The sequence below is a fragment of the Talpa europaea genome (assembly GCF_964194135.1).
Source record: "Talpa europaea genome assembly, chromosome: 5".
Lineage (NCBI taxonomy): Eukaryota > Metazoa > Chordata > Mammalia > Eulipotyphla > Talpidae > Talpa > Talpa europaea.
In genome coordinates, this window is record NC_140071.1 from 107,354,467 (window position 1) to 107,498,645 (window position 144,179).

General features: G+C 33.1%; 1 protein-coding gene across 1 annotated transcript; it reads left to right on the plus strand.

The window, feature by feature from the left end:
- Positions 1-28,977: 28,977 nt before the first annotated feature.
- Positions 28,978-106,594, plus strand: TECRL (trans-2,3-enoyl-CoA reductase like; the record flags this gene model as incomplete). Its single annotated transcript, XM_084233490.1, has 12 exons — positions 28,978-29,211; positions 52,744-52,795; positions 67,782-67,826; positions 72,336-72,439; positions 83,850-83,965; positions 88,214-88,319; positions 89,588-89,660; positions 93,446-93,489; positions 94,245-94,302; positions 103,011-103,096; positions 103,626-103,671; positions 106,467-106,594. The coding sequence occupies 12 exons, from the start codon at positions 28,978-28,980 to the stop codon at positions 106,592-106,594; spliced, it is 1,092 nt and encodes a 363-aa protein (XP_084089616.1).
- Between the last annotated feature and the right edge of the window lie 37,585 nt (positions 106,595-144,179).

A 144,179-nucleotide genomic window follows, 5' to 3' on the forward strand; every position in this document is an offset into this window, starting at 1 on the left:
TTACTCCAAATACCAAAAGTACATTGTTAAAAAATTGTTATATTTCAAGTATTTGTTAGATAGTTTACTTATATAATTTCATACATTATATGAAACACATACATTATATGAATCTTTGTTCATTATGGCTCTTTATTAACTGTCTACTTGGTTTCATAAAGATTAAGAGGCAGCACAATGAGCTTATTTCTCATTGAGTCTGTAAAGGACATTTTCACCTTGATGAAGTTAGAGATCAGAGCACTGAGTTGAGGGTCAGCATTGACAGAAAGCTTTAAGGTAGTAGAGGCGACAGAAATGGCAAACACAGAAACAATTGAGGCTAGAAATTAACCAGTCAGAAGTCAAGTTTGCTTTCTGAGATCACATTAGACTCTTTGGTTGTCTATGTATTGGTAGGAGAAAATTCTCGGCAAAGGTTTATATTGGAACTCAGACGCCATTTGATTTTCCTTATATCCACACACCAAAGATAACCTCAAATAATTTCAATGGTATTAGGTTTAAATATCATTCTTATCTGGTTGCCCAAATATCAGAATTACCATATAAATTTTGCTATAATTTTTGATAAATTCAAAGAGAATTTATGAACATTAGCCTTGATGGATTTTTTTAAAGTGGTCCAGAGACTCAAAAAATGAGTTCCTACTTTATTACTAAGTTTCTATGATATATATCAAATATTTTATATAGAGTAAGTACTTAGTTAATGATAGACATTTCCTTCATGAAATAAGTGAGTAACTTATGGTAACATTTCATACTCTACAATTTAAAATTACCACAAATATACAGTAAATGTTAATTTCTATTTTTTAAGAATGATAAGTGATTAACTATGGCATATATGATTCAGAGAGAATTATGAACTTAAGAAGTAGTACAGTTTTAGAATTTATTTTACAGATCATTTAAGATATTCATAATAAAGTTTCTGCTACATTATGCTTAACTTCTAAGATTCTTTTTTATTTAAATTTGTTCCTTGTACCAGAAAGGAGATATTTGTCTTTACCTCTCCCACGAATCATTGGAAACCATGATTACTTTTCATCTCATGCTTATCCAAACATTGTGTAAATCATCTTTACCTAATAAATATTAGTGACATTATATTCAATGATAATTTCACAGTCAAAACAATAACCATCTTTACACACGACATAAAATAACTAATAAAAATGTTAGTACATACTTTTTTTATCTGAAACAAAATAGATTATTTTACACAATAATAAAATAGATGACTTCAGAGTTAAAATTCAGGAACCAAGAAGTATAATGAGAAATTTAATTGGCTGTAGTATATCATGGGTTAATTTGGCTATGTTGATGTAGATTTTTCCAGATTTCTTTTCTCTGTATGTTTTAACTAAAGATGGACCACACAATAGGTACTTGTGCAAGAGAGAGCTGAAATTGTTAGGGGAGGTAATGTGTTTCTCACCACAACTTACATGCAAACCACCTTGTGCTACTGGCTCCCTTGTGCTGTGCTGGGAATAAAGGGTGAACTTGAGCAGCCATATAAAGCTACATAACATGGAAGACAGATGAGTTCAAAGGAAGGGCTTTCACTTCTCCTGATTTGACTTGAACCCAGGAACTTGGGAGGACTTGGAGGAGACATGAGAAGGACATATATGTACAGACCCTTGAAAGAGACACACAAATGAGAGACATGTGGAGAGGCCGAAAATGGCAGCAATTATCTTAATGTGGTATCTTCTCTTGTCCCTGCTTTCTGGGACCTTCTTCAGAACTCTTCCTCTGTATGAATCTCCATCAGAAGATATCTTAGACTTGTTGCAAGACTTTGGGACTCACTGCCCCACTTCAGGAAAATCCTATTTGGTTAGGAATTTGCTTGTGAAGGCATGAGTAATTCAAGGGGTATTGGGAAAATAATACATCCTTTCTTATCTTTCCTTATGCACAATAAAAAGACTTTTACACTACCAGTTTCTTTTGTCTTGATGTGATGAATGGCAGACTGTTCAAGTTTGGGGATCCCTGGGTATGCAATCCCTTTGATTGCATGCTAGCCAAGTAAAACAGCAGGTGTGTTATAGTTCACCTATGCTGTCATTTATCTGCTGGTTTGCCATTTTTGCATGAGGCTGCAGCCATGGCTACATTGTGTTATCAGCTCCTGGGTCCTTCAGATATTTCAACTTCCAGACCAGACATTTAACTCCATGTGGAAGGGTGCTACCTTCTCCTGAGGGACACCTTTACCATCAATACAAGAATTGATAAAAGTGAAATGGGTTTCATTCCACACTTACGGGGACCTGTTTACTTTTGTCCCTTCCCCCATTTTATATGCATCATTTCTTTCTCTTTGCTTGCCCTGCAGATTCCAACTTCCAGGCACTGGAAGATTCCAACTTCCAGGCACTCCAGCATCAGACATTAGTACAGCAACAAAGAAAGTCCAGGCAGCTTCCACAATTGTGTAAGCAGAAAGCTCTGTGACAAATTCTGTATTTTATTTATTAAAAGTCTTTCAGTGGTTCAACTCCTGGATTTCAACATGATACATGGATTCTTAATATAAACTTGCCAAATGTTTACATACTTTACAGATTCAGTGATATTTATTATCTGTGCACAATTTCAAAGTAAATGATTTGAAATGAGTTAATTTCAGTTAAAAAGATTGGAGCATATTTGATTGACAGTGTATTTGAATTGATAGAGGAAGGAATGATAAAATTCACTCTTAGTCAGATGTCATGTGTAAAACTCTTCAGGGTACCTTGCTTCCAGATCTATACACAATGATATTTTACCACGGAATTTAATTTTTGCATGAAATGTGTCATTTGCTTTTGCATTATGTGGAGACAAGGTCATAAGCTTTTTGTTGTTGTTTGGTTTAAACATACAGTTTATTCTCTGAGAGCTTCGAGTCCAAAATTACTGGACTGAGCAAAAGTGCACAATAACATAAATTTGTTTCAAAGGAATATTTATTCAATAAATTAACCCCCAAATTATCTCTCACAGTCATAACTTTAATAAAAGTTGTAGTTTGATTTCCTTCATATACTTCAAATCTATAGAAATCTTAAAGTGCTTTTCAATATACATGTCAGAGGCCTACAGAGAGCCAGCAATCTTTTTTCCTTTTTAAAAGAATGCAGTTTATCTACAATCAGTAGATGGAGCTACATGTGTGGATTTGAAAATTCATCAAGCTAACAGGGAAATTTTAGAGAACAAAAGAGTTATGGAAACAAGTTTCTGCACTGAAAAGAACCATCTTTTTTATTCCAGTTGATAACTTCAAGTTTTAAATAATAATTAGAAATTGTGGGAGGAAAGTGTTCTTGCTAAGTTTTAATAGTGGTGATTTCTGAGAGAAGCAAATATTTGCCATTATTCATAATTTCTGTTAGAGTCAAGGGGGAGCAATATAACTGCACTATAAAATCAAAAGAAGAGTTGCAAGTAAGTTTAAGAATATCAATATAAACACCTTATCTGTTCCTCAAATGTTTCTTTGTCTCTATGGGCAGATATAGCTTTGATTGTTATTCAGTTCAATTTCCAACTTTACCTACTTAATCTGGCCTTAGACAATGTGATTGATTGATTGATTGCATAGAAGAACTGGGGTGCTGGCCAGAGGTGTGGGGGTGGTGAGAGGATTCACTAGAGACAGAGTGGGGAGCAGAATTTACTAAGATATACTGCAAAGGGATGCAGCAGCCAAGAAGAAGTCTGCTGTGCCATATGTGGGTTAGCTCCTTGACTGGGGATCAAACTCAGGCCAAAGGGGTGATAGTGGAATGAGACTTAACACCTAGGCCACCAGGGATGCCCAGACAATGTGCTTTATCATCCATCTCTTATATGAAAATATAGAAAATATTCTATTAGTGACATTCATTTAGTTACTACTTCAACTCTCTTCATTCCCTTGCTATGCTTGACTATAAAGGTAAGGTTCTGTGATGAATTAAACAAGATCAAATGCCCCAAAAGACAAATTACTAATGATGTATTTGTTAACAAACTCTTGTCATAGATAAATGTCCGTAGTAAAAGATGCCCTCTTGTCAAAGTATTTTCAGACACTAAAGTTGTCTTATTTAGTTTCTGAATTCCTAACTCAGAGGAATGCTAAGCATAAAGACAGCACTATATACTAGAACTTTTAAAAAATAGATATAAAAGGAAAGTGTGGGTATTGTAAATAGAATATTTTGACACAAATATAAACTTAAATATATATTTTTTAATGAAATAAACAACAAGAAGAAGCCATTAAATGTTTCAGCATCATAGAGAAGCAATCTATTTTAAGTAACCATCTTTAAATTCGGGTAAATTTTATGTCTGAAACACTAAGAAGTCCTACCACAGTGCCAGTGCCCATCTCATATCAATTTTTCTCTTTTATATTATTTTTTATCATGAGATGACAACTTTGTCACAGTAAGGCAACTCAGAAATTTCTCTCCTGGAACTGGTAGCAAAGTGTACTCTTAGTGCTTAACCACTTTTATTATTTCTTCAACTTTGTTGTATTCAATCACAACACTATGATTTATTTCTGTCTCATTCAGGGTCCAGAGACGAATAAAATTGTTCCGAAACAATGTTTATAAACTACAAAATATTTAATCAAATATTATTGAATAAAAAGGCAAATGCTCATAGGATTTAATGTGACTGAAGATTTTTGGCAGATTTGTTTCAGATTAAATGAGTTACAGTTCTGTTGAGATGTAGATTTTCTCTGGTGAATCATAATCAACACATCTATTGTCTGTGTATGATGTTTAAGATTAATTTTAATAAATACTCACTACCTTGACAAAGATCTTATCCACAGATTCATCTGAAACCATGTCTACATTAAGCGCAGTGTTATTTATTTTTCTGTTTTTATGCATTTTCCTAAATAAAGTCTTCAGGAAGGCATATGAGACTGCAGGTGATCCCCATTCTGTCTTAAGAGATAGGATATAATTGCCTTTCATGTTTTCCTTCCATCACCTCTTATTTTAACATTTAATCCTTCACTCATTAAAATAACTGCTTGAAGATGGCATTTCTTGTTCGAAAGTTATAGATATGCTAAGTGGAGTGTGACAAATGAATTCTATAATTTGAATCCCAAACAGCTATCAGGTAGTAAGCAATGACTCTTGCCAGTTTTATTGACTATTAAAGGGACATTTTATTGCACATGCTGCTGCAGATACTGTTTCCAAGTTAACACTTGATGTGCTAAATTCCACATTGGACCCTTTGAATTTGTTAATCTAAAGCCAAGGTTTACATAGATTAATAAAATAAAAGTTTTTCTTTCTGGAAAGAACACATTTTATGTTTTTAAATATAAACATCAGTATCAAATATATGGGGACAAAAACATACCTGTGTTAAAATTCTTATTTACATCTGGTAAATTTATTTTTTTTTATTCTGTAAGCATTGATATACTCTCCCTCCAAGTTTATTGCTAATGATTTTAACTTTAAAGCAGTTCCAAATCGCAATACAGGTTTTTACATAAAGTTACGTAATAGTAAATCTCAATACATTTCATAATTTGATAATACATAGTATATTGTACAATTTTTTTTAAGGATTGATTTATTTATTATGCATACAAGAACTGGGGTGTAGGCCAGATGTGCAGGGTGTGGAGAGGATTCACCAGAGACAGAGTGGGGAGCAGAACAGGTGAAATGACTGAAGTACACTGTTGAGTGGAGCAGAGAGAGAGGAGAGGTCTGCTGCACCATGTAGGTCACCTCCCTGGCTGGCCGGTGGATTGAACTCATGCTGCAGTGTGGCAGATTGCTTCATAGTGCTGACGCTTGAACCCCTGCACCACCAGGGAGGTCCCCTGTACAAAGATCTTTGAGGTAGAATCTGAAAAATGTTTTTACTTAGTAAGTTTATAGTTATACATCTCAAAGACTCAGCTCTTACACGAGAAAATTGTATGGGTGTGGCAAAGGTTGTATAAGGTAAAATATAGCATATGTTTTGAATGGTGGCTGATATACAAAAGACCTATAATAAGTATAAATCACTCTCTGCAAGTACTTCTATATTCAGATAGCTCAGCTATGCTTTGCTTCACATTTATCCTTTTTAAAATTATTTTTATTGAAGTAACATGATATGTAATTTATGTTTCAGGTTTGCATCATTAAAAATCAGTATGTGGGCCTCCCCTGGTGGCGCAGAGGTTAAGCGCTGGGCTGCGAAGCTGCCCACAGCCTCTGCAGTGCCGGTTCGATCCCTGGCCACCACCACGTGAGGTCCCACGTGGCACGCAGACCTATCCTGCTGCGCCCGCTGCTCCCCTCAGCAGTGTACTTCCTCAGTCTGTCTGTTCTGTTCCCCACTCTGGCTCTGGTGAATTCTCTCACTCTCCCATGCTTCTGACTGTACCTGGTGCTTGTATGGATAAATAAATAAATCTTTAAAAAAAAATCAGTATGTATATATTGTACATTAAGTTCACCATTAAAAGTTCAATTCAGGGCCTCCCCTGGTGGCACAGCAGTTGAGCACTGGGCTGCGAAGCTGCCCGCAGCCTCTGCAGCACTGGTTCGATCCCTGGCCACCAGCGAGGGTCCCACATGGCACGCAGACCTCTCCTGCCACGCCCACTGCTCCCCTCAGCAGTGTGTTTCGTCAGTCTGCCTATTCTGTTCCCCGCTCTGGCTCTGGTGAATTCTCTCACCCTCCCACGCTTCTGATTATACCCAGTGCTTATATAAATAAAATAAAATAAATCTTTAAAAAAAAAGTTCAATTCACCATTAAAGTTCAGTAAACATGTATGCCCATGTTCACTGCAGCATTATTTACAACAGCCAAAAACTGGAAATAACCTAAGTGCTAGTTGCCAAATGAGTGGATAAAGAAAATGTGGGACATATACACAATGAAATACTGATCAACTATAAAAATATGAAATCCTGCCATTTCAAGAACATTTATAGATCTAGAAGTTATTATATTTAGTGAATGGTAACATGTTATGATTTGAATTGTGTTTTGAAATGGTCATCAAATCTTCGCTATTACAAAAAATAGGTACATATTTACCATTCAAATGCCTCTCTTTTATAATCTTTCTAAAAGATGTGCTTGCCTACATTCTTTTAGTTGTAAGATGACTACATGCAATGAGTTCTAAAATTATTTTAAAAAATTGTTAAATATTTGTTTCTATTATATAGCATGAAATAAGCATTAGTGCACACTTTAATTAGGTGTTCCCTCCTTTAAAATTACAAAGAGCAGGGGAGCAGTGGGAGAGGTCTGACGTGCCAGGTGGGTTGTACCCTGGCCGGGGGGGATTGAACTCGTGCTGCAGTGGCTGTAGATAGCTTCATAGATTGCATCTTAACTTTGAGCCACCAAGGAGGCCCTCTTTCTTGGTAATTCTTCATGAATTTGAAACATCTGCCTCCTTAGAAGTGTTTTCTCCTCTGAAATAACAAGTAAAACTGATTATTGTGGTGGTCATTCATTAATGACCACAATTTTAGAAGATTGTTTTATTTCACAATCAAATTTAGAAAGACTTTAAGATTTACCATTGACTTCTTTCAGGATGCACATCTCACTTTTTGAAATAAGCCCATCTGGTGGATTTCTCCATTAACTTTAAATATTTTACCAAATCCATAATCTCACTATTTGAGTGTGGCAGGAAGGTAAAGTGAAGTGTCAGTCATCAAAATGAAATGTATTAACTTGTTTATCACCTCAGCAGAGAGGAGATGTGTGTGTGTGTGTGTGTGTGTGTATGTTTGTATGTAATTGGTTTTGTTGAGTGTTATTTTTCCCTATTGCTTCCTAAAAAAAAGTATATCTTGCCATGTAGGCCAAGTTAATTGAATGAGGTTTTAATTCCTACTGGTTCCTTCTTGCTTCTGAATTATTTTTCTCTCTTACTAAATTGTGCTTGAAATGTGGAAAAATATACACATGATTTGGAAAGATTGATGGTTATAATTCAAAATTATATTGGTTAGAATATACATTCATCAGTATGCTAGCTAATAATATGTTCTCTTTCTCTTTGAGCAGCTTATAATAAGTGCAGTGAAAATGTTAGATATTATTAATGGTCTTAAAGTGGCATTGCTTTATTTACTTATATGTCCTACCAAATAAAAGTGAAATACTAGAGACAAAGTTGATCATTTGGGAACATTGAAATTATTTATATGTAAAAGGTAACTTAGATGGTTGTCTGAATATTTATTTTATTTTAGGGGAAATATGTATCTACATAATGAATATAAATATACAAGCATATGCTATATTTTAAGTATTTGTTTTTGCCTTGTCTGATGCAATGCTAATTATCTATAAAGTCCACACTGAGTGTAGTATTTAATAGTTGTAAATACATTAAATATCTAATTGTTTGGATAACATGATTTTATATATATTTAACAATTCCAAATTTCTTATATAAAAAAACAACATCTGAATTTTTACATCTTAGATCTTTTTCTAGATTTGACTAGAGAATAGAAAATTTCATAATACACATTACAATATTTTAGTAAGAGATAGATGTTTTCCAATGGATTAAATGATTAAACATTTTCCATTGACAAATAAACCAAAAGTAACATGAAAACCCACAAAAGAGGAAAATGATATCTGGTAGCATCCAATTGCTGGATGTTCTAAGATAAGTTGCTGAAGTGTAATTATTAGATAGGATCATATAGCTAAAGTTCTCAAGTCAGGAAGAGCCATAAATGGTTACCAATGTGAGTTTGAAAGTCACATATTGAAGATGGCATTTTTGAGAAAAGGAACGAAGACAGTTTCCCTGGCAATAGATATAAAAGTAAATATAGCACAAGACCAGAATATTGAGAAGATAAGGAGCAGATCATCTGGGCATTTTTAAGCCATTTAAGGATTTTTGTCACTAGTATCAGAAAAGGTTTTTAAACAAGAAAGTTATCTAATGTAAGATTACTGTATGATGAACACAGACAGGGTTTATTAGTTGTAACTTTAAATAGAGTATTTTTTCTGTATTATCAAATTTATTCATTAACAAGTTGCCTTTCCTGATTCTGTATGAAAATTTATGACTTAAGAAATTTCTAAGTGCTATTAGGTTAAGAAAAGAAGACAACTGCCAATTAATTTCTCCAAATATAGTTTAATTCAGACATTCTACTTTGTTCAATCTTAATACTTAAATCTTCATGAACAGATAATTTTCTCTACCTTTTTAAAGCAAGGGTATAAAATAGATACATGCAGAGCTTCTTTGATTATGGTAGATGCCTGGGCTGTCTGGAGTTCTGCTAAGATGACCCTGGTTTTATTTGCAGAGGTGACATAGAGACACCACAGAGAAAGTCATGTGAGAGAGGGTAGGAAAACAACTAATACAGAAGTTATGAGAAAGTATTAATATTAAGATAAGAGAATGCAGATTATCACCAGTGATCCAACCTTATGAATAATGAAATATTGAATAAAAAATGTTTGTTACTATAGATAACCTTGGAAAATAAACTGGAAAGGAATATTCAAAAAAGTAGACTTGACTCCAACATTCTGCACTGTACATTGAACCACTAAAATTCTAGATGAAATCCTCTTTCACAAATTTTTCAATTATTTCTTTTTCTAAATGATTTATCTTTTTTCTGATTGAAGGCTGAGGCTACATTTCTGTGTATCTATTTCTTATACCAATTATTTTTATTTCATGATCATTGAAATTGACCATATATTCTGTTTTAACTTGCATTGGTTATACTTATTTTTAATAACATCCTCTAATAATTGTGTCTTTTTAATACCTAATAGGATAAACTTGCTTTCATTGCTGTTCTGTATTAAGAAGTTGTTTTATTTTTATATTACATCCTTACCTAAGAATTTCTATAATTTCAAAAAATTTGGAGTTTTAATAGGGAATTCAAGTCAACAAATACAGTCATATATATACAAAAGTGAAAGCAGATGATCTAATTGCTATATCATTCTTTATAGAGAAGATGGTATGTTTTCTCATTTATCATATTAAACTGATTCTAAGACATTTTTGTAAATAACACTTTGATAGAGTGAAGCATTTAAAAGTGGTTATATCAGTTTCATTAGCTTTGGGTTTTATGATTTTGGTAGTACATAGAAAAATGGTGTTTTCTCACAAATGGTGCATCTTAGGAAAAATTAAATGTTATTAAATTTTTCTCTTAACTTCCAGAATGCTTTGCAACTTTGTTCCTATCTTCTATATATAGATTACATTTTCCCTCTATACATATGATATTATTGTTACTTTGAATAGGCTCTAGATATGTGTGTTTGTATGTGTGTACATGCACATGTATTTGTGTTAGTACTTTTTGCTTATATTTACTTTCAATTTTTCTAATAATATAAATTAGATATTTTAAAAAATTTATTTTTTCACTTTATTTCAAAAAGAGTTTTCTCAATTATTATATGACTCTGAATCGAAGTATATGAAAAATCTGCTGATTAATTTCTACACAGAAATTTTGACGGATAAAGCAGAAGATATGCATGTGTTCAAACTGTCATCTTGTCCAGGGGTTGGGCAAGGCAAAGAAAATAAGCACTGTCATTTTTTTTTGTTTTTGTTTTTCTTAACTTTCCTGTCCTGCTCAGATTTAGGGATTGCTGATGTCACTATACAACTGAATGAAATTGATCTAGTGTCTAATTAGAAGATGTCCTATTTCTACTCCTAGGAGAGGGTGCTGACTGACATGCTGTTATTCTCCCATGGCAAGTGTCAAGTGCTTCCTTTTGGCAGTGCTTGCTTATGTATTGGTTTTGTCCAGATCTTTTCAGAGCGTGCTATGGCAACTGTCTGTTACTACTTTGTCTCTCAATGTCAGCATTCTTCTCACATTGCTATCACACAGAAGTTATGCAAGAATGTAATCACTCTTCTCCATTATGCCAGAAGGCAATGAAAAAAAAAAATGGCATAGCCCCAGTGGAAACAAGTTTACATTTTCTTGTTGAATAAATTATAAAGAATAGGCCCTGGAAATATTTCTTGCTGTGTACCTATAAATTTGAAAATAGGTGTGATAAAATAGAACACAAAGAAAGTGCAATCATGTGGCAATTAAGAGCAATCATAATACTCTTTTCTTTAGATGGGAAGTTATTCATTCAGAATGGATGTTCACATGACTTGTGCTGTGCTATTTTTTGATGATGTTATTGCTGATGCTGATACTATTAGTCCATTCTTTTTAAATCATAAATTCAACACTTTATATAAAAATAATTTGAAAAAAATTCCTAAAAGTTTGAAGACTGAAAAAATATTTATGCTACTATTTAAGTATCATGCAATTACGAAAATATTAAAAATACAAATAGATCAAGTTATTTACAAGAACATCAACCACCAAAAGCTTTGGCTTTGTCTTTTAGGCATATTTAATCAAGAAAATATTGAGCATAAATACATTTTTACTCTTAGCAATTCAAAAAGATAATATTTCAAAGTTTGCATAAAGACTCAGATTCTGACAGGTGATTTTCAACTATGTTTAGCCAAGCAACCCTGTACTACTGACAATTATAGCATGGGATGTATGTATGTATGTATGTGTGTGTGTGTGTGTGTATTTGATTATTTATATACTTTATTTATATACTATATATGCATATTTAATATGAGAAACTGGCAAATGTGTTTATAAAACACACATACATTGTACAGACCAAAAATATATTTTAATAGGAAAGGATTAAATATTAGAAATGACTAGGTAGTACCTAATTAATTTTCTATGTAGCTTACGCCACAATTATTACAAAGTATCCCTTTAAATTAAATCAGCAAGCATTTATTATATTTTATAAAGCAATTTTCTAGCAAAACTTTATCAAAAAATTTTCAGGAAAATGTTTTACATTATCTGTATTAGCCAATTAAATGAGAGAAAATAGAAAATTTCCATATTATATCATTTCTAAATGAATCTGACACAAGCCAATTTTATTGATCTGCACTTTGGTCTTTGTATTAAATGGGGAATATATAATATAACCTTTATTTTGTCTAAGTTGCAAAAACTACAGTGTTTCTCATGCACACCAGAAATCTGTTAAACCCTTCTCTTCTGTATAAAATCTGTTGTAGAGCACTAGGGAGGTTACTTTCATTTACATGCTGATTGAAAAGAAAATAGTGGAAAAATATTAGCAATATGATAAAAAGAAACCTATTTATCCAACTTGGGAACTTAGGTGTCACTTTTTCCTTCTTGTTATATGAAAAAATAACAAGACTATCCAATTAATTACTCACATAGATTGCAATTTTATAGCTATCTCCTGGCAAAAATGAGAAATCTATTAATCAATGAAAATGAAATGAATCATAAACTCCCATTCTCCTTACACAACTTTAATTTTTGTCTAATATGGGCTGGGAGTTTTGTATGAATTTGAAGATGAAGAGGATGATTTAATTAGTCAGATTCCATTCATTAAACTGTCCCATATATCTATGTTATTGTGAAATCAAACAACTCTGGATAAAATCTTGTTTAGTTTTCAAGATGACAGGCTTTTTATCCCTAAAGAGTGGCTAGAATGTTGAAAAACAATATGTGATATGTTTATAACTCCCCTGGTTTCAGTATAATTGAGAAAATACAAATTATAAAGTAGAGGAAGCCATATTACTTCACGTATTTAATTATATTGAAAAATATCTGGTGAAAATTATAGCAAAGGCTATCACATAAACTTTGTATATATGGGTAAAATATTCTAGTTAACTGTTTTGTGAGATAAAACAACCTATCAATTTTCTTTTAGTGGGCAAATGCACTATTTATAATGTTACTCTCATTTCAGGCTTATTGCTCTCTAAACTGCTACATACTCCTTTCCAGTACAAAGAATTGCATTGCTGATATCTCAGTGTAATTCTGATCTATCTGTCCATTCATCCATTCATCCATCCATCCTTCTGTCCATCAATCCATTAGTCTACCTACCTATTATTTTAACAGAATTTATAAGGCATCAATGTAGTACTAGGTAATAATCCTTGTACATTGACTACAACATTATACAAAACATCATGTGTCTCAAGTTCACAAGGGATAAGAAATAAATCAATACATCAAGTGTGTTATACAGTTATGTAATGCCTGGCTAAAGGGGTGGGGCACTTTGGGTGGATCTGACTAATGCATACAGGGTAATCAATCAGTAAATGTCTTTATGAAAGATTAACAGAAAAATGGGGAAGTGAGCATCTGTGGTGGCTGAGGAGGGTGTCAGGGAGAAGAAAGAACAAATTCAGAGGGCTTGAAATGAGAAACTGCTTCATGTGTTCAACACCCAGAATAGAAACAAATATTACTAGGAGAGAATAAACAAGAAAAAGTTGAAAATGAAATCAGAACACCATAAATGCGGTGAAGAATATCACATACAATTTTCAACCATCATAAAGGCTTTGACTTACACTCTGAATAAGATGGGAAGCCATTGCAGTGGGATGTGAAGCCTGTTAAATATGACAGTATTTTGGCTCACTTATTTATTTTTATTGAGGTATTTTTATTGGTTTCCAACACTGTATATGATTTAGAAGTATAGGATCACTCCCTCCAGTTATTGTTATAACATCACACCCACCACCAGGACACTCATATTCTTCCACCGCAATCCACTGTGCTTCCTCCTCACTTCACTCTGGTGGCCTCCATTATAGAGTCAGATTTTAGGGTTTGCTATTGGTTTGGTTTTGTCTGACCACTTTTTTCTTTTCCTCCATATTCTACATATAAGTGACACATTTTCATATTTTCTCTCTTGTTTTGATTTACTTTGCATAACATTATCTCATACAGTTCAATGCAAGTAGTTACAAGTGGCAAAAGTTTATCTTTTTAAATAACTCAATAGTATTCCACTGTGTGTGCATTCATGTGGAATACATATAGGTGTATTCCATTACTTGGCAAAATCATAGGTGTGCACATATCCCTTCAAATTAGGGCCCTTGTATTCTTTAAGTGGAAACATAGATGTGTAATTGCTGGATATATAGCTCCACCTTCAATAGTTTTATTTTTCACAGTGGTTAGACCAATCTACATTCACACTAACAATGTATAAAGGTTCTTTTTTTCTCCACAGCTTTGCAAACAGTTGTTTCTGGTGTATTTAAAATGGACCATTCTCACTGGTGTGAAGTGGTATCCCATTTTAGTTCAGATTTACATTTCCTAGATGATTTACATACACATTGTGAAAACTAGATGAAATGAAACTAGACAACTTTGTCATACTGTGCACAAAAATTAACTCAAAATGAATATAAGACTTGGATACAAGACCTGAAACTATAAAATAAGTAGAAGAAAATAGGCGAAAACTTCAACATATTTGCTTCACAGATGACTTTGGGGAATAGCTTCAACAGTAAGGGAAACAAGCAAAAATAAACAAACATGACTACTTCAAACTAAAAAGTTTCTCATAGTGAAAGGTGCTGTCATTTTATTTTTTTAAGATTCATTTATTTATACAAGAACTGAGGTACAAGCCAGAGGCACGGAGGGTGAGAGAATTCACCAGAGACAGAACGGGGAGCAGAACAAGCAGATGGACAGAAAATACTGGTGAGGAGAGCAGCGGGAGAGACAGGAGAGGTCTACTGTGCCATGTGGGTATCTCCCCGGCCAGCCGGGATCTACCCACACCGTGGAGGCTAAAGACAGCTTCACAGCACTGCGCTCAATCTGCTGTGCCACCAGGGAGGCCCAAAAGGTGCTGTTTTTAAAAGAAAAAGATACGCTACCAAATAGGAGAAAATATTTGCACATCATTCATCTAACGGTGGACTGATTTTAATCAAATAATTCATACAATTCAACAAAAATGAAACAAACAACCAATAGAAAAAATGGGAACAAGAGCTAAACAGACCACATCCAAAGGAGATATGTGCATTAACCTAGGTTTAAAGGAAAAGACTCTAGATTGAAGCATAAATGTTTGAAATCCTCAGCATGTTAATAATACTTATAGTAATGAGTCACAAAATATTGACATTGTTGACTATAAATAAAATAAACGAGGGACCTGTTCCTTAGCCCTAGGCATCTGTAACATTTAGAGTCCTAGATTCTAGAAGTTAGATAGGGACTTACAGAAGAAATTGGGTAGAAGTGACCATGAGATTGGAAGGAAAACAAAAGAGGCAAATGTTACAGAAATTTCATGAATATAGAAGGAGAGGTTGTTCAGTTCTCTAACATGCTTCTGATTCAGTAAAATATGTGCTTAAGAATTTGGCAATAGAGAACACACTAGTGACCTCAATATGAAGTGTCTTTGAAATAGTGAACATGTGAAAGGTTTAGTGTAAAGTTTATGTAAGGTTTAGTGAATTCAGGAAATAATTGGAAGTGAAATAGTGAAGGCAGCTACTGTGACAATGTTTCCTTAGGAATTTTGGTTCAAGTGCAAGGGAAATAGGAGATAGTTGTTTGAGGAGAATGTGAGGTCAAGGAAAGTTGTTTTTTTCCCCTATACATTGAAGTTATACTATCTTTTATTATTATACCTAGCATTAATTTGTTCAAGCAAAATGATAAAGTAGGTAAACAAAACAGTAGATAACAGGGAAAATATATTTCCTGGAGCAATGTCTTTGTTATGCAAGAAGGGATGAGATCTAAATTACAAAAGAGGCTGGCCTCAGGAAGGGGTATAAAGAGTTTACCTATTAGGACTTAAAGCAATAAATAATCTAACTTTACACCTCAAGGAAGTGTAAATAGAAGAATGAAGTAAGTTCAGAGTTAGTAGTAGGAAAAAAAATAATAGAAAGCAATAAAATAGAAAAGTGAGATCAATGAAAGCAAGAGTTGTTCTTTATAAAGATAAACAAAATTGATAATTCTTTGGCTAGACTACTGGAAAAAAGAGAACATTCAAATACAAAAATTAGAATGGAAGTAGAGACCTAATAAATGATACAATAAAAGAAAGTATTTTGAATCCTTATACATCAACAAATTGGACAACCTAGAAGAAAGGGATAAATCTCTAGACACATACAACCTGCTAAGACTGAATTATGAGCAAAACAGAAAATCTCAACAAACCAATAAAAGAGTGAGGCAGTACTAAAAATACAAATCTCACAACAAAGAAAATTCCAGGAGCAGGGGACTCTACTGGTAAATTCTACCAAATTTTAAAAGAATTAATACCAATCTCTTCCAAAGAATTTACAGGAAGCAACATTTCCAAACCCATTTTATAAGGCCAGCATTACCCTGATACCAAAGTTAAATAAGGACACTTGTAGGGAAATCACAATCACTTCCAATGTTATTGTGCTGATGCAGGAGGCATTGGGGAGCATGGGGGTGGGCATGTGCTGATTGTGAACACCTGGAGTATGGTGTGGGCTGTGCAAATGTGCACACCAGTGCCTAGAGGCCAGGGATATAAGGGCAAAGTCACTCAGGGATGGAGGATAGCTCCAAGACCACAAGCTGCGTGGCTACAGAGAGGCCAGACCATGAGATAATGTTAGAGAGCCCAGAAATAAAGATTTATGTGGGTGCTGTGAGGCTCAGTTTCCTTCCTGTCTCCCATTCTCCCACTGCTCAGCCTGTGCTTGCCTCCCTGAATGCCAGCCTTCCTGCCTGGTGTGACTGTATACTTTGCTCCCTGAGAGAACATTAAAGTCTATGAAATCCACTGAGGGCCCCAGGTATCCTTTATCCTTCTGTCTGAATCCATAGTGAGCATGCCCTGTGCTTGCTGACACTACAACACTACAAGAAAATAAAATTACGGGTCAATATCCCTGATGAATACATATAGAAAAATTCTCATACTAGCCCGATTCTGGTGCTTCTGAAGTCTTTTTCCAAATCCGTTCCTTTGTTCTTAGTGACCTTCCAGGAGATTAGGGTATGCCATGCCCAAGATGTTGGGAGGATTTCCACCACACTAGACTCCCAGAGGAATACTAATTATCCTGTTAGCTCCCACTTATAGAAGCTAATTGGAAGTCTATCAGACAACAGCTGTAATAGTCAGGATGTCAGAAATGAAGTCTAACTCCATTGAGGGATAAGCTGGGAGCAGGGTTTTTGCTTACAAGCTCTGTGCTGAGCCTGGAGGAAATCCACTGTGAATGCTTGTGCATCCATATATGTCTGCCTCTTTTTTTCTCTGTGCCCCAGGAGACTAACAGGCACTGATTTTGTCAGTTCTCAGAGCTAGGTGATTTAGAAGTCAGCCCCATGGTTAGCAAACCTTAGAAATTGGGACTCTAGTTGTGTGAACATGCTCCTTCCAGGGAGAATCTGGAGACTTCATTTTTTTTTTTGTAGCAGTGAGCTCATGGGAGAAGGCAGGGGAAGTGTACATGGGCTCTTTCAGGTTTCCAGAGGGTTCCAGTTGACTGCCTGAGAATGACTGATCAGAAACTTGATCTTCAGGCAGCAGCTGGGAAAGGACACAGTCAAATCCCATTCAGGGATTAACTGGGATCCTTGCGTATTTGACTGTTCCTTCTGCACGCGTGGTGAGGAGTGAAGAAGGGTTGAGGAGGTAAATTGCCTCTTTATTTAATGAGGTGCCAGGGGTTTTGCAAATACTGAGTCTCTTCAGTTCTCAGAGCTAGGTGATTTGGGAGCACCTCCCTCCTGTAGCAGATGTAATAACATGTCTGCAGTCCAAAGCCTTTGCTCCTCAGGAAGAAGCTGTGAGTTGGGGGTTTCCTCCTATTGTAAAACTTCACTAGGGGTAGGGCTTATAGTACACTTGTGCATCTCAGTTTTTCTTAGGGCTTCAGTGTGGGCATTTTCTCTGTCACCCAATGTGCAGGAATCACTCAACTACTTCTGGATTTCTTTAGGAGGGAAATGATTTGAATTTAGTTGTTTATTTGTAATGTCCTTGAGAAGAGAGTCAGGGGTCCCTTATTCCACCTTCTTGATGATGTCTTTCTATTTAAAATTGAGCTACAAATCCTAACCAGCAAGATCAGAAAAAATCTTGTAAGAAACTTTAAATGTCATTATTTTGCAGACAAATTAGAGGAAAAATAATTCATAGGAAAATTATTAAATTCATACACTAATCACAATCAAAACCTATAGCTTTTCAAGGAATGTGATAACATAATTCATAAATTAATATAAATGAGAAAGGAGACAAACATATAAAACATACACATTACAGAACAACCGAATGGGATGATATGTGTTTATATAATGGCTACTTACAAGGCTATACCAGTAATGGTATACTGCAGTAATGGTAATGAGCAATTCATCAATTTATAGAATCAGATCACCCCTATTTATATACAAACTTCATATATACTGAATTGGTATTTCAGATTAGTAGGGCAATAGTGAACTATTATATAAATGATGCTGTGTCCATTTGTTATCCACATGGGAAAACATAGGAAGCCTTCATTAAAACATAGAAATACAAATTCCTAGTGAATTAGGAGATATATTACAAAGGCCCACTTTGAAAACCTTTAGAAGAAAATATAGAGAAAGCATCTTCAGTTCAGCTAATGGACTTTTTTTTTTAAGTTAAAAGCAGTTAGAGAAAGAAAATTAAAACTTGTAAACCAGACTAACTTGAAATTAATCATTTGTATTTACTAAACACATTCATTATAAAAACAAGATAGGACAAGTCAAAAGTTTGGTGAACATACTAACAATATATGTGATTAATAAAAGTTTTAAATATGGAAAATGTAAAGAGTCTACAAATAATTTGAAAGAAACAAATGGTTTAATAGGAAAATGTGAATAAGCAGTCTTGAGCTGATTTTAAAAGAAGAAAAGTATTTTAAAAAATCTATGAAAGTAGCCCAAGATCAAGAATAATATCTGAAATGAAATATCGGATCACAGTGAATAACAATTTTACACACTCTGTGTTAAAAAAAAAAGCAATAAGTATATGGCAATATCTGCCTCTTCATTTATTTAAAAAACTTATTTTTTAGGTTTACAAGCTAAATCAATCCACTCATCCATAATAGTAATAATTATACATTTCCTAACTTCATTCTTTTACTTAACTAAGATAAAATCATTTAATTTAGCACAATAAGTATTTATACGGTAATATTATTTAGTGTACAGTTCATTGTTTCTCTCAATTAGCTCAGATTCATCCTTCACAGCATTACAGAAACCTCTACTTGATCCTGGATCCAATTAAAAATTAAACATTATTTGTAATTCATATTTCCTTACTCTCTATCTGAAAGAGTGATTGTTCTTTAATATTGTGACTTTTGAAGAATCTAGTCCAAACATCTGTTGTTACTTCTTTTTTTAAAATTGAAGTAACATTGGTTTATAACATTAAAAAGGTTTCAGTATATAGCTTAATAAATCAAGATCTGATATATTTCATTTTTTAATTGAAATAACATTGGTTTACAACACTGCATATGATTCAAAGGTATAAGATCATACCACTTCAAATATGTTTTACTAGATCTTACCACCACAACACACCCATAGTTCTCCATCAAATTCCTTTTAGTCCATCCATACTCTGCTCTCCACTACCTACTTCACCTTTGGTAGCCTCAATTTTACAGTTAGACTTCTAGGGTTTGTTATTTCCTTAGTTCTGTCTGACCTTTTTATTTTATTTCTCTGTCTTCCACATAAAAGTGAAACAATTCAGTGTTTATCTTTTTCCATCTGACATATTTCATTTAGCATTATCCCCTCTAACTAAATTCATATTGTCACAATGGCAAGAGTTCATCTTGTTTTATAGCTAAGTACTATACATGCGTGTGTGTGTCTTATATCTTCCTAATCTGCTCATCTGTTCTTGGGTACTAGGTTGTTTCTATGACTTGGCTATTATAAATAGTGCTACAAGGAGCACATGAGTTGCACGTATCCCACAAATTTTAGTTTTTGCGTCCTTCAAGTATAGGTGCCTAGAAATGGAAATGCTGAATACATGGTAGATTTACTTTTAATAATTTGAGGACAACTCCATATTGTGTTGCCTGGCTTGGTGGCTGGCCCAGGGCATCCCGTCCTTCAAATAGATGTTATCTGCTGTGGTACCACCTCAGCAGCACTGCCTGTGAGCAATTCCAGCTGCTGCTCCAGGACCTTGTAGAAGGAATGACACCATTTTGAATGAGTGGCCTTTTGACTATTGGACATTACAGAGATTCTCTGGTGAGACAACCAGCCATATATGGCCTTAGAAATTTTTCCTGTTTCTCAATCTCCCATGTGTTAATAAACCCAATTGTTATTTCATCATAAACCTGAGTGGTGTCTTGCAATTGTGAGTGCATGGATGACAACACACAGACAGTGACCCATCCCCCAGCTTTGGCACTGTTTGTGTTAACATTTTAGTTGACAACACAAAAGTATTGGACATCCATGGTTGACAAGTACCAGGATCCTTTCCTTGCATTGGTCACCTTAAAGTGCAATTGCAATTGCAAAACATGTGGAGGATTTGATCTGGGGTAATTTTGAATAAGACACGTTCGGTTTGGGTGGCTCTGCTTCCCCTCCTCCCTTGCTTCTTTTAATTTTTCCATCATAGGTTTTGGTTTGATGGATCTAATAAGGTAGATGATTTTTGTGTTGTTGGGGATTAGATGGACATTTAATTGGGGCTCACTTACAAACTCTAATTTAGGGCTTGGGCTTCTGGGGTTTTTCATGGGTGCATATGTATGAATATTTTATAATGTCTTCTTTGGCTCGAGAGGAAGTGAGCTAAGAATCAGCAAGAACAGATTCGGGCTGTCCCCCAGAAATTAGATTTGGTAAAGATGGAAGCCCATTTGCTGGTTTGTGTCCAGTTATTCCACTTTTGACTATTGTGTACTCTGGTTAAGTTACTTAAACTCTCTGCCTCAGTTTCCTCCTCTGTAAAAAAATCTATCTTAGAGTTGATATGTGGACAAGAACTGTGTTCATTATTTGGGTGAGAACAAAACTCACATGAGCATTGGCTAATATTATGTCAATGCCAAATATTTCAGTATAAACAGTTTTTATTTTTTCTGTATAAACTATGAAAATCTTATGGAATAAAATTTATCAAAATGAAAGTCCCAGAGAATCATAAAACAATATGTTATTTCAAATACTGATTGTTAATCACTCTGCTTCCAGATGAAAATGTTTCTCAACCATCTCAGTTCATATTTACTAAATTTCTTTGAATTGTATATTAAAAACATGATGAAAACAATATTACAAAACTTTAAATTATGAAGAGGAGCTAATTCCTTCAGTGCATTTGTACTGTCTTATTCTTATCTCTGATAAATTTTAAATTTTGTTAGAGATCTAAAAAACAAAGGAATGTTTCACGCCAATGGAAAAAAAACCTACATAAAACAAAAAATAAACAGTTATTGATTCTCAAGATGAACCTTAAGTTTTTGTATGATTGTGATTTCTCCATAATTTACCAAACTAGAGATAAAATGGCATATGAGTGTTTAATTTTTTTTAAAGATTTATTTATTTATGCATATAAGAGCCGGGGTGTAGGCCAGAGGTGTGTGTGTGGGGGGGTGAGAGGATTAACCAGAGAAAGAGGGGGAGCAGAACAGGCAGATTGACTGAAATATACTGCTGAGGGGAGCAGCAGGCAAGACAGGCAAGGTCTGCTTCCCCATGTGGGTCACTTTCTTGGCCAGGGATCCAGCTCATGCTGCAGTGGCTGCAGATAGCTTCATAGTGCTGAGACTTAATCCCTTGTACCACTAGAGAGTCCCCCATAAATGTAAGTAGATATATATAACAGATAAATAGATATATATAATACACACTGATCATGATGTAATGTCTGACCCCTTCATTTTAATTTTTCCTCTTTCATGAATATTTTAATCTCATAAGAAATGAAATTTTCTACACAAAATTTTCTATGCAAGTGTTTTCCTTTTCTGTAAGAAAGATTAATCTCAGTCCAATTGATATGCTTCTCAAAAAACCTTTGCCTTTTATCATAGCCTTGGCAAAATACAAAGACTTCTACCCCAGTCTAATTTATTAACTAATAATGATGTCATCATAGGGTATTTCAAAGTATATTATCACATACATTATGTAACTATATAAATAACCTTATGAGAGAAGGACAATTATATAGATTTTATTTCTACTTTTTTTTTTGATGTGGCTTATTTTAAAAAGCAAATGTATTTTATTTATTTATTTATTTATTTATTTATTTATTTATTTATTTATTTATTTATATGTTTGTAAAAGAACTGGGGTGTAGGCTAGAGGCGTGGGGGGTGAGAGGATTCACCAGAGACAGAGTAGGGAGTAGACTAGGCAGATTTACTGAGATACACTACTAAGGGGAGCAGGGTGGGTGAGACAGGAGCTGTCTGCTGTGCCATATGTAGGTTAGCCCCTGACCAGGATCAACTCAGGCCATGATGGTGATAGTGCTGAGACTAACCCCTAGGCCATAAGGGAGGACCCAAACAAACTTTTAAACATTACTTCGCAACCATATATTTATTTTAAGATTTATTTATTTATACAAGAACAAGGGTACAGGCCAGATGTGCGGAAGGGTGAGAGGATTCACCAGAGACAGAGTGGGGAACTGAACAGGCAGACTGTCTGAAATACACTGCTGAGGGGAGCAGCAGGTGAGACAAGAGAGGTCTGCCACGCCATGTAGGTTGCTCTGTGGCCTGCGGGGATCGAACCAACGGTGCAGAGGCTGCGGACAGTTTCACAGTGGTGCAGCTTCACTGCACCACCTGGGAGACCCTGGACATCATCTTTTTTTTTTTTTAAGATTTATTTATTTTTATACAAGAACTGGGGTACAGGCCAGATGCGCGAGAGGGTAAGAGGATTCACCAGAGACAGAGTGGACAACAGAACAGGCAAACTGATGAAATACACTGCTGAGGGGAGCAGCGGGCGACACAGGAGAGGTCTGCTGCACCATGTGGGACCCTTGTTGGCAGGCCAGCTGGGATCAAACCCATGCTGCAGAGGCTGCGGACAGCCTCACAGTGTGGCGCTCAACCACCTGCGCCACCAGGAAGTCGTATTTTTAAAGGCCATTAGAGATCATTTTGAGAATGTGGTCATCTCACAAATAATATAACTAGTATTGAGAGTTTACCCAGTTTATACAGTATTACATAGCACACAGTGGTAGGGTTAAAACAAGAATTAATATCTCTGACTTGGACAATAAAGCTTATTAACCTACACTTTAGCATGTTGTCTTTATTATTACAACTATCATTTCACTTATTGTTTTAGATCAACAATTCTAATTTTTTGACTGAAAATATAAACTGAAACTTTATCCTAGTAAGAATACCTGTTTTCCTCTTCTCTGCCTTTTCCACAATTCCAAGTGATTTACTTCATGTAACCAAAATAACTTTTCAATAATTTATATAATTTTTCAATTATATACTAGTTGAAATGTTAACATCAGTGACTTCAACCTCCTAGTAATTTCAGGACTCTCAGTAGCTTTTATAATAAATCAGGAAATATAATATTTTTGAGGAAATAGTATACCCTCTAGAGACCCAGGAAATAATTTAATTTTATATTACTAAGGTCCTTTCTATTTGCTTTTATTTTTTTTAATTTTCTTTTAAAGATTTATTTATTTATGCATAAAAGAGCTGGGGTACAGGCCAGAGGTGTGGGGGGTGAGATGATTCACCAGAGACAGAGTAGAGAACAGAACAGGAGATTGACTGAAATACACTGCTGAGGGGAACAGCAGGCAAGCCAAGAGAGGTCTGCTGTGCCATGTGGGTTACTTCCTAGAGGGGGGGATCAAACTTGTGCTGCAGTGGCTGTGGACAGCTTCATAGGTTGCATCTTAAACCCTCGCACCACCAGGGAGGCCCCTATTTGCTTTTAGTCTGCTGATTCAGAGTCCATTTCATAGTTCATTGGTATCACTAAAATTGAGAAAATTGAGAAAAATAAGACTACATGAACTTTACGTAAGTAAAGGATAATATTCTTGCAGATAGTTTGGGGACTTAACTGAACTAGTTTAGAACTCTGACTGCTCATCAGTGTAGTTACTATGAGTACATTTTATTTCCTTGTGAACCAGTATTATAACCATTTATGTTTGAAAATGTAGAGAAGGAATACTTCAAATGCTTGAGTAGGCTGATGGAGTGAAAAAAGGTATAGATCTGATGTTAGAGGCCAACATTTATATATTAAATTATAGCTTTATATTGAATGGCCTCTGTTTTTTTGAAAATTTCGATTTCATAAGTTATGTGTTAAATTCATAATGTTATCAAAATGTGACAGATAATGGGAAGTTTGAGATGACAAGGAACATTTGAACCCTTACTATTTCCAATAAATAATGCCATTTCCTAAACACATCTTTCATAACATATGTGCCTGGGTCCAAGAATAGCACCCCTTGATATATAGTTTGCTCTTCTGTTCTTAATTTTATAAATTACAATTCCCTGTACCTGGTATATATAAGATTCTCTCATATGCACTGACAGAAAAAAAAAATCCTGTACAAGTGGTATGTCTTTGACTACTTATTCTCATGTACCCATCCAATCCCAATATTCAGTGTTTTCTAGGATTTATTAAGCACAGATTAAAAGTATCGTTTTTATCATAAGTTCCTTCTTACTTCTAAAATGTTCTTAAATGTTAGTAACTACTTTATTGTAATATATGAATATGGTAGTAAATTTGCAAATTTGGGTACAGATAAAATAACCTGCAGAAGTTTAGAGTTTACCAAGGAAAAGTAGGAAGAGTTATCAACTGTGAAGTGCCCTGAAGTTTTTGTGTGCCCTGTTCTAGCACCCTGTCTATGCTGACACCACCTAGAGAAGCATGCCTACAGGTCCACAAACAAATGAAAAAGGAGACATTTCTTGTGATGAATTTTATCTCTTAGTTCTTGCATTTTTCACACATAAGTTGTGTCTGGCTTAAAGATAAGTATCTCCTGAATGCAGGCCTGCATGTCCCTTTCCACAGAGGTGTTAGAAAATTATCATACGCCTGCACGCATAAATACTATTTTGTCACTTTAATTGCCCTTTTAGTGTGATTTATTTTTTCTATTAAAAAAAAAAAAACAAAACCCTGCATGTTATAAAGGTATATAGGATGGGCTTTATATTTTGGATGGCAGTGAAAGCAGCTGACTGGCTGCTTTGTACTAGTCTGTATTACTTTTTGTACTAGTCTGTTTTTCTCTATGCTAGCCCTCAACATTTGACTCTAAAAATAAATTTATTTACCTCCATATATTCGTGACTATTAATTTTTAAGTCAGTATGATTATTTCAACTTACGGAGAATAATTCATTCAAGTGACTATTTGTTCTTGCAAAAACAATTAGAGTACTTACTATATGCCAGAAATTATACTTTGCCTTGAAGATAAAGCAACAATTCTTTTAAAAACATTAACACTATTCCTAAATAGTAGTAATATTGGTTGTAATTATGTCATTGTAAATAATAGAGTTCACTTCCACATGGAATTAATGTCACATCATTCTGCTCACACCTTCAAGACACACTTATTGATTTTTCATCTATTTATTTAATACATGCTTATTGATTACCTACTGTATGCCACACTCTGTTTGAGACATTATAGATAGATTAGGGAATGCGATCAGAGATATAACAGGATGATTTATGTTTCAGAGATTTGTAGACTTTTGTAGAAAAGTTTGGCTTTTTCTTTAGATAAAGCAGAAACTATTATGTTGAACAGATTATTACATTAACTGCTTTAATATAGTGCCTTATCACTCTAGTTCCTGTATTAAAAGATACTATATATTTGCCATTATCGATACAGGGAGATCATTGTGGGGAAAAAAATATAAGTGAGACTGATGATTTGAAAACAGCTATGGGGTTCATAAATGTGAAGTTGATTTTCTAGATCTGAGTGTAAGATTTGAGGTCTGGGAGAAAGAGATATAAACTGACTCCAAATTTTGAGTCCTGAACAATTGGCACCATAAAATTGCACAAAACTTTGTGTGTTTGCATTTGAGTATGCGTGTGTGTAAATGCATTCACACATCATATGCTATAATACATATTGTATATTAAATAATATTTTTAAATATTAAATTAAAAGTATGAAGTGGTTCCGTGCATGAAAATAACTGAACAATGTGCAAATTCATTTTGGTGCATTATATGCAGTCAGAAATTAAATAATATTTAATTACAAAAATAAAAATTAAAACCTCATACACATTTATAGATTTCCCTCTCTATAATTTCAGTCATTTTATATTTGATCTTTTCATTGACAACTTCCCAGAATATTTTTCTATAATATACTTTTGAATCAGTCATGATATATTTTTAAATTCCTTTCAATTGTATTTATTGTATAAGATTTATTGTATAAGCACTTAAGATATTATCTTTCATAATCCTCTTTTTTCAGTTATTATTTTTTATTTGTTCATTCTGAGATTATTTACATTTGCTGTAAGTGAGTGATATGGTAAATGTGATGTTTAGTGCTGTTTTTGAATATAAAATAAAGGATTTTCCAAAGATATAAAATGTGTAGAAGTGTTAAAATAAGATTTATTTCCTTTTTCTTAAATTATAAAATTATTTCTTTTTTTTTTAATATTTATTTATTTATTTATACAAGCACTGGGTACAGTCAGAAGCACAGGAGGGTGAGAGAATTCACCAGGGCCAGAGCAGGAAGCAGAACAGGTAGAAGGACCAAAGTACACTGCTGAGGGGAACAGCAGGCGCAGCAGGAGAGGTCTGCACGCCATGTGGGACTCTCGCTGGCGGAGGATCGAACTGGCACTGCAGAGGCTTCAGGCAGCTTCGCAGCCCAGCGCTCAACCGCTGCGCCACCAGGGGAGACCTGTTAAATTATAAAATTATTTCTATATAGTCCCTATATGAAGTGAAAAAGTCATCATTTTGTGTCAGATGTTATATTTTATATTACATAAGCAAAGCATGACACAAGTCTTTACCACAGTCAGCTTTAAAAATATTACATAATAAAGTACTGTTTTTAAATTTAACTATATAGGATTGTTACGGAGCATCCCCGATATAAAACGGGTTGCTGTGGGTCCTCACCAGCGCGCTTAAAAGGGACTTATTAATACTCCACTGCAGGCATGCACAAAAGGTTAATAAAAGGTTTATTTACAAGGGAAAGGGAACTGAGGAAATGTACAACTCAGGGAGAAAATAGGGAAATAAAATCTTTAATGTGTCCTACCATATCCACTGACCTGGAAACCCAATGGCATTCTCAGAGCTGGCCGTGCGCTGTGAGCTGGCTGAGAGCCAAAAAAAAGGGTATTTCCCCAAAGCCCATGTGTCTGGTTTTATACCAAACCTGGCTGCCTAACCCCACCCTCAGTTTCCAGCACCTTCCCTTTGGTGGTATGGGATTTGTCTCTCCCAATGTCTTTTGGCTTTGATCTAGAGTGGGGGTGGAGTCTACAAAGCCTGTATGGAATTAGCTTTAGGACATCCTTTTCCCCCTAAGAGGATAGCATATGCTGATTTTAAATACATATCATTGTGAATATTTTTTTTTAAAGATTTATTTATTTTTATTTATACAAGCACTGGGTATAGTTAGAAGCCTGGGAGAGTGAGAGAATTCACCAGAGCCAGAGCAGGGAACAGAACAGGCAGACTGACAAAATACACTGCTGAAGGGAGAAGCGGGCGCTGCAGGAGAGGTCTCCATGCCAGGTTGAACCCTCGCCAGCGGCCAGGAATGAACCAGCGCTGCAGAGGCTGTGGGCAGCTTCAGAGCAGCCCAGTGCTCAACCACTGTAGCACCGGGGAGGCCCTGGAATATTATTTTAAAAGGCTTAAAAACTAATGAAAGTGTGACACTTGAACTTAAAGACATTAAATTAAATGAAGTAAAGTAGATAACAGAGGGCGTACATTATAAGATTGCTTTATATATAAACTGGATAGTCAAATTCATAGAGACAGGAGCAGGGAAGAGAATGGAATGGGAATTTTTTTTTTTTAAAGATTTATTTATTTATTTATTTGTTTATTTATTTATTTATTTATTTATTTATACAAGCACTGGGTACAATCAGAAGCGCGGGAGGGTGAGAGAATTCACCAGAGCCAGAGCAGGGAGCAGAGCAGGCAGAAGGACCGAAGTACACTGCTGAGGGGAGCAGAGGGCGGCAGGAGAGGTCTGTGGACCATGCGGGACCCTCTTTTGGTGGATGGGGAGCAGCCGGGGATCCAACCGGCGCTGCAGAGGCTGCGGGCAGCTTCGCAACCCAGCGCTCAACCACTGCACCACCGGAGAGACCCTTACACTGCTTCTTCTTATGAGGAACTTGTATCCGAAATTATAAAGCAAGGAAAGAAGGAGGAGGGTCCCCATGGTGCGCAGACCTCTCCTGCTGCCCGCTGCTCCCCTCAGCAGTGTACTTCGTCAGTCTGCCTGGTCTGCTCTCCTCTCTGACTCTGATGAATTCTCTCAGCCTCCCGCTCTTCTGACTGTACCCAGTGCTTGAATAAATAAATAAATAAATAAGCAAACAAATAAATAAATCTTTAAAAAAAAAAGTTACTCAAAAAAAAAAAAAGAAATAAAAAAAGAAACAGTGTAAAAAGAATTAAACAAAAAAATAATTTTAACCCTGCTGGTAGAATAATCCTTTAAATGCAGCAATTCACAATAGTGTTATATATAGAAAGGAGATCAGTTATTATTTTAAGCCTGCTAAATAAAACTTAACTCTTGGAATGGCATGCCACTTGACCTTTCCTGGTTTCACCAGCAGTAATTTAACTGGTGCAAAGGGAATACACTTGCAAGTGTCTCCCGTTGACATGACAGATTCTCCTGGTAGTTCACACAATGTTCAAAAGGGATAAGTCTCTTGCTTCGGAATGCAAGAAAGAACTATTTTCCCAAGGAGCTACATGGTCCATATTGAAGAATGATACAAAAAATTTTCATTCTTTGTCTCAACTTGTACTATCAGCAGGCCCTCTGAAATCAACTCCAGCAGTTAAACATTCAAAAACTACTCACTTTGAGATTGAAATACTTGATGCTCAAACAAGAAAGCAGATATGCATTGTGGATAAGGTGAGTTTTATTTATTTAAATTTTATCTCATCTACACCTAAATTGTTGAACATTTAATTATGTACTAATGAGGGTTTTCTAAAGATATTCCTAAATTTAATGTTAATTTTATTATAAGTAGGATAGATGCTTTTTACATTGTTCTAGTAGAAGATATTCACTCACTTTTCATATTCAATTTATATAGTAGTTAATAATTATTAGTTTCTCTTTTCCTCTTATGTTGGTCACTAGCAGGAGGTAAAACTTCCAGTACTTATGCACTTAACTACATGACAAAATATCTGTAGGATTTTATCTTTATGCACTTCATTGCATATTCAAATTATCAAAGTGATTTAATAGTGTTTGTAGAAAATATCAGACAAAAAGCCACCAAAATTACTAGAAATTATTTTTAGCATATATGATCAAAACTACTCATTAAAATTATTTAGAATTGATTAATTTGTCTTGAAAACACACATTTCTTTTTTTATGGTAAGATTACTATATGAACAACAGTGTTCAATTTCCTAAAAAGGATGTTTTGCTTAATGTTACCTATCAATAATCATATTTCCTATTTTTCACTAGGGAAGATAAATATGTATTTCCTTATTGCCTCAGAAATTTAGAGGTTAGAGGAAAAGCAAAGGAGAAAGTTGTATACTGTTTTCAATTACCAGGAAGATAATTTTATTTTTTATTTAGTAATATACCACTATGACCAGTCTGTTTATTGAGTAATATAGATTTTTATTTGCAGATCAAAATGAAAGATAAGAAATTTTACAATTCATATAGGTGCTAAGTGAAACATAGAGCTACAAAACCATTTTTGAGCAACTCTAAATCAAATTAATTTTCTATTTTACCAATGTGGTTTATGTAATTTATATACATGCATTATAATGTTAACATCAATTTCAAGCATGTTATCATTTATCTGTATTTTAGTATATCGATAAAGTTTTTACTTTTTTTATATTAACAAGAATAAGACAAAAAATAAAAATCTCATTCAGAAGTTGCTGATGTTTATAATATCTCACTATTGAAAGTTTAGAATTTATTAGAAAATACAAATAAAAATTGAGAAACAAGACAATGCATGTGTGGATATAAATTAGTGAAGAATTTCCAAAGACCACGATTCTAAAATGAGATTACTTATTGTGTCCTTTGTGATAAATTTCTAAATGTTGACAGTAAAGCCACCCACACCTTAAAGGAGAAACTGATGAGCTCCTAATTATTTTCATTAAATTTTCTGCTATTGACATTGTATTTAAAGCGAAAACATGGCATTTTCCATTTCTAGTATTAAGTTGCAAAAATATTAAGCATGTAGAGAGCCAGTATCCTTTTAGAGATAAGCATTTCACTTAGGAATCTCACTTTTGAACTCTAAAAGTGCTGGTATTTGCATCTCAAATGGCAAACCTTGAGGGAAATTCAGTAGCTAGTTAGGGGATTAATTTTTGGAATTCACACCTTTCTTTATTGCACAATCATGATCATCTGATTTGCAACTTACGATAATCAAATATTTGATTTGGGATTTTACTTTGTCCTATTTTAGTTTAGTAATTTGGTAAATTGTATCATTGTATGGCAAGACATTTGAAGGAAAATAACTGGATTAATTTGCAATGTTTTATTTCATGATTCCTAACAGTTCATATCTGTAAACATGAGAAACAATAATTTTATTAGTTGTTTAGATATTATTTTTCTTACACAAATTAACAGCTATTTATTAAAGTCATATTAAGTGCTTTTTATTGGAATTGGTACTACCTAGCATGCAAAAGAAATATTGCTTGTGACTTAGTCCCTGTTTTTTAATAAATGCAGTATTATAAAGTAGTAAAAGTTAAATGTCATGTACTTTGGAACTAAGCATATCCAGAATGAATCCCTGCTACATCAATTATATCTATCAAGGCTCAAGAAACTCATAATTGCTGATCCCCTGAACAATTATTTAGAAATAGGCTAATAAAATCTATTCTGTAAGCTTACAGTGAAAAGAATAATTCATATATATATGAAAGATAAAGAATTTTACAATTATATATATAACATATATACATATATATGAAAGATAAGGAATTTTACAATTGTATATGTATATAAAACATATAATATCATAGTGCCTTGGACATAAATGAGACTGTATATATGTATACATACAATTTTTGTATGTTTATACATTTACACATATACATGTATATATGTGTATACATATGTACATTTAATTTTTAAAATCATTCTGAGAGATAAAAATCCACAAAATCAAAAGAAAAATATGAAATGATTAACTTTGTGATAATAGAACAAAATTTATACTTCTTTTTTTTAAAGATTTATTTATTTATGCATACAAGAACTGGGGTACAGGCCAGAGGTGTGGGGGGAGTGAGAGGATTCACCAGAGACAGAATGGGGAACAGAACAGGCAGATTGACTGCAGTACACTGCTGAGGGGAGCAGCAGGCAAGTAAGGACAGGTCTGATGCGCCATGTGGGGTGCTCCCTGGACTGCCAGGAATCTAACCCAGTGGCTGTAGATATCTTCATAGGTTGCATCTTAACCCCTTGTGTCACCAGGGAGACCCTAAACTTAACTTCTTAATAATTATCCATTGACATGCTTACTTTAGATATAAATTTCCAAATATCTTGAGTAGGATATATAGTTTAGTAATATTTGCTCATTATTTTCAGCTACAGTTCATATTTTCTGCCTGCATTTCCTTCTCCTAAATCCACCCCGTTTCTCCATCACTTCTCAAAATATGAACTCGATGACATCACCTGTTAGCTGGTGGTGAATATCTTCCTAAATCCAAAGATCATTTTTCAGGTGTATCTTATTCTGTGTATATGCAACATTTGCCACAACTAATCACATCCACCTCCTTAACACATTTTTGCTATTTGAATTCCAGGATAACACAATCATTTTTTTTTTTTAAAGCTTACTTCATTTTCTTTACTGTCTTTTTGCTACTTCATCATCTGCCTTATTGTGTGTGGCCTGTCACCAATTCAGTCAACAGAACTTCCACTATCTTTGGTCATTTACCTATTGAGACCAATAAACTCTAAATATCATCTGCCTATTGATGACTGATAAACATAAAATTTCAATTCACATTGTTCTCCTCATTCCAAATCCTTTTATTTACGTATCTATGTATCAGGTGTCTATCTGTTTGAATGTTTCCTAGACATACCACTCCTAGTAAATCTAAAACCAAACATTTGTTCTCCCAAAAAAATTTTCCACAGAGTTTTCCAAGTCAGTATATGGCCAAACACTTACAGGAATCATGACTCATCTTTTAGTCTCACACTTGGCATACAGTTCATCTTCCTAGTGATACCTTCAAATATATCCGGCGCTGACAAATTTTTACCACCTCTACTGCCAGCACTCCTAAATCATTTCTCTGCCTCTGTCCTTAGTACCTTCAAAATATTCCCTACATAGCAACCAGAACCAACCTGTTAAGTGATGTTGGATAATATTCCCTCCTCAAAACAAATCAGCATCTTCTTTTAGGACCTTTCCCAGATATCTATTTAATATTAGAAAAATATGCCAATATTAACTTGTACCTGTCCCTGCTCTATTTTTTATTTTACTAGTACTTATCATCACTTAACATATTGTTCACGTTCCTCTTTTTATTTTGCATTTTGTTTGGCCTACTCCTTGTACGACAACTCTACTTTTTGTTTCATTGCTCTATCTCCAACATTAAGATTGTGCTCGACACAAAGATTTTAACGATATAATTCATTGTATTACGTAACATATATAATAAATTGGTGCATAATCGAGCGATAAGTGGATTTGACAATACACTCATGCTTAGCAGTGATAGTCTTGACAATACACTCATGCTTAGCAGCGATAGTCTTGATAGTCTTGACTACAATGCTTGAGTATACATTTTTACATTTTCTAAATGAAATTATCAATGGAATAAATGTAAATATATTACAGAAGAAGACATTTAATTAAACCATTCCATCAAATGGCTAAATTCCTCCTGGTTGTCCCCAGAAAGATGCATAAAATTTAACATTGTATTAGCATATAACTTACTAACAGATAATAAAACAATGCAGATGGAGATATTAAATTAACCGATTTAGGTATTTCCCATGAATAATTAAAATAAAATGATTATCAAGGGTGATCAAATGGATAACAGATTTAAAATATTGTTATATATCATTCTTAAGCCTTTATTGGAACATCAAAATATATAGAAAATACATTAAAAAATGGAACTATGAATGTTTTCAGTTACTAACTATCCCTGTCTCACTTCTTTTGTGTAAAATGTCAGACGCTTATCTCATGATAAGTCGATGATTCAAGAGCACTGGCAAAAACTCTAAAAGCTAAAGTTGATGAATGTTTCCAGTATCAGCCCATTCTTTTTTCTTTAATCTTTTCTCCAAGAAACTTGACCTCAAGAGCCTTCATTCTTCTATTGTTTTATTTTTTCTATGTCAAAACTCTCAAAAGCATTTTCAAAGACTTACAAAAAATTTAAGCATGCAATAATTCTCTAGCCCGTCTAATCTCAAAAATACCAATTTTTACCAAAAAATAGTATATTTACAGAGTAGTATAACTGCATAAAAATTGCTCTTTTAATATGGTAATTTGAAATTTTGAGATGCTTTCATTTTTTACTTGTCACTTTTACCTTGGTCATGCTTCTTAGCATATTTATGCCTGAATTTGTTCATCTGTAAAATGAGAATGACACTTGCTTTAAAATAGTCTCATGGCAGGTTTCAGGCTTTCATATATATGTAAATAGCAATAAATTCTTTTTTTTCTATTCGTCTTTGTCTACCACTCCTTCCTTTCTATTTTTTCTTCATTTTTCCTCCTCTATCCCTCATCCTCCCATAAATGTCCCATTTTTCCTGCTTCCTCCTCAGGTTCCCTTTCTCCTACTTATTATGTAGTGTGATATACTAAAACAAACTTTTGAGTTTGGATTCAGATAGAAATGAATTTTAATATAAATCTGACTGCCTTCTCTTTTTCTTGGTCATGATGCAATATCTCTGTCCCTTACTATTTTCTATAAAACTATTATTATTGCCTTTTATAGAGGAAATGAAATATGCCAGTAGAGATATAAATATTGATAATCAATGTAATAGTAGAGAAGAATAAATATATCTATAAAGCAATTCATGAATAATATTTGTAAAACAAACATAGTTTATTGTTTATATTTAAATTTACATTTTCCCATATGAATTTATCACCATCACCGTTTAGAAGGTTGAACTAGATGAATAAGTTTTAGAGATTGCACTTAGAAAGAGAGAAATTGAAATTTACCAGATTTAGTGTTTCTCCAAATCTCTATTTTGACAATTTGGAATACCACAATACAATTAGAGTATTAATTGAGAGATATTTGTTCACATATTTGTCAACTGTTCTATTAGGAGTTAAAGATAATACATAAGTTCAAACTAATACAGTCCTTATCCTCATATATTTTATTCATCTTATGGAAGAAAAGCACAAAAGCTTATAAGAATATTTGAGTGAGAAAGAAGATACCAATGGTGTCAAATTCATTAAGAAGGACACAGAAATACTAAAAGTATCCCTTGTGTTAAGTTCTGTGGTGCACATTGTTGAATTTAATTAGATTGTTTTTTAGCAGAAAGATTTTGGAGAAAAAAATCAGTCTGTATTTGAGAATGACAACTAATAATCATAGGAGAATCAAGTTTCCTTTCTTTTGTAGGTAACTGAAGACTTCCAAACATACTTGTTCCAAACTTTTCATTCTTCGACTCTACAATGACTCAGTTCAATTCATATTCTTGGGATTATTTTCTAACGATTTTTTATTATTCCATCATTCAATAATTTAATCACCTACTCAAAATCACATTTTGTAGTTCCCATTCTATGAGTTTTGGACAAATTTTATTCTTCACCCCAGAATGCTCCTTCAGGATATGTTCAATTCATATTAATTTCTCATGGGGCAATTGAGAAACATGACAACCCCTTTGTATGCTATTTACTATTACCTAGATGTATTTATTGTCCCAGTAAATAACAATTTGTTAAAAATTTCCACTATATACATTACATAATCTAGTAGTTGGAAATGGGTATTTGTGAGCTATCATCAAAATCTAAAAGAACAAGATTGTGCTTGTTTGATTAAAAAAAAAAACAATAACAAGGCTTGTGTTTGATAAATAAGTATTTTATTTTTTCTGTTAATTGGTATTCATTGTATATTACAAATTTGTTAGTCCATAATGTGGTCAATTTTGTTTAAATGATAATTTGTCCTACATAGTTAAAGCACTATGATATGGAAGACAGTGAAATTACATAGATGATACGGAAATGGTCTTTTCCTTATTGTTATAATTCAAGTTGATCAAATGGCCTTGATTCTGTTATAAATATAAGTATTTCTTGGATGCAAAATTAGAGCATGTCATATCCAGGCAACTCTTGGATTTCATTCTGTATATCACATTTTCTTGACAATCAAGATAAAATAGTAACCTTCAAAGATTTGTGTTATGAATACAGAGATATCTTGTAATTAAGATTTTAGGTAAATGAATGAAAGTACATAAAAACCATTTTTTATGGAAATTTATGCATGGCACAAAAGAAGAAAAGCTAACCATGAGTCAAAATAAAATAAGAGGGATGTATTATACAATTAAAAACAGGCCTTTTTCCCATTGAGAAGGAAAGAAAATGGAAGAAGAAAATTAATAGGCTTGCATGTTTTTAAAAAAATTTATAAGGGCCTCCCTGGTGGCACAGTGGGTGAGCACTGGGTTGCGAAGCTGCCCGCAGCCTCTGCAGCACCACTTCTATCCCCGGCAGCTGGGCGAGGGTCCCACATGGCGCGCAGACCTCTCCTGCCGCTGGCTGCTCCCCTCAGCAGTGTACTTTGTCAGTCTGCCTGCTGTGCTCTCCCCTCTGGCTCAGGTGACTTCTCTCACCCTCCCACGCTTCTGACTGTACCCAGTGCTTGTATAAATAAATAAAAAATTAAGAAAATTAAAAAAAATTATATAAGATTTAGAAACCATATTATGTGTAAGGAATCAAACTAAACCTATCAAAATATGTTCTGTGGTATTTGGATGTTGAGTGTTGTGATGGGTAATCACATGTAAATAACCCAACATAAGATAATATGCGTAAGCCAAAACAGAGGTATAAAAAAGTACTATTTGATCCCAAATGATTTTCTTTCTTTTTTTATTTATGGATACAAGAACTGGAATGTAGGGCAGAGGTGTGGGGGAGTGAGAAGATTCACCAAAGACAGAGTGGGGAGCAGAATGGCAGATCTACTGAAATACACTGCTGAGGGGAGCAGCAGGGGAGACAGGAGAGGTCTGCTGCGCCATGTGGGTTATCTCCCTGGCTACAGTGGCTGGTGATAGTTTGATAGTGCTGTGTCTTTAACCCCTGTGCCACCAGGGTGGCCCCCAAATGATTTTGTTTCTATTGAAGAAATTGAGAACAGTTATAAAAGGCTTTTTCAGTTATACACAGTTCCAGAGCACTGAAGGATCATCAAGGGGATATATCTAACAGGAAAGGGCAACTCCAAAAGTAGAAATTATCTTTTCTAAATGCCTTACATCCTCTGCCTTTCAGGCTTTAAGTGAAGGAATATTGTTATACAGATTCCTCTTGAGAATTTAGAAGGAAGGCAAAGATTAATTTAAGAGTTTCAAATGTGCAAACGTTTCAGACTCCATACCATTAGTATATTATGTTTTATTAGTGGGTTTTTAAACTGACAGTCATCAAGTAATTTTCAATCCCTGTTGATCTACCAGGATTCAACTGAGTAACCTGAGCCGACCAACCTGTCATCACATAAGGCGTATGAATACCACACTCATTTATTTTCCTATGAGAAAGTTGTTCTATTTTAGATAGATTAATTTTGAACTTCCTACTATATCTAGATAACAGATATTTTATTTGAGAATTGATCTCTTAAATCAAGGAATGCTGTATTTCTGCTTTCTTATAAACTCATCTTTCTAACATCATTTTGTGAAAAATTGACTTATTACCTGTCTCTTTTTTCTTATTACTGTTTAAGTGTTCTCTTGCACTGCCTCAAAAATAAACATTAAATGTTGCTTCATATTTGTTTGTTTCAAGCTTTGCAATTATTGGTTATTTGACTTTTTATATTCAAAATGTAATATAATTAGTGATTTATTGTAGAAAGACATTTGATGAATTGCTGCGTGTCTAGCTGGATCCTTTATTTGTCAATACAGGTCTGTATGCCATTGAATGTGGATTTATAATCGGTTTCTCATAAACCTCATTTAATTAAAGCCTGTTATAAATTGACCTTAATTTAATCAGGTCTTTAGCATAGAGTCCTGAGTCAATCATTCAGAGGATATGCTACTCCTTTTTAGCAGGCATAAAATTTTCAAAAATTTCTCTCTATATAATTCCCAAGAAAATATCTTTTTCATAAAGACCATTATATATATATATATTTAAACTTACGACATGACAAAAATATGAAGAGCAAGAACAGCCATAAATCCTGAATGATAAGTTGCTAAAATAAAATCTGCTTCATTTCAAAGTAGGAGGAATAAACAAAGTAGTTTCATTATAAGTGTGAAACATAGACCCATAAATTTACTTATTTGTTTTTACTTTTTAATTAGCCTTTTTGACATTGTGTCAATAAAATATCTTCTTAGATCTTGTTGATAATAGAATCTCTACAACTTAGTAGTTCTTGTATGTCAGTTTTTAAAAAGTAAATATAGTTTGACTTAAGTGCTAATTTTTAAGCATACTGTTATCGGAGCTATGATTTAAAAAATGTAAACTCATAGTTTAGCTCAGCTTCTGCACACATACAACCCCACTGTCCTCTGCCTGATTATGTCTCATCTAATTATCACTCAACTATCACATCAGGCTTAAAGTAGGAGTCAATATATGGAGTTTTATAGTACATATAATGTATATTTGATAAAATGTGCAATTTCTTTTAAAGATTTATTTGTTTATAAATAGAAGAACTGGGGTGTAGGCCAGAGGTGCGGGGGGTGAGAGGATTCACCAGAGACAGAGTAGGGAACAGAACAGGCAGACTGACTGAAATACACTGCTGAGGGGAGCAGCAGGGGAGACAGAAGATGTCTGTCTTGCCATGTGGGTAGTTCCCTGGCTGGTGGGGGATGGAACTCATGCTGCAGAGGCAGTGGATAGCTTGACATTGCTGTGCTTAACCCCTTGTGCCAGCAGGGAGGCCCAAAATGTAAATTTTTTTCTTTCAGAAGTGCTAATGCTGTTCCCACATGGTTATTCATTTGGAATATTGAAGAAGCTGAGACTAGGCAAGTGATTGTAATATGATCAAAGTGACCCCATCTATAGATAATTCACTTTTCAGAGTTAATATTTGAACAAACTGATAATGTAAAACTTACCTTAGTTTATAAATCTGCTGACTCCAGATTCTCTCCCAGTTTGTACCATATCCAATCAATCAGTAAATCATTTTATTCTATACACAATACATGTTCTCATTGAAATGCTACCACCTTAGTTTAAATCGCCTTCAGCTATAACTGATACTGAGTGATCTATACAGGTCTTCACTGAACACCCATAATATTCATAGGCAATATAGGGTGAATATACAGTAGAGTTTTCTCAAATGTAGTTAGAATTATAGAGGCTTCATAATGTTATCGGGTGTGAATAGAGTTTGGAATTTGTTATTGCACATGAACTTTTTTTTATTCCATGATATGAATATGTTCAATTTGTAGCAGACACAGTGATTCCTTTAATACCTCTGTTGTTTGATGTCACACATCTGATCAAAATCCCACAACAGCTACATATCTCACGCAGATGAAAATTCAAGCTGCTCTCTCAAATTCTAACAGGTTGTGCTTCATCTCTCCACCATCACCTTTCTGGTAATATCTTTAGTCACTATGTCCCTAACTCACTCTGCTCCAAGCACACTGGCCTGCTTGCTGTTTCTTCAACTCTCAGATATGATGATCCCTTAATCTTTCTGCCCTTGATGTTTCTTTCTCTTTTTGGAAGAATCTTTTCCAAAATATCTGCATAGTTATCTCACAACCTTAGTCTTTTGTCCATATATGTTGACCTCCTATTAGAATAATGTCTCTTTTCCATCATTCCTGCTCTCCTACCTTCTTTTATATTTTCTTCTTAGAACTAATCACTCTTAGACATATAATATATTACAACTTCCTAATTTGCTGTCTCATTTCTTCTATTATATGAGTTTACTCTCTGCCATTGTGTCACAATGATTTAAAAAGTAGATTCAGGGCCTCCCCTGGTGGCGCAGGCGGCTGAGCACTGCGCTGTAAGACTGTCCACAGCCTCTGCAGCGCCGGTTTGATCCAGGGCGAGGGTCCTTCATGGCATGGTAGACCTCTCCTGTCTTGCCCGCTGCTCCCCTCAGCAGTATATTTCATCAGTCTGTCTGTTCTGCTCCCCGCTCTGTCTCTAGTGAATCCTCTCACCCTCCCATAAGTCTGGACTGTACCCCAGTTCTTGTATAAATAAATAAATCTTAAAAAAAAAGTGAATTCAGATACAAGGCTGCCGGTATATAACCCAACTCAGCAGCTTATTGTTGGTGTGGCAGGGCTCAAATCTCTTGACATTTAAGTGCATTAGTTTCCAAGCTGTCGTCTGGGGATGAAAACGGTACTTAACTCCTTTATTTGCTAGGAGTAGTAAATAAGTCAACTGTTTAGAAGAGTACCTGGTACATAAAAGTCCCTTTGTAAGTGCTCACTGTTATTTTATTTTATTTTATTTTTTCTCACTATTATTTTAAATGAAGTAAGATTTGTGTGTGTGTCCACGTCAACACATATTTTCCACTCCTGTATGTTCAACACATTTTTTTTTCATGAGAACTTTGAATTTCTACTCTCAAAGCAACTTTCAAATATACAATACAGTATTGTTATCTATAGTCAAGATGTTGTATACTTTGGTCCTTTCATATCCTCACAGCTTATTTATCTTATAATTAGGAAGCTCGTACATTTTGGCGATCTTTACCCATTTTCCTCACACTCATACCTGTGGCAACCATCAATTTGTTCTACGTTTTTATGAATTTGGATTTTAGTATCCACACATAAGTGATATCATAATGTATGCATTTTTCTCTGTCTGAATTATTTCACTTGAAACATCTTATGTATATAATATTTTGTTTTGTGTTAACTCCTTAACTTCAAACACATTCCACGTCTTTCCTCCTTTTTTATAACCCTTCCCATGATAAGAAAATGAGCAGAGGGTCTGAATATACACTTCTCTAAAGAAAACATGTAGATGGCTAACAGGAACAAAAATAAATGCTCATCAACTCTCATTACTAGATAAATAAAAATCAAAATAACAATGAGACATCAACTCACGACTGAGGATGGCTGTTACCAAAAGGTCAAGAAACAACAAATATCAGAGAGAATGAAAATAAAAGGAAACCCTCATACACTCTTGGTGGGAATTTAAATTGCTGTAGTCATTATGAAAAACAGTATGGAGATTTTTTTCAAATTTAAAAGAATTCCATATAATCCAGCTATTTCTCTGCTGGATATTTATCTAAAGAATGTGAAAATAAGGCCTCCCTGATGGTGCAAGGGGTTAAGCACAGCACTATGAAGCGATCTGCAGCCTCTGCAGCATGAGTTTGATCCCTGGCCGACCAGGGAGCAACCCACATGGTGCAGCAGACCTCTCCTGTCTTGTCCGCTGCTCCCTTCAGGAGTGTACTTCAGTCAATCTACCTGTTCTGTTCTCCACTGTTGAATCCTCTCATCCCCCACACCTCTGGCCTGTACCCCAGCTCTTGTATGCATAAATAAATAAATCTTAAAAAAAAGAATGTGAAAATAATAATTAAAAAGATATATGTAGCCTTGTGTTCACACAGCATTATTTATAATGGCAAAGAGTTGGAAAGAGCCTAATGTCCTTTGGCAGATGATTAGAAAAGAAGATGTTGTATATAGAGAGAGTGAACTATTACTCAGCTGAAAAAACAAAGTAAAACAATGAAATCCTGCCATTTACAGCAATACAGACGGATATATTATGATAAGTGATGTTAGATGGAGAAAGACAAGCATTGTTTGGTTTCACTCATATATGCACAATAAACAAAAATATGGACAGATAAAACACAGACTCTAAGAACAAACTAATGTAGAGGACTATGGGTGCCTTGGTGGTTTATGGGGTGTAGTGACATATATCTAAGGAGGTATGATATAGACAAATATAGCAAACTAGTGTTCACTCCAAGGAAAGAAGAATGGGCAAGAATAAATTGGATAAATTGAATAAAATGAGTCAATTATATGGTGCAAGAGGAAATTAGAGTTTTGGTGGCAAATATAAGGTAGCATATATAGATAGATGTTTATTTGTGTTGTTACATATCTGAAACCTGTGTATCTTACAAACCAATTTACCTCAATAAAATATTAGTTTTAAATATTCTGGTTTGAAAAACTGAATATTGATGTCATTAATGGAATGGAAGCAGCTCTTGGTTTAATACATAAGCATTCAGTTTTGACAGCTGAAATTTGTGATCACTGTGTAACATTAATGTAGACATGTCAAATATTCAGTTTTATCTGAACATTTATAGCTGTGAAAACAACTTGATACTGGGGATATATACTGGAAGTATGAAAATTATGGCATTCAAATTTGTGGAAGTAGCTTTCTAGATAAAAATGCTACATTTTTACACAGGTTTACCAAAGCAATATAATGAAGATGTTGAAACTTATGACTCATTTAATGATCAATTTTTTTTTCAGAATTTCAGAAGCATTCAGTAGTAAAATTTTCATTGTTCCATAAGATGAGAAATATTCTGAATTTGTTTCATTGTTGAGAATGAATTCTTCCGTGAACATGAAATTTGAAAATTAATGCAATCACTTTCAAAGACTTGCATTATATAGTAGCATTTATGAAGGCAATGAATCAGTGGTGCAGAGATAATTCTAGCATCTATCTTTGTGGTTGATGTCAAACAATTCATTAATAATATAAACTTTCTAAGGTTGATTTTCCTGTACAGTTATTTTTGCTTGAAACTCATTTCACGTTACCTTATTGTTAAAACTGTGCCATAAATCCTGAGGTAGGCAAAAAGAAATGTGTGATTATCATTTCAAAATCTGAAGTGATCACTGATGTTTTGGCAATCACTTTAAATCTGTCTCTATCATCAATATAGGACATAAGATCCTTTCATATCAATAGATTTGATGTACTTAATTAAGAAAAGTCCTACCACATTTTAAATGTAAACGATATAGCAATAAATGACAGCACTTCTCAGGTTAGACTAAGTAATGGCTCTGAGTAATCGATGATACCATAATAAGGGTTAAATTTCATTCATATGGCATATTCAATGTGACAGAAATGGGGCTTCGCTCTGAGCTACTATTTCTATTCTGGAACCAGATTGATGAAGCATCTCATCATTGTCACTACTAGCTTTCAAATACAGTACACAGCAAAATGCTACGTCAATAAATTTGTGCTACTACTGTGAAGTTCCACAGACTGGGTGTCTTATAAACAACATAAATTTTATTTCTCACAGCTCTGAAGAGAGCAAATCCAAGATCAGGGTGCCAACATGGTCCAAGTCTGGTATGGATCCTATTCTAGTTTAAAGACTGCCATTTTATTATATCTAGAAAGTGAAGGGATTCTCTGGAGTCTTGTTTATAAGGGCCTTAATCCAAATGTAGGCTCTCAACTCTTCAGCTGTATGTTACCACACGACGCCCGTCATCAAGGCGCGGTAGACCTCCACCACAGTCCATTGTGTCCCTTCCTAACTTGGTTTTCCACCCACTCCTGTTAGCCTAAGTTTTAAATTCAGTTTCCAGAGTTTGCTTTTGGTTTAGTTTTGTCTGATTCTGTTTTGTTTCTGCATATTACACATATGAGTGAAATTATTCTGTAATTGTCTTTGCAGTTCACTTTGCAAAATCAGCAGTCCTATGTGTGTTGTGGCAAATAACGAGTGTTCATCTTTTATAAAGTTAAGAATTACTCCAAATATATGTAATTTTAATTCCTTTATATTTTCCCCTGTCTAATTGCTATCTAGGACTTCCTATACTATTTTGAACAACAGTATTTTGAATACTAGTGATGAAAATAACTTGTCTTCACCTGATCTTAGAGGAAAAACTTTCATTTTTTTCACTATTGAGAATGATGTTAATGGAGGATTTGTCATAAATGGCTTTTATTATGTTTAATATGTTCCATCAATATTCATTTTTAAGGATTTTTATCATAAAAGGATATTGAATCCTACCAAATGATTTCTCTGCATCTATTAATATGATCAAGTGATTTATCATTCCATTTTTTGATTTGGTGAATAAGATTTATCCATTTTTGGATATTGAAACTTCATTGCATAGCTGGAATAAGAAGTATGAAGTCATAATGTGGGATTCTTTTAACACTTTGATGAATTTGGTTTGCTAAGATTTAGTTCAGGATTTTTATGTCTTTTTTCATTAGGGAAACTGGCATAGTGTAGTGGCCCTGTCTGCTTTTGAAATCAAAGCAATGTTAGCCTCATGATATGTGTTTTGAAGTATCTCCTATTATTCCATTTTTTTGGGAAATATTTGAAAAAGGAAGGTAGTAGCTTGTCACTGAAAGTTTGGTAGAATAAACGAGAAACTGGTCTTGAACTTTTGTCTTTGGGGATACATATGATTGCTGTTTTAATTTCCTTCCTTGTTATTGATTTATTCTGGATTTCTATTTCTTCCTGATTTGGTCTCAGAAGATAGTATGCATTTCACAATTTGTCCAGCTCTTCTAGGATATTTAATTTATTGGCATGTTTGTGTTTGTAGTAGTCTCTTAGGATCCTTTGTATTTATGACATATCTATTGTGACTGATTTCATTTCTGATTCTATTTACTAGAATTTTTTCTTCTCTTTTCTTTCTGTGTTTAAATACAGGTTTTCCTATTTTGTTGTTATTGTTTTTTGAACGAGTTGGTTTCATTGATCCTTTGGTATATCTTTTTTATTTCTTTTTTTTTTCTTTTTGCTTTAATTTTTATTATTTTCTTCCTACTGGCTTTTGGTTTTGTTTGTTCCCTTTCTAGTTCCCTAAGGTGTAAGATTAGGTTATTTATTGAAGTGCTTTCCTGTTTCATGATGTAAGCCTGCATTGCTACATAGTGCCATCACAGTACTGCTCTTTGCTGAGTCCCAGAGATTCCTGTAGCTCATGTCTTCATTTTGTTTATCCACAGATATTTTTTAATTTCCCCCTAATTTACTTATTAACCCAAGAGGTAACTCAGTGTTGTATTTTGAGTCACCATATAGTAGAGGTTTTTCCTGCTCTCTGTTTGTGGTTGATTTCTAGTTTGATAGCATTGTGATCAGTGAGGGTATTTGATCAGATTTCAGTCTTCATGAATTTTTGACATTTGTTCTATCTTCCAACATGTGGTCTCTCTTTGAGAATGTTCTATATTCACCTGAAAAGAATGTGTTTTCAGCTTTTTGGTGAGTGCAGAAAACTATAAACATCTGTTAAATCCATGGGTCTAGTTTTTCATTTAAGGCTATTGTTTCTTTGCTTATTTTCTCTCTGGTTGATAGTCTTTGCAGAAGAATGGGGTTTGATGTCCCTCATCACCTTTGTATTGCTCACAATGTCTGTTTTCAGATTTGTTAATATTTGCCTTATATATTTTGATGTGCATTCATTTATTCCATTTATATAAATTGGTGTAATGTCTTTTGGTGTATTGATCAATTAATCAATATATAATGTCTGTCCCTGTCTCTTAGTACCTTGTTAGCTGGAAGTCTATATATTCTGATTTAAGTATGGCTGCCCTGCATTATTTTGGATTCCATTTGCTTGTCAGATTGTTTTCCAACTATTTTCTTTGATCATATGATTATCTTTGGAACTCACATGGGTCGCCTGGAAATGGCAAAATGTTGAGTTTTATTTTCTTGTCCAACTAGACTCTTTGCCTCTTGGTTGTAAGTTAAGTTCATTTATATTTAGATGTGTATTTATATATAATGATTTGCTACTGCCACTTTGTTGTTTTTTTCTGAGTCTATAACCTTGTTCAATTTTTTTTTTTTTTTTAGATTTTCTTCTCTTTAGTTAGAGAAGAGTTCTCGTTTCTTCATTTCAAAGTAGGAAGATCTAATATTTGCAAGCTTTTCCAGCTGGTGGTTCTGTAGTTATTTTATTTTGGTTTCAAGACCTACTCTTCTAACTGGAATCACAAGGAGTGAAAAGGGCCTGGAATTGTCCAGTCATTTACTGAAATGTGCTGGAGATGGGGTGGGGGGCTGACTCCTGTTTGTGGTGTTGCCAAAATCCCTCCTCTCTAAGGATCTCTGCTGGACAAGGATCTCTGCTTTGGGCACACTGTCAGTGCACTTAGGAGGTCTGAACTAGTCCCTAAATGTTGGTCCTTTTCCTTTTCGTTGTTGGTACTAAACTAGATGCTCTGTTTGTATTTCCCCTTCAGCAAGGGTATGTGACTCCACACCATGCAGCTCTTACCTTCCCCAGGGTCTCTGGTCTGTGGAGCACACAGCCTCCTGGTATTTCTCTCTGTCCACCTATTGTTTAATGAAGCATCATCTCTCCAATGTTCCATTTGATGCTGTCAGTGCTGATATCTTATCTCCAAGAAGTGTTCCTGCTTTGTTCCAAGTCACCACTCTCTGGCTGTGGTGTTTGTCTGGTTAAATTATAGCTTATTCTTCCAGGAACAAAGTAAGGAAACTTCTCTGTCTCTATCTTCATCTAATCCCTCAGCAATTTTCCAATTTCATAGAAAATACATGAAATTCAGTTAAATTTAAAATATTTAAAGCTTATTAAATCTGATAGTTATGCAATAAATATCAGTTTTAAATATAGTGATAGTCTATAAAATACCTAACATAATCTGAATTTATTTTAAAATTTTTAATTTAGATTGCTTAGGTTTATTTTAGCTATAATCTGAGGAATACTTGCTAGTAAAATCATATTTGCTTGCTCAGAAAACTCCATTACATTCTGAATGAAATATTTGAGCTGCATATTCTGCTTGCCAAGATATAACTTTCTAATGGAAATTCTCATATATTTTCACACTTTTCTGAATTAATCAACCTTAAAATATGATTCTTATGCTAGTACTCTTCTTTGTGCTCTGAAAAATAGAGAGAAAGAATTCTTGCCAGTTTGGCCCCATTCACTGGGTATTTTGTGTTTGTGTTTAGTGTGTGTGTGTGTATCCATAACTCTATATCTAATCATTTCTATTCAACTTATTTTTTATCCTGATTCTCTTTGTGTCTTTATTGGTAGAGACATTTCTTCACAGAATTTACTGACACTATTTGGTTTACACAATATTATTAGTCTTTTTTTTAACTTTCTTTAAATTTATTCATTTATTTGTACAAGAGCCTGGGTACAGGCCAGATGTGCAGGAGGGTGAGAGGATTCACCAGAGACAGAGCGGGGAACAGAACAGGCAGACTGATGAAATACACTGCTGAGGGGAGCAGCAGGCAAGACAGGAGAGGTCTGCTGCGCCATGTGGGGCCCTTGCCGGCTGGCTGGGGTCAAACCAGCACTGCAGAGGCTGCGGACAGCTTCACAGCGTGGCGCTCAACCGCCTGCACCACCAGGGGAGGCCCCACAATATTATTATTCTGTCAAATGAATTTCAAGTTGTGGTCTTCTTTACCACCTAAATTTTATTTCACTAAGCAGGATAGACAGTATCCTGGAAATATTATTTATTTAAGGAGTTGCTGTGAAAGTGGTTAAAATATAATTTTTGAAAAATTAACAATGGTACAAGAAATTTTTTTTGGGTGAAATATTGCATTACCTCTGCATGGGACAAATTTAAGCATATCTTATATTAATCACTTGAATGCGAAAAGCAATAAAGGTCCACATTTCAACTATGATCAGTTAAAATTTAGAAGTAAATTTGTTCAACTAACAAACACCATTTACCTTGTCTACTTAACATTTAAGATTAAATTTCCCTATTAGTGAAAAGAATTTTAGGATTTCAGATGTGGAACACTTATTTCTCCCATCTGTACAATTATTGGTGATTTACAAAAATGAATGAATTATTGTGATAGTTTTTCCTTTAAAAGAGGTTGTAAAAGTGGCTAAAAAGTAGACATCATTGTGAATAAACTTTCTGATGATGCTACAGAGACATTAATTTTGTAATCAGAAAATATTGCATTCTCTGTTAATTATCATTCTTTCTTCTCTTTGTGCTCTGAGTATAACTAAAGAACTAAAAGAGTTGATCAAGCACAGTCTTGTGGCTAATTGAGCAATGCTGTATGAATCATTTAATGGTTATTATTTTCCCATGTATTTGACTAAAATTGCTCCAGAAAGGATAGTTCTCAAAGATTTATTCAAAATCAGCACTTTTCTAACTTGTGAAAGTCACATGCAATTTTAGATACGAAAAAAGAAAATATGAAAAAAACTTTGCTAAAAGCTTATAAAAACAACACACTTCTACTCGAAGGCTTCATTCAGGAGATCATGATCTTAAATTTGAAATTTTGCAAATTCAGAGAAAAAAATGTATGTCAAGTTGGAAGTTTGCCATTTAAGTTATTATAGTTTGAAGAAAAACATAAAGCTTTTTCACAATCTACTTGTGAAGGACTTTTCATAGCAGATTAAGAAGCTTTTATTTTACTCTGTTCTCATATGAATTTGAACTCACAACTTTATTTTTGACTTCCACAAAAGTTAATTGAAACTTTATTAGGGACCTCTCTGGTGGTGCAGGGTAAAGTCTCAGCTATCAAGCTTTTGCCAGCCACTTGGGCATGAGTTCCATCTCTGGTCAAAATGCTAACCCACATGGCACAGCAGACCTTTCCTTTCTCTCCTGCTTCTCCCCTCAGCAGCTTATTACAGTAGATCTTCCTGTTCTGCTCCCCACTCTCTCTCTGGTGAATCCCCTCACGCCCCACATCTCTGGCCTGTACTCCAGTTCTTGTATGCATAAATAAAAAGATAAACTTAAAAAAAGCTTTATCATATGATATATAGTATACTACATGTTGAAACACATACTCCAGTAACTAGGTCATTGCTCTCAAGGCTCTCATAGATTGTTGGAACAATCAGCAAGACAATGTGCCTTAACAAAGTGACAGCTGAACACATAGCAAGCGCGATTTGAAGAGGTGTTAACAATAAATTTTACCTTTTTTCCCAAATTAGATGGCTCTTGAAATGATAAATAGGTAAATATATATTAAGCAAAAGAATAGCATGAGCATTTTAAACATCCTTAATAGAGGAAACAACAAATTAATTACTTTGCAATTAAATAACAATGAAAACAATGAGCACTATTAAACTATCATGGTTTTAAAATATAACTCAAATATCAAACTTCTATAATCAAAATTAAAGTGTGCAAATACATGAATGCATATTTCTCTCTCTCATCTACATAAGAACTATGTTATCAAACTTCATACTCACATAATCCTTTGGGATCCTTTTGTTATTTAAGCATAACACAGATGGGAATCAATATCATTCTCCTGAGTTTGGCTTAGAACTTTCTTATTTAGTAAATCATGCATACAGAAGAAATCAGAAAAAACAAACAACTCTGAATGATGAAGTTCCCCTGTGGTTATAGTTTTATTAATCAGGAAATAGAACATTTTAAAATATAATAAAATATTAAACATATTATATTAAAATTACCTGAGGGATTATTACATGTCAGCACTTTACACTTTTTTTTTCATTTTATCCTCACAAAGTAGCCATAAAGGGATATTTCATTATAGCAAAACAATAAACTAAATCATGCAGAAAATATTCTAAGCAAGTTTAGAGAATGAAAACATTTTTCTTGCATGATCATGAAAATCTGTTTTGAGGTATACACCTAAGGATTATTGGGTTTTTTATAACCCAATGAAAGTGATTATAGATCCCTTTCAGTTTGCAAGTTTGATATGAACAAAATCAGAAAGTCAAAATAGTACCATAATGGTTTGAGCTATTTGAATGGGACTTAGGCTCATAAATTTTTCAATTTGGTTAAAAATATTTCTTTTTTCATTTTTCTAATATTAGAAAAGTTAATTTTAATAGATTAGGATAAAATAATTGGTCAAACTTCTCTTAAAAAATTCCAATAGTAGAGCCTCCCCTGGTGGTGCAGCTGCTGAGTGCTGGGCTGCCAAGCTGCCCAAGGCCTCTGCAGCGCCAGTTCGATCCCTGGCCCCTGGCAAGGGTCCCACATGGTGCGCAGACCTCTCCTGCCGCCTACTGCTCCCCTCAGCAGTGTGTTTCATCGGTCTGTCTGCTCTATTCCCTGCTCTGGCTCTGGTGAATTTTCTCACCCTCCCACACTTCTGACTGTAACTAGTGCTTGTATAAATAAATAAATAAATAAATCTTTAAAAAAATATATACACACTGCTTTAATTCATTAAAAAAAATTCAAATAGTATAGTTCACATGGATTTCAGTGGACCTATAGTATTTTTGCATAGGAATTATAATAATAAACTAACTGGGGGGAATTACAGGATACCATTTAAAGATACAGTTTCACACTCTTCATGTGTGTGTTATCACATCACACACACTACTAAGGCACCTATTTCCTCCAATTAAAAAAAAAAAAAACACCTACTGTCCATAAAATGTTATTAAGAAGTATCATGTAGGGACTCCCCGGTGGCGCAGCGGTTGAGCGCTGGGTTGCGAAGCTGCCTGCAGCCTCTGCGGCGCCGGTTAGATCCCCGGCTGCTCCCCGGCCACCGGAGGAGGGTCCCACATGGCGTGCAGACCTCTCCTGCCACCCGCTGCTCCCCTCAGCAGTGTTCTTCGGTCCTTCTGCCTCCTCTGCTCCCTGCTCTGGCTCTGGTGAATTCTCACACCCTCCCGCGCTTCTGACTGTACCCAGTGCATGCATAAACAAACAAACAAACAAGCAAATAAATAGATAAATAGATAAATAGATAAATAAATAAATAAAACATGCCTCTATAAAAAAAATTAAAAAAAAAAGAAGTATCATGTTATAATGAAATCTCTCATATAAAGAAGAGTCAGTTGATGCAGCAAACTTCATTGTTGTCTTATTTTAGTAAATTGCCAAAGAGACTACAACAATCACCTTCATAGTCAGTCAGTAGTTGTCAACAGGTAAGATCCTTCATCAGCAAAACCCTTATGTTTACTCCCTTACCTCTCAGATGATGGTGAGTGCTTTTTAAAAAAAAGATTATTTATGCATACAAGAACTGGCATACAGGCCAGGGGTGTGGAGGGTGAGAAGATTCACCAGAGACAGAGTGGGGAGCAGAACAGGCAGATCTACTGAAATACACTGCTGAGTGGAGCCGTGAGTGAGACAGGAGAGGTCTGCTGTGCCATGTGGGTCACCTCCCTGGCTGGGGATCAAACTCATGCTGCAGTGGCTTCGGATTGCTTCATAGTGCTGTGTCTTAACCCTTGTACCACCAGGAAGGCCCCTGGTGACCACTTTTCTTTGTAATAAAGTATTTTTAAATTAAAATATATGCAGATTTTTTTAGAAACAATGCTATTTATTGTACACATAATAGACTACAGTTTATTGTAAATATAACTTGCATATGCACTGCATACTAAAAAATTAATGTGATACTTTATTATAGTAGTTACACTGGTATAGTGATTGGGAATAGAACTCACAATATTTGTTCCTATATAGGTGTTTTGTTTTTTTTTTCTCATGCTATTATGATGTAAACATTGTCCTCTTATGAACATATAAATTTGTTTTATATCATCAGCTACTTTGTGTTATACTATTTCACCTATTATATTTCTCATGCTTTTACATTTTAGCTCATTATTATTTTTTATTTTTTACGATCCTTGTTTATTTATTCACAATATAGGATTTACTCTTAGCTTTTGTGTCACCAGTTTTGAAGCAAGAAATTGAATATAACAAACCTTAGAAATCTGGCAGAGGTGTAGGTGGAGAATTTTTGGGGGGAGGAGCACTATGAACTACTGTGTTGAGCTACAGCTATCTTGGTGGCAGGTGAGGATATTTATAACATCTGAAAGGGTGATGACTCCAATCATATACTATGTTACCTCAATAAAAAGAATATATATATTTATATATTTATTTATTTTATTAATGGCTATATATATACACAAATATATATAGAAGTGTGAGCTACTACTATATATATAGTAATGTGAGCCCTGATACTTGATTTATTTTCCTTTTTTTTTTTTTTAGTCACACAAGTGCTTAATTTAAGCTTTAATTGCCAGGCATCCACTTCAAAATTGGTTATCTTGAATAAAAACATTGCCACTCACAGGACTACATAGAGTGAGGCCACCTTGAACCATCTGATTTAGATATCTTGTTTGATTTCAATAATAGGCCATTTGGTGCATATGTTTTTTTGTTTGTTTCTTTGTTTTATTCATGTAATAAATACATGGCCTTATGCTTTTTGTATTTTAAATTCACCAATAAAGTGAGTACACAAATTCCTAGGTTCTCAACATTTGTCTCAATAAAAGTTGAATCCCAGCCACATGCATGCCTGCTTCTGTCTCTGTCTCTCTCTCTCTCTCTCTCTCTCTTTTAACACTTTGTTTTGTGGCCCCATGTAATTTGTAGGCCTTGTGAGAAATAAATTCCCTCCCTATTTTTCAGAATTACCTGATGGTTATCGCTAAAGATTGTCTTGTAATCAAGAGAATCACTGGACTGTCCACCCACAATATTGATCATTGATAGATACCAGCGCATGATTATATTGGGGATAAAAGTTAGGATGAACTCATAACAACATTATTGGAAATAAAAAAAAATAGTATAAAGGTATTTAGATGAAATGTTTCATGATTGTTAAAGCATTAATGACTAAACTATTTAAATAATGCAATAAGGCAAGTTTGTAATGATGTACATTGAACAAATTACGCTTTTTTCTTTTCTTTTTTTTTTAAGATTTATTTTATTTATACAGTAGCTGGGGTACAGGCCAAAGGTGAGGGAGGGTAAGAGGATTTACCAGAGACAGAGCGGAGAGCAGAACAGGCAGACAGAACAAAGCACTGCTAAGGGGAGCAGCAGGAAACAGGAGAGTTCTGCTGCGCCATGTGGGAATCTTTCTGGCTGGCCAGGAATTGAACTGGCACTGCAGAGGCTGGGACAGCTTCACAGTGCTGTGCTCAACCCGTTGCGTCACCAGGAAAGCCCACATTATGCTTTTTTCTTAAACAAATCTATAACAAACAAAGGAACCCTTTTTCCTAATAATTCTATTTTCTTTTCCTTTTCAGGTGTCACAAACTTCTACTATTCATGATGTTAAACAAAAATTTCACAAAGCATGTAAGTTTTATAAATAATTTAGAATTCTTTTTTGATTTATTTTTTGATTATTCTTTTTTAATTGATGTAACACTAGTTTAAAACATAGTATATGGTTTGGAGATATAGGATCTTCCCCTCCAGATTTTGTTACCACCCACCGCCAAATCTCCCATAATTCCTCCACCATAGTCTTCTCTCCTTACTTTGGTCTTTCCCTTCCCCTTTTCCCTCTTGGCAACTCAATTCTACATTCAAATCTCTCAAATTTGTTATTGGTTTGTATTTATCTGACTCTATTTCTCTATACATATAAGCGACTCCATTCTATATTTGCTTTTCTCCTTCTGACTTATTCTACCTTATGTAATTCCTCCAGTTTTATCCACATTATCATAAATGGCAAGTTTATCTTCTTTTTAATAGCTGAGTAGCATGTCACTGTATAAATATATAAAGCACATCTCTTAATCCACTCTTCTGTCTTTGGGCACTTAGATTGGCTTGGCTATTGTAAATAGTGCTACAATCAACAAAGAGGTACATATATCCCTTCAGGTTACTTTTTAATATTCTTTGGGTCAGTACCTAGAAGTGGAATTGCTGGATCATGTGGTAAATTCTTTACATAGTACATCTAAATTATATTGTTTTATTTTATTAATGGCTAAATATATTCTGTTAAAATAATATTTTGTTATTAATTTAGAAATGTTTATTAGGTTTGTTTAAATTAGATTACTAATTTTACTGCTTTTTAATAAAGCTTAGCCATAACTGATGAACATAGTTAACATGTCTGTTACTACTAGGAAGAATATATTTTTTTAGATTTTATATTTAGAGTTCTTGTAAATCCGTAACAAAGTTGCACAGACAATGAGAAGTGCCCATTTATCTCTGCCACTACACAGTCATAGTCTTTTTCACCATCAACATTCAATGAGTAAATAAGAAATCCAAATAATACCTGTTTTTTAAACTGAGAAAACTATCATTAGCTTCAATTTACAAGTAGAGAACAAAATACAAAATTAACTTTAAAAATTATAATATAATGGGGCCTCCCCGGTGGCACAGCGGTTGAGCGCTGGGTTGCAAAGCTGCCCGCGGCCTCTGCGGCGCCGGTTCGATCCCCGGCTGCTCCCTGGCCACCAGAGGAGGGTCCCACATGGCGCGCAGACCTCTCCTGCCGCCCGCTGCTCCCCTCAGCAGTGTACTTCGGTCCTTCTGCCTGCTCTGCTCCCTGCTCTGGCTCTGGTGAATTCTCTCACCCTCCCGCGCTTCTGACTGTACCCAATGCATGTATAAACAAACAAACAAATAAATAAATAAATACATAAATAAAAATACATGCCTCTTTAAAAAAATTATAATATAGTGAATAACAGTTCTACAAATCTAAGCATAGTTCATTTTTTTTTTCACACTAAGTGAAATTGTTCTCTAATGTTATATGGTTTCTGAAAACCAACTATTAAAATGGAACAACAGTTAATATGAATAAAGGAAAGAATACAAAATGGTTTGAAATTACTAATGGACTTTTTTTTTGTGTGACTGATCTAAAAATTAGTAGCATATGAACTAAAGTAACACATGAATGACAACTAGCTAAAGTATAATTTGTGTAATGGCATTGTGTCATAAAATAAGTTACTGAAAGAAAAAGCAAAATCACTTTGATGATGATGCACACATTATCTGTTAGTTGATAAAATGCATTAAAAAGTTTCAATTATGCTTAAAATCTTTTGGATTTCTTGTCTCTGCAGTTCCTAGAAAGAGCTATGGGGAAAAAAGTTAAGAGAAGGAATGATGGAGTTAGGTGGCCAATTGTAGTTTCAATCTCCTGAAAGGCTATATAATTTGTTGTGACAGTTGAAATGCATATAAATCCTTGCCAATAGGCAAGGGGAATATAAACAATGCTAAACTTTGAAAGGTTCAAGGAGAGTAATTCAAAACAAAGATAGCACAGTAGAAGGATTTATAATGTATAGTAAAGAATAATGAGGATTTTTCCAGGTAATCTGAAAGGAGCCACCTAAGAAAGCTTCAGAATTCCCTGATCTCTCAACACAAGCAGCTAGAAAAATGATAAATGCAACCAAAGAAAAATCAGCCTGCTTTTCTTTAAGAAGCTCTATACTACTAATACAAGGTGTAACTAACAATTATTTCCTAATAATTTCTTTGCCTGAAAGGAATTATGAATGTTGCCAAAGATTTAGATGAATAAGTGGAATAATTTTTGAGGTAGCATCAACATTACATTTTGAGAAAGCTATGGAAATTAAGTAACAATTCACCTTATAAGAATTTTATCATTGAGTTCCAATGAGACCCTTTTGCTGGCGGGCAACAATATCCCCAATCTTTTCATATTACGTTTACATCTCAGGATTAAGATAATTTAATAATATCTGTCAATTGTGTTAATTTTATGGTCATTTGGAAATAAAAGAAATCCAGTAGTTACAAGTATCCTTAAGGGACTTTAGATATTAAAGAAAAGAGGGAAATTTCATGAATGATTTATCATCCATTTAAAACTGAATAACATGTTCAAAATTTCTATCCTCTATATAGTATACTGCATATATCAATTAACAATTTCAGGTCACATGTTATTTGTTTCTCTTCAATTTTATTATTTTCTTTCTTAAAAGATTTATGTATTTATTTATGCATACAAAAACTGGGGTTCAGGCCAGAAGTGCAGAGGGTGAGAGGATTAACCAGAGACAGAGTGGGGAGCAGAATAGGCAGATTGAGTGAAATATACTGGTGAGGGGAGCAGCAGGCAAGACAGAAGAGGTCTGCTCTGTCATGTGGGTTAGCTCCCTGACCAGGGATTGAACTCATGCCTCATTGGCTGCAGATAGCTTCATAGTGCTGAATCTTAACCCCTTGCACCACCAGGGAGGCCCCTTTCTTCAATTTTAGAAGACAGATCATCATAATTTTGATGTTCAAGAATATTTGGCAATTTATGAAATTTTACTTCATAGAAAATGTTATACAAATTTCTACATTATTAGCTGACAAGATAATAGTTAAATTCTCTGATTTCATTTTTATCCAAAAATCTTTTGTTACTTTAATAGCAAAATTAATTATTTAATACCACATAATTCATCAACGTCAGTAATCAAGTTCAATGGTAAGGCACTTAGCTATACTACTGAAATATAAATATCCATAATGTAGCCATCAAGAATTTCTGACACACATACATTGAGAACAACATTCAAGAAATGATGAATGTTGAATTCTTTGGGTTGAAAATTATGAAAATTTAATTTGGTATCAACATTAATCAGTATGCTCTGTGTTTTCACAAAAGCTCTATTGAGTCACGGAAGTAGTTATCAGTATATTTAGAACTTATTTTTCAAGCATATTTCAAAAGGTATGTTAGTGGAGAGAAATGTCAAATATGAAATTTGAGTAATGTTTAAGGGGATGGTGTTCCTAATGTTTAAATTTTAGGAAGATTAATCATTCATTAATGATTCATTTGCTTTTAAAGTAAGAAGGTTAGCTTAAGAAAATGTAAGGAATGTATTATCTACCAATGTAATATTTAAAGATGTAAACATATTGAGATATTACTATATTAAAAAGAAACTACAATTTAAATCTGGATACTCATACTGTGTAGTAGGTGCTATGAAGCCCAAAGTGTACACTCTCCAAAACATAGTTTCCTTTGATATATCATTAATATTTTCTATTTTGAAATTCAGTTAATACGTAGAATGGTATGATTATTAGTCTCCAAATTGTTTCTAAGTCTTTAAAATTACTAAAGGTCCTTACTAATACATTTCTTAACTTTCTTATGTAAGCAAATATTTTCTTTGTGACTTCAATATATAAACCAAAATATAAAATACTGGTATGTAATAATGTCTCAAGTACTGAAAACGGACATCTCCTCACTGTGAATATTTAAAATACTGGTCAAGTTTATATTGATACGAAACTGTTGAGAATACTCCTTATGGATTTGGTATATGAATTTTTTTGTACTATATTAGGAGATCAAAACTGTTAGAAAAGAATGGTCATTTTTTCAGGAAAGTTTCATATAATAAAACTGTCATAACTAATAACAATTCCTAAAGTTCATGATGTGATTCTGTCTAAATTATTTTCGTTCTCATTCATATACCGCCTTTAAACTGTGTATAGCTGTGCAATGTCAAGTTTATTTTGATTTATCTTTCATGACATGGTAATGTTTTTCAATTCTGATATCTCAAAGCAATTTTGTTGTATAATCCATAAGCACCAAAATGGTTGAATTAGCAATATTTAAACTTGAGCAAATATCTATATTGTAGATACAACAAATATTAGAATAGTCTATCTAAACCAAATGATTGGTTTCCTATTTTTTTGCATATATGATGGTGCAGAGATATTTATATTTTAAAGGAAATTGGATATATGGATAGTAAAAGACTGGTTGTCATATTGTAAAAGGGAATGTTTTCAATAACAAGTCCAGAAAGCAGTAAAACCAAAGATGCAAATACAAAGATCATCTCTCAAACTTTAAGGAACATGAAATTCTCTTTTTCTTCCCCCTCATCTTTATTTTGCACTTTGGCAGCTACTGTTTCTGTTTAAATTGCAGTCATTACCAGAATTTGCAATATAATGTCTGAAAAATAATATAAAAAAGAAAAGGAGCTTTTTAAGAAAGCATTTGACATAGCATTATTCTCTTCTCTTCCCTGGGATTTTCTTCCTTAAAGAAATTTTCACAAAACACAGAATGCATTACAGTGGAATTTTATGTAAACAAGAAAAGCAAGCACTTCATTATTGCAAGAAAATGTCATAAAGTAGGTTATTTGTTCTTATATATTTCCTTATCTATCTAGTTGGCTGAAAATTTATTTCACTTTTCACATTTCATAAAAAAAAGTTATATTCAAATAGTTGCTCAGATCCTGTTATAAGTCTCTTGAAAATGTAAATAATCTCTATGTTGAATTCAGATGTGCTAAATTGGATCACAGTGCTTTCCATAATCCCAAAGATAATAAGGTTCCAACAGTTCATCTTCATGAATTTTTTTTATTTGTATATACTTAGTTGAAAAAGCATCAGATTTAATAAATGAGATTAGTTTTGGAAAATAGTTAGCTTTACTTTTTACAGTAATAAACTGATGAATATACAATATAAATATCATATATGTGGACACAAACAGTAATGTATTATCTACCCATTACTAATATTTTCATTACTGGCTAGAGATACCTTTTTGTGCTAATACACATAATTTCACATATTTTATAAGCTGGTGTGTAATAGCTTTTTCCTCTCAATATGTTTTCTAGATATATTTTTACATAAATGTATATTGACCTTCACAATCAATATTACTGGAGATATATTATACTTTTGCTTACATATGTATTTCTCACATTCCCTGGATACACAGTCTAATTGCTTCTAAAATAAATCAATATTATGCTTATTCATTCAGCAATATATACTGAATATTGAAAAAATATTTGTTGAACATTTACCATGTGTCATATATTGAGGTATTCACCAATTCATCTTTGAGAACTTCTTTACTCATATTTGAAAGAAAGGAACAAAAATGCTCATTCTATACACATTTTAATGTGTATTGCCAATTTTTCTCTCCTTTATATTCTCAAACAGTATTTCAGAATGTTGTTTACCCTGTTCCTCCAAATTATTAGATATTAGCAGAATTGATTTTTGATAATTGATTAATGAGAAACATTTCGTTTGGAATTAGGGTCCATTTAATGGTTTTCTAGTGAACTCTTCATTCTCTTATTTCAAATTTATATTTATTTTAACTGCAAATTATAATATCTCTATTATAATTTGCCCATTTATGATCTTTACCCATGACTTTGTCAAACTGGAAGTTTAATAATTTTTTTTTACCTTCCAGTAGTTTTGTTTTAAAATTCTCCTGTTTACAACTTTTATGCCAAAATATATTGAAGCATCATTTACCCCTTATAAAAGTATTTATTATTATTTTTGGAAATGTCAGGAAAATCCAGTGAGGGAATGGAGTCATTCCTCAGTCTGTGTGTCTAGGTTTATAAAATCTGTCCCTGATGGTAGTAGAATCTACTTAGGATATATGGATCATATATATTTTGAGTGAGCTGATTTATCCAGGATGTGTCACAGTTAAGTCCAGTTGAGGGTGTTTTGTCAGATGGAACATCTATATTATGTTCCATTGATTTTTTTTTTAATTTAGGTAACATTGGTTTATAACATTGCATTAAATTTCAGTTGTATAGCTTTATACGTCCACATTTGTTTATATTATAGTATGATCTTCACCAAAAATCTAGTTTCCATCTACTACCATATAATTAACCCCGTTTACCAGTTTTACCCATTTTCCTTCTCCTTCCCTCTCTAGTAACCCCCAAGTGTTATCAAAATACTTCAGTTTGGTTCATGTGTTCATTTGCATTATTTCTTTATCTTCCATACATGAGTAAATCATATAGTATTTCTCTTTGTCTGACATATTTCAATTAACATTGTTCCCTCATGGTGCATACATTTTGTAATCAATGGCAAGATTTCATTTTATTTTATAGTTTAGTAGTAATCCATTGTGTGTGTGTGTATATATATATATATATATATATATATATATATAAAAAACACATCTTTATTTACTTATCCATCAATGGACATTTAGGTTGTGTTCATATTTTGGTAATGGTAAATGATGCTATAATGAACATAAGGATGCATATATCTTTTCAATTAGTGTTTTTGTATTTTTGGATAAATGCCCAGAATTGGAGTTACTGGGTATATGGTAATACTATGCTTAATTATTTGAGGAATAGTTATACTGCTTTTCATAGTGTCTACACCAGTGTACATTTTCCTTAAAAGTGTGCAAAGGTTCCCTTTGCTCCACATCCTTGCCAGCACTGTTTCTTGTCTCATAAGTAGCTATTGTCACAGATTCAAGATGATGTTTTATTGTGTTTTAAATTTATGCATCCCTAATGATAAGTGATGATGAATAATTTTTTGTGTGCTTGTTGACCATCTGTATGTATTTTTGGTAAAATGTCCATTTAGCTTTTTACTCACTTTTTTTTTATTTTATAGCTTTTAATCAAAATTTACACCCTGATCATACTGCTTTATAACTGTTTATTATTTTAATAGCATCATTTGGCAGACTTTCAGGGCCTCCTTTTTTAGTTTTTTTTTAATTTTTTATATTTTACATCATCGTTCATTTTTAAACAATATTTGCTTCCCCCCCATCTTTTTAATCACTTTTTAATAAAATTCTGTTGTTGTTGAGTTGTATGTAAATTTGGATATTAATCCTTTGTCTGATATATGATTTTCAAATATCTTCTCCTATTCAGTAGATTGTGTTTTTATTTTGAAGATGGTTTCGTCTACTGTGCAGAAGTGTTTTACTGTTATGTAGTCCTACTTTTTTTTTGTCTTTGCTCTTGTTTTCTTTGCTGTTGGAGATGACTCCACAAAGACATCTCTAAGTTTGATGTCAAAGAGTCCTTTACTATGTTGTTTCTATGAATTTTATGGTTTCCTGTCTTATATTCAAGTCTTTAACTCATTTTGAATTAACTTTTATGTGTTTTCAAAGATGTGGTCTACCTTCATTCCTTTTCTATGCAGTGGTTCAATTTTCTCAGTAACATTTTTTGAAGAGACATTCTTTATTCCATTATATTTTTGTTGGCTCCTTGGTCATAAATCAGTTGTCCATGTATGTGGGTTTATTTCTGTACTCTAAACTGTCATATTATAACACCACATTGTTTTTATTACTAAAGGTTTTAGTATAGTTTTAAGTCAGGGAGTCTGAAACGTCCATATTTTATTTATAGAATTCTCTGTGCAAGGTTTTTCATGGCAAACAAATTTAAGCATGTTTTTTTTTTCTAATTTTCTGTGAAGAACACCATTGGGATTTTGATATGGATTACAGTGAATCTGCATATTACTTTAGGTAATTCACAATCACATTTTAATAGCTTCTTTAGTAGTATGTTTAGATTCCTTTTAAATTTTCTCTTGTGTATTTTCTGTAGATTTTTTGCTTTGTGGTTATCATAAGGCTAAGATATAACTTCTTGTATTGTGTAATGTTCTGCTTTAAGTTGCTGTTGTTTGGTACCTAAATTTGGGCATAATCCAAAACTACATTTTGTGACTCCCAAATTTTATAATATTCATGTTTAATTTTACATTTTTGTTTTATGTCCATCCCTTGACTACTTATTATAAGTTTAGTCAATTTTACTACTTTGTCTTTTAATCTTCATCTTTGCCTTTTATGCAAACAATGAAGTTTTATATTATAAGCAAATATATAATTTATTTTGAAATATAAGCAAATTATAGCTTCCTTTTCTACATAAATTGACAAATCTTTTAGTTGCAGTGTCATCTTAATCACAACAAGACAATATTATTTGTATTATGTATGTATTATATGCATTTTATTATGCAGACCTCAAATGTGTATGTATGGATTTGTCTGTACAGGAGGGCATTATTTTAAAATGCATATTTAAAACATTCAGCTTTTTGTTATAGAGCTGAGAAAGTACATATATGGTATAAAATTCGTTATTTTTAAATATATCAGATGCATCTATGTGAATTAAGCAATCTTCCCTGGCTAAATTTCTTTACTTTAAAAATAGTTCTACAACACCTGTTATTTCCAAAGTGTGATTCCACAGAAGAGGTGTTTCAAGAATACATATATCTTGTTTTAAGAGAAATTCTTAATATATGTACAAAGGATTAAAAGATGTTATATTGTTGAACTTTAAAAATTAAGTTAATAACACCTTTTAAATTAATTCTAATAGTTTTTAGTAATTTGCATGCATATTCATTTAAGTCTAACAATATCCCTAATAACTTGACCCCTTTCTTTTATTTCTCCTTTTTTCTTTTTCCTAATTATTTTTTTGACAGGTGAGGAAAATAAGATTCAGAGAAGTAACTCATCCAATATAAATAAGACAAATAATACATTATATCCCCGGGGCTTAAGACCAGACATTGAATTTCCACAAACAGTAGTTAACTAAAAATAAAACAGTGATATTTTACTTAGAGAAAGATTTATTAAAAATATCTACTCTGAAATTTTATTAAAACTATAGTGTATGTATAACTCCAGTGAATTCTTCTTCAATATGAAGTCATATATTTATTTAAATCTCATAAATTTATGCATTCCTATATACCAGGAAATTTTGTAATCTTCACACATATAGAGGTAATAAAATTGTCAAAGTTACCAGTTCTTATGAAGGCTGCACAATGGTAAGGAGAAATACATCCTTAGCTTTTTAAAAAGACACAAAATAACTTCAGATAAGGATATCAAAACAGGGTAATGGAAAAAATAATGGGAAAGTTTTGCTGGGATCTGTGTACTGAATAGCATCAAGAAAATTCTCTCTGTAAAAGAGTCATTCAGAAACTCACATTCAGATCAAATGAATAGAATCATTACGTATAACTAGGGTTAGTGACTTAGAGGTAGTGAGATGGAAGGATAATAAGGTAAAGTGGTTAAGAGTAATGATTAGATATGATTACAGCTATGTATTCTATAATGGAGTCAAAGAGAAGAACAAAAACATGGGAGAAATAAGGAAACTATCAAGTAAAAATAGATAATTGTTAGAAAATTATGGAAGAATCAAGGAATATTGAGTTAGAAATACTAGTTTAAGTACATAGGAATGAAATATGGTACTGTGAGAAAATGTGATGTTTGAAATTTGAATTTTGGAGTTGGTAGATGTATTTTATTTGTATTTTGGAGTTGTGCTGGGAAAATGTGAGACAGTAGAAATAGAATATTTATATATGGGTAGATAGAGGAACTAAATGACAAAATTAAAGTGATTTTAAAATCACTAAAAATGATAACTGAGTTGTGGTGGGAAAGATGTTCTGAACTAAAAATCAAGTGTTTTTAGGTGGAATGACCAGCTCATGACACATAACAACAATTAAAAATTAATATTAGATAATGAAGTTTGATGATATGCTTTCTGTGAGAAAAACTGGGAATAAATATTTTGGATGTAGTATCAAAAATCATTTCGAACACACCTTCAGCCAATATAGTGGGTTTGATGTGAGGAATAAACACTAGTTGAAGTAGACACAAAGACAAGATTGAAAACTTTGGGGAAAGCAGAAGTGATGATTTAGAAGTTTTTGCTTATGACAAACTATGGATGCCCTAAATTATAAAAGGAAGTCTGAGAAGTCAGCAAAGGGTCTGATGAATGGTGCACATAGCAACATTGAGAAAAGTTTCATTGGGATGATGGTTTCTCTGACATGGGACATATTATGTTGTCTAATGTGAATGAGAATAGAGGCATGAAGATCAACTCTAGCAGCTCCTTAAAAGCATGATGGATAATTAGATGAATGGACAAACTATTTAAAAACTTTTATCAGTGAAGATAAAGATATCATTTAGCTGGACTCTTATCTATCTTCCTATATTCTTATTTTTCTATCTCACATTATCCTTGTCTTGTGACTTATTTTTATCGGGAACTTGACTTGTTATTTTGTGCTTTTTGCTTTCATACTCCTTTTGTTTTGTAATGTTAAAACCTGTTTGTGCAGCTTTAATTTTTGTGATTTCTAGTGCCATGTCTGTTTTCCCACAGACTACTTACTTTGCCACTGCTTATTGTACAATGTTGCAACACTGTCTTTCTTACTTGAGCAATACTTGATAATAAACTCTAGCAAATGCATTTTCTTTTCAACTGTGCAAGTTAGCAAAGTTACACGCATTGGTTGTTTCTGATTTGAATGTTAAAATTTTCAATTTTTTTTAAGATTAATTTATTTATACTAGAACTGGGGTACAGGCCAGATGGGTGGGAGGGTGAAAGGATTCACCGGAGACAGAATGGGAAACAGAACAGGCAGACTGACTGAAATACACTGCTGAGGGGAGCAGCGGGCAAGACAGGAGAGGTTTGATGCACCATGTGGATTTTTCCCAGACAGGTGGGGATCGAACTCACACTGCAGAGGCCGCAGACAGCTTCACAGCGCTGTGCTCAACCTTCTGTGCCACCAGGGAAGCCCTGAGTGTTAAAACATTTTGTTGTTGTTGGGAATGAGAGAGGAAATGATTCTCTTATTTTCCAGATATGTAAACACTTTCCCACATTACATATCCTACTTACTTCTTTGATTACATTTTAGCTTTATTACTAAATAATGATGGTGATATATGTAGGTGGCATTTATAAGATTGCCAAGAAATGGTCTACAGGGAATAAAATGATTCATTCAGTTCTAGTAAAGTACTTTACTGAATGAATCATTTCTAACATATGAAACAACTGATTCAACAATATTAAATCAGCAGCTGATATTTTAGTACATCAAGGAAGAATTTTCTGTAATAATACTTAATGCTCACTTCTTGTGAAAAAAAAAATGAAGCCGAATATATGCACCTACCTTTTTATTGAGGCCTATAGATCTCTCTCCCCCTTGCAAAGAATATACTACTATTTATCAATACAGCAATATATACAAAGAATAATTCAATGTGCATAGAACCTTCTATCATGCCTTCATCTTTTTTGTTCCTGTCTCTGGTTGTCACTTCCTGTCCCAGAATTATGCTTTGCATACAAGAGAACTCCCACTGGATCATGTCTTTTGCTTTGCCATAGAAAGAAAACGTTGATTACAGCTTTGGGTGCAATAACAAGGAGAATAGGTAGAAGTTGTTAATAAAAGTTTGGCTTTAGAGTAGTATTAGTTTTACTCATAAAACTGTTCCAAATTTTAAAAACTCAAATCTTTTAATAAAAATATGAGATTAACCAATAATTTTATATTTTTCTCAAATAAGCCAAGGCATTTAGAATTCTTTATAGCCAAAGAATATTTTTTATTTTGTAAGTAGTTTTTGTCCAGTATTTAGTTTTTGAATATGCAAGTAAATTTTTAGCTATCTTTATTATTTTGTTATTGCTAAATATTGTATATATTATATGATAATGTAAAATATATTAATTTTCTGCTATTTTATATAAAATTATCCACATAAATGCCAATTTCTTTGTACAATATTTTTAATTCATCTCATTCTTATGATCAACTTATTTTTTCAAAGTTGATCCTTCAGCTATTCAACTTATTGAGTTTAAGATTTGTCAGAATTACTAATAATATACTAATTTTGCATTTCCTATACAAAATACTCCATTGGAAGTTATTTGGCAGATACATTTTATTGTTGCTATGTAAAAATCTATTAATATGATCACTGGATGCAATATATTTCACTTATATGAAGCCATTACTTATTAGAATGTTAATATACAGTAACATGAACACTTCTAATCATCAAGGAAAACTCTAAGGTATTTTTAGGATATGGAGTTACACAAATCAGGTTCAACATCTTAGATAATTTAAGAGACAGGCAGATGCATTGGATGCATTGTATTTCTACTTGGTTAGAGTCTAGTTGCCCAACTTCAATGTACTCAGTATTATAAATAACTTAGAAACATGCTAAAAATCTTCATGCAACATATATGCTTGGTTCTTTATAAACTCATTTCATTTTGATATTTTTCTAGTTCTACCCACTTCATTCCAACAAGCATAGACCATTTAAAGAAACATATATTTTGTTTTATGAAAAAATAACTGAGATGAATCTAATGGTTTATACATTTGTGGTTTATACAATTTCTTTCACTAGTACAGAGTGTGTAAAAGTCACAAACTATAAATTCCAAATCTATTTTATAAGAATATTTACAGTTTATCCAAGTTGAGAAAATAGGGAGAACATGGATTTCATTGACAATGTTTAGAGCTTCTCACTTCTCTGATCCATCATTATGGATTTTGACAGTATCTGCTCATCTAATTCATAGACAGATTACTTTAGAATGAGAGTTAGTTTTACTTGGTCATATTTACCACTGGTAGCATCATAAAGTGTTCTTGAAAGTGATGTCTTATGCAGATATTATTAAATAGACAGAACTTGACAGTCTATGCACACACATCATAGATGCTCAGTGACATTTGTCAAATATAAATGGATTCATAAAGTTATATTTTATCCAATATCCAGAGTTGGAAAAAAACTGTGTAGGTCTATATTACATCCATTTGCACCATATCTTCTTCTTTTTTTTCAGAAAGGATATATTTATTGATTGCATACTAACTGATTATTTCCATTCCACCCTTTACCCCATTTTCCCAAATGTTTGACCCTGAGTGATTATTGATTTGAGAATCAGAAGGAAAGAGGAAAACATAACAATTTACAATATTTACATATCTATCAATCTTCAGGTACATCATATCTTCTTAGGTAGAGATTTTCACTATAAGCAAAAGGGTAGCTATATAAAAATATTTTTAACAAATAATATTAGCATACACTCCAGAATAATAAATGGTTAAATAAATAGTAACAATTGCATTAGTAAATATAAATAAAAAATTAAAAGTAGTTTTACCTACATATTTTCTAATTTCAAAAATCAATGCCAGAACTAAATGTGCCTTCCTAATTTGTCTTGCCATTTCTAAACTATTAGATATCATCATAAATAACTTTTAACCTGTGATTAAAACTTTTGATTTATAAGGTATTTGTCCATGAGAATTTGCATGGATAATTTGTCTTTTTGTAGTAAATTCAGTAAGAATTAATTGAAATGGTATAGTTATATCATGTTTTCATCACTCTCACATATGCTTTAAAGATTTTTCTGAAATCTTTAAAGTATTTAAAGATTTAAAGTATTTAAAGATTTAAAGTATTTAAAGATTTCAAATCTTTAAAATGAAAGATTTGAAAATGATCTTTGAAAAAGATCATTTTGAAAACTCCTTTGAAAATGATCTTTGAAAAAGATCATTTTGAAAACTCCTTTGAAAATGATCTTCTAATTTCTTAGATGTCAAGTTAATTTGTTTAAAATTGAATTTCAAAGTTATGAAATTAGTTTTCAATAGACTAAAATAATAACAGAATCCAATTTAAGGAAAAATAATTTTATTTTGGTGATTGTGACCAAGATTTTTATTATGGCATTGGATAGTAAAGACATTTTGAATTTCCCATCCAAATGGAACTCTTTAGAATTTTTATTATTCCTTTGGTAATATTAGGGTAACAATCAAAAGTAATGTTTTACCATGATCAGTGCACCAATGACGTTAAGTAAATTATACAGATTATTCTGATAGAGTGCCTTACTCCTTATAGAGAAAATAACCCACTTTCAGTTGTAAATATTAAAAAAAATTTAAATGAGGTAAGTTTTCCAATTTTATTTATGTAGTTTTAAAGATTTATTTATTTATTTATACAAACACTGGGTACAGTCAGAAGCACGGGAGGGTGAGAGAATTCACCAGAGCCAGAGCGGGGAGCAGAGCAGGCAGAAGGACCGAAGTACACTGCTGAGGGGAGCAGCGGGCGGCAGGAGAGGTCTGCGCGCCATGTGGGACCCTCCTCCAGTGGCCTGGGAGCAGCTGCAGAGGCTGAGGGCAGCTTCGCAACCCAGCGCTCAACCGCTGCGGCAACCGGGGAGGCCCAGTTTTCCAATTTTAAATGAAGATGTTTAAGCTTCAGAGGCCACCTACTTTGCACATTTCTACCTACCTAACCAGTTTCCCAAATGAAAAAGCAGATAATTAGCACCCTTTAAGCTACTATCATGCTCTCTTCCTCTCATTATTCTTTGCTGCTCATCAGTACTCTGCCAAAGCTAACTACTATATCCATTCTCAAATATGATAACCATTTTATTCACTTCATAAGATTGAATCACTTTATAAGATTCAAATCCAATTGAAACTGCTGGATTTTAAAATGAGTTTATACTTGTGCTGACAAATGATTTTACTTTTCATCAAACAGGTCCAAAGTGGTACCCTTCTAGAATTGGCTTTCAGCAAGAATGTGGTAAGAACCAATTTTCAGTGATCTGTCTATTTAATTTGGAATCCTTTCTCTGTCATTAATAGTGTATTTATCATTTGCTAAATGATATGTACTGTGATAACTGCTGTAAATATATTATTACAATTAATCACCCCAACAAGCTAGTGTTCCAGCTTTATGGATAAGTAATTTTGTCCTGAAAGTGGTATTTTTTCCATATTCACAATCAGTGCATATTGAAGGCAGAATCTGAACTAACATCTTTTTCTTTAAGCTTTCTTTAAGGTTTTACTGTTATATTCTTTATTATTGCTACCTCCAACTATATTCTCAAGGGTACTTCTCAGTTCCTTCTTTTTTTTTTTTAATTTGAATCAGAATAAGTGAGGCAAGAAGGAACAGGAGTGACTGGATTTTAAGAAGTATTGATATTATATCCTTTATTTATTTATTTTTTTTGGGTAATCCTGTTTGGCTGGACATTTACCCATGAGGGGATGGGTATCTTTGGGTGTTTGATTTAAAAACTATATTTTCTCTCTTTTCTGCATTGCACATTTATTGTATTAAAGTTCCTTTCCATTAAAGGTCTTATATGTTTTATTTTGACGGAGGGGATGGCAGAATCTATTTATTTATTTATTTATTTTAATAATAAATTTTATTGTTATATTCCCCATACAATTGCAGCCCCCCCATTCTGACCCCAATCCCTCCCCTCCCGCCCCCGCCCCCCTAAAAGTGTCTCTGGTTCATAGTTTTTTGTTGATTTTGATTTTCACTTTCTTATAGTTATTCATTTTCCTGGTCCCTTATTTAAGTTTTCTAGATTCCTGCTATGAGTGAGACCATCCGGTATTTTTCTTTTTCTTTTTGGCTTATTTCGCTGAGCATGATCCCTTCCAGCGCCATCCATGTTGCTGCAAATTGCATGTGTTTATCTTTTTTGAATGCTGAGTAATATTCCATGGCATATATGTACCACATCTTCTTGATCCAGTCATCTATTTTTGGGCATTTGGGTTGTTTCCAAAGCTTAGCTATTGTAAACAGTGCTGCTATAAACATAGGGGTGCAGGTGTTCTTTGGAATTGATGTTTCTGTGTCCTTTGGGTAAATACCTAGGAGTGGAATTGCTGGATCATATGGAAGCTCTATGTTTAGTAGGTCCAGAAATCTCCACACACCTTTCCACAGTGGTTGGACCAGTTTGCACTCCAATTCATCATTCATAAAATATATAGATACACTAAAAATTATTCCTACTAATAATTGTTATTGACATTACATCAACTTGACCTGAAATTTGAATAATTTATTCAATTTTAATAATTTATTCAATTTTATAAATAAAATATATAAATTTGAAGGAATACTTAGTCAAATTCCATAATAACAAATCTATAAAAGGCATCTATTAAAGAATTTTGGTTAGTAAATTTTTCCTTTCAATGACATGCTGCATCATTCCTGGTGCTTTTGTTAACATTCAGGCTGTCTTTTCTCAGATATCACATTATCTTTAAGGACAAATGATAATTTACTTGGATATCCAATACTATGTTTGTTCTCATTGCTAACTTATACATTCCATTTTTCTCTTAGACCTTTAGGTTGAAAACATAGAAATTTATGGCATTCTTAGAAGTCATACTTTGCTGATGGTCTCAAATACTTACAATTAAAATATTCAAGACAATTTCACATCTGGTCAGATTTTAAAAGAGAAGAATCCTTTTATTGCTTATTTTTGTCTCCTCAGGGCTTAGTATATGGCAACCACATAAACACCTTTGAATACATGGATGATTAGTAACATAAAGTTACATAATTATATTCTTTTTTGAGCTTGACTCTTTTATGAAGACTACTCAGACAGTGCCACAGGCATCAATTTTTATCTGAAGGACTCTATAACAGGCTGTTATAGAGTTTTTCTTAGTTCTGCCTTTGATGGTGACTAAAACTTTTTACTTTCCACTCACATATATTTACCTGGTTAACTGTATCAAGCTGTGATATGAATAAAGAATAGCTTTCTAGTAATCTGAGTATAGTATAGCTAAGTTTCCTTAGAGAAAAATGTAATGATATTTTTGAAGGAAAAATATAGCTAATTTAGTGAGATAAGTATGATACGGTACAAAGAATATGTTATTTGGAGTAACTCAGAATTTTAAAGTTGATCTTCTACTTTACTATCTATAATGTCTTCTTTTTTTAGTGGAGCTAATAAAGACCCAAAGTTATTATTTTTATGTGTTTTTGTGTTAATAGTATTTATTTATTTATCTATCTATCTATCTATTTATTTATTTATTTATTAAAGATTTATCTATTTATTTATACAAGCACTGGGTACAGCCAGAAGCGCGGGAGGTTGAGAGAATTCACCAGAGCCAGAGCGGGGAACAGAGCAGGCAGACTGATGAAATACACTGCTGATGGCAGCAGTGGGCGGCAGGAGAGGTCTGCGCACCTTGTGGAACCCTTGCCGGTGTCTGGGGATCGAACCGGTGCTGCAGAGGCTGCAGGCAGCTTCACAACCCAGTGCTCAACCACTGCGCCACCGGGGAGGCCCCTTAATAGTATTTAAATTCTTATTATTTTAAAACTTATTCTTTTATAGAAATTTATAAAAACAGATAAGATTATATTTATAAAACACTGAAATTATTAGCACACAATAGATGTTTCATCAATCATATTTATAATATTAATATTATTGGAAAAGATAATGCCAAAATAAAGCAAGTTCTAAATATTTACATAGATTTCTTGTATTTTTAAATTAGGGGAATAAATGAATGAACACAAGTACTTAATTCTTGAGGTCCATACTTATAAACATTATGTGATTACTTCTCTCATATTCTGTTAGCCAGAGCAAATCACAAGTCTAGCCCATATTTCAAGGAGTTGAGAGACAGACACCAACTCTTAATGGGAGGAACTAAAAGTCATATGGCAATGGTATGAATAAAAGAATAGTAAAGATTGCTCAAAAATCTATAATAAAACTGTTAACTAAGATGTGTTCTTCCTTCCTACATTGATTAATAAAGTTTACAATGCCCTGGAAGCACAGACTTAAAATTCTTAGAATTACTGGATTTCTACAATAGATAGGCAAAGGATGGGTATCTAGCCCTTTTTTCTCCCCATCACCGACTCCAACCACCCACACTTTGTATACAACTTTGCCAAAGTCCTAGATTTATTTTTTTTACTGCAGTATTATTTTATTTATTTATTTATGTATTTATTTTTATATTCCCCAGAGTCCTAGATTAGAGTTATGCACACATCCTAGTATTTGTTCCATTCTTGAGAAGAAATGCCTAATGGAAAGATATTGCTTTAGTTAATTTGAGCAAAAAATTCAGGGACCTCACATGCTTGAAGCATTAGATAGAAAAAGATGGCACAGGGTGCTGGTAGGCTTATTCTCTTATTCCCACATAATATTCTCCCTTAGGAAAAGTGAATGGAAGGATAGGAAAGGCCGAGGCCAAGGTCTCTGTTTAATAGATATCATACAGCTAACATACACTAAAAGAAATTTCAATTTTAACCCCTCAATTCCTGTTCCTGTCACAGTTTATTTCACATCTGTTAATGAGACTGTAATATACCTAAATGATCAGGCCCCAAATTTAAGATCTGACTTCATCTCACTGAATATTCTTTTCTTAAGTAGGAACCTGATCGTGTTTAAAATAAACTTAGAATTCATGATTTTTTAACACTTCTATCACTGTCACCTTAATCTAAACAAACATCCTCTATTTGAGGAATTTTAAGTTCCTCCTAAGTAATTATTGCTTTCTTTCTTCCCATTTTCACATGACATCTATGGTGATCTTCTAAAAACTTAAGCCAGGCATTACTCTAGGGAGTAGGAACAACATTGAAATTCATTTCCACATTCTACTAAGTAATTTAGCATATAAAAAACATGGTTTGCAAAAGTTAAAAATATCTTGTATTATAGTTGATTTTATTATCCAATTTTACATTTCTCAGAACACAATAGGATAGTTGCAAGTGTAAGCTTGTGCTTTGGTTGATAGCACTGGGAAACCACATGTATTTGGAAGTTTGCTAGATATAGTCTATAAAGTGTATTTGCTTACATTTTATATTATTATTTATTAATTATTTAAGATTTATTTATGTACACAAGAACTGGGGTACAGGCCAGAGGGGTTGGGGGTGAGAGGTTTCACAGGAGACAGAGTGGGGAGCAGAAGAGGCAGATGCACTGCAATACATTGCTAACGGGAGTAGCAGGTGGGACAGGAGAGGTCTCCTGTGCCATGTGGGGTAGATTGATAGCATGGGAATAGATTGATAGCATGGTGTCTTTAACCCTGTGTAACAAGGGAGGACCATCATTACATATATTTAATTAAAGATTTTTTTGTTCATAACAATTTCTATATAAAAATCATGACATATTTTACATTAAAATTTATTTAACACAATGGAATCAAATTGTACTAAAATGACATTTCCTTATGTTTTAAGGTGGAGTTTTTTTGAAGGACTACATAACCATTCAAAGTGTTGCCTCCTCTTCGATTGTTACACTGTATTTTACAGACCTAGGACCACAGGTCAGTTGGATTACAGTAAGTATCACCTTGACAAAAGGAAAATTTCTATCAAATTAACTCAATTCAAGCAAAATACTGTCTTTAACAGTATTTGAAAATTTCCATTATAACTAAAATCATAGTAAAAATATATTGAAGAAATAAAACAAGGGAAATATACAGTTGAAACTCAATTTATCCCAGATTGGAAAAACCCATGCTTCACACGTTGCTTTTCCAGTTCATGATGTGAAAACATTTTAATCCAATATATAAGGAAAAAAGGGAGATCTGTTTTTCTTACAAAAATGGAGAAATTTATGCAATAGAAAAGAGGGAAGAAATATTCTGAAAAATTGGAAGGAAGTACTAAGATTCTGTTACATTTGGTGAAGTTAATTACGGTTTGTATGAAGATAAAAATCTCTGGAAGAAAGAGTTTTTGGAAACTAAAATCTAAGGAGACAAATCTGAGGTGAAATGAGGCTTTGGAAACTAGTGTCTGAGGAGAAGTTGGTCTCTGAGGAGAGAAATTTGAGGAGAAATAATCCTTTGGGAACTAGTGTCGGAGGAGAACCTCATCTCTGAGCAGACAAATCTGAGTAGAAATGACCCTTTGGGAACTAGTTTCTAAGGAGAAGCCATGTCTCTGAGGAGACAAATGTGAGGGGCAACGATCTTTTGGTAACTAGTGTTTGAGGAGAAGCCTGGTCTCTGAGGGCACAAATCTGAGGAAAAATGACCCATTGGGAACTAGTGTCAGAGGACAAGCCTGGTCTCTGAGAATACAAATCTGAGGGGAAATGAACCTTTGGTAACTAGTCTGAGGAGAAGCCTGGTGCCTAAGGACACAAATCTGAGGTGGAAAGACCCCTTGGTAACTAGTGTCTGAGGAGAAGCCTGGTCTCTGAGGATGCAAATCTGAGGATAAATGACCCTTTGTGAACTAGTGTCTGAGGAGAAGCCTGGTCTCTGATGAGACAAATCTGAGAAGAAATGACCCTTTGGGAATTAGGTATGAGGAGAAGCCTGGTCTCTGAGGAGACAAATCTGGGAGAAATTATCCTTTGGCAACTAGGAGGCAAATCTGAAGGGAAATGACCCTTTGGGAAGTGTTGTCTGAGGAGAATACTGGTCTGAGGTGTTAATCTGAGGAGAAATGACTCTTTGGGAACTAGTGTTAGAGACTGGTCTCTGTGGAGTCAAATCTGAGGAGAGTTGAAATAGCTCTTGCAAACCATGTCTGTGGAGAGCAGGTCTATGTGGAATAATATCTGAGGAGAAATGACTCTTTAGTTGCAATTGTCTGAGAATACAGGTCTGTCATGAGCAAAATCTTAGAGATATGAGTCTATGGGAACCAGTTTTTGAGGTGAAAACTTCATTTGAGGAGAGAAATTTGAGGTGCAATGACCCTTAGGTCTCTATATTGTGGAATTTGCATGACTCTTTTTAGGAAAAACTGAGGGGCTCTTGATAAAGGGCAGCAAGTAGCACTAAACTGCGCAATGACCCTTCCCAAATAATGTTTTTTTTTAAGATCTATTTATTTATTTATATTTATTTAATTTATTTATTTATACAAGCACTGGGTACAGTCAGAAGCGCGGGAGGGTGAGAGAATTCACCAGAGCCAGAGCAGGGAGCAGAGCAAGCAGAAGGACCAAAGTACACTGCTGAGGGGAACAGCAGGCGGCAGGAGAGGTCTGCGCACCATGTGGGACCCTCCTCCGGTGGCCAGTGAGCAGCCAGGGATCGAACCGGCGCTGCAGAGGCTGCGGGCAGCTTCGCAACCCAGCGCTCAACTGCTGCGCCACCGGGGAGGCCCCCCAAATAATGTTTTGATCACGGTGTGAGTTCTTCACCCACTCACATAATTGCAGACCACTTCTGGGAACAACAGCAAAGGGATTTATTTAACATAGCAGGGAAAAGTAAAGATTTACTGAGACCATTTTGCCCTTACCTCATCCAAAGTAGTGTCCAGTGTTTTCCTGTTCTAAACAAAAGCAGATAAAATGGTGTCTTACCCCACTGAGGACCCAGAGCGCCTCTACTGAACAGTAAGCCACTTCTCCAATATGGCATTATCCCACCTATGTTCACCTGGAATTCTCAGCAGGGAGACTCCAGGCCAGGTTCTCACTCATGAAGAGAACAGAAGATGCAACAGAGTCACTTCTGAGTTGCAGTGATGCCCTAGAGCAGCACTAGACAAGAGACACACTAAACAACAGTTTCAGTGGCTGAACAAACTGACAAATGGCAGAACTCATGCAGCTAAGTGACGCGTCCTCGTTCGGGTCTTCACCTTCTCTGTCAGGCTGCAACCACAGCCAAACCAGGAACAGTTTCAGTCACTCAGCTAATTGCAAAGCTTCCAAGCTTTTCATCTGTGAGGTTGGCTGCCCAAGACCTCTACCTTCAGAGGCCTGCAACTGCCTTCTGGAAGATCAGTGAGGTGGGGGCAGAATGTGCTGACCCCAAATGCTGAAGATCCAAAAACTTGAATCCTGAATGAAGACTGAATGAATCCGCTCCATTCTGCAGTCACTTATATTACTTATCAGTTGCCCCACCCCAAAATGCTATACTTTTTAGCATTTTTCCTGGGGCTATCTATCCTCAGCAGCACCCCTGTCCAGGGGGCACCACCTATAACATTCTTTCGGCTTCAGCCACCTGTTGCAAAATGAGTCATTGGGAACCTCATTCTGAGAAGAACACAGGCCTCCGGGAAAGAGAAAGAATGCTTGAATTTCTAAATGAAAAGTGATCTTGAAAAAATAATTTCTTTTTAAATTATCAAAAGTTAGTAATATAAAAATATTGATGGCTACTAGTAAAAAAAAATTGTGCACATATAAAGGCACTTTGATCAGTTCATCATATTTATCAGTAGGTAGATGTCTAGGCTAGAGTGGAATGGCATATTTACAATCCTTAAAGACAAAATTGCCAGCCAATTATATTCTTTACTGTTAAATTTTATTCAAATATGGGATAGAAAGGAATCACATTGTAGACACATAAAAGCTAATGGAGTTTACTACCATCAAACTTGCCCTACTAAGAAGGTTCAAAGGAATTCTTCAACGTGAAAAAAAAAAAAGACAAAATTGAGCAAGGTGATAAATAGTAATAGAATAAGTACAAACAGAAAACATTAACAAGGAAACAAAGTTTTTTTTTGTGACAAATTAGATCAAGTGGACATAACATATTGCAGAGCTTTGCACTGCAAAATAAAATAATACACATTCTTCTCAAGTGTATATTGAACATTCTGAAATACTCATTTGAAAACAGAAATGACATCAAGCATCTTTTCAGATCATGCTATGAATCAAGAAAACTGAAAAAAGATGGGAGTACCACAAATATGTGGAAATTTAATAATACACTACTGAAGAACTAATGGAAAAATAAGGAAATCAAAAGGAACAATAAAAAATATAGCTGGAGACAAATGAAACTGATGACATGATATTACAGAACCTATGGAATGTAGCAGTCTTTCATACAAGAAGGAAAATTTATAGTAAGATAGTTCTACCTGAGGAAAATCACAAATGAAAAAAAATAAGTTTATACCTAAATTAACTGGGAAAAGTGAAAAAAAAGATCAAAACATAATAAATGAAGAAATATTAAACATTATAATAGAAATAGGGCCTCCCTGTTGGCACAAGGGGTTAAGACGCAATCTATTAAGCTATTGAAAGCCGCTGCAGCATGACTTCTATACCCAGCCAGCCAGGGAGCAACCCACATGGCACAGCAGACCTCTCCTGACTCACCTGCTGCTCCCCTCAGCAATGTATTTCAGTCAATCTGCCTGTTGTGTTCCCCACTCTGTCTCTGGTGAATCCTCTCACCCTGCCACGCCTCTGGCCTGTACCCCAGTTCTTGTATGGATAAATTAAAAAAAATCTTTAAAAAAAATTATAGTAGGGCCTCCCCGGTGGCACAGTGGTTGAAAGATGGGTTGCGAAGCTGCCCTCAGCCTCAGTAGCGCCAGTTCGATCCCCGGCCACCGGGCGAGGGTCCCACATGGCGTGCAGACCTCTGCTGCTGCCCACTGCTCCCCTCTGCAGTGTACTTCAGTCCTTCTGCCTGTTCTGCTCCCCGCTCTGGTTCTGGTGAATTCTCTCACCCTCCCGCGTTTCTGACTGTACCCAGTGCTTGCATGCATGCATGCATCAATAAATAAATAAATCTTAAAAAAAATTATAGTAGAAATAGACTGTTTTGAAATAGATACCAAAGAATCAATTCAGAAGATTAATGAAAACAATAAGTGGTTTTTTGAAAAGATAAACAAAATGGACAAATCTTTATCCAGACTCACATAAAGAAGAGAGAAAAATTCAAATCAGAAGCAAAAGAGGTTACAAGTTATTGCAGAAATAAGAGTGTAATATAGAAAAAAAGGAAATATTAAAAAATAAAAAAAAAGAAAAAGAAAAAAAAGAAAAAAAAAGAAAAAGAGTGTATTATGAATACCTATGTAGTATCGAATTAAATAATCCTAAAGAAATAGAAAATTTCTTAGAAATATCCCAAGACTGAGTCCAGCAGAAATAGAAAAGCTGAACTGAGCAATCATTAATAATTGAAACAATGATAAGAAGTCCCCCAAAATCAGAAGCCCAGGACAAGATGTCTTTTTTATTAAATTCACCAAACTTTCAAAGCAGTTCACTCTAAATGCTGTGTGGAAAATGGGAAAAAGTCAGCAATGATTATGTCGGACTCACTTATAATTCATCAAATAGAGGGTATTTGTTTAGATTAAGGTGACACTGATGTGAATGTTTCAGAGTGAAGAAGTTGCTATGTGATATTTAGTGACAGAGATAGTGAAAGTCATTCTGATAAATTTGACAGACAAAAAGAATAGTGCAATCGCTGTATTTTTCAGTTAAATTAAACCTCTTTTATTGTATTATTTAGACTTTAAATATATTTGATTACTTTCAAGTCCATTTTAGGGGCATTTACTTTTAATATTTTGTAATATTTTTCAGCATTAATGAACAATATTATTACTCATTTGATTTTGTGTTTTCCTTTTATAGCTAAACAATCCAATTAAAATTATCAGAAACAGGATGATTTATGCATTATTATTTGATTTTCAAAAATAAAAATTCACTTTTATGTTCATTAATTAAAATACTGTCATATCCTATACTTTTCTAACTATCCTTAAACATTTGTTATCTTCTATTTTTAGGTAAATGTTTACATTTTAGTGTTTTTGTTTAAATAATTGCTTTACAGTGCAACATTTGTTGAACTTTTGAATAATAATTTGTTACACTAAAAACTGAGTTCAGAATGGACTAAATCCTTTTCAAATATATGTTGTTTGCAAAACAGCTCATTAATGCATGCTTTGTGTAAGCCAAGGGTTTAATACTTAGATGTGATAGCCATGGACCATTGCTAAAAGAGATTTTATCCAGACATATTTTGATCTTCAAAGGTTAAAATATTCTGTCTTATTCCATATTTGTGATTAAAAGGGAATTCTGTTTACAGAAATTGTGTCAGAGTGAGTGGCATTAAATGTGAGTCCATTAGAAATTCTAGCTGCATCCTTTGGATAAGCACTGAGAAGAAAAGTGTTAAGGTAGAATTCTATGACAATTGTACTAGAAAATTATAGCTTATTTGAGAGGAAAGTCATTTAGGTGACAAAGAATTCTGTAAATAGGCTAGATATTTTAAAATCAACCCTATGGTTCACACACCCTATTTCTCCAAATGAGTCAGTCCCATTAAATGCTAAAAATACACATTACATTTCAGTCACAACCAATTTTTATAAACTAAATTATAAAACAAAGACAGTATTTTTGCATAATTTTCTTGTACATTTATAAGATATTAAAATGTGTTCCCATAATAGTGTGAATTTTTAAGAAATAATCTTTAACTTAGTAAGATGAAAGTTAAAATATCAATATTTTTTCATCCAGAATGTATTGTCATAGAATATAGAGAAAATTCTCACCTCATTGAACTTATTAAAAGACTTAGCATAGGTAATATAATAATATAATAAACCACATCATATAAATATTATTAACTAAAGATGTCACTCATTTTCATCATTTTTGCATTAATTTATGTGTGCACATAGTTCTATGCAATTCCTCTTTTGCATAGATTTATGTATCCACCACCAAAATCAAATACAGAATTGTTCCATTCCTACATAGAAACTCCCTTCCATTGTCCTTCTATATCCAGGCATTCTTAGAGAGTCAAACATTTTTAGATTGATACTTAATTTTCTCAAAGCACAGAACTTAGATCTGTAAGTTAGCCTTTGGGATCCATCCTGGCCTTCAATTCCTTTATTTTTTTTATTTTTTTTTATTGTTGAGTATCAATGTAATAATTAATTTTACCTTTTACCATCTGTGTTTTTCTATTACAAATAAAGGTACTATCTGTCTATACTTACTGTTGAAATTGTTTTTATTTATCTAGGATATTTCTGAGTTTTAAGAATTATTTGCATATTTTGTATACAAGTACTTTTCTGATGTGTTTTGCAATATTTTTTGAAATTTTGTCTTCATTCTATAAAGGTTATTTGCTGTGAAAAATGGTTTCACTTTAAATTCAGTTCAATTTATCAATGTTTTAATAATTTTGCTTTTGTTGTAATATAAAAAATCCTCACCTAGCACTAGGTACTAGAGTTATCTCCTACTAATAGTTTTATGCTTTATATGTTAATTATAGTTGATGTTTTGTTGTAAAAAAATCTATTTTATAGTAAAATTTATCATTTTAATTTGTTTCATGTGCTCTATAATCCTTTTTTATTGTCTCTCTCTCTGTTTTTATAAATGAGGTGACATTTGTTCACATTATTGTGTACTAGAAGAAAGGAGGTCTTTCCTCAGGTGCAACACACGGCTCCCACCACCAAGACACCCATAACAACCACTATTTAATTAATTGTCAGACTTTCTTTTCTATTGGCCTGGTAGCTAATTCTTCTATATTTACTAATTTTAGTGGTTGCCCAAGAGATTATGATGTGTACCTTTAAGATATTAAATGCTAGTATGAATTGTTTAAGTTTACAGATTTAAAAGTACTACAAAGTTAGTTGAGCTATGAAGCAGGATACATAGATATTTGAGCTCCCCTTGACTCATTGTCTATTGTTGTTGTATGTTATAATTTCCTGTAATTTTATATAGCTAATATTTATTTACATTAAACCTTTTTTAAAGATATTTATTTTTTTAAAAGCTTTATTTATACATACAAGAACTGGGGTACAGGCCAGAGGTGGGGGGATGGGAGGATTCACCAGAAACAGATTGGGGAACAGAACAGGCAGACTGACTGAATACACTGCTGAGTGCAGTAGCAGGTGATTCAGGAGAGGTCTGCTGTGCTATGTGGGTAGCTCCCTGGCTGGGGATCAAACTTGTGCTGCTGTGGCTGCGGATAGCTTCATAGGTTGCGTCTTAATCACTTCGCCACCAGGAAGGCCCAAAGATTTATTTATTTATGTATATAAGAGCTGGGGTACAGGCCAGAGTTGCAGGGGGTGAGAGGATTCACCAGAGACAGAGTGGGCAGCAAAACAGGCAGATCTACTGAATTACAGTGCTGAGGGGAGCAGTGGGCAAGACAGGAGAGGTCTTCTGGCTGGGGATGGAATTCGAACTGCAGTGGCTGTAGACAGGTTCACAGTGCTGTGTCTTAACTCCTTGTGCCACCAGGGAGGCCCCCTACATTAATCTTTTTTATTACAACATAGCTTTTTCTTCTAATGCTGACATTACATGTTATCATTATTCTTCTGCCTGAAGAACACTTTTCATGATTTATTTTAGTTCTGTCATTGATGAATTACCTCAATTCTTGTATATATTAACATGCACTTATTTAACTTTTATTTGTGGGGATATTTTTGACGAAAAAAATAATTTCATATCAGCAATTATTTTTATCCCCACAAAATTTCACTATTTTTAATTTTTAAAAATATTTATTTATGCATATAAGAACTGGGGTACAGGCCAGTGTGGGGGGTGAGGGGATTCACCAGAGACAGAGTGGGGAACAAAACAGGCAGATTGACCAAAGTACACTGCTGAGGGGAGAAGCAGGCGAATTAGGCGAGGTCTGCTGTGCCATGTGTGTTTCTCCCTGGCCAGCTGGGGATAGAACTTGTGCTGCAGTGGCTGGGAATAGCTTCAAAGGTTGCATCTTAACCCCTTGTGCCAAAAGGGAGGCCCTATTTTGAATTTTTGCATCCATTGTTTCACAAGCAAAATTCTTTATGCACTTTTGAAATTAATGTGCTTTCTCTCTTGCTTATTTCAGAATTTTCTTTGCAATTTGAGTATTGTGTACACAGTTATGATTGTGTTCTATGTAACCTGCTTTGGTTTATAGAGTTTAAATGGTTATATAAAAGAAGAAAAAAAAAATAAATGGTTATATATATGCCAAGCTACTGATTTTGTCCTTCTATCCTCAGGCACCTCTAAGGATTTGGTCTTCTTACCAGGTTCTCATCAGTCTTCATGTCCCAAATTCAATCACTATTCTGGAGCTCTATAAAAAAGTCTTAACCACCTAATTATTAAAAAATTCTATGGATCTTAGAAGTCCTTCCCCTCTCTCCCCTCCCCCCCAATAAAAAGCAATTCTGATCATTTCTTTTTCACTGAGCCATTAGGTCAGTTGGTCTAAAAAACAGAATTAGAATTTTCCATTATATGTTATTCTCATAATTATTACACTAAAAAAGAAGAAAAAAACTTCATCCAGTATGGTATTAGCTTCAATATATTATGGTTGGGAAATGCTCTTATAATTTTATTTAGTGGTTTTATCTTTAGAAGATTAAATTTGGTACTACTTTATTCTGGTTAATTTTCAACAAGTGTGAAATGTGCAATTATTTTTGTTTTATGTTTCAGTTGCAATTTCAGAAAATAAGTGAAACAAACACCACACTAATGATGACAGGATTAAAAGGTTTTTATTTTTTTAGAAAGTATAAAATACATTAAATACAACCTAAGCATAAGGGTCCTACTCAATTTACAATGATTGCAGTCATATGTTTCAATTTATTTTTCTCATTTTCAATTTAGACATAGTATGCCAATTTGAATATTCCACAGAAGTTCAAAGAAAATCACATTTACCTAGTTTGCCTAGTAGAAGTAGTGAATTTTACATTTAAACAACACATTAGCTTAATACCAAGATATTTCTATTAAAGGGAAACAAAAACAATTTGGCATGGAAATAAATTAAAATTTAAAAGCAGTTTATACACCTTCAAATGAAAAATTATTTCTTATTTTCTATGATTTTCTGGTCATGAGATACCCTTCATGTTTTCATATTTTTTGATCCCCATGTTTCAGCATGAAGAATACTTCTAATAAAATATTGGACCTCCAAGGACATATTACTATAAACAAGAAGGCTTAATAATTCATTTATAGATGATGGAAATGACTGGTTTAATTTCCTTTATCTAAGGAAACTTCATATTTGTGATATAATTTTTTCAACTTAAGGATTGAAATTTGCTCTAGATTAACTATATTCCACATCAATTTTTATTTCCAATATACTACTAGATAATTTGTTAAATTTGGCTTGATTTGGTTAGATGACATTGAGATAAACTTTTACATATTTAATTTAAATAAAAGAATTAATCTCATCATTCTAGAATATTAACTAGAATCTACTTTTAGGCATTAAAAAGTACAAACATTTATTCCTCGTATCTAAATAATAGGGCTTGTTGTATACTACACATTAAAATAGTTTTTAAATAAAAAATGCTACTTTTATACTGAATTTATCAGATTTTTATTATTTTGCACTCACATTAATGTTTCTTGGCTTATGAGATCATAATATTGTGAACTAAAGAATAACTAAAGAGGGCCTCCCCGGTGGCGCAGCGGTTGAGCACTGGGTTATGAAGCTGCCCGCAGCCTCTGCAGCGCCGGTTTAATCCCCGGCTGCTCCCCGGCTGCGCATGGCGCGCAGACCTCCTCTGCCTGCTCTGCTCCCTGCTCTGGCTCTGGTGAATTGTCTCACCCTCCCGCGCTTCTGACTGTACCCAGTGCTTGTATAAATAAATAAATAAATCTTTTTTTAAAAAAAAAAAGAATAACTAAAGAAACGTACATGTATAAGCAGTTATTTATATATACATGCATAAATACATATATGATTGCACATGTATATGTGTATCATGTCTATGTTGATAGTATCATATGTAAACATATATGTATGTGTATAATCATGTCCATATAGTAACCATATAGTTATACAAAATTCTCACTAGAAATAAGAACATAATTTCTAATCAATATTTACACCCACGTATTTGAGCAAATACATGCAGTTTTCTTTATTAGAAAATGATAGAAATTTGCAGAGATAATGCAAAATAGCAATAGTAGTCAAACTTATCTTTGCATGTCTGTATTCTTTCTGCTCTCTCAGAGGTGAATTATTTTCTTTTCTCTGTGTGAAAATTCCACAGACTGGCTTCAACTTGATTTTAGCATCAGAGTAAAGTCAAATAATGGACTGCCATCAAATTCAGAAAACCAGTTAGCCAATTAATCTTTTTGCAGTTGCATAGTCTTGTTTCTGATTATTTTTGTAAATCTTTTCATTTTTTTTCCACAAATTGACTATCTCTCTCTACATATATGTTTACCCCTCAGCTTTAGAATTTAGAAAGCAAGCTAAAACTACCCACTCACACAAACCTGAGTTTAAGTATACCATTTCAAAAATGAGAGAGAAAGTATAAAATTTTCAAAAGCAAAATTTCTATTTGAATAGGGTCAGATCAACTGAGTTTAAATGATATGGCCCTGGAACAGAAGGAAGAGGTGGGGGAGGGTAAAGAGGACAGAGAGAGGTTTGGAAGGAAATGAAGGAAAGCAGGAAGGTAGTAGAGGAAGTAAGGAAGGAAGGAAGGAAGGAAGGAAGGAGAAAGATGGAAAACGAAAGGCAGTGCAGCTAATTCCATTTGGTAATATGGATAATGCAGATAGAAGATATATTTATTTGGCTGGGGAGATCGGAAGAGTTTGTTTATAATAATTTTGTTAGTCAAATAAAATTTGCCCATACTGTTTATGAAGAAATCCTTACATTAAACTCAACGTTTGTTGTTTTAAATTAAATATATTTTAAATTTACTTTCTCTTTAAATCCCAGCTAGTTTTTCCAGGAAGACTTCTTGTTATATGCATTAGCACTCAGTCTAATGCACACAAAAGAATAGATGCTGATCTTTTTCACCATTTCACAGGGTAGCCAGCTTTGTGATCATTCTATGACCATATCTAAAACTTAATAGCATCTATACGATTTGATTGTTTAATCTAAATTTACTTCTTATTTTCAGGTATTTTTGGCTGAATACACAGGACCTCTGCTAATATATCTACTGTTTTATTTGAGGACCCCTTATATATATGACACAAAAGAGAGTGCTAGAAGAATGCGCCATCCAGTGGTACAGTAAGTAATTTGTTTCGTGCAAATAGTTTGAGATGAGCTAGTAAGCAGATATATGTTAAAAAGATTGTTTGTAAACTCAACTAAATGGATTGAATTTTAGAGAAATATATTTGAGGTTACCATAAGTACTGTATATACATCAACTCACAAATTTTTGAATAAAAGACTACTAATTATACTTTAATTATAGTATATATAATATATATTAAATATCTAATATCTAAAGTAGGTATAATATCTACTATACTCACTATATATATTAATATATAAAGAAAGAGGTAATTTAAGTTAACAGTTATCAAATTTTTAAAAAGAAATTTAGAAATTATAAGTTTAAAAAAAGTTTAAAGTTATTCAGTTGAGAGGACATGTATAAGGCTAAAGAAATACATACTTCTCTAAAAACATGGAAAATCTCTTATAGGAAAGCAATAATGATCTAACTAATACACAAGGAGGAGAACAGTTCAAAATCCAAAATTAAATTTTCCTTTGATGTAAGCAAAAAAGAAAAAAGAAAAGACTAGGATAATTATCAAAGCATTGCAGTATATATAACTGTGGCAGTTAAGATAGTGTGAAAATTTTCTTCCTCTCTCTCTCTGACTCTTTCTCTCTCTTTCTCTCCTCTGTCTCTCTCTCTTTGAAAGTTAGACAGAGAGGATAACTATTCAAGATTTCACATTGACAAGTATGATTACCATTTGCTTTAAAAGAAAAAAGAATATGATTTAATGACCTAACTCTAAGTGAATTAAGAAACAAAACTTAGGTGATAGATATACTAGAATATAAAGAACAAATTTGACTCCCAACCCTCATCTCAAATCAAGCTTTCCCTTACCCTGAATTTCTATTCTTTAGCTAAATTGTCCTTTCTTTCCCCAATACTTACCATGTTCCTATCACATAGGACATGGACACATGCCATTCTTCTTCCTCTATTTTCATTACTTCTTCCTTATCTCTTACTCAAACTTCAAATAAAAACTCAGTATTCCTTACTCAGGATAGTCTTTCCTACATCTTTTAAACAAAGATCTTACTAAAATGCTTTTTTCTTCATAAAATTCATTTCTTTAAAACTATATATTCACAGAAACTTTTGCATATTTTCTTCTCTAGAGTTAATGGTCTATAATGAATGCACTTTAATAGTCTAACTTCCCTGTTTAACACATTATCTGATTTATAGCGTATACTCAAAGAAAATGCACTGAATGAATAGGCTGATGAAACCAATTACATACTTATGTATTTTACTTTGAATATTTTTGGAGTTTAAAAAGAAGAAACAGACCTGGATAGGAGTTTTGATATGCTTTTCTAGGAAAGCAGAATTTGTCTTTTTGTGTGTGTATGTAGAAGGATGAGTCAGATTTTACCTAGTAAATTTGAGGAATATTCATATGGAAATTGTTTGTAGCCACTGCTAAGCCATTTGGTGCACTGTAGAGTTAATGTAGTAGAAGAAAAGGGCCGGAGGGAGATAGACCTTCAAAAATGATGACCAGGTCAGTAGAGGGCAAGTTTTTCAGGGCCTTTTAGGACTTTGGTGTTTTTTTCTTTTTCTTAAGTGAAGGGAATGTCCAATTTATTTAGAAAAAGTTCTGGGGTGAAGAGTTCAGAAGGAGAGTGTAATTGCACTCATTTTTTAGACCCAACTTTTAAGTCCTACAGATATATAGCACAGCATGAAAAAAGAACAATTTTTCTCCAGTGGCATTCTCAAAGGAATGAACTGGCACGTGGTTACTATTCTTAAATGCAAATATAGAATGTTTTATAACATCTCAGTTATAAATGTGTTTATGCTACATTGTTTCAAAACAGCAATTAATTTTATATGAAATCACTCCAGGGTATATACACACAAATTCCTTGGAAATTTAAGTGATTAGTAAAAAATTTATAAAATAATCACAAAGCTTCTAAGGCAACCCAATTCTGTAATAGATGATACCATTTTTCAAGGTTAAGAAAATATATTTTTTAATGCCATCTGAGATTGCAGCATAGTCCAGGTTTAACTCTCTAAAATTGCTTTGCGTTGTATCACAGAAGCAAAAAATATTCTAGAGTCAGATCAATAAAATTACATGAACTTCTTTGAATCTCTCTGACATCTCTGCACACTATGACTACAAGATCGCTATCCACATCAAATAGTGAAAAGGTGGTTCACAGGTTATAAGGTTGATATAATGCAGATGATCTTTATTTAATCAACAATAAAGATGGAGGATACATTCCCCAAAGCATCATGGTCTCTTATCATAGTGACAGGATGAGCTTGCTGCACTGTGGCTAGGACCACACCTCCATTAGAACAGGTAATGTTATCATCAGGGATGGAAAAATAGCCTTCAGATCTTTCCTTCACTCAGAATTCAAAGTTTCACTATCAGCCTTGAATGTAAGAGGATCCTTTAGATGTTTGGGTCACCCACCTCTTTAACTCCACAATCTCAATCAACTTTACCTGTCTCTTTTATTGTATCGACTGAGCTCTCCCTAGATACTGAACTCCTACAGTGCTCTCTGTAGTTCAAAATCCATTAGTAGCAAAATATATTTGTAACATTGTACTTGGGCATTGCCTTTATTATCTGCCTCAACATAAACCTAGTACATTGCTTTTGTTGCAACTCTATAAACTTTAGACTGTGTTTTCTTTTGCATCCCTCATATCTTGAAGTTTATTAGATAAAGGATAAAATATTTTCAAATATGATTGAAAAAAAAATTGCATACAATTCTACTTATGGATATTCAGTTCTCTTAGTACTGGACAGAGAAAGGGTCAATGTTTGAAAGGAAGTGACCAAAGATTAAATAGATTAAGAATATTTTGGAATTAAATAAAACTTGGTAACCAATAATAAAGCATAGTGGTATATGCTATTCTGGCCTCTATGCTCTCAGAATACAGTATGAAATAAAGTGAGTTAATTTGGAGGTGTCATAGCTTGAACTTAAATTTCTCACTTAAGATTGTGCATAATAGAATTTTTCTGCTTTCTTAGAAAATGGAAAACTTTATGACAGGTAGTTGTAGAAATATCTTTACAAAAGAAACAAGTTCAGAAAGATGCTAATTCCCTCATTATTCCTTTGAAATCACAGGCAACTTTTTGTACTAAGATACTTACTTTGCTTTGTTTCTCTTGCTGTCTAGAAAGCTCTTTCCCAACTGATATTAACGTCAGTTGTTCTCTCACATCTTTAAGAATTTGCCTATTGTCCATTAATGCACATATCACAAAGAATGTGTTTTTCATATAATAGGTACACATTATATTTTATGAATTAATGGATAATTATAAATTTCCTGGTTACTTGACCAGCTTGGTTTGTCTTTGTTTTCCATAAAGTCACCATTAATAATACCAGAAATCATAAATATAGTCCCAGTGGGGAGTCAGGGATTACTTTCAAAGTAAATTACATTGTTGTTTTATGCTTAAACTTCATGGTTTAAATATAATATCATTGATTCATATAGATTTTTTTGAATAGCAAAGTTTTTGAAATTTTACACTTTTATTTATGACAAATTTAGTACAGATTTTATGGAAAATATGTTATCAAGTATAATTATGAAAATTTATTTCAGTAAATAACACTTGACTTTTATTTTTATAATAGTTGTAATAATTACAAGAAAAGGTGGTAACTTAGAACAGCAACAAAACAATCACTCAAAGTGACAAAATATTTCAATGTTATTCAGGCAAAAAAACAAATGTAAAACAAACTAAACAAAACGAAAACTGCATTGTCTCCATAGAAAATGAAATTCACACTTTTAAATCTATAGTGCTTGCTAAAGTTCAACAAGAAAATGAAAAAAATGTTCTGAATATCACAAAATGTCAAATGCAGTCTATGTAGGGTTTGAATGTGTTTAAAACCTGTGCTTCAATATTGAGGATTTTCAATATCAGCACATTGCAATTAATATTTTTAGACATTACTAGGCATGTGTGCGTATACTATTTATTACTGGTATTACAAACTATAGTGTCATCAGAAGTAAATTTAGAGAAACTGTTGTAACAATAATTTTATTGTTAAATGAATTTAGAAATTTCTAAAAAAAATGTTGTAACACTTTTGTTTTAGTGACTGGAAATGGTATTTCTTAATAAATAAAGCACTGCAATAAACTAAAATGAATAAAGCATTTTATGAATAAGAGAAGCCAGATTCAGGGAAAGGCATTTAATGTGTTTATTTTCTTCCCAGCCTGGCCTGCTTCTGTCATTGCATACACTATATTCGCTGTCTTTTGGAAACCTTATTTGTTCACAAAGTTTCTGCAGGACATACACCTTTGAAAAAATTGATAAAGGTAGGGTTTACTATGTTTTGTTATTTTACTATCATTAAGAAATTTTGAATATTGGAGCATCTGTAAAATATTTCACTCATATTCCCACTGAAACCTAATTTTTTTTTGTTTAGCTATATTAGAATAGCTTAGGTATTGTGCTTCTGAAATGCCATTTCTGAGGTGATCTGTATAATTAGTGCTATTCTCAATCAATAACCTATATAGAAAGATTTGCCTTGACCTTATGTTGTAAGCCATATAAGCTCAGAATCCTTTTAATTTTGGAAATGTTTATCATTGCCTTCAGATTCCTCAAATGCCTCTTGCAGAAGAGAATTTTATACATGAATTTTCTTATAAGTGTATTTCTGTGTGATTTAAATGATGATATCCCATATATATGACAGTTCTCAGTGTGATGATAGTGTCTTTGTTCTTAAAAAAAATGGTGAATTCTGTTGTTATCAATCATCAAATAACTCAGGAAAATGGGAAAATTTTTGTAACATTGAAACAGATGCACATTAAAGAACATGCTACATTTCAATTTTCTATTTCAAAATTTATTTTCAATAGGAATTTTGTTCTTACTAAAATCTTCCTGGTTTTTGTATATAATCTATTTTCAAAAAATTTCAACAAGGTTGTCATTGTGATAAAACAATAAACTCCAGATTTCTTAGAGTCCTCTGAATAATTGAAAGTAGCTTTTATGACAGAAAATATTAAAACTTAATATATTAGTGCAAGATTAGTTCTATAGTACAGCACTCCTAAATCCCATGCCATTCCTCTTTTGAATCAGCCAATTACTAACAATTATTTTAATAACTGGTTATTTTATTTATTTACCATTAGAAAATTATAACTAGTATATCATGTAATAGATATGCATTATTTTTATGGTATTCAAATTTACTAAGTGATAAACAAAAAATTGTTGAAAGTCTATAAAATGCAGTATGTTTTTCCTATTCCAAATATGCATTTCTGTTAATAAAAATGGAACAAAGGACTGCATTTCCTTAGTGATGAAAAAAGTTACTCATAAAATGGTACTTCATGGGTGAAGAAGACTTCCATTCATTCTAACTTAGAAAACTTACCATTGTTCATACAAAAAATGCTTCTGTGTGGCATGTAAATGTATGGTGTGGTCAAATAATGTGAAACGTGTGTATATACGTGTATGCATTTGCGTATAATATATGCATGTGCATGTGTGTGTATATATGCATACACATACATACATATATTCCCTAACTTTTATTTTGTATTATTTGTAGGGCTGTATATTTTATTGGGGATTCACCTCTTGGATTGCCTACTACATTAATCACCCACGGTATACACCACCATGTACGTAGAATTTCTCCTTGACTTATCCACTACTAAAGTGACGAATCAAAATTCTATTCTAAACTATATAGAAATTATATGTAACATAGCATATTTAAAGGGCTAAGCAGGGCCTTCCCAGTGGCGCAGTGGTTGAGCGCTGGGTTGCGAAGCTGCCCGCAGCCTCTGCAGCGCCGGTTCGATCCCCGGTCGCCCGGCAAGTGTCCCATATGGTGCGCAGACCTCTCCTGCCGCCGGCTGCTTCCTTCAGCAGTGTACTTCGTCAGTCTGCTTGCTCTGCTCTCTGCTCTGGCTCTGGTGAATTCTCTCACCCTCCCGACTTCTGACTGTACCCAGTGCTTATAAAAAGAAATAAATAAATAAATCTTTTTTAAAAAAAAGATTTAAAAAAAAAGGGATAGCAACTACTAATAAAAAAGTCCATTTTAAATTATTTCCATGTCCCAGTTCATTCCATTTTTCTGTAATCTTAAAAGATCAAATTTGACTGACATCTGTGATTTAATTTTAACCTATAGGAACTGTGGCAGAAACACGAGTTTATTGTAAGTCTCCAAATGACAACAGTACAATTGAGGATTAAAAAGAAACTCTTTGTAATCATATAATCATATACAATTAGCTATTATTTAAAAAATATACAAATATATTTAATTATCATTTTAATTATAATTAGGCATGAAAAACAGGTATTTTTATGTGGCATATATTTTCCTATTTATAACTTTATTGAATGTCTTGACCCTTGAACTAATCAAGCAAGTGAAATGCAGATAAAAATCGCAGTCCTCAGGTCCTGATCTCATATAACTCCGACAGAATTTTCTTTCTTTTTTTTTTCAGATTTATTTATTTATGCATAAAAGAGCTGGGGTACAGGCCAGAAATGCAGGGGGTGAGAGGATTCAACAGAGACAGTGGGGAACAGAACAGGCAGACTGACTGAAGTACACTGCTGAGGGGAGCAGCGGGCAAGTCAGGAGAGGTCTGCTGCACCATGCGGGTTGCTCCCTGGCCGGCCAGGGATCAAACTCATGCTGCAGAGGCTGCAGACTGCTTCATGGTGTGGTTCTTAACACTTTGCACCACCAGGAAGGCCCTCCAACAGAAATTTAAAATATATTTTAGAATATATACTTATTTTAGAACATTAACAGATTAATAATTTTGTTCCATACTATGTTTAAGAAGAGGAACTTCTGAAAAATGCTGCAGTCACAAATTTGACACAAAATAACAGATTTAGTGTGTTCATATATGTTAAACATTTATTGAAAACTAAATAGAGATCAAGAAATATAAAATTACAACTTCTTTTATAATTAGAAATGTTATGATGTTGGTAATATAGCTTGCTATAAACAAGCTTTACTCCCTATAGATTTGGGGGAAAAAGCTTTATTTTGTTGTGCTCATGTCTCTTAAATGCATCAGATGTTAGTGGACCTAAATTCTGTGAAAACATACAGAGCATTTGCATGTGGAGAGGGAATATCTTGCATAAGCAGTCCATACAGATTTCACTTTTTATGGCTTAGGTAAATAATGCCAGGCACCAAACTCATGCTTCAAATTAGTTGCCACCTATGTTATTGCAATTGCATAACCTACAAATTTTGCAGTTAGCTCTTCAGTCCATATTTCACTCTTACAAATAATAGTTATGATCACTGATATCTGATGATGATTGGTAACGATCATCTGTTATTCAGTTTACTCACAATCAGCAAATTACTGAAATATGCAGTTTAGATACAGAAAGCATTAATCTGAGTAAAAGGCTAGCCAACCCCCACTGAAACAAACAAAAAAAGAGCGTATTGATTTGACCGGTGTTTTCATCTAAGCAGAAGTTTCTAATTCTTAAATTGATAGTTGTTTTAGACAGTGTTGAATGCTATAACAAAATATTCAGACTGTAAGGCTTATTTTTTCACAGTTATGAAAAGTTGAAAGTCAAAATTAAAGTGCTGGCTGACTCAGTTCTGTCCTGATTTGCAGTGCCTTCTCTCTGTGATCTCACAATGGAAGGAGCAAATTCTCTTTTCTTATTAGAACACAAATCTCATTATTGTCCCTCTACCTAAACTTAATTATCTCCTAAAGGCCCCATCTCCAAAAACCACTATATTAGAAATCCAGGCTTCTAATTTTTTGACCGAATGGAGACAACATTCAGTCAATAGCAATAGTGATGTGAGCCTAGGGTAATTAGTTCACACTGCAGGCAAATAAATAGAATCCAATAATTGTTTCTAATTTCTCATAAGCTTATGACATCAATTAGGTTTTGCTTTATTCATTACAATTTCACTTCTTTTTTGGCAGCTATGCTATGCTATAAATATCTTTCTTGGAATTTATTATTTTTGAAATATTATATTCTTTCCTTTTGTAACTGATTAGTTTATAGATTAAATATTTTTATAGAAAAAAGTGGATTATATATTAGAGCATGAAAATTCAATGTTGTTCCCCCAAAAGTAGAAATAATACAAACTACAATATATACTATCTTTAGACAAAATGAAACCTTAAAAGCATAGCTAAGCACAAAAAACACACCAAAATTATTATTTTCCCTTTTTCTAAAGTTAGCTTTTATTATACTCACCACCTGCATAAAATATTTAGGAACAGAAAATATTGGGAAAAAAAAGAGTCCAAATTCATATCACTAAGATGGAAACCTATAATGTAAAATATACATTCTACTACCATTTTTGTGGGCACTTAAAACAAATTTAAAACTATATACTTGAAGACACATTCATAGACAACTATTATTAAGTATGAAATTTAAAATAACATTATAGAGAAGACAAAATTAAAAAAAAAAACTGAAGTAACAAGAGGAAAATTATTACAGTTGCAAAATAGATATAATCCCAATTTTAGATAATTATGTACAAAAGATGAAATAAGCATGCTAATTAAACATTTTAGAAATTCCTCTTCTCTAACATATTCTATTTCTATTGTGTACTGCATTAAATTGTTATGTTTAGACAATTGAGTCAAATGAACAAGGCAACATTGTTTCCTGTGGGAAGTGTATGTGTATATATATGTATATATACATGTATATATGTATATGTATGTATATATGTATATACACACATATATGTATATATGTGTGAAATATGTTTATATGTTAAAACGGATAATGAGCTTTTCAGAAAATTCCATTTGTTTTGAACATTTCTAAATCCAATATCTCTACTGTGAGCAAAGTGATGTTAGAGTACTTTAAAAATTCCAGTTTATCTATTGCTCTTTATGATATGGGATCATATATAGCCTATATTTTCTTTACTTTCATATAGCAACAATGCTCATATTTATTTTTAATATGAAAATAATTAAAATACAACCTGATATAAAACCTTAGTACAAAAATAAAAAAATGTTATTAAGCATCTTTCTTTTTATTGTTAAACATTGTTAAGCAAGAGATTGAGTATGCTAGGTCATTGTAATGTGCTATAAAGTGACAAATATGACAGATTAAATTTGCTTTCAAGAAGTTTAATAATACAAATTGAAATAGATTCCATTTGTAATCTAAATAACATTAGATTACTATAAGAAAATTGCATGTGGAAAGAAAAAACAGCTTTGTTTCTTTAGATTACAAAAGTATCTTCTCAAAGGTCAATAACATATCACATTGTACTTTTGTTTACAGGATAGTAATCTACAATAAACACTGTCTGAATTATGTCTATAGTGTTAAAGCCTAAAATATGAATGTTTGTATAATATTTTTGTTTCTGTCTTCCTAGCATTTGGAAGTAGGCAAGTCACAGTAGCTACTGTCAACTTCCTGGTGTGTATTTATATTTTTTCCTGTTAATGTTTAATTGTAGTATTATTAAGACTTCAAACTAGATTGTATTTGAGAATTTGTCATTCAGAAAAAATTTTTCTATTTTATATCATATACCTAACAATATTAAATTAAGTTAATCAAATAATTTCCTATAATTAAATCATTAACTCTCCAAATATTTTAATTATAATATTCTATGCATTATTGGAATGCTTAAAATTATCTTAAATAAAAATTTGAAAAAAAAACTCAGTAATTCTTCTTCCTACTGTCTGTGCTCTAACTTATAAATCTCTAAGAGCAAAAGTTTTACAAGTTCAACAGACACACTTCTATAAAACACTTCAACATCGTTAATTTAACTAATTGTGGGTAAAACAAAGTCTTTTAAATTGAAACAGTTCTTTCCTAATTTTTCTTAGTCAAATTATTTAGATCATTCTATTTAACTTCACATATGTATTGTTTGAATTCACAATAGATTTTTATTATTTCTGAAATGCATTATTTTATTAAATATTTACATAGCTTTATATCCATTATGATTCCATACGTCCATTCCTTGTTCACATTCTACCCCCATTGCTGTCTTTGATAGGTTAACTCCCATGATATTGTCCCTGCTCCATTGACAAATTCTTAGAATTCATGCAAAAGTAACCTATTCTTTGTAATGTTATATTGAACTTTGGTTCAATTTATTTTTAAGAGATGCAGATATACTATACTGAAAATGTTAAAATATTTTGCAGATTTGTGAAGCTGGAAATCATTTCATTAATGTAGTGCTGTCTCATCTAAATCACACAGGTTAGAATCATTCGTTTTTAATCTCATATAGAGTGAATTAATTATTTTAAATGTCTAAATCAATATTTTAAAGGGAACCTGATTTTTGTCCTTTTATGTCTAAATTTTCCTTATAACCCTTATTAATGATTTCTCTTAAATGAAGTACACATATGTACATATGTACACACACACACACACCCTGAACAACAATATAACTTAGACAATGTGAAAAAATAGATTAAGAGGTAAAGTAGTATGAAACCTACTGATTTCCTTTTTCCTTTGTCTTGATACTCTCTCTTGTTCTAAATGTTTAATTTGTTAATTTGAGTCTTCTACAACTGAAAATCTTTTTTCTGCCATTTTATTTCTGTTTAAAGCACTTTCTAAATTTGCACTTCATTCAGATTCTCCTTTTGTGATCTTTTTATATATTCATCTTTGGTGAAGAACTCTGTTCCTGTATCTCCTTTCTAGATCTTGTGCCTGTCTGTCTGCTTTTGAATGACCTTCCCATATCTAACATTTTTAATACTGTTGTTCTGAAGTAATTGTCATATAGTTTATCTGTTTCTGTCTCCTTTATATTTGTCCCTAGATGTCTGTCTTTTTCACTTTGCTTTGCCATCTTGTGTTGAGATGTACCTACTTTTTAGGCATGTATATTGCTTTATTTATCACTATTTGTGTGCGTATGTGGTTGGGGCACTGGGCGTTTACCTGCTGTTTTCTTCTTAATTTACCTCATTATGAAGTGAATTTAGAAGTGGAGTCTGGGGTTTTATTATTCAATTTTTGTTTGAGGAGTGACATTAGTCACATTAACCTTTTGCTTTGTGTAGGGGCAGGAATGACACAGTGCAGGTTTTCTGATCCAGCAGACCAGATAAAGGAGGAGTCCTGGAGCCCTCAGTGGCTTTTGCAAGTTTTTTATTTAGATTTACGAGGCATATGGCAGGCAGGAGTGCTGGGGGGTCAGGAGACTGGCAGTCCACCCAGCCCCCAGCAAATCCTCACTCTATCTGGGCTCTCTGGTGTTCTCTCTGCTTCTCTTCTTCTTCTCTAGGTTTCTGCTCTTTCTTGGCTTCTACTGGGGTCCCCGTGATGCCACCCTTAAAAGCCCAGTCTTAGCCCAGGTGAATCCCATCTACATATGTCCACACCCTACTTCAGGTGCCCGCCATCAGGCATGCATTTGGGACCACAGGGTTCCGTCATCCATCCTAATGGCGGGAGGGCAGAAAAATCTGATACTTTTTACCTTACCCTACACTTTGTTTTACAGAAAGCTGTATGTATTCTGTGCTCAGTTTGTCCTCACATACCACCCCACCTCTCTTGTTCCTTTCTTCCATGGCTATGAACCTTGGGCCTCACAGTGGGAAGGGCAATGTCTGGACCACCAGGCTCACACTCTGGGATTAATTTCACTTGATTTGGAGGTGGCATTCCATGTATCTCAGGCACACATGTGTTGACTTAACACAATGGCTGCCCACAACGACCATCACGGCCCTGCCCTCGCCTCAGCTGCTGCTTCTGCAGGCCTGGGGTGTATAAATTCCCCCAGGTTATTTTCCCAGAGGATTTCACTCTAAAGTCCTTCTTTCTGCTCTTCGGCCTTTTATGGAGGTGGGCCTGGCTCAGCCTGGCTTTTCTTTGATCTCTTCTGGAATGGGAGAGAGTTTTTAGGCCTTGTTGCCCCAATTAGGGACTTCCTAATTTCCTGAATTGGAGTCAGCTGAGTTCCCACTGCACAGATTGGGTCTGGGACCACATTCGGTCAGCAAAATTTCCCCAGAGAACTTCGCAAAGCCTTGGGTTTTCCCCATCTTAGCTTGGGAAGTTGACTGTCATCCCAGACATGATTCCTGTCACTTCCTCCTGTTCTTTTACCTCAGAAGCCACCAATTTTAGTTCTCAATCTCCTTGGGAAGTCCTGGGGCTATATAGCTGGTTCTAAGAATTTGACTTTTCTTATGAACACATATTAATCTTTATAGCTGTTTTTTGGGAAAAGGTGATTCCAGACTCTATTCCATCATCCTATGGGTGGAGTCCATATTACACATTTTAGACTTGTGTAGGGGCAGGATGGCATAGGGTAGAATGTCTATGATCCAGGCAGATGGATAAAGGAGAGTCCTGGAGCCCTCCGTGTGGCTTTTTCAGGCTTTTATTGAGCTCTTTACAAGGCAGGGGGTCCTGGGGGCCAGGAGGCTGGCAGGCCTCCCAGCCCCTGGCGAATTTTCACTCTTTGTGGACTCTCTATTGTTCTCTAGTGGTCTCCGCTTTTCCTTTGCTGCTCTGCTGGTTCTTATCATTCTATTGCTCATTCTGCTGGCCTCCTCAGCAGATGCCCCAGTGATGCCGCCCTTATAAGCCCAGTCTCAGCCCAGGTGTGCCTACCTATGCATGCTCACACCCTACTCCAAGTGTCCACCGTTAGTCATGCATGTAGGACCACCAGGATTCATCATTAATGCTAATGGCAGAAGGGCGGAAAAGCCTGATAATTTTCCAATTGCCTTACAACTTGATTCTCTCTAACTACATGAACTTGTTCACATTTTCTCATTTATCTGGAACATGGTGTCATTATGAAATAAAAATTTTAAATCACCATGTTTTCAAAACACACATGCCTAAAATCATTCATGTAAGACTTTCTTTTCAAGTGTCTACTGGAAAATTTGTTGCTTTTTATGACGCTTTTGAGAAACCAGATACGATCGAATATTCTCTTCTTTGTTAATGGACTTTGTCATTTTGCCTGGAGACTCAGTTTTTTTTTCTTTATCACTAAATTCTGTTAATTTTGTAAAGTGTGTCTAAAAGTTGATATATCCAGGTCAATTACACAGGGAACATAATGGAATCTTCCAGTAGGGTGATTCATGTCTTTTTTTTTTTTTTTAGTTGTACAGTTTCTTGTATCAATAAAAGGAAATGTTTTGTTCCACTGTGTACTGTTGTGGGGTGAGGTTATGCATATATCACATCTGCCTCTATCTTATTTGTCTATAATGTACTATTTTTAGATCTTTTGGGGGGCTATTTTTGTTCATGTTGTTAAGATCCCCTAAACCATTAAACTCTAGGAAAATTCGAATATCTTCCACTATTTTATAGACATTTTTTTCTTTTTTTTTTTCTTCCTGTTTTGTGCACATCTACTTGGAATTTTGGAATTTTTTCATGTTTTTGTTCTTTGATATCTGTAAATGCTTTTGTGTATGTGTGTTCTGTTGAAATTTTTCTCTTTTCTTTCATTAGCAGGAAAAAAGATTCTCACTTTCTATTTTATTCACATAGAAGGCTTATATAAATGCTGACCGACTTATATTAACTTTTAAAGGTACAGAATCTCATTGAAAAGAAATAACAAAGTATTTTTACAGATGGGGTGGTTGTAGTGAATTCTCTAAAGAATAAAGCTTGCTCTAAAAGGGATGGGGATTGTTTCAATGTGTCTTTTGATTCGTAGACATGCTTGTTTTCTAAGTTGCTAGTTCCCAGAACTATTTCCCTCTTTTCGGACCTTTCCTCTAAGCTTCCAAGATACAGCTTCTCCATTTTAGCCTCCTTCATATACTATTGTTTATGAAGCAGAGACTTCTTTTACTTTTTCAGTAGAAGAACTATATATTTATGAACCAAAAAAAAAGACTTATTAATTTATTTTTCTATTATATCAATTCTATAATTTGAACAAAACAACAATGGACAGTCAGAAATAAATAACAAATTAATGAAGAAATTAAGCAAAATTAAACTGTGAAAAAATACAGCAATATGTTTATAGTTAATAATTTTCCTCCTGTCCTCTCACATAATAATTTATTATTGGACATTTAAATTTTAAGGCTATATTTTTATCTGTTCTTAAGAGATCAAAATTTAACATATTTTAAAGGAAAAAAATTACAGGATGATTAAACAGATATTACCTTATTTAATAAAAAAATGTTACCATGGGGCCTCCCCGGTGGCGCAGCGGTTGAGCGCTGGGTTGCGAAGCTGCTCCCCTGCCACCGGAGCAGGGTCCCACATGGTGTGCAGACCTCTCCTGCCGCCCGCTGCTCCCCTCAGCAGTGTACTTCAGTCCTTCTGCCTGTTCTGCTCCCTGCTCTGACTCTGGTGAATTCTCTCACCCTCCCGCGCTTCTGACTGTACCCAGTGCTTGTATAAATAAATAAATACATAAATAAATAAATAAATCTTTAAAAAAAAAATGTTACCATGGTTCTTCCTGTCCTATGAGAAAGTAGAATATGTGTCTATTCCCTTTTTGAATAATACTTCTCTAAATTGACTTTGGGATTTAGGACTACTGAATACTCCTGTTGTTCTATGTAAGAATAAAACTGAATAGAACCAAACATGAATTACCCTTTGATGAGCATCTCTGCTCTTTTCAAGCTCATGAATTCTTGGTTTAGCAAAATGTGGGGACATTAATGTAAATATCCGCTCAGTGAAAGTGTTTGAATATAGATTATTTAGTATTTTACTTCACTAACAACAACAAATTTTTTGACTTGTAATAATTAATTTCCAGCTCTCATAAATGTTCTCCTTTTTTCATCTGCAGGCCTGTTTTGGTAGCCAACTGTATATTAATCAGAATTTTCCATGTATAAATTTATCATCTATGTTCTTATGTATAAATAATTTTTTAAATTGAAGTAATGTTGCATAATAACCTTACTAAGCTCAGACATTCATTGTTAAGAATGGACACGTGTATATGGTACATTAAGTTCACTGCTAAAATGTCCAAATCTATCATTTACCATACCTCTGACCCTTTCCACCAAGATTTGTCCACCTTCCCTTTTGGTAACCACTAATTGTTTTTATAGTCCTTAAGTTTATTTTTGTTTTATTTAGTTTATCTGTCATTTTTTTCCTCGATATATCACATGAATGAAATGAGATGATATTTGTCTTTCTCTACCTGGCTTATTGTACTAAGTGTATTTCCAGTAGTCCCATCCACATTGTTGCAAATGACAGGATTTCAAATTTTTAAAGAGCTGAGTAGATTTCCATTGTGTAGAATGTTGTAACATCTTTATTCTTTCAACATCCTTGGCACTTAGTTTGTTTTCATAGCTTGGGTATTGTAAATAGTACTGCAATAAACATGGGGTACGTATATATCTTCAACGTGAGATTTTGTGATTTTTGGATAAATATCCAAATATGGATATTTGAATTGTATCTGGAATGCAATTCCAGATATGAAATAGCTGAATTGGAATAGCTGAATTGTATGGAATTCTATTTTCAATTTTTCTAGGAATCCCCACACTGCTTTCTCATAATGGCTGTACCAATAATGCATAAGTGACCCCTTCTCTCCACATCTTTTCCACTAATTATTGTTTACTGTCTTTTTAATCATATTCATTCTCACAAGTGTAATGTGATAGCTCATTATTGTTTTAATATGTATTTCCCTAATAATAAGAATGATAAACATTTTTTTTTTCATGTGCCTATTGACCATGTTTGTCTTTTTTGAAGAAGTGTCTATTCAGGTCCTCTTTCCATTTTTAAATATTTTTGGTTATTTTTGATTAAGTTTTATGAGGTCTTTGTAGATTTTGGATATCTGCACTTTGTTGGACATATGACTTGGCAGTACTTTCTAAGACAAAAACCTCTGGCCTCACCGCTTTAAAAGTCATTTCAATTATCCATATCCAGTGTTCTGATAAACTTATCCTTCAATTTTGTGTTTTGTCTTTCTTGTCAAGCACCCTGACAATCTAATTACATGTGTATTCTCCTATAATTTGGTGGTTAATGTCATCTGGATCCTATAACCTTTTTTTTTTTTTTTTTAAAGATTTATTTATTTATACAAGCACTGGGCACAGTCAGAAACACGGGAGGGCGAGAGAATTCACCATAGCCAGAGGGGAGAGCAGAGCAGGCAGAAGGACCGAAGGACACTGCTGAGGGGAGCAGCGGGCGGCAGGAGAGGTCTGCGCGCCATGCGGGACCCTCCTCCGGTGGCCGGGGAGCAGCCAGGGATCGAACTGGCGCTGCAGAGGCTGCGGGCAGCTTCGCAACCCAGCGCTCAACCGCCGCGCCACCGGGGAGGCCCTGGATCCTATAACCTTTTTAGGGGAATAAGACATTTTTATTTTCTACCATTATCAGACTCAGACTAACATCAGGTTATTTATATTTGTATTTAACTCTAGTTAACATAAGAGGACAACAGGGAAAAAATCCTAGAGGGGATTTGTTTGCAATATTGTATTCTGTGCATTACCTTTTAGCAAAGGGGTATACTAACTTAAACAGGGAGGAATGGACCACATCTATAGACTCATGAAGTACTTGAAATTCTATGTATTCCAACATTTATGGACACCAACCTGGATTTAGCAATTTAGCAAATCTGATTTGAGTTGGCTTTGTATATTTGAAATTTAGCTACTGTTGCAATTAAGTCTTAGACTTTGTCTTCAACTTTCTCTCTCTCTCTCTCTCTCTCTCTCTCTCTCTCTCTCTCTCTCTCTCTTTCTCTCTCTCTCTTTTTCAATGCAGGAAATTATAGCCACTTTGTATGCTACTAAAGAGATCCTCTAACTTTCACAGTTGACTTTTAATTGTCAACTATTATTTTCATTTTAAGCTTTATTTGTCAATAACATTGATAATATACAGTGATTAATTCCACTCAACAGAACAAAGCATTCCTTTGAACCAATTTTATATACCAGTATACCACTGTAAATGGTTTGACACTTGCACAGCAATCTTCAACCACCATCATCTATCTTTTCTGCACCTGCCATCAACAATGAGGTACTCATTGTAGGCTCTTTTATAGGTCATTTAAGTCCAAAATCCCACTGCATAGTCTGTTTTCAAGCTAATCTTATTTCAAACTATTACAGGTTCAGTTTTCTATATGTTGAAATAAGATCAGTATTCAGGAAGTTTGTTATGTAGTGATTTTATGGATGGAAATAAAGAAATCAAATTTAGGTAGGAAATTGAAAGTGATGCATTCTTAAAGAGAATCTCAGGTGAGACCATATGTAGGACATTCTAAACCCTAAATGAACAACTTTGTTCTGAGTTAAATCATCATAAAATCAAAGATAGGATCAAGGTTAAATAAAAACATGAGTATGACCTTGAGTAAGATTGTTCCTTTTCAGTCAGGTAATCTTCATAGGATTATTAAAAATTCAAATTTCTCTCCCAACTTTATTCCCTGAAGCTGAGGAATAGATGCTTTTATACTTGAAGAAGATTCCTTGTGGCTTAGCATTTTAATTTAAAAAAAATCTTCAGAATTTTATTTGCTAGAAGCTATATTACAGTGAAAATATGTTGAGAAAATATATCATGGGGAATGTAGGTATTAAATTAGTAACACCTAAATTAATGTATAATTACAATTAACAGTAACTACTGACCCTTTACAATTAACAGTTACAATTAACAGTAACTACTGACATTACTGAAATGATGTCTATATGAATATGCTTTTCTGGGTGAGAAGACTCAATTGGTTATTTATCTATAAACTACATCTAGAAGAAATATGTATCCGTGGACCCTGATCCTTCCACTACCACTTGAGGTGGCATGGTGATGAATCACATAAAATAGAGGCTTCAACACATATTATCCACTATGCATCTTCAAATTCTGAATTCAACGACTGTAACATGGTTAAGTTTCAGTTATTCTTTTTTATTTTGATGAATATATGGATATTATACAAAGGTGTTTACATAAATGTTACCAAGAGACTCTGTAATATTAAATGTCAAACATATTTAGCCTTAATGTAAAATGAGCAGTGCATGAAGTATGCATAGTACCTAGTGTATTTTTTACTTTGATATTTCAACAACAGTTACAATTTTGAAAACAACGTACTGACATTCCATTATAACTCCAATTATAATGAAAAGATTTGTTGATACATTATCTGATTAAATTCAGCTATGGCAAATAAGCAGTACTCTTATAATTCAAAAATATAATGATAACCTTTTAAATCTGCTATCTAAAAAGTTTCTTGAAAAAAATTCAAAGGCTAAAAAAAACTAACAAAAATCAAGTGAGAATATGCTAAATATAATGAGATATGTAAATAATTTTTTTATTGTTGAGTAGAAATAATGTATGTGGCATTTTTTTAATATGAACTATACTGATTTTCATTGTAATCTTCTTATGAGAGAGTATTATACTTTTCTGGTATAAATGAAATCCTTATAAAATTCCCTTTGGATTTTCACTAATTTAATACAGAGAGGTTTGAAGTATTTAATAACCTCAATTGTATTAATCTTAGTTTACATTAAAGAAGAAAAGGAAGAGACAGACACATTCTAAAATACATTTATTTATTATGCAATGCTGCTGCTACTATTAAGATATGCAAAATGTGTATATATTGTTTATTTTAAACTCTTAAAAATTGAAGATCACGGTGTATTCTGTAATTTTACAGAACATAGCTTTAGATGTAGTCAGAAAATGACAAGTATTCTATTTGAATCAGAAGTTCATAACATTTGAAAATGGGTCTTCTCAGAATAACTTGTGAAGCAGTTTTCTATAACTATATAGTCACTTTTCATGTGGTATGGTTGTTTTAGGGAATTTAGAATTATATAATAAGTATATGATCACATCAACAATACGTAGCATCATTGATCTTTTATTCTCCTTTCTAACAGGAAATAGTGCCTGTTTTCCAAGTCCAAATTATAACCCCTTCACATGGATGTTTTTTCTGGTTTCATGTCCAAATTACACTTATGAGGTATGCTACTTATTAAGGAAATAATTGAACTTGATTACATACTAAATGCATACATTTATGTATTTATATGTATTATAGGCTGACATATGCAATGACACAATTATGTTTTATCTGAAGATATAAGTATAATCATAGATATAGACTATAATAGAAATTATAATTCAAATTATAGGCATAAGAAATTGCAACATTTCATCCACAATTTAATTTTCTGGGCAGAAAAAAATGTGTATTTGTGTATATTTAGAGAAAATTTTGCAATTTATATATAAAATATGAGATTTATCAGAATTTTAATTTTTATTAAAGTTTTTAGATTAATGTATTCAGTTTTTATGTAAATATGATAATGCCTTATAGGATTGTTGATAACTTATGATGAAAATGAAATTATTACTTTTAGGAAAATTATTTCTACATAAAATTTTTCACAGGATTTTAAACTTACAAGTTATTTACTTAATTTTACAAGTGAACAAATTACTTGACTAACTGTAGTTAAATGTTAATTTCTGTTTTAATGCTACAGATTGGATCATGGATTAGTTTCACAGTCATGACACAAACACTACCTGGTAAGAACACTTAGTGATATTTAATTGAAGCACATTTTGAAGAACAAGTTTCTGAGAACATGTTGCTGTAATACTAAAATTTATAGTATTTGCAAATGGATTTTATGCTTTCATTTTTATTATAACTTTTATTTTTTAGCACTCATAAAATACATAAGAACAACATTTACAATGCATTTCTATGTAATTGTAACTTAATCTAAGTTAGAAAATATAGTCCAAATGGCTTTGTTAACAAAGCTTTGTTTTATAAAGTAGAGGTGGTAATGCACTTCACTTGAACCTTCCTCTTGCATCATACAGACCTGTGTCTGTTGTGTCTCCAAGTGTTTCTGAGTGTCTGGGGGCATGAGTGCATAATTCTTTTTTATTTAATCTAGAACTATGTTTTTTTATTAGAGACATTTGAAACTTAGGAAGAATAATTGATAGTACGGACATATACAAACTTATTGGGTTCTTGTAAAATCCTTTAAAACAGTTGACAAGTATTTAATATGATAAAATATACAAGGTGATGAAAGAAAGTACTGTGCTTAGAAACAGATATAATCTCAAGTCTTTAGGTAAAGTTAGGAGATGTATACTTCTATTATATAAATGCAGTTAGTCAAAAAGTAAAAATTAAAATACCTCCGAAGGAATATTGTCAAATGATGTTTTAAAAAGTGAAACTTAGTAAAACTATCTGAGGTAAAGAAGGCTGACTTTAGAAACTTAATTATGTAAACAAGTCCAAACACTGTACAATAGTACAAAAATTCCTATTTCTAGTGCTGATAATAGCAATGTTATGAGAGTGGAAAGGCTCCTCAAATACTAAGAACAGTTACTGTATGTAGATATAAGATGGATCCGCATTTTAGGCAATATCAAGAAACATAGTTAACTATGTTTACAGGTTAGGGGACTTATACAAAATTGCTGGTGTTACCTATTTAATTCTGTTAGTTCATTAGATAAAACGAATTATGAGTGAATCTGTACGACAATAAAACATTGAAATCATTTAACTTTAAAAGAAATCAAAATCTAAAAATCATTAGAACCAAATATAGTAACATGTATAGTGTTTTGATTGATGCAAATAGGAAAACACTGTATAAGAAGGAAGACAGTAACAGAAAAGTGTAGACATAAAACTTAACAGGCAAAAATAATAGTCTATTTGATGAAACATCTGTTAAGAGTATAGTGCAAAACCATATCCAGGGTGAGAATTCCAGAACCTTAGAAGACTCACAGTCCTTCTGTGATGGGTAACACATTGGTCCAATTTTTCTGCTGTAATAAGATTTGGAGGAACAGCATAGCTTTGGACTCCTGTCACATGTGAAGTTACTGATTAGGAGACTATTATTTCAAACAAGGTCTAAATCTATTGAAATGTCAGTATTACCATACGCATTTTCACTATATATCGTATCCTTTGGATTTAGAGTCGTTTCATGTCTTTACAGAAATCCTATTCTCCAAATTAAAAAGAAAAGTGTGTATGTAGCTCCAGCAATGTAACAGTTACGATGTGAAACCATGTGATACATAAATTAGGTTAGCATATTTTAAAAATCCAGAGTAGCAGGAAATGAAAATCAAGAAATTTACTAAAAACCGTAGTCTGTGAAATCTTGTTGTAAATGTGAGATAAAAACTCATTTCTACCCTATCATCCTAACTTGTTTTTATTAGCCATATCAGATTCTGAAATGTAGCCTAAGTGATCTACCAAGGGGCATTGTGTCTATAAATGATTCTAAAGTTCTTCCCAGATCAGAACCTCAGAAATTGACTTCAAAGCAATGTGGTGGATTCAATAACAGATTAATGGCAAAAGGCATTACTCTTCAGAAGCAAGAGTTTAAAATCATGTAGCATTGGAGCCAGAGGGCAAAGACTGAATGCTTTTTAGAAACTGTAAACAGTTTGTTAAATGAGACTGATACAGTATTGTTGAGTAGAAAGTCTTACAGAAAAACAAAAACAAACCATTAATTGCGGAAAGATTTTTTTTTTTTGAGTGACTGAGCTGCTTAATCTAAAATTAGATATCTGATAACAAAAGTGACAAGAACAATTCTCTTCACTGGCATTCATTAACCACATTACATTGTCACATTTCTATTGTGACAAATTATCATGATGTCAAAGTGTGGTAAGACTCTTTTAGAAGGATTAGTCAACCAATTCTTGTTAAAATGCAGGCAAACAGACAAAAAAAAATTACTTTGGTGAATGTAGGATGTCTAATCAGTCTCAGATTATCTTTAGTAAATCTTCAAACTCTTGACATACCAGGAATAATGCACAAGTTTACTTTGGAAGCTTACAATCTTGAATGCTGGATGTTTAAATGTGGAAGTTTAACTGCAATGAATGCCATATATGAGAAGGGATATGTGCAATATCCATTTCACATATATTTTTGCCCTTAAATATAAATTTTGAATCATAATATTGTGGATTGTATGTGTACGTGTAGAAGTATAATATATGCATATAGAAACTATAATTGATAAAGAAAAAATATTTGGGAGTATTTTGTAGTTGTGGGATATAAAAATACAGATGTATTTTGATGTCTGCTATGTACTTTCTATGTTTTCTCAACTTTAAAATAAACATTGATTAAATAGATGTTTAGCAATGCATATGAATAAAGAAAACTAAGAGAACTATGCAACATCTGAGAAGTATTTTAAGAGCTATATATGATAGTATTTATTTTTCTAATATAACTTGCTAAATCCATCATAAAATGAAAAACAGAAGATAATTCTTTCTTTTTTTTCTTCTAGTTGGGATTTTCACACTTCTGATGAGTATCCAGATGTCTTTGTGGGCACAGAAGAAACATAAGCTTTATCTGAAGAAATTCAATTCCTATACGCATAGGAAATCAGCAATGATTCCATTTATATTGTAAGAAAAAAATAAGTGGTCCTATTTCATATACTGAAAAGCAATATGTAAACTCATTAAATCAGAATTAGTTAAGGGTGGTTAATTATGATGTTCCAGAAATTAACAAACAGCAATGATTTTACTGAGTAAAAATATAAAGTGGTACAATCTAACTAAATTTAGTGTAATAAACTTGAGGCAAATAAGTAGAAATTATTGACATGACTAAGGAAAAAATAGCATTCATTATATTTGCAAATAATTGGTTCTTAAACAAAGTAGTACTTCATTAAATAATTCATATGAGTATAATACAATGAAAAATATATGAATTCTGAAATAAATATTTTTGATGTTTTGACACAAATCAATTGGATTTCATATTCTAGTGGTAATTGAATTTTCATTTATTATTCAGTGTGTTATTCAGAAGTATTAAATATCTTATGTTAATTCAATTTCTTGTGAAAATCCTACAATAATAAAATTTAAATATCTGTAATAAGTCATGTGTCATATTTATTCATAAGATATACATTGTATGCTCTCATGAAACTATAACAAGTCAAATATTAAACATTTCTAAACTATACAAATATTGAAATATATTTATTTCTAAATTAGCTAATATGGAAATATATATTTCAAATGGATTATACATAATAATGAAGAAAGAATACCTTAGAAAGTTTTTGAGATTTAGAGTGGAAAAACTTTATGCACTATTTTTACATTTTTTTATTGAAATAATATTGCATTATATAAACCTTATATAACTTTTAGATACACATCATTAAAAATAAGTATGTGAATATACTATATTAAGTTGAACTCATAAATTCATGAATTCCTACATATATATTTTGAAAGGTGGCTGAGAGTACAAAAATCAAAGTATACATTAATATTTAAAAGAAATTCTGAGATTTTTTATTTTAAAATGTGATTCTTTAGTTAGGTTAGTTTCTGGAGACTTTACAATCTTCTGATACTTATATATTCCCATTAAAGCTCTTGTTATATATATATATATATATATATATATATATATACACACACACATATACACACACATTTTGTGGGTGTTTATTACTAACATACATGGTAAATTATTTTTTTAAAAAACTCTAAATGGGAAGCACTCCCACTGCCCACCTGTGACTATGCAGGTGTCCCTTTTCACCAACTCTCTCCCTCTGCAGGGAAGCAGCCTTCCTGCCTGCCCATGACCTGCCAAGGCCACCTGCCTGCAACCATGCAGGCCTCTCTTAGCAATCCTGTCCCTTCTGGGATGGCTCTTCCTGCCCACTTGTGTCTATGCAAGTGTCTTTAACTGTTTTATACCTTCCCAAATAAACCTGTTCTTTAAATTAAAAAAATAAAAATAAAAATAAAAAAACTCCAAATGGAAGTTATAAAGATATAGCTTAGCAGGAATCATAATTGTTGCATTAAATGATTTGCTGTTTTTACTCTCAAATGGATAATATTAAAATATCTCAAAAGAAGAGAAGAACAAATTTATCTCCCTAATAACCATTCACCAAAATAGTGAGAAATCAAGCAACTGCTTAACAATAAGTACAAATGAATTAAACCACATATACCTAATAAATGTATTTAATTCCCTATCTGATAAATTTTCCTTTGTTGAAAGGCAAAGAGTTGTTTCTATTTTATTCACTAAATGCTGACTGAAAATAACTCAAGACATTTGCACATTCTTGTAGGACTAGACAGAAGATCTCTGACACAGCAAGGAATGATGGTTGATCATAGAGGACCGACATCTACATTCCCTTATCCCCGTTGTACTCTCTTATTTGTCCATATCAAACATTCCCTTATAACTGGGAAACACACCATCATTAATGCATACCTCAATTATAAACTTTATTTTTACTTTTTATTTTTTATTTTCTGGGGTGCCATTGCCTAAAACATCAAAAAAAGAAAGCCTATAAACTTAAATCTTCTGCTTATCACTATTCTCTAAGTGTCATCCTGCAGCAACATATATCTATTTGTCTTTACAACCTATCCTTCATTCACAGATTTTTTAGGAATCACTTTTATACTTTTTTTTTTCCTTCTCGAGGTCATCAGTGTTGCCAAGACTGCTATCCCTAATTTATTTAGTCCAATTGTCTTCATTCTAGACTCTGAACTATATATATATATATATATATATATAGAGAGAGAGAGAGAGAGTTATATCTATCTATCTATATAAATATAGATATATAATACATAATATATATAAATATTATATATAAATATAGATATAATATATATATAAATATAGATATAATATATATATAAATATAGATAGATAGATAGATAGATAGATAGATAGATAATCTCCAGGAGTTAAATACAAAGACACTTCCTAAATGAAACATGCTATGAGAACTATTTAAATAATGAATCAGCTACTGTTTTAAAAATTGTATGTCGTTTAATGCAAAATAAATGTGTGTGGTTCTTTGCCACATATCCACATGATACCGGAATTGTCAGGCCTAGTCTCCCAGCCGGGATCGGATTCCAGGCTGCAGGGCAGCGCTGAGCCCCAGCCGCTAGACCCCCACGGGTTGGTGTCTCACGAAGCCGCAGCAGGAACTTCGCAGACGCTCAAGCAAGCAAGCGAGAAGAGGCAGTTTGTTTAGAGAAAGAAAAAGTTTATTGAGGAGAAAAAGAGCAGAATAAAGTGGGACTCCCAGGCCAGGGAACCAGGCCTGGGAGGGGCAGGGAAGCCAAAGTGGAGTCGTGTCTTAGGGAATATATACCTTTTTTTCCCTCATTATTCTAAAGCTGCCCCAGTCTCTTTGTGATTGGTTAGCTCTCCGCTGTCTCACTTAATTTGCTACTGAGTGGGGGATCTTCACGTTCCTTATCTAACAGCTTTCTCTTTCCCCATTTGTTGCATCTTTAAATTCATGGCCCAGTCTTCTGGATAGACATCCCTGCATTGAAGTTAAACAGCTGCCCTTCTAATGTGACCATAAATTAAACCACTCTCCATTTCTCCAATCTCCGCCTCCCTTTACCACCTGAAGGAAACCAGGACCAGCGTTAACAATGTTGTCCTTGGTCCTGGCATGTTTGTTTTTCCTAATGGAATGGGTTACTTTCCCTTGCTTGTCCTTATCTCTGAAGCCTCCCTAAATTTTTCAGAGGTCCCCTCCTGCACTATCCCTAAAACTGCCTACTAACCCTAGCTTGCCCTGTCTCACACATATCCAGGTAACTTAATTTCAGGTAACAATTTCAACTCATGGGATCGTTTTGAAACAAATTTGAAATAGCACAGATTTGTGATAGATGTCTTAACTTATTTATTAGGGTGTGTGGTAGGGTAGGGAAAATTATTTTAGAAGGTTTCCAAAGCTGAGCATTTTTTTGTAAATATAAAGTAAAGCCAAAAAGGAAATATTTTAAAGTGGATGTCAAAATTGATCATATGTACATAAAACAAAGGAAAAATATTTGTGGAGAAAGTAAGCTTAGAATAAAAACACAGAAAAATACACTAACCTATAGAATTGCTCATATAAGATTTACGTATTAAAAAGAAGTTTACCAAAAATGAAATTTACCTTCTCAGGTATATATACTGAATTTCATCTTGAGAACCTTCCAATATTGGCAAATGTCAAACACATAAAGCAAAAAGCCCAACTTAAACATCAGAGTTTTTGTTATTTCTTGTACTTTTGACCAACTACTTTGAATGAAGTTGTTTAAAATAAGCTGTGTATTTTCAGTGTAAGAGGCTATTCCACATATCACAGTATCAGTTAAGTAAAACTTTTTTGTATCAAAAAATATAGAACTGTAGCATGTAGTATAAACATGTATCCAATATTTCAGTTGCCCTTTTTATTACCATTGAATTTCAAAACAGACCATCAGATTGGTCCTTAAAAGACAGGAATAATTATTATTCTAAGTGAGTGAGTAGTTCAGCACTTATATTTTTGGTCTTAATGTCTTCTCAAAGGTTAGCGACTTTGATACCTTCTCAAATGAAATACTGTACAAATAAGATTCAGGAGGCTGAATGTTTTCTCAGAGAAAAACTGAAAAGATGAATTTAAAGGAACACAATGTCTGTTTTTCTTATTTCTATGTCTGGCAAATCAAAACACATGAAGTCAATATTTACTTTCAGTTAATTGACAGCGATATAAACCTATCAGCCCTTCATGATTAATACAAATATAAAAATAGCATCCTAAGTTACATTTTAATGAATATTTCAAAAGTATATGTAATTTCAAATAAATACAGTCCATTTTCTCTGATTTAAGACAGTTAAAGCAAAATTATTAAGTTAGTTGCTAAGTAACTTAAAATTGTTAAGTGACCTTAAAAATTAGTTATTTGTTGATATATATTGTTCTAAATGGTTCATTGCACTATATTTCCCCAAAGTCTCAATAATCTTTATAAATAAGATACATTTACAGTCTTAATTTCTTAAAACTCTTATGTGTGTGTATTTTCAACAATTGTGATTTTTATGTCAAGATGATTAGGACGGTATTAACAACTCATCAGTTCTATGCTTTCAATAGAGAAAGGAAATATGTTTTATTTCTAATCTGAATGAGGTGTGTATATACATGATATCTTCATTAAATATGATAAGGAGTTGGTCAAGAAAAAGTCTTGTAATTTAGGGGAGGGGCAAGTTTAATGTTAACACCAGCTGTTTTATCTGGGAAACAGTTATTAGATGCTTCCACTTTACATCAATTTTTCATAATGATTGTTTTGGTGGATTTGTTAGGGGAATTGAACATTGGCCCTGACAATCAGTAGGTAAGAGGAGAAAAGTAAGCACAGTGAGGTCCACTTGTTAGACTATTTCTTATTTTGGGAGACAACATAATTCATAAAAAATATCTTTAGCAGAATTAGCTGAAATTAATTAAAATTACATTAGCAAAAGCAATACTGAGTTTTCTTTATGTTTTCATCCCTTATTCCTTAATTTACATGGGCAATAAAGGAAAAACGTCCTGTAAATGCCTATTAAAGTGAGAAATTGTGAACCTAATTCATATTTACAGTCATTTCATTTCTCTAATATTCTAAATTAATTTGCTCTCCATTTTTATCACTTTTGCAGAACATGCTATTTATAAAATTAAAATTCTAAAAATGAAAAATATGTTATTACTGGTTATAAATATTTTTTCTGAAAAATGTATAGATATGTGAATTCATATCTAATAATATCTTCATTGGATTGTGTAATCCATTGGTCTGGGTATTTAGGAACACTCTGGTACATATAGAGAGAAAATCGGCTTATGGAGTCTTCAGGAAGCGCCAACTATTCAAAGTAGAAGGGAGCAGGTTGAGTAATGAGTCTCATATAAACTATACCCTCTCCCCATAAAAGTAAAATTATTATGTCTTCTCAAATAAAGAACCATTCCGGGCCTCCCCGGTGGCGCAGAGGTTGAGCTGGGTTGCTAAGCTGCCCGCAGCCTCTGCAGCGCCAGTTCGATCCCTGGCTGCTCCCCGGCCACCTGAGGAGGGTCCCACACGGCGCGCAGACCTCTCCTGCCGCCCGCTGCTCCCCTCAGCAGTGTACTTCGGTCCTTCTGCCTGCTCTGCTCCCTGCTCTGGCTCTGGTGAATTCTCTCACCCTCCCGCGCTTCTGACTGTACCCAGTGCTTGTATAAATAAATAAATAAATCTTTAAAAAAAAAAAAAAAGAACCATTCCAAACAAAGTATAAAAATAATCTTAATAGGAGTGAAGAAAATACAATTACAGATCTCAGCTTCTATGTCCAAATCACTTAATGCAACAATTATGATTCCTGATAAGCTATATCTTTATACCTTCCATTTAGAGTTCGTGAAGAACATTTTCCAATAATGTAGACATTTAAATTTATAAATATAATTAAGTTAGGAGAATCAATAAATAAACATCTAAATTCTCTGACTAATACTACATTTGTGACTACATATAATAGCAAAAGAAATATAAAAGTTCATTTAATTCAATCATTAATATCGACTTTTTGGATAATTGTTTGAAATAATACATTTCTATTCCTAAATAATCTGCACACAAGCAAGGTTTTTAAAATTCCACATCTTCATCTCTCACACATTTATTATAAGAAATAAATGAAGAGGGGGAAATGAAAAGTAAAACAAAAGTTGAATCAGCTGTCATGCTACTCCAGATTATCACAGCATACCGCCTCTCCTCCCAACCCCGTCATCATTTCTCTCTCAAGCTGCTACTTTAAAGGTGTTTTGAGTCTGTTTGCATGTGATTTTTTAACATTGTTAAGCTAAGTTTGGATAAAAATAGACCTGTAATGTATTTTCTAAAAGTCTTGTGGAAAAAACGCCTTATTCTCTGACTCATATGCACACACACACACACACACACACTTATGCACGCAGAGCAACTTTAGTATCATTTCTTAAAGAGAATAAAACTATGGTAGTACTGAATAATTTTAAAATAAATAGCACATTCTTATTTTCAGAATGTATATGTTTAATCTTACTGTTCTTTAAAAATGCTATACCCACAGCTAGGCCTAATCAAATCATAAAATGTGTAATTAAATTGAACATCTTATAACCTTTAGTCTTCTTTCAATAATTAAATATATTTTCAAGATATTTTAATTTCAATTTTAAGTAACTAAATTTTAGTGCATGTTACATTTTAGTAGTTGAAGTATTTCACTTACAACATTTTGCTTATAAAATAAAGTGACCTGTGAATCAATAATGAGGGGTTCTTCTATTTTTATTTTAATAAAAAAATAGAAAACCCTTGTGGTTGTTCCTGGATATTAGAGGTGATTATAGCAAATGTTACTTTATAAGTACAATTAAAGGCATTTATGCAGCTTTTGCATAATGATAATAATTAAAAACCATTTATTTTAAAGGCTGCTTTAAAGTTAATTTTCACCCAGGTGCATATTGAAGCCTATAATTAGCCTTCCTTCAGAGGAGTTTGGTTGTGGAAATGCACAAAAGCATTTCTGAGGCAGAAGTTCCTGCTAAAATGGGATTTTGGTTTTAACTTTAGTTTGCTAATGATTCTTAGAACATGTATTTTTGAAAATGCTTGGAAATATCTTAAAAAATCAATCCATAATCATCCCAAATTTATTTTCTTCAGGATATAGAAGACATATTTTCACACTGCTTAAATGAGAAATGAAATCTTATAAGACTAGTGCCAGAATTTTTTTTAATTTATATCAAATATAAGGAATTTTCACAGCAACCAAAAAGCAAAATTTCTACTAACGAGGAAATGATATAATTTATTTGATATTTACCAATAATTCATTCTTCCACTAATGATCTCCTACTTGTTATCAATTCATCAGATAATTTATTTACCAAAACTTTCTCATACTTCTGGCAGAATCTGGATTAGAGCTAATTGTTACATCACTTACTGGTTAATTCAACTGAGAATGCAACAGGATGTATAATCCTAATAGGACATTTTTAAAATCTAAATAATGTTACTTTAAGAATAAGTTTATAGGGTCTCCCGGGTGGCGCAGCAGTTGAGCACTGTGTTGCGAAGCTGCCCACAGCCTCTGCAGCGCCTGTTCCATCCCCAGCTGCTCCCTGGCCACCTGAGGAGGGTCCCACATGGCGCGCAGACCTCTCCTGCCGCCCGCTGCTCCCCTCAGCAGTGTACTTCGGTCCTTCTGCCTGCTCTGCTCCCCGCTCTGGCTCTGGTGAATTCTCTCACCCTCCCGCGCTTCTGACTGTACTGCTTGTATAAATAAAAATAAATAAATCTTTAAAAAAATTAAAAAAAAGAATAAGTTTATAGAATTAAAAAAGTCAAGAAATTAAGTTTTTTAGGAATTATTTTTAAATATATGACACTAAGTTTGTATTTAGATATGAGTTTCTTATCTATAAAATAAGATTTGGAAGGTAATGTAATATTCTTTCCCTATGCATTTATTGAAAATTGCTAAAGTTTCAAATAATTGTCAATTCTGAATTGCTTCTAAAGTTTTATATTATAAAATTTATGTTTAAATTATATGTTCAATATATTTATATACTTTCTACTGACATTAAAAATATTGATTAGAGTTTGATATCTGAAAAACAGTTCTGAGTTCTTCTGAACAAAGTAAACAGGTTTCCTCTTTCTTGGAGGTTTCTATTTGAACTAAAAAATTAGAATATAGCAATTAATAAATTAGTGACAAAGTATTTTTAGAACAATGAATGCTATAAGGAAATGAAGTGTGTGTTATGGCAGAATAAATAGCAATTAGAGAAATAGGGTGAGACAGATGGTGTGATCATGAATCATCTGTAAGGAGAGATCTTTCAGCTCACATTTGTGGAGTATGTAGAGAGGTGAAAGTTTGCATGAAGATCAATTTAACAAATGAAATATGTATATATACGTGTGTGTGACAGTCAAACAGGAAAACTTTCGTGGGTTTGAAGACCAGAAAGCTTCCTGGTTTAGTTGGAATGTACTGTGTAAAAGAGAGTTGGCAGGTTGAATTTTGGGAGATATTAAAGGGACATGTTAGGCATGCCTTGATCTGTCTAGAGTTAACTTTACCTGATGTATTGTTTTAGAAGATTCAATTTTACTAAAGAATGCAAGAAAACAAAGATTTAGAGACATATGTTAGAAATTACAACAAGGTAATTTCCAAGAGGATCTAATAAAAAAAAATAGATTTCATTCTAATTGACAGGAACCAAAAAATATGCAGGAAAATAAACAATTTAATGTGATCTGATAGATACAGATATATATTTATATAGATATGTGTATATTCATATATAAAATTCCTTTTCCTATGTGGAGAAATTGTGGAAAAGGAGATGACATTGGAGAACATTTAGAAGAATATCCCAAGTGATTATAAAAATATAAGAAACATTTAGTTGATACAGGATGCTCTGGGTTTTGCTTTTGTTATAAATATAAGAATATTTAAAAGACTACCCACCACTATCTATGAAACAGATTCCAGGAAAAGGTAAGAGTGAGGGCAGGGAGAACCTAGATTTCATATATATTAAAGAGCACTTTTATTTGAATAAGGGTCAAAACCATTACAAGGTCAACAATCTTAAGTTCCTTTAAGAGTCAGTAAAGGCTACCATAACCCATTGACGTACTTGCATTCATCAAACATGCCCGAGCACTCTTCCCAGTTAGAATATGCAGAACTTTATCAAAATCCAAAACCTGCACAAATGTTTTCCTGAATAAGACAGAGTACACTAAAACTAATTCTTCCAGACACAGAAACTGGCCTTGAGGAACACAACATTTGGGAAATTTCTGAAGGGTTCCACATACAATCGCATATGTGTGTTGCTTCCACCTCTGGGCTATTGTGAATGATGCTGCAATTTATTCAGTATGCAGATATATATTTGAGATTCTGCTTTGAAATTTTTTTGATATGTAGAAATCTCTTGGATCTTTAGATTTTACTCTTAACTAGAAAATTGAGAAATATTCAATTCTAATCCATCCCTAAATTCTCAAAGAGACTTGCCATTCCAGAAGTATGAAAGAACATAAAACTATTTGAATATTAATTAATTGTAAGAATTTTATAATCAAACGTCAGGGATATATATTCATTGTGTTTTAGTTTGTGTTATTGCTAAATTTCACAACATAGTGTGCAACTGAAATTTAAATATTAATTTTTGATATACTTTTTGAGCTGTAGTAAGAATGCAGGCATGAGGAATCGCTAGTTCCTATAGGACATATGCAATGTCTCAACTACTTTATATCTGCTGAGCTGGGACTTCCTAAAAGATTCTCCATATCCTGCAAAAACGTTATCTATCTCCTGTGTGTGTAGATTTGCTGATTAAAAGCAAAGATTAACTAGGATTTTAGCATATAAAGATAAAACTTTCTCTGTGTTTTTGTTAGTGTGCACGCATACATTGTGTGTGCTGTATTTACAATTGATTTCAAGGAACATACTCAGGGAACTATTATTATTTTGCCTTGAAAAATATGAATTTCTTATCTCTTTTGTTTCTGAATAGAAATCATTCTTTTTTCAATTGGAATTAGCATCTTTGAAAAAAAATATTTATAACCCACACATGCATATATGTATATAATATTTAGAATTCATATAAATTGCATAAAACAAGATGTAATCATCAATAAATTTTATTAGCAATGACCATGATAGCGGTGAAATCCTTACAAAATGTCAAATATGTACTAATTATATAAAATAAAAATTTCAAAACATGCTTAATTTTTTTAAAGATTTATTTGTTTATTTATTTATACAAGAACAGGGGTACAGGCCAGATGCATGGGAGGGTGAGAGGATTAACCAGAGACAGAGTGGGGAACAGAACAGGCAGACTGATGAAATACACTACTGAGGGGAGCAGCAGATGAGACAGGAGAGGTCTGCTTTGCCATGTAGGACCCTACCCGCCAGCCGGGATCGAACTTGCGCTGCAGAGGCTGCAGACAGCTTCACAGCGCTGTGCTCAACCGCCCACGCCACCAGGGGAGGTCCAAAAAACATGCCTAATTTTAATCCAAATTTAACATGATGGATAGACTGTTTATGTCCCTACACCAAGCTCATATTGAAATCCTAACTTCCAATGTTTTGGATTTAGAGTGTGGGGCCTGTGGGATGTGATTAGATCATAAGAGCAGAACCCTCATAATTATGATTATGCCCTTATAAAAGTTTACCCCAGAAAATTCTTTCACCTCTTTCATTATGTGAGGGTATAAAGAAGCTGTCAGTCTGTAATTTGGAAGAGGGCTCTGACCAGGACCTAATCACGCTGGCACCGTAATCTTGAACCGTAATCTTTCTAAAGAACCGTGAGAAATGAATTTTTGTTTATTTTCTAAGCACTCAATCCATGGCTTTTTGATAAAGCACCGCTAATTATGACACTAAAATTCTACCAGAAGGACTATTTCTCAGTTGCCGTACACATAGATGTCACAAGATCATGGTGCTAGCATGATCAAGTCAAATGAATAAAGCAATACAGGATCAAATTTTAATATTCAAAATGTTCATAGACGGTATTTGTCTGGTTCAACTTTCACTAGTCTTCATTCATTGCAATAAGCTATGTGTACCTCTGCCCACACTCAGACCCATGTGTTTTATGCCCCAAAAGAGGCAAAACCATAAAGCTTTAAATTAATCTTTAAAGATAAACTGACAACTTCTCTATTAAGCCCTCTACAACCTGACTTTTTCTGACTTCTCTCCTGGAAGATTCTGCTGGTTGTTTATTGTGGATTCCCAAATATACTTATCATGTAATAGTATACCAATATGAAATATATTCTATTAATATATTCTGGTTTATATACCATATAATGACATACATGCAGTTCTTATGATCCTGAGTTATTATGTGGTATAGTCTATACATTTTTTGAAGATAAGAATCACCTTTTAATTATCCTTGTATCTGTAGCAATAACCAACTATTCATGAATTCTCAAAGGGTTCATTTATAAGAGTTCAAAATTAAGGCCCTTTCTTTTTCTCTTACTTTCAATTTGGAAAGTTGAATAATGAAGTTTTTAAGTTTTTAATGTGTTTTTAATCTATTCTACAATAGCATAATTCAGATGAAATTTGTTTTTCTGGCAGTTGCCCACATGGGGATAAGCCCAATTTTCAAAGACTAATAAATGAACTGCTGTTCCATTAAGTATTCAGAGAAAACTATAATTTCTATTTCTTTGAACCCATTTCATATAAGAACACTGAATCTGAACATGTGGAACAGGTGGCTGGGAAAGCTTAGTAAAGCAAAATATTTTATGTTCTGTGGATGATAAAATATATATCAAGTGAGAAAAAATTCTTAAAATCCTGACATTACTAGAGTGAGTATAGCAGATGATCACATATCTTCTATGCCATTAATGTAAATAATGTATTATAAAACATGATGACAAGAAGTTTGCCCTAGAGATACACTGTGAGCATTATTTTTCAGAAATATTTCAAAACTGAGAATACAATTATATTTACAGGAACACTCAAGTTTCTTGTTGACACATATAATCTACAAATGACATATAATACAGGAAAAATACAGCATCTAGAGAAAGAAAATAAGACAAAGAGAACAGACTTTTATGGGGTTCCTTCACAGATTAAATAACTAATGGGTGGGGATACACTAAGCAGGTTCCTAAACTTTTCCAAAATACTAATAAATGTTTATGATATTTAATTAAAAGTTTAGGAAAAAAATAAATAAAAAATAATTATCAATACATTTACCAATTCAATATTACCTTCAAAAGCCAGAGATTTAAATCGAGAGATTAAATGAATCTGAGAATGTTGCTAGAATACCAATGATTAAAGAACATGTGCAATTTTTAGAGATATATTGGTATTTTACATTTTTCTGAGTCTTTTGGATTCTTCTGTTTTATGGAAATTTGTTCATTCTTTTTCTTCCCTAAAGATTGATGGTGGGAACATAAAGGTAAAATGTATACATGACTTTATTGGCAAAATAGGTATGCATAGTCCCAGATAAATTAGTCCTTCCACATAAATTTCATGTCTTCTCTGAGGCACAGGAAGAATATTTTTTATTTTTATTTTTATTTATTTATTTTTTAAAGATTTATTTATTTATATAAGAACCGGGGTACAGGCCACGGCCACAAGTGCGGGAGGGTGAGAGAATTCACCAGAGAGAGAGCAGGAAACAGAACAGGCAGACTGACCAAAATACACTGCTGAGGAGAGCAGTGGGAGAGACAGGAGAGGTCTGCCTTGCCATATGGGTATCTCCCCTGTCAGCTGGGATCGAACCAGCACTGTAGAGGCTTGGACAGCTTCACAGCACTGCATTCAACCACGTGCATCACCCGGGAGGCCTCAAGGAAGATTATTTTTTAAAAAATATATTAAAAATATGTATTTCATATCTGGCAAAAATGTCCTCAAAAGTAAGGGAGAAAAAGACAGGTAGGAGAGCCTGAAGTTTCCTTGCTTCACTTTCAGGAATATAATCTGAAAGTTAACCCAGACAGTCGTTAAAACCAGAGGATACTGTGGTTTAGGGCAAAACTGGAAAATCTTTTAGACACTGGAAACAAGCTTCTACCACATGAGAATGGGCACTGAGCTTAACAAGAGCTTCATTAACAAGACATGGGTGGTGGAGCCTCCCTGGTGGCTCGAGGGGTTAAGTCTCAGTACTATGAAGCTGTCCACAGCCACTGCAGCAAGAGTTTGATCTCCCGCCAGGGATGTGACCCACATGGTGAAGCAGACCTCTCCTGTCTCACCTGCTGCTCCTCTCAGCAGTCTATTTCAGCCAATTTGCCTGTTCTGTTCCCCATTCTGTCTCTGGTGAATCCTCTCAATCCCCACACCTCTGGCCTGCACACCAGCTCTTGTGTACATAAATAAATAAATCTTAAAAAAAAAAAAAAAACACAACACGAGGTCGATGGAGAGAAATCCTGGAGGCTGTTGTGCCGTGCTGGGGCTGCCATATAAACCACCAAAATGTTGTGGCTGGTGATCCTGGTGGAGGCATCATTGTCTGAGAGGAGATATGCCTGGAGGAACTAAAGTTTTCTCAGCAGGCCAAGTGAAAAGAACTAGGACAGTGTACTGAGCTGTATTCTCCCTTCCACCCCCAATCCTGCAAGACCAATAATGATCCCTCCAGGCCACCAACTAGAGCATGACCCAGCAGCTTCAAAAGAAGATCTCTGGAATTAAAAATTTCAGAAGGGTCAAAATCGAAAATCATTAAAGGCTGAAAAAAGCTAAATGAACAACAACAACAACAACAACAACAAACGGTACCAGCTGTTGGAAAATCAGAAGATAGAAGGACAACTATGAAATTAAAGCAACAGAACATAAATAAAAATATAGAGGCATCTAAATCAGAAAATGAGTATACAGAAAAATACAGCACATGACCCCTCAAGACCTCAAAGGAATATATCATCACAAAAAAGATAACACCACTCTAGAATCCAACAACAAAGACATGGAAGATCATATCTAAGCTTATACATTATGAAAGAGGGAAAAAAAAAAAAGACCAAACAAAACCCAAAGCCAGTAGGAGGAAGGATTTAAAAATTAGAACAGAAGCAAATAAAATAGAAATTAAAAGGGCAGTCCAAAAGAATAATGAAATCAAATGCTGGTTCTCTCAAAAAAATAAATAAAATAGACAAAAATTTGTGCTCAGAAAATTATGCTCAAAAGAAAAAAAAATGACAAGCTGTAACAAAAGAATGAGAAATGAAAGTGAAACAAACATCTCAGAAATATATAAAATCAAGAAAATACTACAAACATCTACCTGCCAGTAAATGTAATAACCAAGAAGAAATAAACAAATTCTTAGAAATATAAAACTGTCCAAGATTAAACCAGGAAGAAATAGAAATCCTAACAACCAATTAGCATAAGGAAATTGAGACAATAATCGAAAGTCTCCTCCAGTAACAAAAACCCTGGATCAGATTGTTTCAATAGGGAGTTCTTCCAAAGGTTCAAAGACAAATTAAAACCTGTCCTCAAACTATTACCAAAATTTGAGAAAGAGAAACTGCTTCTGAACAGCAAGGGATTTGAAGCATGTCATACTCGGGACATAACACCTTTTACTTCTTATCAAATCATCAGAATCTCAATTTATATGTAACCATGAAATTCGGGGAAAGCACTGAAATGAAGGTAGAATATTTATTTCAGTTAAATAATTGAGAAATCCAGGAGGGGAGGAGAAGGGGTGAGAGGAGATAAAAATTGGGGTGGGGGATGAGCACAAGGGACTATGATGTTGGACTATGGGTTATTTGTAGTGGGAGAGCTACAGTGATCACACCAGAAGGGAGAAATCCTATATTGTCCCAAAATTAATGATAATGTAAGAAAAAAGTACTACATTTAAAAAATTAAAAAATTAAAATAAAATACTGTCCTTCAATACCACACTAAATTATTGACTGTTTTTTCTCAAGTCAGGCATTTCACTAAGTATATTATTTTTAAAGGTTGAGACAAGACCTTTTCCTACTCTTAGTAATTTGAAAACTATGTAATCATAGTGACATTTTCATTTAGTTTTCTAGTAAGAATATTTAAATCAGTTATCAAAATATTATAAAATTAAAATGTTCTAAGGATACCCTGAAAAAGCACAAAAGAGGGAATTGCACTTCATAATGAAAAGCAACACTAGTTGCTTTTTGAAATTTCTTCTCAAGTTAGATTGTTTATAATGGTAACTCATCTCACAAAAATATCACATTTACTTATTTTCTCTTTCTCCCATATTCCAGATCTTCTATTTTTTCAGTAAATAGATACATTATTTTGAAATGTAAATCAGTTTAGATATTAATTTTTAAAATTTATTTTATATATTCAATGCTTTTACTTGCAGTTAAACTATAAAATGAGAAGGTTTTAAATGAAGGATGAGTAGTAAGACATAATTATAATAGATATAGTTATTTCAGTTAAGGTGATCTAAAAGCACATTTTCACTGACCTAAATAATAGGAAGGATGAGAGTTGTAGTTCTATCTCTAATATTAATTATTGTTCCTGGGTACATTGTATTACAGTTGCATCTCTTAGTCTTTATTGCTCATATTTATTTTTAAATATATTTTGATGGAGTTAACTCTCTTGTTAACATACTTGGACTTAAAAAATGCTAAAAATTGTAGCTGAATATGACATTCTTAAATAAGAGCAACTATTTGTGCCATTTCACTGAAAAATGAGGGCAAGAAATACACAAACAAAGAAATAAAGTTCTATGACTAAAATACCAACATCTTAATATTGAGTACATAGTCAAGTATTCCAGTAGAGAAGTTACTTTTTTTTTCAGCTCCTCTCAGTTTGGAAGCATTCACATATTTATTTTACTTCAAAAGAGTCATGTCTCTGATATGCCTTTATTGGAGTACATATTTCTTCTTTTAAGGCACTGAATAATGGATTATTCCACCAGTTATAATATTTAGCAAATACTCTTCTTAGAAGCATCCAATAAATCTGGAAGAAAGAAAGTCTATTTGTCTCATTAATATGAGATACTGTACCTAAGTATGTTCACTGGGCAACATTATTGATTTAAGTACACAGACCTCTGTATTGCACAAATGAATGTACCTAGTAGCTGAGGTGAGAATATCTGAATAGCTGATGACTGAAATTGACCTTATGTGTTTAATAGCTTAATTCCTCTTAGAGGAAATTACTGATACTCATTACCTCCTATTCAATCCATTTTCCAGTATTGCTTTTATGGTTCATCTGCTAGACTTTTTTAAAACTGAAGTCACAGCATTTTCAAGTTAGAAGAGATTTTACAAATAATAAAAATGAAAGATATAGGAACATTAAAAATCTTTTTTTTTTTAATTCACTCACCTATAACTGGATTCTATTTTATTTTTAACTTGAATATTATGTAAGGATAATTAGAAATATGCCCTATTCATTCTTCTAGCCCTGTTGTTTCTTTGCTAGGTGAACATCCTCTAAAGACTTGATTTTGTGACTTTAAATACTTTGAAGGAGAAAGCCATCTAAACAACAAAATCAATCAAGGACCCAAAAAAACCTTGTCTGTACTTTTACAAAAGGCATAGAGTAAAAAACAGTTGGTTGTCTGCTACAGAACTTTAAAAGGATGAATTTCATCATACCAGAAGTTCGTGTTGTTGTCTTATATCACAGGGTTACATGTCACTGTTAGACTCATAATGAAAAATTCTGATACACAATATATTAATTTGCATTTAATGTTACTGATTTCAGCAAAAGGCATGATTCTGCTGTCATTTATTTTGATTCTTAGTATCTTTCGGCATCTAAAATGAAAATTTCATCTTTAAATGTTAATTTAATGGTTTTCAATCAAGAAGCAAAAGTTTTTGGATTCTAAGTTATCAAAATGGAGTTAAAACACATGTTGCTTTGTTATTATAAGCAGTAAGATGAATGAAAAAAGGTATATTTTCAATCTTGATACCATAGAAATAATTATTCTATTAATGATCATTTGGCTCGTGGTCACATATTTTAATATATTAGTATCTATAGACCATTTTCTTTCCACCCGAGAGAAATAACAAACAATTATTTATTCAGTTTCAAGGATTTAAGAAAGCTAGAATATATCTATGTATTTCAGTGAAACCTAGATTGAAAATGCATGCTGAATGAAATTTAAAGTTGAAATATCATTATTTACTTAGGAAGAAGGATGTTAGTCACTTTAAAAATCCCTAAAATTTAAGCTTGGTTTAATTGAACAATCAACAGTTGTAGTTGACTGACAGTGCTTTAAATTTTCTTTTTAATAATGCCATGTCACATAGCTGAAGCAAACAAATCTCAACCATTCACTGTTCAAAGTCAAAACACAGTAACATATTCAATAGTACATTAATTATTGTGTATAGTTAAGAATGGATTTATAACTTGAAATGCAATTCTCCTCTCAGAGATATATGTCATATTGCTCAAAAAATCATATTAGGAATATTTGAAGATGAATATTTTAATTCTTTGAGTGGCATAAATAATGTGTGTAAATTTAATCCAGCTAATGATCTACTTTAAGCAGTTGGGTTGTGGTATAAGAAAGGAACAGCTGGTTGTCAGCAGTGTTTACTGTGACTTTAACTGACAACAGCAGCTACAGAATGCAGATTCTTAATGAAGGAGAGGCTCTAATGCAGCTTATGGATAGAATTACAAATGTTTCTGGAATGTCACAGTAATTTGTTTACTTCTAAGGGTAACTAAATAAATCTGAGATTTCATTGCCTGAAAGAGATGAAGTCCACAAGATGCAAATGTTAACAAATTCTTCAGGCTCTTTGAGCACTGGTTTCATTTATTCTTTCTATTTTTCACTCCTTAAGTGCTATTTTAGCATGAAGCAAAGGGAATAAATCCTCACATTTGTTTGACAAGCTAAAGTTCAGTACTGTGGTGCTCCACCGGTTTGAATTTCATGTACTACTGTTTCCCTTGACACTTTACCATAGTGGGATCTCACACATTTACCAAGTTTCCATAAGAAATTTGGAAGGATATTTGGAGCATATAATGGGCTGGCATACAGGAGAACTTAAGTCAAAGTCACTTGTCAATTAATGTATAGAATTATATTTCAATTGGAAAGGGGCTGAGTATTTCAAAAGTAGAAATATAATATCTAAATTATTTACTGTGTCAGAAGGAAAATATATTTGTAATAGAAATTAGGAAGTAAGGAGAAATTAAGGCAGGAAAGTATAATAAAACATTTTTATACATAGCAGTTTTGTAAGTTGAAACTGAGTAGTATCCAAAGTAGAAAATAGTCACAGTTTCTTCTCTTTTCTAGTGTTTAAACTTCACTCTTTTGACCTTGATTCAGCAAACTATGGTCCATAGAGCACTTCTAGCCTACTAATACTTTTTTTTCTTTTTTTATGAGCACAGTCATGATCATTTATTTATATATTGTCTAGTCTGATTTACTACTACACCTGCAGCATTGAGTAGATGCAACAGAGAGTTTCAGGCCTATTGTGGAATTTAAAATATTTATTGTCTAATCCATTATCACTACTCTGGATGTATGAAAGTGATTTCCTACTGCTACCAAATGAAACTTTCAGGTAAAGTAAGTGATCAAGTGTTTGTGTGTGTGTGTGTGTGTACACACATGTAAGCATAACCATTTATATGTGTCCTTGTGTTACTGCTTCTATATTAACTACTCTGTCACATGGGCCTATTAGTTTCTATATTGTTTGCTTGGCAGTTTTCTTATGTTCAAGATTTCTTATCTAATGATATAGCCTCTAATATAAATTAACACAGGTTTATAGTTTATAGTTAACATGTTATTTTAAATAAGTGATAAGTTCATAGTTGTATTAGATACCAGGATTCATCTCATAAATAATAAAGTGAATTTAGAATACACTGATTTTTTTTTTCATTATCCCCTGTTACATGTTCGTTTCTGCCAGATTTTTTTTAAGCCTTTAAGCCTCCAAATTAGACAAACTTCTTATTATCATTTAAAATAGTATGTCATTTAAATAAATGTATAAGCTTAACAAGTTTTCTTTGTTTTTTTCTTCATTGCTCTTGACTCTTATATTATCATTTAGGAATTGGCTTCTTACACTATGAAATGCATCTTCAGAAGCTCCTTTAGGAAATGTCTGTTTGTGTTACATGTTCTCAGTTGGCATTAATTGCCCCTTCTATTTGTTCAGCATTATAAGTGATAACACATTCTCACACTTACTCTGATTGATAATTAGTGTAAGCATGATTTATTATTTTTAGCTTGTTTATTCTTTTTTGTTGAGAATGTTCAAGTCTTTCATGTATTTGATTTCTTTTTGTTTCTTTATGTCACTTGACTATTTTTATTCATTTAGATATTACTCCTGTCATTTTCATACATTACAATTATCTTCCTATTTGTCATTTTATTAAGTCTATTCATAGTTTCCTTCAATAAAGAGAAGTTATTAAGTTTGCTGTTTTTAAATCCTTTGTTCCTTTGCCATTAAAATTACACTTCAATGTGCTTTCATAAGACCCATTCTACATCAATACCACAAAAATTTTCTCCAGTATTTGATTTTATTGGTTTTGCAAAGGTAGCACATACCTTTAATACAAATGTATTCATTTATGCATATATTGTTATGAAAGGATTGTTTTTATCTATTAGTTTTTCTCATTTTTAGCCATTCTTCCCAATATCACGTACTTATAAATCTTCCTTTTTCTCTTATTAGACAGTAGTATTTTATCACACATTTATTCCATGCCTTTTTCATATTAGTCCACGCCAAGGAAATATCTATATGTGACACTGTAATCTTTTTATAGATCCACTTTTGGTTTTATTACATTTCTGTACTTTTTTCTCTTCTCTGTTTCACTATATCTGTCCTTACTTCAATATTGCTTTTTTCTTATTAAATTTTATCAAGTTATTTTTATCTAAATTCTGATTTAGTTTGACTACTGAATTTATTTCTATGTAAACATATTTGAAACATACTGAAAATCTTTTTCACCAGTAGACAATAATAAATATGTAGAAAATGAACAGATCAGATTGCAAACTTGAGATGAAAGAATTTTTAACACTAGCATTGGAAAATATACCGAGACAACTAAATGAAAATAATAAAACTATCTTTGGATATAGATATATGTATAAAAATCTCGATAATAACACAACGTTCCTAGATTGGGGAAAATGTCATTTTCAATAAGACAGTAATATTTTAGTAAAAAATCAGTAATATATTAGGCAACAGCTAGAAATATAAAATACTGCTACGACAATTACAACTACTAATGACAATGATAAATTATCCTTGCTGAGTGCAACACATGTTGAAAGCAGTTTCACTAAGATAAGGGACAATAAAATGGTGTCTCTCTCTCACCACTTCTATGCAACAACTGGCAGTCTTATGCTGAGAATTTAGGCAAGAAAAAGTAATACAAGACATCCAGAGCAGAAAGGATTTATTTATTTATTTTTTGTTTTGGTTATTATGTTTAAGTCTTCAAATTATTTCAAGTTAATTTGTATGAGAAGCATTAAGATACATGTGATTCAGCAGCTTTACCAGCACAAATTACTAAAGGGATTACCCTTTCCTCAATGAAATTCTTGTTGAATGTTAATTGACTGCATATGTGGGGACTATTTCTGGGTATTTTAATCTCTTTCACTGATCTATACATCTATTTTTTAATGTACGTGTCATACTGTTTTGCTTGTTAAGACTATATAATATAGTTTGAAAACAGGATGTATAATTTCTCTAGGTTAAGCTTCCTTCCCAGGATTGCTTTGGCTATTTATTTTCTTTTATTGTTCCACATGGTTGTTGGATCGCATGTTCTATATTTTATGAAAACTGTTGTTTTATTTTGGTATAAACTATATTGAATCTAAAATAACCTGGATATTATGGATATATTAACAATATTCATTTTTCTCAACCATGAACATAATGTAATTTTACATTTATTTGATTCTTCTTCAATCTCTTTCATTGAAGTCTTACAATTTTTGAGAGATGATTGTCCCCTCCTTGGTTAGATTTATTCTAAATATGGTATTTTTGATACTATTGTGAATAAGATTGTTTTATTTCTTTATCAGGTGCTTTATGGTAAGTGTATAGAATTGTAGGTAATTTCCATATATAGATTTTGTCTCTTATAACTTTTTGTATCCTTAATTAGTTCTAATATGTTTTTCATAAGCTCTAACATTTTCTTTTGTTTTAATTTTATAATTGAAAGATTTATTTATGTATGCATACAAGAACTGAGGTGTAGACCAGAGGTGGGGGTGGGGGTGAGTGAGAGGATTCACCAGAGTGGGGAGCTGAACAAGCAGATCTACTGAAATACACTGCTGAGGGGAGCAGGGGGCAAGACTGGAGAGGTCTGCTGCGCCATGTCAGTTGCTCCCTGGCTGGCCAGGGGTCTAGCTCATGATGCAGTGGTTGGCGACATCTTGATAATGTTGTGTCTTTAACCCCTGTGTCACCAGGGAGGCCCAACTCTAGCATTTCTATTCATAAGATCAAATCATTTGTGAAAAATAAAATTTGCTACTTTTCTAATCTGGATATTTTGTATTTTGTTTTCTTGCCTAATTCCTCAGACTAGAGCTTTCAGAATGATGCTGAATAGGTGTGGTGACAGTGAGCATATTTGACCTGCTCCTTATTTTATAAAGACAGCTTTCATCCTTTCACCATTGAGTACAACATTAGCTCTAGGCTTGTGACATAGTCCCTTTTTTATGTTGAGGTATAGTCCTTTTTCTTTTTTTTAAAGATTTATTTATTTATTTATTTAAAGAAGCACTGGGTACAGTCATAAGCACGGGAGGGTGAGAGAATTCACCAGAGCCAGAGCGGGGAACAGAACAGGCAGACTGATGATATACACTGCTGAGGGAAGCAGCGGGTGGCAGGAGAGGTCTGCGCGCCATGTGGGACCCTTGCCTGTGGCCGGGGATAGAACCGGGCCTGCGGAGGCTACGGGCAGCTTCGCAACCCAGCGCTCAACTGCTGCGCCACCAGGGGAGGCCTAAGGTTTTGTCCTTCTTTACTGAATTTTTTGGAGTTTTTTTTTCTTTTTTTTTTTTAAATAACACAAGAGCATTTTATTTTGTACACTACCTTTCCCACAGCTATTGAGATGACCATGACTTTCCCCCCTTCATTTTGTTAATTGTTGGACCATCTTTGCATTAAAGGGATAAATTATACTTAATTATAGTTCTTGATTCTCTTAATATGCCCTTGGATTTGTTTAGCTAAGATTTCGTTGAGAATTTTTACGACAATGTTTAACAGAGATATAGCCTTTAGTTTTCTTATAATGTCCTTATCAAGCTTCCATATCAGGGAAATTCAGTCATGTAAAATGAGTTTAGAATTGTTCCCATCTTTTCATTTATTTTAAAAAATTTTTTGAGATGGACTGCTATTAATTCTTCTACAAATGTTTGGTGGAATGCATCGGTAAAACATTCTGGTCCTAGAGTTTTCTTTGTGTGGAGGTTTTATTTTATTTTTAAATATTTATTTTTATACAAGAGTTGGGGTATAGGTCAGAGGCGCGAGAGGGTCAGAGTATTCACCAGAGACAGAGCAGGTAGCAGAACAGGCAGATGAGCGGAGCAGCAGGAGAGACAGGAGAGGTCTGCCACGCCATATGAGAATCTCCCTGGCTGGCAGGGAATGTAACCGGTGCTGCAGAGGTTGTGGGGAGCTCCACAGTGCAGCTCTCAACCCGCTGCACCACTGGGGAGGCCACTACAATGTTTTTTTTAAGTAAGATTACAACAATTGAATATTTCACTGAATGAAGAAACATTTCATTTTCATTTTGTTAAGGAAATAACACTATACTTGTTAAAATATCAGGCATTTTTAATTTTTTCAGAGACCTATTGTTCAGTGTTGCATGATTGAAATGGCAACATATTTCTATATTTTCTTATTTAATACATCAGTGTAAACTAAGGCATAAAAGACAAGATTGTGGATGCATAACTGTTTCATTAAATGGCTTTTTGACAGGAATACATATTTTTTAATTCCAAATAATTTATTAATTATATCACTAGTTATTGTATCACGAATTTCACATTGAGTACCAAAATTTTAAACAAAACAAGCATGATTACATCTTTTATTGTAGAGAAGATTATTTCCAGTGTGGAAAAGAGTAGTGAGGTTAGCGGTTTTCGTTCTATAGTCAGGTTTGGAAATAGGAAGATATAGAATTCTGTGACAAGATTTTATGGAGTATTGAAGCAAAATTTAGTATCAACAAAATGAATTCATATATAGAACTCAAGGAAACAGACTGAAAAGTAGAAGTAATAGATTATTTTTCTCTCCCACTTATACTCTTAGGAAAATCAAAGAAAAAAACTGGAAGCAATTTAGTAATTTACTTTATGTTAGGTAAGAAAGAAATGATGTATAATTAAGATTTTAGTATATTAAGGTTCTTCACTGGAGTGTTAAACAGAGTTGGAAGTAAATTTTAACAAGATGTATATAAAGCTATGAATTACATTGGAATAAATTTACCCAACCATCACAGAAAGTGTGGCATATATTACATTGTTATACCAAGCACTATAAAAGCCACAATAGAGTCTTTAAAGCTTCTTGAGTGAAAGAGACAATTCCATTTATGCCAATGTGCATTTTTCCACATTAAAACCTTCATTTAAAAGGTTGAACTAAGCTTTGAAGCATGCATATTTAATTTTTTAATAATAAGCTAAAATGGATAATTATTCCTATTTTTAGAGAATAAAAATTGAAGCTGAAAGAGGTGAGCTACATTGGCAATTATACACCAGCAATATTCAGTGAGTTATAAAGCAAAGATTCTGTTCCAGTAGTCTCAGAATAACACACACATTATCTAATTATATCTTTTTAAACTCTATTAGAATGGAATATTTGAATAGGCACACCAGAATTAAATTACTAACTTGGACTCAACATACTAATTCAAACTTTAGTCAAAATTTGAAAGGAAAATCTTTATGTGTGCCTTTATTTTAATTTGCAATATGTTTTTTCCTCAACATAAATACCATTGGCATATGAAATAGTGTGCAAACATACAAATAAGCTGGCTTTCTTTTACTTGTACTCAAGTAGTAGCAACATATTTCCAATTGTTTAAAGGTACTGATCTCCTTTGATTTCACCTCTGATTTTTAAAATAGAATACTTATTCCAAATTGCAGTCACAGCTGGTTTGTATTCTTTTTTGTCAACAGTGCTGTTGTAAAAGGGGTTAATACTTTGAGACTAAGTTATGAAATTAAAAACATATTATTTAAAATATCCAATTTCTCAGTTAAAATTTCTACCATAACAGCCTGAAAGACAAATTTAAAATGTAGTAAAAATATATAGTACTAAACATTAAATTTTGAAATAAAAATGAGAATAAAATTTGAAATAAAAAGATCAAGAAATGTTAATATAATTGTTTTAAATAACCATCTTATTTTACATTTCTGAATCACTGTTAATTTCATGAAAAAACAAGTGAAATATATTTATATACAAATAAATATATCTGTATATTATGAGTAATAAATATAAAAATATATTTAGATTACAATTGGTAGAGGTCACTAAATGATATGAAACTAAATTCAATTTTGTTCTTATGATCAATATTACAATATGAATTTAAGGCCTCATTTCTAAATCATGATACATTACAATTAATTAAATAAATTAGGTTCTTCCTAAATTTCTATGAGGTCAACATTTTGTAGTGGTGAAAACAAAGGCATTTCAAGGATAGGAAACTAAAATCCAGTGTAATTTATCAGCATAGATACCAAAATGCTCTAAAATATTAGCAAATCACAACTAATAAAGTATACAGATAATTATTCAGAACCAAGTAGAAAGCAAAGTTTGATCAATTTTGAAAATCAGTTAAATAATCTACACATTAATGGGTTAAAATGATCCTAGTGAAGTAAAGTATAAAATGTATTTTGAGAAATGCACTGTTAATTTAACTCTTTAATTGTGGCCATATCACTTCATTTTAGCAGTTCAGATTATATAAAAGGATATCTTATTGTAAATGGATATTGCAACATGAGTTAAGATACCAACATTTTTCATAATGGTGAAAATGTGTTTTTTATTATGTAAATTATGACTCTCAAAGTTGCCTCCCCCAACCAAAATTAGTTTAGATGATTCAAATAGACAATTATAACATATGTTGATAGGTTATTTAGATTATCAATAGATGTGATACATATTTTTCTCTTACAAATGTAATTCAGTGTCTTATTTGCTACATTAAGTAAATATAGATGATTGTTAAAAATGGGCATAGATCCAGTTCATACATATAAAAATTTAATGAAAAACATACTTAAAATTCAATCTTATTTTATCCAAACTAAAAGCGAAGTGGGTAATTTCATAATAATTGCTTATTATATAAAAGCATTTTTTTTAAAAGATTTATTTATTTATGCATACAAGAGCCGGGGTACAGGCCAGTGATGTGGGGGGGGGGGTGAGAAGATTTACTAGAGACAGAGTAGGGAACAGTACAGGCAGATTGACCGAAATACACTGCTGATGGGAGCAACGGGTGAGACAGGAGAGGTCTGCTTCGCCATGTGGGTTCCTTCCTGGCCGGCCAGGGTTCAAACTTGTGCTGTAGAGGCTGCGGATTGCTTCATAGTGTGGTGCTTAACCCGTTGCGCCACCAGGGAGGCCCAAGAAAAACACTTTTTAAGAGCAAAATGTAGGTGGAAATATTAATAAAACTGATCTCATTTTTGTATTAGAAGTCAGAAAAAACCTGCATTTAATTTTAGAGGTTGGACATACTGATCACTTTAAGTCTGTTTATTAGAGAAGAGTAAGATAAGAGAATGAAAAGAAGGTCAGTATGAACAGCAAATGAGGCTGTCATTGCTAAGTTGCATCAATGGAGAAAATGCCATGGGACATTATTCAACTAATCAGGGAGAACATGAATGTCCTCATTCTGTCAGAAAATATGTACAAAAATGACCTCTTCTTTTATCAGCAACAGTGGGCTACAACAGCTTGGCCATTACTTATTTGTAGATAAGTTGTTTTTTTTTTTTTTTTGGTATTCTTTCCCTGTCATGCATCATTACAGCTTTTTCTTATCATTTACTATTCTTCATGTCTAAAACATTTTGAATTAAATATCAGTAGAAATTATAAAAACATCTATTTTATTATACCATTTTTTTCACTAATAAGTTTTGATATTAATTTATAAGCAAGAGAAATAAAACTTACTCTTTTGGTGAGTCTTTAAAGCAAACATAATATATGTAATTGCAAAACCTAAATGGTCCAACTACCCAAACTTTGCATCTATTTAAAATTGAAAAATGTGGGGCCTCCCTGATGGTGCAAGGGGTTAAGACGCAAGGTATGAAGCTATCCACAGCCACTGCAGCATGAGTTCCACCCCCAGCCTGGGAGCTGCCCACATGGCCCAGCAGACCTCTCCTGTTTCACCTGTTGCTCCCCTCAGCAGTGTATTTCAGTCAGTCCATCTGTTCTGTTCCCCATTCTGTCTCTGGTAAATCTTCTCACACCCCACACCTCTGGCCTGTACCCCAGTTCTTATATGCATAAATAAATACATCTTCAAAAAATTTTTAAAAATAAATAAAATTGAAAAATGTGAATTCATCATGTTCTAGCTTATGGCAAAATCATTGTTATGCACAAGATAAACTTCTTCTCCATTTAAATCAAATTACATAAAATACCAAATTGTGATATTCCTTTTTCTTTATAGAGTGGGCAAAATTATTTTACTTTGCTGTCAAATAGGATTTGACTTAAAAACAAAGTAAATAGTTTTAGAGGGGATTTCTTAAAATGTCTGTTACTTTTTAATTTTTGAATACAAGAATTAAAGTAGGTGTCACTCTGCTCATGGAAATTTACCTACTGGATATTTTTATGCTACTCCTTTTTGCATATATTGAAAATACTTCTTTTAAAATGTATAGTAAAAACAATGTTGGCTGATAATCTGGATTTGGTAAAGAAATATTATCTTTATTTACCTTTATTAAATTTCCTTTCCAGTAAAAGGAAATATGTTCCTATTCTTTTCTGGAAATATGTTCCTGAGTAATATGTTCTTATTCTCATGAGAGATAAATAATTATTCTTTTAATTGTAAAAGCCAAAGATCATTGACCAAAATTGATATTCTGAGTAGGATTTCAGGAAAAGCAGAATCACTAAACCTCAGATTTCTTATTTGAAACATGAATTAATTATCCTGATTTATAAGATTTTGTTAAAACTTAAATAATATGGTAAGTGTACAATAATTAATAAAAGGTTTGACTCATTATATTCACTTACTAGTAATTATTGTTTTTAGATTATTTTCTGCAAGATACAATTTCTTTGAACCTCATAGTAAACTAAAAAAATGTTATCCAATATTTCAACCAACCTACATTACATTTGAAATAAAAATTTTGCTCAAGCATCTATACTCTGTTTTCAGACAAATTAAACAACATGTCATTTGGGAAATAGTTTTCAAACACTGTTGCTTTAGTGTGCCCACCATCTAACACTCTGAAATCTTATCTTGTCTTCAGAAAATTGAAAAGAAAATATTTTGCATTGAAATTCAGTGACTATGCCAATTAAACTTAATGACTCTCATCTGTGTTCTGCAATATTTATGTGTACCTATTATTTTTATTTGGAAACTATATTAAGTAACATTCCACTGGATAGGAAAAAACTGTTTTCACAAGCCTGTTGATACTAGTGAATGAGATTTTTTGGTTTAGATGGGATACTTAGGGAATGATAAGGGATCACATGGTTTTAATCCTATTCATGTCAAATTAATTATTCAATGAAGCAAGATAGTCCTAAATTCACCATACTCAATATTAAACCTTTAATATGTTTCTCATGAATCATATTTCATTAGACTCATATTTCATATATAGCTTTTAGATTTTTTTCTTTATATTTGTTTTATTTTTCCCACCACCATTCATTTTACCCATTTGACCTTATTGTTTTCTCCCCTCCCTTTAAATCTCAGAGGCTTCACTTTATTCATTTTTGTTACTTTTTATAAGGAGTTAACTTTGTCTAGCAATGCACTGTTTTGCTTTACTACATAAAATTCCTTTGAATTCCTTTCATTGTATTATAAATTGCAACATTTCATCTTTCTGTATGGCTGAATAGTATTCCATTTTATGAATATATCACATGTCTTGATCCAGCCCTCTATTAGTGGCACTTAGGTTTTTTCCATAACTTAACTATTACAAATAATGATGCAATAAACATAGTGGGGCCTACAATGTTTTGGATTGATAACTTCATGTTCTTTGGATAGATTCCCAAGAATGGAATTGCTGGATCATAAGATATTTCCATTTGTAGTTTTTAGGGTAAATACAGGTTGTTTTACAAAATGTATGCAATGGTTTACATTCCCATCAACAATGTAATGGGTTACTTCTTTAGCATTGAAATTGGACATGTAGTGAGAAGATTTCTAAGCAGTGTTAGAGGGGTGGCTTGGTTTCTCCTGGATATGTATAGTAAATTATTAAGAAAAGGAAAATAACCTGCCAGATAAAACTACTAAGCAAACACAAACTAGAATTTAAATTTGTCAAATGTTTGCCTATAGACAGACATAGTCTATGGCAAAAAGGAGAAAATGTGTTCAGAAGAGAGCACTAAGTGTATGACCAAGCAAACATTTGATGAGATTAGTATAGGTATGAACCAGAGACTTAATAGCTATTCCAGTAGAAAAACTGCCAGTTTGAATAAAATGGCAACAAAATCATAGGAAATGAAGTTGTCAGAATTTTTTGGCTATAATAGACCAGGATCTAGAGCTCTTTGACTATAAATGCCCATTTCTTTTAGGCAAGGGAAGAATGAACCTGGTGTCAATTCAGAGACAATCAGGGCTATCTTCTTAGTTTCAAGAAGGTAGCTTTCAATAGGTCAAATATCTTATGCCAAAATCTGTGGAGACAGAGCTGCTAAAAAATTTGGTGGTTCTATCTCTGCCGAAACCTGGGGAAAGGAACCCAATCTAGCAGTTGCAAGATAAGGCAGCAGCCCTGTTGGTCCTGAGGACAGAGTTTGGAGCTAAAGATTTTGAAGTACTAAATATATTCTAAATGAAATGCGTCAATTATTAAAATTTTGTGAGCTATGTATATTTTTATCTATTTTCTAAGGGCTGTCATTAAAAGTATTATACCTGCCTAATTTTATTTGGATAGAAATGCTTACTGTTATTCAGGAATTATTCAAATACAAATTACTTTATCAAACTAAAAACAAAATCCTCTACTTTTAACATAATACACAGTTAAGTCAATTTTCTTCAGGAAATCATCACCCTATTTTTCTAAAAAAAAAAAGAGTTAAAAGAGTTTTCAAAATAAAAAATGAGAATAGAAAACAGATGCAAAATTTATTTTTTAAATAAAATCAATCATGAAACATCATGTTTTCTGATAAGCATTTTTCCAAGACACATTTGTTTCAAAATGAAAAACAAGGCTTTAGTGACATGCATATTTCAGAGTCAACACTTTCCATAATTGGATTTCATGTATTATATTTCATAGAAATGCATGTTACTGGATTAGTTGCTCAAGAGATTAAATTTACTCTCTTGCAAACAAGAATTTAAACAAAAGCAGGTGTTGCTTCTTAATGGAACACTGTGTGCCTATTTCTGTAATGAGCTTTACAGACACATAAATCTTATTTGCTTTTTCAATTCACATTCTGTAGTTTATGAAATATGCTAGTAAAACCTTCAAGAAAACTACAATTTTTAAATTAGTTCTTTATTGAAGGCTGTTGAATATTTAAACTGCAAGAAGACAGTTTTAATTTCCATGGAATTCCTACGGAAACATCAGGGTCAAACTTTTTTATCACAAATGGAGAAAATGACATGTGCATGTAATCATTTATTTCAATAACAATCTTAGAAATAATTGAAGGATCCAAATGGAGTGCATGAAAATTTCTCACTCAGCAGATTTTTTTGACAGGCATAGAGACATGCCAGTGAATTTTCATATATTGTTGTAGGTTGTTTATTTTTACATTTAAGTCTTATTGCTTAGGGTAAATTAGCATTTGACACTATTTGAATGTTCTCACCACTAATTTTACATAATATGAATTAATAAGGGACTCAAATAGTAATTTTTACATCATTTTAACATTTTAAATCTAGATAACTTAATTACTATATTAGTTATTATCTTTTCACATCCGATACATGTTTTGAAAGTAGCAAGAGAAGTAAAAGAAACCATACCCAGCCTCTAGACATATAATAGTGAGTCAGGGAAAAATAGCCAGTATTTGGTGGTGTCAAAGGGGAAGCAATTGTCTTCACAGGAAATATAAAAAGTGAAAAGGTGTGTAGAGAACATATTTAGAAGAGGTGTAGCCCATAAGGGGATACTTGAATAAATTTGAATGACAAATTATGCTTAGTTTGGTTTGGCTGGAAATTTTTGGGAGATGAGTGAGGGTATGGACACAGTGAAGGAAATTCTGGGACCTCATAATCTAAGATCTTATAGGCCATCTTTATGGATTACCTATGGAAACATCATTAACCTTGGAGATGTGGTTAGTATTACCTAGAGATCACACAATTGAATGGGTCTCCATTAAATCTTGGAAGAAATTATCCAATTTACAAAGGTCAATTTTTTTTTATATAGGTCTCTGTAATAAATGTAAATTACACAGCAAGCTTCTATCTTATTTGTGTATGTCTTTTTCCATGTGTTTTGATATCCTATTCCTTCATGGAAGAATAAATTACAGAGGATATCTGTATTGTATATTAACATTATGATAAAGAGAGGTCTGGTTAAAAATAATATCAATGCAATTCCTATAAAAGTTCCAATGATACTTTTCATAGAAAGAGAAAAAAATAATTTTTAATGTGTATGGTTCCATAAATGAGCCCAAATAACCAAACCATCTTGAGGAAAAGAACAAAGTTGAGGCATCACACATCCTGGCTTCAAACTATATTACAAAGCTATTGTAATCAAAACAATATAGTATTTGGAATAAGAATATACACATCAATCAAAATAACAGAATCCAGAATCTGGAAATCAATCCACACATATATGGTTAGTTTATGACAAAGAATTAAGAATATACAATTTATTTCTAATAAATAGTCTTGGGAAAACTGGAAAGTCAGATGCAAAATAATAAGATTGAATTGCTATCAAATACCATACTCAAAATGAAAATGGATTAAAGATTTAATTGAAGATCTTGAAATCATTAAACTCCAAGAAGAAAACATAGACAATATACTGCAATATTGGTCTCAGCAATATTTTTTGGGGGGGATTTGACAACAAAAGTAAAGAACAAACAACTAGGGTTATATAAAAACATCATCCTCTACACAACAGAGGAAAATCTGAAAAAAAGCTGAAACGTTAAGCTACCAAATGGGAGAAAATATTTGCAAATCATATGTGAGGTCAATATCCAAAACATAAGGGAGTTCATAAAATCAATAGGAAAACAGACAAACGAATAGATAACCCAATCTAAAAATGGACCTGAACCGACCTTTTTATTTATTTATTTTTTTCCCAAATGAGACATACAAATAGTTAGCAGGTACAGAAAAGTTGTTCAAATGGCTAATTATCAGGGAAATGAAAATCAAAACTACAATGAGATAACACCTGGCCCCTGTCCAAATGGCTATTTTCAAAAAGAAAAAAAAAAAAAACATTTGCAAGGATGTTCAGAAAAGGGAATTTTTTAACACTGTTGGTGGGAATTGGTATAGCCAGAATGGGAAATTGTAAAGAAATGTCTCAAAAACTAAAAAGAAAAAGAATAGAATACCATATTGTACAGCAATTTCACTTCTGAATTATTTGAATAAAATGAAAACAATAATTCAAAAAGACATATATCCCCAATGTTATTTACAATGGACAAATTATGAACGTAACCTAAGTGTTCATCAGTGCATGGATGGGTAGTGGTGTACACATACACACAATGGAAGGTTAAAAAAGAATGAAACTTGATACAACATTGGTGGAAATTAAGGACATTATGCCAAGTGAAATAAACCATACAGGCAAATAGAAATGCCAATGATCTTTCTTAGTTTTAGAGTCTCGATAAAAGGACAAAAAAAGCTCATCGAACAAATGATAGTTACAGAGATGGGGTTATGAGAGTAAGAGTCTTAAAAGTTTTCGCCACATGAAAACATTTTTTTTTACTAGTATGGTAATGAATTAGACTATTATGGTGGTCGTTTTGCAATATATGTAAATATTAAAGTAGTATATGAAATTAATAATGTCAATTATTTCTAAATAAAAATCATTTGGCTCTATACTCTAGAAAAATAATATCTGGTAAAATAATGTGGTTTAGGAAATAGCTGATGTGTACTGCATATATGTAGAACAGTTATTGCTAACAATGCTGGGTAATGTATGAGTGGGCCTTTCAATTAAATTTCCCTATATTGGATTGGACAATATATAAAATGAGGAAGGAATTTTCAATGACTATAAATATGTATAGTAAAAGAAGGAAGTGAGCAGTATTTATATGATAAACAGTTAAGGAAGTTAGCAGTATTTATATGATAAACAGTTACAATGAAAATGTAATGCTTGCAGGATAAATACAGTTATAGGGGACAGGTGGGAACATTAAAATTACATATATTTGTTATATATATTTTTTATAATTTTAGCTAAAAGATAGTGAATCAGAAGGGAATAGAGTCATACTATTAAATGATCTCAAAAGAATAAGAATTTTTTTATTAGAGGTTTTGAAACAAAAAATTGAGACAATAAACTTTTACTATGAAAATCAATGTAAATGTGGTAATAACCAAATTACATTACTGGAAAAATAGAAGGCATAGAGACTAGGTAGGAGGTACACAAAATTCTAACAGAAAGGAAGCAGCACCGTTGAAAATGAGAAACGCTTAATGATAAAGGATTAGCATCTACTAGTACTAGTGACCAACAATTGGCATTAGTATTTAGTAATTAAATATTTATAGGGAGAATATTTATGAGGTTTTAATTTTTGTTGTCTGAGTAAAAAAAATCAATAAACTAAGAAAAATAAAACGCAAATCACAAAATTGATTCTAGATTCACATGTTTATTTTGGAGATACTAGAATCTGAATAGGGGAAATATAAAGGGAAATTTAACTACAAAAATTATACAAAAGACTGTTCAAACATTAATAATATAAAGTTGAGAATCATCTTTTGAGTGTAATAAGTGAGATGGAGGAATTGCAGAACTATAAACACTAAATTTTGGAGGAAAATCTGTTTTTTATAATAAGCAGATTTTTAGGAAAAATCAACTAAATTTCATAATAAGTCATAAAATTTTTAAAATGCCAATGTTCATCAAGAAAGTAGATAAAATAACAACAGTTTGTCAAAGATGTATTTGGCATTCTGACAAAAATCATGAAAGTACTGATAATGATATTTTGGGGAAAAAATAAAGAGAAACAAAACAAAGAAACAGAGAAAATTAAAACAAAATAAACCCTAGAAATACAAATGCAGAAATGAGTCTGTAAGAGGGATAGTGTGGAGAGAGGGATAAAAGGAGGGCACAATAGTATCTGGTGAAGGCTATAGGTGCTTAGGTAGTACGTGATGTGATAACATATATCTGAAGAGTTGTTAACCTGTCCCCCTAAATCATGTGCAGTATTATAAACCAATGTTACCTGTATAAAAAAATAAATTTCTCTTCCACATTTAAAAATATATCTAGGGCCTCCCCGGTGGTGCGGCGGTTGAGCGCTGGGTTGCGAAGCTGCCCGCAGCCTCTGCAGCGCTGGTTCGATCCCCGGCTGCTCCCCGGCCACCGGGGGAGGGTCCCACATGGCGCGCAGACCTCTCCTGTCTCGCCCGCTGCTCCCCTCAGCAGTGTACTTCGGTCCTTCTGCCTGCTCTGCTCCCCGCTCTGGCTCTGGTGAATTCTCTCACCTTCCATGCTTCTGACTGTACCCAGTGCCTCTATAAATAAATAAATTAATTAAAAAAAATATATATAATAAAAAAATAAAAATATATCTAGAAATATTTCTTTCATATTCAACTAATATACTCTTTTTGGAACCAAGTATTTGTAAAACAGATGTGACAGCAGATGGTGTAAACAATGCATTTTTTTTTTATAACTGATTACTATCACTGGCGTTTGTTAGAAATTCTTAAAAGAATCCACTTTTTCTAGGACTACGAGGAATTAAGTATTCAGTGATAATAAAAGCAGCTACTCTGGTTTACCTGAATATTACTCATCTCTTTGAGTTTAGTTAAATAGTAGCAACTTGGTCTAAACTAACCTCTGTTTTTACATTGCCATTTTTTAACTAAGCAAGGCAGTTATTGTATTTCATGAAGGCAAGATAAAGCTCTAATCAATTTTGTCAAGTTTTGATTATTTGCAAAGCAGGATGACAGATAGAGATAAAAGAAGTAAAATCTGTCCAGCATAAGGTGAAATTTATTGCTGTAATTTTACAGATGAGTCCCTTTGATGTCATAAACCACAAGAAAAAACATGAACAGTTTATTAAAAAAACATAAGACTAGTGAGATGAGATTACAACCTTTATAGTGTTTCACACTTTATATTGGATAATTCATTCTTTCCCTACTGTAGGAAATAGTAAATTGATTTTGAATTCATATATAGCTGTCCCATTAATTTTCAAAGCATAACCTTAGGAAGATCAAGTTGTAAAGTTTGCTGATATCAGCTTTTCAACTGGGAACTTATCACTCCCTAAAGTGAAAAATATAGTATTATCAAGAAACACATCGCAAGTTCAGTCTGTCAAAATGGTGACATATAAATTATCTGTGTGGAGCTGTTGATGTGATAGTTGAATGCCCACCAGTCCTGATTCCCTTGGCTAATAAAAGGAAATAGAGTTTAAAGAGAAGTAGTTTAATTTGTCCAAAAATTAAGGAGGGGAGCAGACTAATTTCTGAAAGACCACCATCCTGCTCTTTGGCAGAGTGCAGGGCTATTTAGAGTTACTTGTGGCAGAAGGTGGGGGGTTAGAGGGGAAGGATAAACATGTTGGTCTCTGTGACACAGTATTTAGGGATGCTGGTCGATGCCAACTTTTTTCACCTTCATCTGGTGGTCAGCAATTCTGATGTTATCTTTGTAGTCAAGCTCTTTTCCCCTGGGATGCAAAAAAAGCAGGGTTTATAAAGCCTAATGGGAAAATAACAGAAATGGGAGTGCTTATTTGGTGGATAGAGACATATCTTCTGTTGCTGCATCCGGTATATCTATTTCACGGAAACTGTTAACAAAATAGCTTAAAATTCAGAAAATGAAAATCATGTCATCAATAATATTATGTTTTGTAGGTGTTTTATTTTTAATTAAATGTTTTATTTTTTCTATCATAATACCTAATTAGTGCATTTTTACTAGTTCTGTATCTGAGATGTCTAATGACAAAAGCTAACATAGAGAATTAGTTAAGATTCAAATGGCTGAGTCATTTATTTATTTATTTACTTTAAAAGATGTATTTATTTATTTATACAAGCACTGGGTATAGTCAGAAGCACGGGAGGGTGAGAGAATTCACCAGAGCCAGAGCAGGGAGCAGAGCAGGCAGAAGGACCGAAGTACACTGCTGAGGGGAGCAGCGGGCGGCAGGAGAGGTCTGCGCGCCATGTGGGACCCTCCTCAGGTGGCCAGGGAGCAGCCGGGGATTGAACCGGCGCTGCAGAGGCTGCGGGCAGCTTCACAACCCAGCGCTCAACCGCTGCACCACCGGGGAGGCCCTGAGTCATTTATTTTATAAGTAAAATTCTTTTCTATTTAGTTAGGATGCTTTTGTCCTGGCCAGAAAATGTAACTTATGTCTACAAAATTTAATAATATTCTCAAGACATTTTTGTTCTTAAAATATATCAAAATATAAAACTAAAAAAAAATTGTTGCAGGGCAGGTGAGTGATACCAAAGGACTCCAAAAACTGCCTGCTCTAAATGGTTTAATGGGCACAGTCAGAATGCGGGAGGGTGAGAGAATTCACCAGAGCCAGAGTGGGGAACTGAACAGGCAGAGTGATGAAATACACTGCTGAGAGGTGCAGCGGGCGGCAGGAGAGGTCTGAGCTCCATGTGGAACATCCGCCCTGTGCCCGGGATCGAACCTGCGCTGCATAGGCTGCATAGGCAACCCAGCGCTCAACTGCTGCGCCACCGGGGAGGCCCACATTTCTTTTAAAATCACAGATCAGTACCCAAAATATCCCACTTAAATTCGAATGCTACTACTATTCTTTAAGCCATAAATATTTGCATACAATCCTTGACTGACTGATACTGTATCCTTATGCCAAAATCAATAACTAGCATTTTCACTTGAATTGCTATTTCTGAAAGATGTTTACATTTTCCATCTTTAAAAATCTTTATAGGTTTTTTTTTTCATCTTTATAGTTTTTTTAAAAAAGATTTATTTATTCATACAAGAAATGGGGTGTAAGCCAGGCATGTGGGGGTGTGTGAAAAGATTCACCAGAGATAGTGGGGTGCAGAACAGGCAGATCCACTGAAATAAACTGCTGGGGGGAGTAGTGGGATTGGCAGGAGAGGTCTGCTGTGTCATATGATTTGCTCCCTAGCAGGCCAGGGATCAAACTCATGTAGCAGTAGCTGGCAATAGCTTGATAGCTCTGTCTTTAGCCCCTGAGCCACCAGGGAGGTCCCTTTATGGGTATTATCCTAGGACAGACCTCCAGTATATGTTCATAGATTTAGACAATAGCCTCTTAACTTTTACCTTCTCTCCTTCTAAGGTCTAATTCAGTCTCCCTATTATAAATCAAATGAGGTTTTTTTATTATATAAACTTTAAGTTTTGAACATTTTTACATTTACAGAGTAATTTTGAAGATAGTACATAATGCTTCACATAAACTCCCTTGAATTATCACATTATTGCTATGATTAACTTATTCATATATTGTTCTCTGGAACTCTGTTACAAACTAAAGTCCATTATTTGTTCCAATTTCCTTATTTTTGCTCATTGTTGTTTTTTTTTTTTTCTATAACAGGATCACATCTGGATACCACACTATATTTGCTCAACACGTCTCTCTAAGCAACTCTTGACTGTGACAAATACTTGGACTTTCCCCTGTTTTTCGATGACCTTGAAAATTTTGAGGACAACTAGTATTTTGTAGAAAGTCCCTCAACTGCAATTTGTATAAAGTTTTTCTCATGATTATTTTGGAATAATGTATTTTTGATGGAAGATCAAGGAATCAAAGCAGTA